Below are 144179 nucleotides of genomic sequence, written 5' to 3'. Positions count from 1 at the left end.
GCTTTGGTCAGAGTCACAGAGCAAGTAAAAGACCCCAGTGGGACTTGAATCAGCACCTCCCTCTAAAGGCAGAACTTTCCCCCTGTACCATGCCACCACATGGTAGTGGAAGGGAATGTTGGCTAACTCCCAAACTCCCAGCCGCCCACCCTCATCAGCACTATTCAGTGAGGCAGCAGCTTAATGTGGTTCAGATGCTAAAAGACTGTCCTTTGAACAAATAATTCATGGGACACCTGGCTGGCTCAGACTGTAGAATGTGTGACTCTTGAGCTTGGTTGTAAGTTTGAGTCCCATGTTGGGTGTAGATATTACTTAAAAAAATAAGAAAAGAAAATCTTAAAATAATAATACAGGAAGAATTTAGTTTCACAAAGAAAACAGTCTCCATAATCAGTGATGTCTGGACAACATCTTTTGTCTAAAAATACACGATGTTCTTCTGTGGCTCAGTTCTGAAGAAACTGAGCATCTCTTTCATTCCATGCTGCTTTCATATCTACTTGTTCATTGAGGGCCTGCCTTTATAATAAGGACTTTACTTCAGACATTGTATTTCTCAGTTTTCTAATTTCCTTTTTTTTTTTTTTTTTAGATTTTATTTATTTATTCATGAGAGACAGAGAGAGAGAGAGGCAGAGACACAAGCAGAGGTAGAAGCAGGACCCATGCAGGGAGCCCTACATGGGACTCGATCCCGGGTCTCCAGGATCACACCCTGCGCTGAAGGCAGCGCTAAACACTGAGCCTCCTGGGCTGCCCTCTAGTTTCTATTTTTTAAAAGATTTTATTTTCATTTACTTGAGAGTGAGAAAGAAAGAAAGAGCATGAGCTGGGGAGCAGCAGGCAGTGGGAGGGAGAAGTAGACTCCCTGCTGAGCGGGGAGCCTGATGCAGGACTCAATCCCAGGACCCCAGGATCACAACCTGAGCCGAAGGCAGACGTTCAACCACTGAGTCACCCAGGCTCACCTATAGTTTCAATTTTCTAATAACTTCCATTTCTTTACCAAAAATGTCTCTTTTCTTTTGTTATAGGCATGTTTTCTTTTACTTCACTGAAAATAGTTACAATTGTTTTAAAATCCTATTGATTCTAATATCTGGGTCACCTCCAGTGGTTTCTGTTGTTGTCATTCTCCTAGTTCTTAATATATTGATTGATTTTGGATTCTATTCTGGCATTGGGACCATTAGCTTTGGAGTCAATTATTTTTTTAAGAAGAGTGCTAATGTTTGTTTTTGCAAGAAAATCACTCAGTCGGGCTCTAACTGAAAACCCTCTTTCTCAGATAGGAGAACAAATCTCAGCTCAGCATGTTGACCCATAGCGGGGTGGCTTGAGCTTGCAGTTCAGGGATCAGAGGAGGGGCAGGGAGAGCCATCCAGAGAATGCAGGACCCCCCTCACCCCTGTCCTGACTCCCCCCTCTCAGGACTCTCACTCTCTGGCAGCTGCAGTCACCCTGAACTCTGACCACAGCTCTTGAAGCCAGCAAGGAGGCAGGTCATCTGTTGGAGTTTCAGCCTCCCAGAATGAAACAGACTGGGGTCTGCCCTTGGCTAGAAGCCTGAGCAGTACTATATCAGTCCCTTCTTTCAGGTGTTGACTCCCTCCCAGAACTTTCTGTGGGCCCTGTGGAGAATGTAAATACACCCTTCATGTCATCCTGTTAGCCACCCTCTGCGGAGGGTGGTGGGTTAGTAATCATCCCCACGTTACTGAACGAGAAACACAGGCTCAAAGAGGTAAACCATGGCTTCAAGTCAAGGTCAACAGCCAGTAAATGTCACAGCCAGGAATCAGGCGTCGCTCAGCTGGGCTCTGAAACTCAGTCTTACTCTTCAGGCTGCGAGACCATCTCAGAGCCGCATCGTTGCCTTGCTCAGCAGTGGTTGCAAGTCAGCCGTCCACAGTAGGGAGTTCTATGCATTGCAGGGGGCCGAGAAGTGAAAAGAGCTGCTTTTAGTAAATGCCTGTTAGGCAAGCATAGTCAATGTAAGCCCACCGATATGTGAGCCTGTGCGGTGTGTGTAGTCCTGGGTCGGGCGGAAAGAAGCTACAGAGGTAAATAAGACAGAGACTGCTCCTTCTAGTATCTGGTAGAGGGAATAAGGGAGTCACAAAAACTCTTGCTAATTGGGATCCCTGGGTGGCGCAGCGGTTTGGTGCCTGCCTTTGGCCCAGGGCGCGATCCTGGAGACCCGGGATCGAATCCCACGTCGGGCTCCCGGTGCATGGAGCCTGCTTCTCCCTCTGCCTGTGTCTCTGCCTCATTCTCTCTCTCTGTGACTATCACAAATAAATTAAAAAAAAAAAAAAAAAAAACTCTTGCTAATCCACATATAGCCCATGGACCAGCAGCACTGGCTCCCAAGGAGAGAAATGCAGTCTCAGGCCCACCCAGAGTCGCTGAACCAGGAACCACATATAATAAGATCCACAAGGGTTTGTATGCACGTTGCAGAAGGGTTGGCATATATCATCTAATCACAGACTGGGGGCTCTGTGCAGGTGTGTGTCAGGTGCCGGGGTGTTAACACGGGAAGAAAATGGTCTGCTGGAGGACATAGGGTCTGGGACAGTCACAGAAGCAGAAGCACCTGATTCTTGATTTGATGTTGAGGAATGAGCAGGATTTGGCCAATGGGGGAGGCCATTCCTGCTGGTGGGAACAGTGTAGGACTTGAGGGGTGACAAAAAGGAAGAAACTGAGAAGGGGACCAGGACATCAACGCCTGGCTCCCATGCACAGAGACAGAATTGAGTCGAACTGCTGTTCATTTTGTGCTGTCCCAGGAGATCACTGTCCATGCCTTGCTGGGAGATGAAGACAAACGCCCTCACCGAATATCATTGTAGTGATCTGGCTCAGAGGGGAGAGTAAAGGCAAGTCAAAGCCAAGTTTAATGGAAGAGCATGAGTTGAAGTGAAAGTTGGCGGAGAAGAGCAGAGTCTCAGATGCCAGTAAAGAGTGTGAGGCAGAAGAGATGAGCCAGACCAGGTAGGAAGGTGTACCACTGACATCTGGTCCTGACTTGTGGGAACCATGTCTGCTAAGGGACGACCCTAATCCCGAAGGTCCTGCAACGTGGCGTCTTCCCATGGCATTTCCCATGGCAGCTTCCCCTGCCTTCCATGGATGTGCAGCCCCTGGCTCAGTGAATGGGGCTCTCCTCCCCCAATGCCCTGATGGCACAGCACTGTGCCCCAAGGGACCTGTGTCCTTTCCCACCGTGGACTGGCCTTGAGCCATACCTTTGCATGCCCAGGCCAGTCCACAGACATAATTTTCCTCTTGACTCTCTGCTTCTTATTTATTGTTGGGAGAAATGAAAAGCAGACAGGAAAACCTAAACTTAAGGTAAGAAAGACTCCGCTGGCAAGCAGATCCCAATTGTAGGATCATTTTCCCCCAAGCTAGAAGAATCATCCCTTTCCTTCTTTATTCATCTCCCCTCAACAAATGCAAGTGTGACTTTAAATATTTTAGTACCTGTATTTTCAAAGGTAAAAAGAAACAGGTGCTCTTGATTTTTGAATATATCTCTCTATTAATTTACCAGTATAACCCAAATATTACTATTTCCACGTATAGTTGCTATGAAAAGTTTTAAGGACACGGTTTACATTTTGGATACTAAGGTTTTGAAGTCCAGACTGCATTTTACACTTATAGCACTTCTCAGATCCAACTGGCCACAACCGGGGGCGCAATACCACAGCTGGTCACTGGCTTCTCTAATGGACAGTGCAGCCCAGGTATTTATCCTGCAGCCTGGTGCTCCTTTCTGACGCCTCTCGGTTAATTCTGCAACCTATGCAAGTTATGAATACTAGTATACTCCATCTTAGCCAATGTCCTTACCAATTTCACATCCAGTCAGCTCTCTGGCTTTCCAGTGTGAGCAGGACCAGGAGGGGAAACAGGCCATGCTAGGGAAAGCATGAGCCGTTTATTTATTCCCTCCCTGTCTGTTCCCGCTTGTTCCAAAAACCTTCTTAGGCCAGGAAATGATTCTACTTTTCTGGAAAACTTGTGCTATCCAATGGTTTTCTAAGGGTCTGTTAAGGAGCCTAACTGGTGCAGTGGTTAAAAGTGGGAGGCCTGGAGGCTCTGAGTTTGGAGCCCACCCCACTACACTTGCCAGCTCTGTGGCCTTGAACAAGTCACTTCCCCTCCGAGCACCTCAGTTTTCTCCTCTGTCTTATCACAGCTACCTACTGCAATTATTAGCCATAGGGTGAGGCTGGTTTGAAACAAATGCCTTCGTTTTCAAGCTCTCTGTCAATTCAAAACAGACCCCAAAAGGACTCAGGGATACAGTTGTCAGATTTAGCAAATAAAAATACAAGAGTCTCCATTAAATTATAAATTTGGATAAATAAATCCTTTTTTGGTGTAAGTACACCTCATGCAATGTTTGGGGCTTGCTTATACAAGAACATTATGTGTTGTTTACCTAAAATTCAAACTTCACAGGGCACCCTGTATTTTGTCTGGCAACCTTACCTGGGAGGTGGGTGGTGCTTTGCTCCTTGCCCTCGGTGCTCTGGGCTCAAACACACCGTGGTAAGGGGACTGTTCTTGTCTCCAGTCTTTATAAGGGGTAGCACTGGCAGCTGGATTTCAAAAAGCAGAGACTGGGAAGGGGATTCTGGTTTGCCTAGGATCCTCAGAAAGGCAGTGATGGAAGGAGGATGGAGAAGAGGAAAGCTAAGTAAGCATATGGCATCAGCAGGAGACAAGCTTCATCAGCCTGACCCCATGGGGAGCTCTGGGGGGCCCTGGTACCCAGAACAGGTGTCTCCTGGAGGCAGAAGACGCCAGCCTTTTGTACTCATTCCCTCTGCCATTGGCCATGGGCTGTGACAGGAGGAAGCCAGCTCTGGTCTGAAGTGTCTTGGCACCTGTAGGCTGGCCTGTCCCCGACCATCACAGTCACATTCAAGGGCAGAATGACAGCTCAAGGATCAGGGTGCCTCGTTGTGAGTGCCGCTCAAAGGCTGTCAATGGCTCAAAGAAGCTCTCCCACATCTAATACTAGACAATGCAGAGGCTCCTTCCATGCCTGCACAGAACAACAGCCTGGCCAGAGTAAACCACCCAAAGGGCTGTGCTGTGCAGAGTGCTGCCTGAGCACCAGCCAACCACCGCTAAGCCCCACTGAACTGGCTAAAACCTCCCTCCCCAGCCTAGACTTGGGGAATGTAATACAGACAGGGGTGAAAGAATTTGGTTTGGTTCAAGAACTCTTTAAAAAAATCACCTTTATCTTTTTTAAAAATTTAATTTAATTTAAAAAAATTTTTTTAAGATTTATTTATTTATTCATGAGAAACACAGAGAGAGAGGCAGAGACATAGGCAGAGGGAGAAGGAGGCTCCTCTCAGAGAGCCCCATGTGGGACTCGATCCTGGATCCCGTGAAGACAGACGCTCAACCACTGAGCCACCCAGGCGTCCCTAAATTTTAAAAATGTTTTTAAATTAAATTAATTTTTTTTAATCCAGCAAGTAATAAGCTTAGGTTGTTTATTTTGAAAAAATTACCTGGGTAACTTGGTTGTCAGATTTCAAAGGAAGAAATGCAAAACCAGAGTTTATTTAAATATGTAAAAGTCCTCATTTCTCAAGGCCTGAACATTCCAACAACTAGAAACTTCTTTGTGACAGATGAAAAGGCACCTGGCACTTTTTTTAAAAAGGTTTATTTCAATCAAACACGTCATTTTTAAAAAGAAGAGTGTTATATTTAAAAGCTTGCAGCAAACGCACACGCACACACACTAGACTTTGAAGCTGCTCCATCACCCTCACCATGGCACCTCCAGGTACCTGGGAGTTTTGTTTGTAGAAACCCACAGTCACATATTCCCAGCACCTCCAGCTCAGATGGAGTTGGTCACCATCCTTTGTGTTCCCATAATTGGAACTTCTTTACGTAAGCGTCATTATTCCTGCCTGTGGTAACAGCAACAAGCCAGGGAGCATTTACTCTCTTTCAGGCATTGTATTAGAAGGACTGCATGTATTATCTCCTCTGATATTTACCATATTTGGTATTGATACTATTTGATAGTAATAATAGGAGCTGTTGCTACTATTAGCTCACTTTACAAATGTGGAGACTGAGACAGAGAGAGTAAATAGAAGCTTCTAGAGCACAGGGAAGATAGGGAGGAAGGACCACCGACCAGGTCTGGCCAGGCCTCACTGTACCTTGGCTTGGCCCCCACTTGGATCCTTTACCAGGAACCCACAGCACAGCTCATGTGGTTTAATTTTCCAGTAAATGTGACATTTGTCAGATCAGGTATTTTGTTACACAGCAGTAGTAACTGGAAACCCCCACCCCTCATACGCCCATACACAAAATCCAATGATCAGAACAAATTAGGGGACGCCTGAGTGGCTCAGTGGTTGAGCGTCTGCCTTTGTCTCAGGGCGTGATCCCGGGGTCCTGGGATTGAGTCCCACATTGGGCTCCCCACAGGGAGCCTGCTTCTCTCTCTGTGTCTCTCATGAATAAATAAATAAAATCTTTAAAAAAAACAAAAAAGAACAAATTAGGAAGTGCTTGGAATCAGAAAAGGATTCTTTATTTTATGCAAAAAGAAGGAAGTAAGGTACAGCCAGCAGGACACAGGTTTGAAAGCTATCAGACTTCCCTATAAGCCCGGCCCCTCACTGGTCACATGCAGTCACTGCCTGACCCCAACCCAAGTATCAACTTCTTAACCTGTAAGGTGGGATTAGTAGTCAGGCATCTGGGTGCTGAGAAGAAAAGAGACATATGTACATACACATGTACACATACGTGTATATACCCATGTTCACATGTATATATGGCCAACTCAAACAACATGGGGTTGGGGTGCTGACCCTCGGCATAGTAAAAAATCCAAGTACAACTTTTGATTCCTCAAAAACTCAACTCCTGTTGGCCAGAAGCCTTACTGATAACAAAACATTTGATTAACACATATTTTGTATGCTCTGTATATATACTGTGTTCTTACAATTAAGTAAGTGAAAAGAAAAATACATTGATGGAACTATACTATATTTATTGGAAAATATCCATGGCTAAGTGGACACGTGTGGTTCAAATCCATGTTGTTCAGGGGTCAGCTGTATATGCATAGCTGTGTGTACACACACACATGGGTACACACATGCACACACGTGTGTGTCATGACTAATGCAGGGTTCAGTACAGATTCAGGCTGCAGGCAGCATACGTTCCTCCCCCTTCCACCAGAAAACAAGGTTTACCACAAGTCCCCCTCAAATAACATCCTTCTCAAATATATTTAAGACGGATAGCATTTTTAAAAATCTTAAAAAAATATATATCTATCAGAAGAGCACCTGCCTCCCCTGTGACCAGCATGCTCTTCACCCAGCCTTTCAGTAAGCCCTGCCTCCTGCATCCACCACTGAAGGTGGAGTCAGTAGACACACCCATACCCCAGGCTGTATCATTTTCTGAGCGGGGCTCAGGTGCCCTAGGGATCCTGTCAAAATGCAGATTCTGATTCAGAAGTTTCAGGGTGGGGCCTGAGATTCTGTATTCCTGACAAGCTCCAAGCTGATGGTGAGGCTGTGGCTCCGTGGAGCCCTTCTATCTGCCTGAAAAGGTTGCAAGGGTTTCTGCTACTGTGGATGATCCAGGAACCCCCACCCTATAAAAGAAATATGGCTAGGAAGAGTTCCTAGTGGCTGCTTAGACATTCAGTCACTTAACTATTCAACAGGTATTTATTGAACAGATATGCTATAGTCCAAATATTATCCGAAACAGCTCTTTTACGATTAAAAAAAATCTTGTTGTTGATCAACCTATTACATAGAGGGTTTTGCAGTCATCACTATTTGGAGCCTTCCCTTTAGCATGGTCACAGAGATCTGAGAGTTACCACAAACAGGTATTTCTAAGAAATTGCGTTATTTCTAATGACTGATAAAGAAGGAATCAACATATGTCAACAAAAAAAAAACACAAAGAAACATACATTAAAGGAATCAGATGTGGACTGGCTCTAGTCTTACGGTGGCCCTTTAAGAGGAGGACAGGACGTCCCAGCTCAGCAGTGGGTTTTGCTGGAGGCATTTCCTCCAGGCTCCCCATGCATTGTCTGGAAGGGAAACCCAAGCACATTCACCACCCCTGCCAGAGTCTGTCATTCTGACTACCCCAAGGCAAGGGAAGCTCATCCAGAGACTTCCACAGAGCACTGTTTACATGTTCAGAAACCAAGCTCATTGTAGTGAGGAGGTCTGGGATCTGTGTGTGTTATCTTGGTAACCAATTTTGAAGAGGAGGAAGATCCTTAAAATAACAGCCATTATCTTGGGGAGTTGGCATTTGCCAAGTATTGTCTAGATCTTCACATGGTAACAATGCTAAAAGTACCAGAAAAGATAATGATCTCCATAAGATCACTGAGATGTTGAACAAGGAAGAAAAAACAAAAAGAAGGTATTTTAGTGTCTCCTCAAAAACCTGGCAGCCTTGCATTTCAGGGCTGAGGAGCATACAGAGGGACAGTATAAAGAGTGTCCTCACAACAGTGAAACTCTCCTAGAAACATGCCAATTGTGCACATAGACACAACCAGGGAATGGGATCTGGAAAATTTCAGGCTTCCAACAGTAAGTGGGGGTGGGGTGGGGGTGGGACAAAAGGATCAAATGCTTTCATCTACAGTTTGCATGAGTTAATTATCTTCCCCACCCACTTTTGTGTGAAGCTAGGGTTCTATTTGGTGGGGCTTTCTGGGTGTTTCTGGCTCCAAGTTACCTCAAATCCTTTAAGGAAGCAGATATGGACACCTTAATCAACAGAAAGAAAAGAAAAACACAGGGAGCCTGGTTGGATCAGTCTGTTAGGCATCTGCTTTCAGCTCAGGTGATGATCCCAGGGTTCCAGGATCCAGCCCCACATGGGGCTCCCTGCTCAGCGGGGAGTCTGCTTCCCCTCTACCCTGCCCCACTGCTCATGATCTCTCTCTCTCTCATTCTCTCTCTGTCAAATAAATAAATAAAATCTTTTAAAAAAATGAAACAATCTCCCAGCATGGTGTTCTTGACCTTGATGTTTTAAAAAGTAGAGAGAAGTCAGTCATTTTGAAGAATGTCCTTCAGTTGGGGTTTGCCAGATGTTTTCTAGCACCACCTGATTCAGGTTATGCATTCTGGGCAGTAATGCCACAGACATGCTTGGTGTTCCCAAGATATCATCTCTAAGATGTTATGTGGCATTGGCTTGTCCTGATCTTGTTGATTTGAGCTTCCATCCTTGGTTTACGGTGGTGTTCACAGCTCTCCTCCTTCTATGGTTCCTAGTTTTCACTTTTACACATCTTTTTTTTTTTTTTTTTTTTTTTTTTAAGTAATCTCTACACCCAGCGCGGGGCTCGAACTTACAACACTGAGGTCAAGAATCTCATGCTCTACCGACTGAGCCAGGCAGGTGCCCCTTTCACACACCAATTTTTAAAAGCAACAATCTTAGTCTTTTTTTTTTTTTTATCTTACAGTAACCAACAATGTTTCTAGGATTTTAAACAACACTTTTATTTCATAAAAAAAAACAAAGAACTTCACTTGAATCTGCCAAAGATAGTAAAAGGTAGTTGGTAAAAAAAAAAAAAAAAAAAAAAAAAAACATATATATATATATAGGCATCGCAATTAGGGATTTATTTGTCCGTTCTGTAGTAGGAGGCAAGGAGATCTCAATTTCCTATCCCATCCAATCAGGCAGCAGTGAGAGAGAGGGCACACCTGAGGCTATGGAGATGCTCACCAGACAATCTCCAGCTGTCTCTCAAAGTCACAAGCGTTAGTTCTCAAACTTGACCACACTCAGAATCCTCTGGAGGGCTCATGAAAACACAGCTTCCTGGGACCCCAAGTTTGTTATTCCGATTCTAGGGCACAGAGTTTGCATGTCTAGCAAGACCCATGGTGATGCTGACACAGCGGTTCCAGGCAATCATCCCACTTTGAGAACAACAGGTCTAGACTTCTTTAGAATGACAACTAGTAGTGTCCAGCCCAAACTGAGGACCTGTCTCTCTGGGGCTTGTCCTGTCCCTCAGGCTGAGAAGCCCTTGACCATCTCAAGGTCTCCTGACCTTCAGCTCCTCAAGTCACTTTTGTTTGAAAGTTACCTCACTGAATCACAAGCTCTCATATTAAAAAAAAAAAAAAAAAAAAAAAAAAGATTCATGATGCTAGGAAAATTGAAAATCCATTCCAGCTGCCCTGCTCCAAAATCATTCCTTCCTCATTTATCAGTAACCGAAATGCTTATATGTAGACTATGTAGTTTCAGCTCCACAGATTCTGGTTTATGCTGCCAGGGGCCCAAACGATTTCTTTAAATAGAAAAATCTCAAAGGCACATTACATAAACCCTACCCACAGCCCCCATGCAGATCAGCTGTAGCAGATCCCCGTCTTCTTTACTGGATCCTTCTACCCAGTTTCTAAAAAAAGGTTCTCAAATGCTGGCCTTCATTAGAATCATCTGGGGAGTGTGTTAAAATGCAGATCTCAGATTGTAGTTCCCCCCTCACCCAGTGTTCTCAGGTCAGCAGACCCCACGCCTGCAGTGGACCACATGCCCCAGATGATTCTGAGAAGCATTATTCCCCAGGAAAGTGATAGCTCCAAGCTGGGGGATCTGCACAATGAGAGTCAACTCATCACTCAGCAAATATTGATTTTCAGCATGAATTGTGTTAGCAAAACATAAGAGTTGGAACTTGCCGGAGTAATTGTTCCTAATGGTATGAAAACACACCTCCTGGGGCTGTTCCAGATGCTGCCTTTGAAGACTACCTCCACCCAGCTTCTAGAAGGCTGGCAGGAAAGAAAAGAGAGCACATGTCAACTTTGAATATGTGTCCTCTTACTTTGAATGTGGCCCCATGCACACTTTTCTAGCCATGTTAGACTGTTCAGACACTGTCAACACTCAAAGGCCCTCCAGAGCAGACACTGCTCAGAATGTAACTTGTCTCCCAAGTGATGAGGAGAAATGTTCTCCTGGAAGGTAAAACCCACCAGGATGTCATCAGCACTGAGAACAGACAGGAAAGGGGATCTCTCTTCATGAGCTTCGAGGTCCCTGGATTGCCCCCTGATCCCCACCCTCCTGGCTCCATCTCAGCTACTACTGTTTTGATCTACAGAATTCTGAGCAAGCCTTCAGTTTCTCTCACTGTGAAGTCTGCCCGCACCCCAAGCTGAAAGGGGACCATGCAGTCCCTAAATCCTAATGCAGTCTCCAGTCTGGCCTGCATGCATTTGAAGAGCACCTTGTTTACTTGACTGCCTCTCTCCCACAGTAGTTGGTGAGTTCACAAGAAAAGACACCAGGCTTTTGTTTTCACCCCTGTAAGCATTTCAAAATGCTTAGCCCAATGACTAAAGCTTGCAAAAATAAAGCTGGATGCATGGATGGATGGATAGATGGATGGATAAATACCCAAGCCCTAGAAAGACAATGGAGACAGGAGGCAAGACATTGTCTGATAGTTAAGCTACAGGGCCCAGGGCAACATATCAGGGAAGAGTGAAAAGCCACAGGCAAAGATATGAGGTGGAGGGCAGGCAGGAGGTCAGCTCCTTTGAGTGTTTGGAGGAAGGCAGACTTGATGCTCAGTGTTGGATGCAGGACTGCATGAGAATAGAAGTCCCAAAGCTTGGGAAGTGGTTTACTAGTGGGCAGAGGTGAGGCCTCTCCAATTATAGGCCACAAGGCAGGGAGGTGGATGGGTTCAAGTACTTCCAAGAGCAGAGAAAATAAGCCCCGCTCCCCTCATCTCAAACTTGCCCGTTAGGTGTTAGTCATTGACATTTTCTAGAGACTGATGTTGACTGAGTGTGCACAATGAACACTTCTTACCTTTGTAAGTATACTTACAACCCTGAGATCAAGACCTGAGCCAAGATCTAAAGTCGGACACTTAAATGATTGAGCTACCTGGGAACCCCTTGGCCTCTGCCTTATCTTGAACAGACTTTAATTGGCCTTCTCGCTTTGGATCACTCTTTCATTTCATTATGAGAAAATAATTAAAATATAGATAAGCCCATGAGGTATCGTGCAGGATGGAAATTCATTCAACACCGAAGTACACATTCACGCGCTCAGAGCCTTGTTTTCTGAAAGGCCAGTGGTTAGGACATGGAAGGATACAACCGATGAAGATAAAAAGAAGGAAGGCTGTGAAGAGGAGAATTCAATTACTCATTCCGACCCCTCCATCCACATTCAGCAAAACAGGTCTGGGAGCAGGCTTGCAGGACAGCTTCTCACCAGTGGATCCTGTTGAGACAGACTTCTGCTTTCCAGAAAGCCCTTTTCAATGGACTGCTTTTTCTCTGGTTGCTGGATTGGTTTTGTGATTGCTTTTCTGGTTTTCTGGGTAGGATTTACATAAACAGCACATTTCAGTGGCAAAGCATATGATTCTGGCACCTTCCAAAGAGCATAAACCCAGCAACCCATCAGTAATAAAAAGAGCTGTGAGGCATTGCTATGAGCATACACAGCAGGATGACGGCACAATCCAACTTTTTGAATATTCAGAAAATATAGACTCTATAATTAAATGACTTTATTATGGTCACTGTTTTCTGCTGAAGTTACTTAAGTCATGTTTGATGACTCTTTTTAATATAAGTGATTTATAAGACTTCTAAAGAGTCTGCTGCTGCTAATGATGGTAACACTAGTTATGCAATAAATGTCCGTTAGGTGAGTCTTTACTAAAGCTGTCTCCCTGCCCTCACCCTACAAGGATCTGCCCTTCTGCCCACCTATGAGAGTGGGCAAAGTGTTGGTGTCAAGTGACCCTGCTCAGTGGCCACAGGAGAGTGATCCAGGAAGGGGCATGGACCCATGCTGGACCCATCAAAGTCACTTCCCTGGTAATCTGAATGGGGACCACTGAGATTTATTTAGAAAGTGATGGGGCACCAAAAGGTGAAATTTGGAGGCTGGGGCAGCTTGGGGCCACAAGCAAACAGCAAGCATCTCTGCCATATACCGACGGGTATACATGAAGAGAGCGGTAGAGGTGGGACCTGTGGGGTTTCCACTCCACCCCATGCGATGAGAGAGTGTTGGGAGACAATCCATCCAAGTCTCTCATCTTTACACATCCTGTGTGCTCAGGCCTTTGCCCTGAACTATATTCCTAAGGCTGTTTGTACAGCAAAAGCCTTCGGAGACAGGGATAATGCCTCCTTGGGGCAAAGGACAGATTTGTCTCCTGGGCAGGATAATAAAGATCAAATCTCCCTCTGGAGTAACGGTGAGGCAGGTTTGCTACCTCTCTGTATAACATTAGGATTGATTAAACTCAGAATTCTTCAGCTCTGATGCAAACCTCCATGAACTGTACATGTGCAGCATCGACGTGGGCCCACCACCCTGGCACCTTCCTGAGCTGGGGTCAGGGGGAGACAGGGCAGGCAAGGAGAAGTGATGTAAACAGGAGACCCAGGCCCCTGCTGAGCCCTGAGAGATGAAGTCTCTGTCCTGAACCAGGACCTAAACCAGTACTTGAGCCAACTTCCAGGAGACTGTGGTCCTCTAACTGGCTAGCTTTCGAGTCAGGTCAGTCTTCAACACTTCCCAGTTCCTGTAAGAGCCTTAAGAACCAGATGACTGATTGAGATGCCAAGTCTGCATCAGACAGTGACAGGTGGAGCGTGGTGTACCGACAGAGCAAAACCCATCCCTAAACTCAAGAAGCTTAGATCTATCAGAAATCACTCTTAGGATGAGCTCTTTGAACTTCCAGATAGATTTTTCAGGACCTTTTATCATGAGTCTATTTTTAAATATATGCATTATAACCTGAACACCAGAAAGGCAGGGTTCTGTGTATTGATTTCTACGTCATTCAGTTGTGAGAGGATGTGAATTTCCAAAACTGGTGTATGGGCAAACACATTGTTCAACTGCTTCTCAAATCCTCCTTGGAAAGGTGGGAGAAGAAACAGAATGGCTATATTTTCCCACAGTAAGTAAAATGTCTAGGAACAGAATGTCCAAATTAATCACTTGGCTCCCATGACAATGATTATAATAAGTCCTGAAAATAGATAAGGTTCAGGATCCCATCCTAAGCATTACATGTATGCTACATGAGTCCACTGTTTGAAGAGTCCGGCACATGGTAAGTGTGACATAAAGGCCTGCTAGCATTATTATCACATGATCTCATATACTGAGGTAAGAACTCGTTTGTTCATATCTTAGAAATGAGAAAAGCAGGCTTAGAAAGGTCAGTGACTGGCTCAAGGATGAAAGACTAGAGTGTTTCTGGCTGCAGGTAACAGAAAATACATCCAAAAGCACTAAAACAACAGGAATGTACATTATTTCACATAAAAATAAAGTCAGTGGGAGCGGTGCCAGAGTTGGCCATCCCATCAGCTTCCAGCTATTACCAAGCACCCTAGTTCTCTCCTGCTCCCTGCCCTCCTGTCTTCAACACACTGGTTATCATATTGAATAAGCTCATAGTCACAAAGTGGCTGCAGCCCCTCCAAGCATTACATCCCTGCCGGACAATAGCCAAACCTTTCCCAGAAACTGCACCTGCAACTTCAATAATTTCCCTCATGTCTCTTTGGCCAGAGTTAGGGCATATGCCCAACCTCAAAGAAATCACAGATTCTGAGGAAGGAACCAACTTGATTACCTCAGTACATTTAAATTGAAGTCTTAAACAAACATTTATCCACAAGGAAGAGGAGGCAATGTAGTTTGGGAGGCAGGCGATGACGCTGAAACTTCATCAAAGCCAGACTAGAACTCTGGAGCCTAAGGCACTACCCATAACCTGTAATGGTATACTTTCCATTACAATGGATTGTTCTAGATTTCCACTGTTCAGTGTGGTGGCCACTACTGAGCACCTGAAATACAGTTAACGTGACTAAGGCATTGAATTGAAATTTTTTTGAAAAAAAAATTTTAATCCATGAGAGACAGAGAGAGGCGGAGACACAGGTAGAGAGAGATGCAGGCTCCCTGTGGGGACCCTGATGTGGGACTTGACCCCAGGACCCTGGGATCACAACCTGAGCTGAAGGCAGACGCTCAACCACTGAGCCACCTAGGCATCCTGAATTGAAAATTTTTTTAAGTTCAATTCAAAGAGCCACATAGATCTTGTGGCAATGACCCTGACCGCGCAGGAACAGCAGTGCCTATGGCATCTGATAAGGTTCTAATGCTGTAAGAATATAATGAGAGACATAAATGTAACTTAAATTTTCCAATAGTCGCATTAAAAAAAGCAAAAAGTCATTTTATAATATGCTCATTTTAACCTCCATATCCAAAATATTAACACTTCCACATATAACCAATATAAAAAATATTAATGTAATATCACATTCTTTTGTTCACCCTGCGTCTCTGAGATATGATGTGTATTTTTTACTCAGAGCACATCTGGACATTTCAAGCATTGAGGAGCCATGTGGCAAGGCAGTCTAGAGATTTCAGAGCATTCATGTCAAATGATCTTTCCTGATACTGGCTCACCACTCTGGGAAGTGATCCAGACCAGAAAGTGAGGCTCAGAAAGGCTATACCAGAGCACCGGGGTGGCTTCAGCTCAGGTCATGATCTCAGGATCCTGGAATTGAATCCTGCATTGGGGTCCCTGCTCAGCAGTGAGTCTGCTTCTCCCTCTACCCTTTCCCCTGCTTGTGTTCTCTCTCATGCTCTCTCTCACTCTCTCTCAAATAAATAAATAAACAAACAAGAAAGGCTATGCCAGTGGCTCTTAGACTCGAATGTCATCACAGTCCCCAGGGGGGCTGGTGAGCACTGTGGCTGGCCCCTACCTCCCATGTTTGTGATGCAGCAGGTCCAGGATGGGCATTTCTAATGGGTAGTGTGGGTGCTGCTGGCCCTGGGGCCACACTAGAAGCACCAGGGGCCTTAAAGGAGCTGTACACGCTCACATCTGTCATGAACAGAACGAAACCCATGTTTTGTCTTCCAGCCCATTCTCTTTTACACCCAGAACGATGAGGCCAGGATGCTGGCACAGTCAAAAACAACTCCAGAGAACAGAACAGCACTCAATTTCCTCACTCCAAATGGTTGACAGCAGATTCTGGATGCATAATCCAGTTATTCCAAGAACACTCACTGCTCCTATCCCAGACTCCTGCCTTTCTCATGACGACTTTGTGTTTATTTCATATGATTTTAGGTTCACTTTCTTCAAGGAAATCATTTAATACGTAATCAACTCTGAAAGAAAATCCTGACCCTCATAGTTGATGTCTTCGGGATGGAGCGGGGCTGCATCACCATCACACCGTCCACATCACCGGAGTTCAGATGGGAATGTGAAGGGGAGGCGATTATGTAAATCACTTCTGACAATGCCATGCACTCAGCCCCTGGTAGATTATGCTTTAATAAACTCAGCAGAAGGTATCAAAGCCAAGCCGAGCTGCTGAGGGCACTTTGGATGATTTTCTCATCATCAGGTGACAGGAGTGGCTCTCAGGACAACAGTCCTGGGGCTGCTGAGGGTCAAGCCTTTCCTTGTTGCACTGTTATCTGCAGAAGAAGCTATTCTCAAAGACCTGGGGCCCAGATGCCTGGAGGCCAGGTGGCTCGGCCTGAGGAGCACATCTGAAGTATGGAAAGAGAGGACATAATCACGTTTCCAACAAAGAAGTGGTTCCCTCTGGCTTGGGGAGGAGCTGTGAGGCTCTGCTCCACCTTCTCTGCCCTCACACCTGGGACCCTCCCGCAGCGGGGGCCAGTTGTGCCCATGGGCTGCCGCGTCACCACCCAGAGAAGGCCACCCAGCCCCATCTCTGCACTGCTTATAACAACATGCTGGGGAGTTGGGCCTGATTTCATTTCATCAACAGACCCCAAAGAGTTCCCCCATATACACATCCGACAGCAAACGGACAGGGAGCTGGAAAACAACTTATATGTAGACTCTGCCATCCTCTCCTTTCACTTTTATTCAGGGTGCCTGTTTCACTTTGTTTGCTCTCCCAGCGTGGGTATGGGGCTGGTCCCTCTCGGTGGTATATTTAGTGCACAGCTTCCGGGCCCCAGCCACCCCAGGCTCTTCCCACCTGCAGTCTAGTAGGCTGCCCCTCTCCCTTCTTGAGCTCTCTGTTTCTCTGAGCACAGGGCTCTCTGTTGGTTTCCTGGATGTTTCTCTTGGCCTCTCCCTTCAGCCATCCTGGAGGCACAGTGATTTCTATACACTGGGGCCCCCGGCTGCCTGCCTCTTATAACTCCATTTAATTGAGTGTTGCATCAATACACTTTATCTTTTATTTAAATTCAATTAGACAACATAAAATACATACTTTCAGATGTACTGTTCAACGATTTATCAGTTGCATGTACCCCCGTGCTCACTGCATCGAGTGCCCTCCTTAGTGCCCATCACCCAGTTACCCCATCCTCACCACCTCCACCCCTTCAAAAGCCCTCAGTTTGTTTCCTAGAGTTAAGAGTCTCTCATGGTGTTTCTCCCTCTAATGACTTCCCCTTCAGTTTTCTCTCACTTCCCCTATGAGGCTCTGGACCCTTTCTTATATTCCACCTATGAGTGAAACTACATATTTGTCTTTCTCTGACTTATTTCACTGAGCATAATACCCTCTACTTCCATCTATATTGATGTAAATGGTGGGGATTCATCCTCTCTGATGGCTGAGTAATATTCCATTGTATATATAAAGAAGACCACATCTTCTTTATCCATTCATCTGTCAAAGGACATCATGGTTTCTTCCCCAGCTTGGCTATTGAGGACATTGCTGTATGAACATTGGGGTGCAGGTGCCCCTTCATTTCACTGCATCAGTATCTTTGGGGTAAATCCCTAGTAGTGCAACTGCTGGGTAGGGCAGATCTATTTTTAACTCTTTGAGGAACCTCCACACAGTTTTCCAGAGTGGCTGCACCAGTTCACATTCCCACCAACAGTGCAGGAGGGTTCCCTTTTCTCCACATCCTCTCCAACATTTGTGGTTTCCTGTCTTGTTAATTTTCCCCATTCTCACTGGTGTGAGGTGGTATCTCATTGTGGTTTTGATTTGTATTTCCCTAATGGCAAGTGATGTGGAGCATTTTCTCATGTGCTTGTTGGCTATATGTAGGTCTTCTTTGGAGAAAGAATTTCTCTGTCCATGTCTCCTGCCCATTTCATGACTGGATTGTTTGTTTCTTGGGTGTTGAGTTTAATAAGTTCTTTATAGATCTTGGATACTAGCCCTTTATCTGATAGGTCATTTGCAAATGTCTTCTCCCATTCTGTAGGTTGTCTTTTAGTTTTGTGGACTGTTTCTTTTGCTGTGCAGAAGCTTTTAATCTGCACCAATACACTTTAGAATTATTTGAAGAGCCTTCAGAATATTTAGGAATGATACCTGCTCCTTTCAGCTCACTGAGTCATATTGAGGGGGTCCTCTACTTAATGTCAGCATGTTTGGGGCAAAACCAGCTGTGCTCAGGAGCTTTGAGTTAGCAAGCACCAGAGACTTCAGATGGAATATTAATAATAATAAACATATATAGTGCTTATCAGTGCCAGACTATTGTAACTGCTTCACATATGTCAACTTGTCCAATCTGTACAATAGCCCATCTGTGATGGGACTAGGATTGATGCCACCCTATAGAGGATGAAGTGGAGGCACAGAGTGGCTGAGTAACTTGCCCAAGGTCACATATCTGGTAAACAATGAGCTGAGATTCAGATCAAGGCAGTCACATTATACTATGTTGCCTCCGAAAATGCCTGCTGTTCAAAACTTACCTTCTGGGATGCCTGGGTGGCTCAGCGGTTGGGCATCTGCCTTTAGCTCAGGGCATGGTCCTGGAGTCCTGGGATTGAGTCCCACATCAGGTTCCCTGCATGGAGCCTGCTTCTCTCTCTGCCTGTGTCTCTGCTTCTTTCTGTGTGTGTCTCGAATGAATAAATAAATAAAATCTTTAAAAAAAAAAAAAAAAAAAAAACCTCCTGTCTCCCACACTGTCGGCTCAAACAAAACTCCAAGTAACTCAGCCTTGTGCCTTTTTTTTTTTTTTTAAGATTTTATTTATTTATTCATGAGAGACAGAGAGAGACACACACAGATGCAGGCCGAGGGAAAAGCAGGGTCCATGCAGGGAGCCCGTCGTGGGACTCGATCCCGAGTCCCCAAGATCACAAACCGGGCTGAAGGCGGCACTAAACCACAGAGCCATCCAGGCTGCCTGCCTTGTGGCTTTCTTGACTTTGAGGAAGAATCTCCATTTCAGACCTGAATTTCCCAACCTCCTGTTCTTCTAATCTCTGATGTTTTATCACTACAATGATGCTGCAATGAAGGCAGTGATTCTCTGTATCAGCTCAACTTTGTTTTCATCATATACTAATTTTTCAAAAGCTAAGATACTCTCACCAATCCCAGCCTGGGTCTGGGGTTTTTGAGGCCTGATGGAACTTGAGGGTAAACTAGAGAAATGGGATGGGCAGAAGGGTGTCCATCTCAGGACAAGCTGAATGTGACCTAAGGGCACATGCCCCCCAGATCCATCTCAGGAGGGGGTCAGCACTGTGGGTGCTCATTCTCTAAAGAAGTCAGTTGGTTGGGTGGTCCATATCTCAAATGCTTCTCTGAACTCTTCCTAAATATAGAAGTATGAGGACAGTATTTTAAAAAATGGAATGATTCCCTGCTCCTGGCCTTGGACACAGAGACATTTTAATTTAATCCTCAACATCCCTGGCACTGTCAGTGAAATGCACACTTCATCTTTATCATTGCAAAAACTTTCTGGATGATGCTCTGGGGAGAGAGGTGTGACAACCCTTAGAAGTTAATCTGGTGCTTCACAAACTTTATTTTCTGCTACTTAATGTGGTAATTCAAAAATTACAGTGGAGAGATCCACATAATTAAGGGATCCCTGTCCTGGTTTCCCTGGAGGAGTCGGGGGTTATGCTGGTGCTCAGCATAATTGCTAATAGAGCTTCCTTTACTCTCAGAAGAATCTGGTTTGAGCATCACCCATCATCATGGTGTGAGTTAAAGCAGAATAAAGGTCAGGTTGTGTCAGCAAAGCTTGCTCTGTTTGGATCATTTGCACAGAGTTGGGATAGAAGTGATGCTCTTCCTGTGTGTTAGGATTGTTTTCTGTATAGGTTAGATATAAAAACAAGGGGATCCCTGGGTGGCTCAGTGGTTTAGCACCTGCCTTTGGCCCAGGGCTCGATCCTGGAGTCCCAGGATTGAGTCCTGAGTTGGGGTCCCAGCATGGAGCCTGCTTCTCCCTCTGCCTATGTCTCTGCCTCTCTTTCTCTCTCTCTGTCTCTGTGTGTGTGTGTGTGTGTCTATCATGAATAAGTAAATAAATAAATCTATATATAAAAAAAACACTGTCAATAGATACTGACACATCTGACAATGAAAGCTATACTAATTCATAGGGGAGGGCACTGGGTGTCAAGTGGCACTTTCTGGAGTTTGCAGGGACGAGGAAATCCAGCCTGCACATTGACCTTTCCTGACCACCCTTTCCCAGGCACAATTCAGAAACCACAGTGGAGCTGGCCTCAGAAGACAGCGGGTTCCGCACGGGTTTTGGGGCATCTGCCTGCGTATCAGGCCCAGCGCACCGAGTCCCTGACAGAGGCTGGTCTTTTTTGTGGCACCTGCCTCCACGTGCGCACTTCCTTCCTTGGGCCCCGTCTACCTCCACCCCCCACCGCCAGCCCCGCATTCTCGCTAAGAAGGTTCCCGGGTCTGCGGTTGCGGTTGCGTGGAGTGCGGGGAGGGGGTGACCGGGACTCCCCGGGAGGCCTACGGGAGCTTCAGGTCCCACCTCGGTGGTGTGAGTCGAGATGGGACAGACCCTGCAGTCTTCCTGATGACCACAGGGGCAGGGGGCGGGTGGACGGGGGAGGATGTCAACCAGCCGGCACCTGGCTCCGCGCCCAGGGGCGTCCCCTGTCACCCCAGCCTGGAGAGAGCTCGGCGGGGGCGGGGCCGCCCTGAGGCCGCAAGGGCAGGGCGGGGAGCAGAGCTGAGATGCTCCGCAGGCGCAGGGCGGCCCCGGGCGGGGCTGGGGACCCGGCGGGGGGCGCGGAGATGGGCAGACGGGACGGGCGCGCTGGCGCGGGGACCGGGGTGCGGAGGGTGCGTGGCGCTCCCCGTGGGGCTCGCTGCCGGCTCCTCAGGTGGAGCTGGAAGGGGCGCGCCTCGGGGCCGGACCCCCCCGCCCCGGGGCAGGAGCGCCCCCGCGACGCCGCCCCCAGGGCTGGGGCGGAGCCGGACACTGCCGGGTGGGTCCGAGCGGCCAACGCCAGCTGCTCGGCCGGAGGAGGCGGCGGTCCGCGGGCTCCTGCGCCTGCTGCCAGGCCCCGGTCACCTCCGCTCCTCCGCCGCCGCGAGCTGAAGAGGCCGCCGGCCTGTGGGCGCCCGTCGTGCCCGCGGGGCTCAGCGCGCACGGCCCCTTCGCGGCCCGCAGCCCCTCCGCTGACGCACCGCGCCCCGACCCGCCCGTGGCCCGGGCACCCTCCGCGCGCCACCGCCCATCCGTCGCGGCTGGTCACCCGGCCCATCGGCGTGTCCGCGGACTCCCAGCCCTCGCGGCGGCCGTCTTCGTGCCTCCACGTCCTGCTGGCCTCCTGCTGCCCGCCCGGGCCAGTGGCCGGTGCCACCTGCGCATCGAGGCCGAGAGGCGGGCGCGGTGCTGCGGGCGGCGGCGGCGGCGGCAGAGAAGGTCACGCGGCGGGGGCTGGCGGTGGTGGCCGCCTGGGCTCTGCCGGACGCCCCTCTACGTGGTGCAGCTGCTCAGCCTGTTTGTGACCGGCCCGATGCCTCGGCCCACCACGTGTCCCTCATCCTCAGCGACGCCAGCAGCTGCGCCAACCTCTTCCTCTACGGCTTCCTCCCCGACAGCTTCCGCCGGGCGCTCCGGCGGGCGCTGAGGAAGAGCCCTGGACTATTGTGCCGCTGCTCCCAAGAGCAGGGCTGGGGCAAGGTGGATGTGCCCCCCTCCCCTGCCAGCAGGAGGCCTGCAACCGGACCCGGCCACAGGCAGTTACCCCTCGCCGGGACCACTGCTTCTGCAGAGCCCGTTCACCTCCACCCCAGCCTGGGCACCTCCCGGGGAATCTGTGCCACCCTTAGAACCCCGCAGACTGCCTGTCTTGGACGTTCACCGAAGAGCCACCCCCTGTGCCCGCCACAGCCACCTTTCTCCAGCAGTCTGTGTGCCAGCCCCGAGATCATCAAAGCTCCTTGGGGGCAGCCCCGGTGGCGCAGCGGTTTAGCGCGGCCTGCAGCCCCGGGCCTGATCCTGGAGACCCTAGGATCGAGTCCCACGTCAGGCTCCCTGCATGGGGCCTGCTTCTCCCTCTGCCTGTGTCTCTGCCTCTCTCTCTGTCTCTATGAATAAATAAATAAATAAAATCTTTAAAGAAAAAAAAGCTCCTTTGCTTTCTCCCACCCCCAGGACTCTGGTTTTCAGGAGGACACTTCCAAGGGGGTAGGACTCCTCTGAGAACTGATCTGTGATGTCAACCATCCATGGACCTCTATTTTCCGAGGGGCAGTAAGCAGAGGGATGCCAGGGAGGAATGGCCCTCTGCATGTGATATGTTACAGAATTTCCGCCCCAGGGAGGACTGTCGGGTCGGTGGAGGCAGCCAGTGCCCTTGCTGTCTGCTGCAGACTGACTGTGGTGGGGATATCACGTGTTTGGAAAGAGAAGGGAGGAAGGAAGATGCCTCCAAGCACACTCCCTTTGCTTCCGCTCCTGGGATCTTCTGTAACGGAAATTTAGGCACGACAGTCGGGGCACCAGCTCTGTCATCCCCCTCCGCCCCCCAAGCCCAATGGCTGCTGGCACTCAGAAATGCCATTTCAGTTGTCTTGGGCTAGCAGCAGGCTTCCTGTGAGTAGAAAAGGTTTGGAGAGTCGTAATGTGGAATTTGTTATGAGGCGCAAAACCAGATCAGTAATTAAAAAGCAGAAAGAATAAATCTCACTTAGCTCCTATGATGTGTTTTTTGGTTTGTTTGTTTTTGTTTTGTTTTGTTTTGTTTGCCTCGACCCTTTGGCGTGGGAGCATGAGACCTCATTAAGTTGGCAGTTTATACTACAGTGCTGAGTGGGAAGGGAGCCAGAGGGAGGGAAACGGAGACCAGAGAACACAGATGGAAATCAGCCCAGATTTTGGATAGAGGAGGCAGCTCTATCACCCACTTATTAAAAAAAAAAAATCACAATTCAGTAAAACAGCAGCCAGATGTAGATAATAAACACACATAGGCTGAATACAGTAAATGGCTCTAACTTTTGCCCAATGTTAACCCAAGGATGAATTAGCTTTTCCCAAAGGAAAAAGTCAGCTTATGAGGAGCTTTAATCCTGTTTTCTATGAAGAAATGCTTGCAATGCTTATGTGGGGCTCTGGAATGAAAACATGCTATTAAACATGCGTGAGCAGCTATGTGTGAGACTCCACCTGGCTTAGCACAGCAAAAGACCCTTCTGGGTTTGGCTGATCCTATCCAGATGGAGAGAGGAACATGCGAGGGGAGGAAGGAAGGGGAGTACAGTTGAAGAGAAAGCCCCTTTGCTCTTCAGAGGCGTCAGCCCCCCAGGGCTCATAGCTTCCCGGTAGGAGGGCTTCCAGGGAAGCACTGGACTTAGCAGCCTAGCAGACCTGGCCTGACTTGAGCCTTTTTGGGCAGCCAGCAGGTGTCCCAAGATGAGCATATGGGGGCGGTTCCAGGAGGCTAAAGAAGATTGAGGCAGAGCCAGGAGAGCAGAGTAAGGCCCAGGGGGACACTCTACTCCCACCATAGGCAGGAGCTCCTATATGAGATCGAGAAAGAAGAACAAGGCTCTTCCCCGAAGCACTTGGGAAATCAGAGTTTTACCTGATATGAGCATGTGCCTGGTGTATGGGAAACAGGCAGAAGAGGAGCTGACCTCTGGTCCTAGATATAAATGTGGTATGATCCAGGCAGGAAACTGAACCCAGGGTCCTCAGAGTTCTGCCTCTAAAGTCAAGAGGTCTTCTAGTCCCAGCACACTGTTACAGAGGTCTAACTTTATGCTCTCTTCCATGTGGCCAGAGATTCCAGCTTCTTTCCTACTGAATGAGAGCAAAAACAAAACAGCCTTACGCAAACTGTGTTTGGGCCTATCCCCATTGGATCCTTACTCTCTAGATGGCCAGCCAGCAGCGTGATCTGTAGGCGGCAATCAGTGTCAATCCATGTGTGTCTCATAGGGCTGGGTGGGCAAAGTAGAGATGCAGGTCTTTAGGGTCTGCACACTGGGGTGGTCTACATCTGTCTGGCAGAGAAAATGAGTAGCCAGTCTGTACTACATCTTGAAAACGTGGCTGTGGGCTGGAAGTTCCAAACTAAGGCACAGAACCCCTTGAACTCACAAACATACATGCACGCATGCACCCACACACGTACATATAAACACATGGACATGGACCATCCCAAACCTGTTGTACCCACTAGAGTTGCTTGGGCATCAGGAGGAAGTCAGTGCTGGGGTCCACTGGACTTGTACAACTGTAATTTCTTGGCAGTCTTTCTTTGTTCCCCAGTGTCTGGCAGCATGCAGCAGGTGGCCACATGGTAAATGTGGTTGACTTGAGTTTCAAGGGCAAGCCAGGCTGAGAGCCACACGGTGAGGGGCTTGTGGCTCTGGAAATGATCTGAAATAGGCATGGGCTGCTGGGCCTTCGCCCCTCGCTTGGGTGGGGTTGGGGTCCTTCTCTTCAGTCTTCAGCAGTGATCCACAGCAGGCAAACTCCTTGATGGGGAAGATGGGGCACCCACCAGGAGTCTTGGCCACACTCACATGCTGGGCTGAGTGTTTAAAAATGCAACGTTGTAAACTAGTTGGTGAAGGTTGAAGCAGAGGCAGCCTTAGGCTACAAATGGTAAAGTCCCTGAGAGGCAGGGGCCTTCCAGCAGCCGGCCCAGAGAGCAGTGATGTTATTTCTCTGAGCCTCAGTTTCTCATGTGAAATATGCACAAACGCAGGGTATGGGTTTTGAGTTCTCAGCTGTAAACCGCCTTCTCAAAAGCATGGGAGAGGCACGCTAACCGAGGTGGTGGGAGGGTGAAAGACAGCATTCTTTTATGCTGAGTACTCTCTCTATCCCTCGTTAAAAATGAGTGAACACTGCCCCCGACCTGGGAGTCATAAATCATGCAGCGGAGGGGGTTGGGGGTGGAGAGTGTGCTGCTGACCAGTGTCTTCCTCAGCTGCAGAGACCTTGTGCTTCTTGGGGGTTAAGGTTGGGCACCCAGGGCAGCATAGTCCCGGGAACATTTAAAGCCCATCCGGAGAGCTGTGGGCTTTGGTTAGCATCACCCCCGAGGCCTCTATAACTGCTGGTTGCATAAAATCCTCTGGTTCCTGAGCAGCAAGATTGCAATGAGCTGACACGGGGCTGGAGGCCTCTGGGGTCCCCGGAGCACTCACGCATTTCACCTGCCAGAGGGTCGGCCACGCAGGCACCCTCTGACTTGAGCCCTGTTCTGCTGCCAAAACAGCTTTTGGCTTCAAAGTAAATGAGAACTTTTTTTCCCCCCTGGGTAGAAACAGCCTCTAGGCACCCCTTTAATCAGTGAACTTGCTTTGCCTTATAAAGTTGTCTTTTACTTGCTGTTCAGTGACAAGACAGTTGTTTTTTTCTGGGTGGTCAGAAGATGGTATTCGAACATAAGACAGGCGTTCATCAGAATTCTTACCCAATCTGTCAGTGCTGTGTTACTGAGCAAAGATGTATAATAGTTTCATCTTTAAATTCTTGGCTTCATTTTCATTAAAAACATCACCTCTAGCACTCCTTAGGTGCCAAAGGCTGATACCAAAGGAGAAAAAAAAACCCAACGTTCTGCCTGTGATGCTGAGAAACTGGACGTGCAAGCTTGGGCAGTGACTGAGCAAACGCTCATAAACCTGGGTTTCAAGGTTCTCTGACAGGCTGTGGCTCTTGAAACATTCCTATCTCTCACCGCCCCTACCCTAAGTGGGTGACAGAAATGCCTCAGATTCCTTAAGCACAAATGTCAGAACCCTAAGGCTCTGTCCTCTGTTGCACCCCGTCAGTCAGCACCACATCGGGAAGCTCTGCTCCATGGAGGAGTGTGCAGGTAGATGTGCATGCAGACAGCACACTGAGCACTGCTTCGGGCAGCTCCAAGGTACAGAGGGTAGTGGGGGAGCCTCCGAGGACAGCAACCCTGTCCTCACGAAGCTTGGATGTTCATGGCAAAATATGAGAACTGCAAAATGAGAGCACAATTTTGAGCTGAAATTAGAACCCAGGAGTGGACTCTGGTTTCTATAAGATATGTACTAAAAGAAACTAGCATGGTCGTTAGGGCAGGTTTCCCAGGAAAGGTTGCTGGAGATGACTCCTCCGAAGGATGAGTGGGAATCAGGCTAGAAGATGGTAGGATGGAACATACCAAGGACTCAAGGCAGAGGGGACAGCATGTGAAAAGGACCTGTGACGGTAAGCAGTGAAGATGCCCAAGGTGGCTAAAACAGAGGATGGATGATGTCCAGTCAGTAAGAGGCTTTAGGAAACCTCATAAGTTCCCTTAGGGATCTATGACCCTGCCATAGAACAGCAGTGACAGGCCTTAATGTGACGGTCAGGTCTACTGAGTAAAGCACCCCATCAAAGGCTCTTGAGTCCTTGTAAAGTTGAGGCCCTCATGCCTCCATTTTTCAGCAGGAGGTTGGCAGGAGGAATATATTCTTTCCATTTCAACATTCATCAACTTTTTTCAACAGGAAGGCAGAGCTTCCAATTATATGAATGGCCTAGTGTCTAACCAGGAGGGGCACTCTTGAAAATGAGAATCAACTAAAAAAATACAAATAAAATCCAAGATCATTAACTGTGTTACCCAGAATGGAAGTACTGACTTGGTTAAAATGAAAACTAAGGCTTTCTATTATGGAAAGACACCGTGGGTATCCACTGATGTCATGGGGTGCCCGAGGTCAGTGCTGGCACAGAGCAGATGTGTGGTGGCCTGGGGAGAACAGACGCGGGGACACAGAGGCCAGGATCAGGGCACCCACTTACCAGCCCCGTGTGACTGCAGGAAAGCTCCGTGGGCCCTGGGGGAAGGCAAGAACCAGAGTGCCTACCACCCGCAAGTGTGCAGGGCATTGGCCCAGAGGAAGAAGAGAACAAGGCCGGTACCAGGAATAGGCCTGTTTTTGGTCAGGATTTCTTTAGCCACTCTGAGGAGGCTATGATTTCTTTTTAATCTATTTTTTATTGACATATATAATATGTAAATATGTAAATATGGCACAATTCACTCCTTCTAGGTGCTCAGTGCTGACAAACGTATGCAATTTACAGTGGTTCAACTGCCTGCTACCCCTGTCAAGATGGGGATGGTTTTTGTCACTTTTCCCTCATGCTGACCTGGACCCATCCCCTGAGAGGGCAGGCTGCCAGTCACATGGAGGACACAAGGGGACCAGACTGGGTGCAGTGTGCTCCCTAAATTGAGGGAAGCCATCCACTCATACCGCTTCCTGAGCTCCTTCACCTAGACAGGGATTCCAACCCACTTACTCAGGAAACGCTGCCCTTTCAACCTCCCAGATCTGAAAAGAACCACCCTGGGCTCCAGAAATCCCTCACTCAAAAACAGGGGCTTGAGTATATCCCTGGACAAGTTGCCAACTTCTCAGTGATCTCCTAGGCTTTGACTCTGAGCTCCGGAGAGAGAGCAGAGCTGCCCCTCCAAACCAGGGTTCACACTCCCTCCCGAGCTTTGCAGACTGGATACACTCCAGGACCCGGCAGACACACCATTTCCATTGACCCCAGGCCTGCAGCCCTGTGTTTCCTGCGGCCCTGTCCCAAGCGCTGGACGTTCAGACAAATGGAACAGAGAAGCCAGGACTTGCTCTCTGTCCTTCTAGGACTTTCCATTCTCCTGGGGTTACTGCTGGATCTCTCAAGTCCTACCTTTGGAAGAACAGCCAAAATGTTTGAAGAAAGACCATAATCACCTTCTGGCAAAGAATTACTGAAAGTGGCACTTTTGGTGTCATTCACCATTTCAAGAAAAATTTAACAACGTGTGCCCCCATGACAGGGGTGATGGTGTGCAAGATCTCCAGAGTCTGTGGGAGGTGGGGGCCCCTGTTGTCAAGGAATTAGAAGGAGTTGAGTCAAGGGGCAGAAAGAAGAAGGGAGGATTCGGGATATGTGGCAAAGCCCCTCTCCCTCACTGGGTGGCTTGAAGGAAGGCCCTGATGGAGCCCAGAAACCCATGAGTAAGCAGCTGGGGCCAGTATCAGTGTGAAGCCAGAAGGAAGATTCCAGAAGACAACAGAGAGAAGTTGCCACGTCCAATTTGTGGAAGAGAATACTCAGGATAGTATCGGTCATGATATGCTCCATTGAAAAAAAAAAAAAAAAGACTAAATATTTCAGACAGAAAGTCAAAAAACTGTCTAGCCTGTGGCCCCGGTGGGCATTATATCATCACGGACCCCAGTTTGGGATGTTGGTGTTTTTCACTGCATCCTAAAAGCCTTGGGAGATTTGCTACCCTGTCTCCAGTGGGTGTGACTTTGAATTAATATGTCCCCAGGCTTCTTTTGTCTTTTGTAATCACACTTTCAAAACAAGCTGAGAATTTTGATTCTGTTAGAATCTGATGTCAAAAAAAAAATATTTCATTTCTCTTGTGAGAGGAAATCAGTTGTTTGCCTCTATCTGAACCTGCTGACCCAAAAAAAAAAAAAAAAAAATGGGAGAAGGACTCTCTCAAAACAAAAAGAGATAGTGCTGAGCCCAGGCACATGTTCTAAAAACGAAAGGAAGAGCCAGGCGTGGCCTGTATTATTCTATAAAGAAATGCCTAAAAAGGTCAGGGGATGTGTTTTCACATGACCCCGGGGCCCCCCACAGAGTCTTGACTGTGATACAAATGTGTTTTTATATGTCCTTTGTAACCTTGGTTTTCCTTAAAGACAGGGAAATGATAATTAACCCCCATTTAACACAAGACGGACTGAAGGCCCCTGGGTCAGAACCTGGGGCTCTTCTGTCACCTGGCCCTGTCCACCTGGCATATGGAGGAGCCTCAGAAACGGGGACTCAGGGCAGGGGTCTGGCCCCGGGGGATGTGATCATGCAGCACCATCATTTCCCTTTGCACACACCTTCCTTCCTACTGCTCTCTAAAACCACACCCTCGGGATTGTGTGGCATGGGATTGGTCATCTTGCCTTTCTGTTCCTTGCACACTCCTGATGCACTACCGGGAATTGTGGCTGCTCGAGTCCAGAATATGGGGCAAATGAGCAGAGCCCTGAGAGACACAGGAGCCAGGCTTCCCCAAAACCTTCTGCCGAAGGTTAAGAGAGTCGGTTAGTCTGGTCAAAGCTTAGGAAAGCTCATCTTTACGATTCAAACATGAAAACACAGGATCCTTGGTGTGGAGAGAATCTGAGCGGGGAGGGCTAGCAGGGTCAGGCAGGAAAGAGGCCTCATGTGGGGTGTACAGACAACTCCAATGGCAGGGAAGTGCGGTGGCCTGGGTGGCCTTTCTGGTGAGACGAGGATGTTCTATACGTTGATGATGGTGGTAGTTCCAGGAATGTGTGCACTCTTCAGGACTTACAGACTTGGTCACCCAAAAAGGTGAATTTTAATGTATGCCAATTATACTGTGATTTTTTTTTCTTAAAAAAAAAAAGAGTTAAAATAAAATGCACTGCCCACCTCCTGGGCTTAATCTGCTCTTCCTGGCACTCAGGGTCCTAATGGACAGAACTTTCCAGGCCCATAGATCACTCACCCTAATCAGTGATCAAACACCACTTCAGTCCCTAGGAGCTTAGGTTCTTCTTTCTCCCAACAGAGAAAGAGAAAGATGAGCAAACATTCATAGATTTTCCTGATGGATAGTTCTCAAAGCCCCTGCTCTTTGGGGCACATACCACCTTCCCTCAGACGCAGGTGGCAGCTGTCCCTGTTTCTGAGTAGAGGGGTGTCTCTCATGTATTAAATACAGTTTGGGGGCAATTATTTGTTTTATATCTGTCTTCCCCACCAGAGTGTAAACTTCTCAAGGTAGGGCTATGTTAGCATGCCTATCACCAAACTAGGCACAGGATATTTGACGAACTAGTCCAACAAAAGGGGCTAGATATGAGGAGGGGACAGGTACCATTTAACTCATAAAATCAAATTCTGACTTCTCCAGAAGTATGACCTTGGCCTTCTTCCCCAGGCCCTGCAGGCTGCAGAATGTCATCAGCAAATATGATCAAACACCACTTAGATTTGGAATTCTTCCTCAGACCTGGATATACAATAATGTGAACAGAAAGCAAGACTATACAATTGACCCACAGCCCTTGTTTCATAAGGTTTACTCTGATTCTAAATGCTGGAGGACAGTTCATATAGCTGACTGATTTGTTTATATGATCCCAGCATCTTTCTCAGAGTGGGGCTGTGGTTTCCCAGTTGTTTTGAGAATTTCAAGTTCTGATGAGCCCTATAAGCAGAGATACTAATCTCCCATGGGACAGGGAATGAGGAGGAAGGGGAGGGACTGGGGCCCTCCCCCAGTGCCCTGGGCTCCAAGATGCCCCAGAAAGGGTTTTTGACTCTATCCTAAAAGTGTGTTTTGGGAAAATCTCCCTCCTAGAGCAGTGAGCTGTAGTAAGTCAGTTTGCTAGCTACTTAGAAGCAGACCCTTTTGGGGATCCCTGGGTGGCGCAGCGGTTTGGCGCCTGCCTTTGGCCCAGGGCGCGATCCTGGAGACCCAGGATCGAATCCCACGTCGGGCTCCCGGTGCATGGAGCCTGCTTCTCCCTCTGCCTGTGTCTCTGCCTCTCTCTCTCTCTCTCTCTCTCTCTCTGTGACTATCATAAATAAATAAAAAAAATTAAAAAAAAAAAAAAGAAGCAGACCCTTTTGAAAAATGAAGTCCAGTAGTAAGGACAAATCTCTCTCCTCTGGACCCCTAGCACAACTCACATGTACCTTCTTTGCCGGCACACATCAAGTTTTTCCTTCACATGTAGCTACTGCTGACTTTGGCTGTCTGTCATCGTGCCATACTCCTAAAGGCAACATTGCTCAATCTGTTATCTCAGGGAGGGCGCTGTGCAGAGTAGCCACGCTCCCACACACCCCAAAGCTGTCAGCCACATCCAGGATGGATGTGGAAATCTCCAATTGCATCTTTGCAACAGTAACTACGCAGATTCAAGCTGAGCAATTCAGCATTGTCCGGATGTATAAAAATATCCGAATATTTGATCAGACTCAATTGTCCTCTGACTTCTGCTGTGTGAAGATTTTCAGACCACTGAATATAAAATTTGGCCAGTGCCACCATCTGAGGAAAAGGAGCTGAGGAAATGTGTGTCTTATAAAGGTGATATTTCTAATCTCCAACAGAGATTAAAATGATTTAATACTGCATGAGACCTTGGTATGTGGAAATGATTGTTTGAATTTGAGCCACAGACTGAGACCCCTCGTGACTACCGTGTTTAGATATCTCAGAGGGCAGATAAAGCCAAACCATTCACAGGAAGGACACACAGCTGGGACTAGAGATGCCCCCAAGAAGAACTGTTTCTTTAACACATCCCAACAAATAATCCTATAGTGTGTTTCAAAACACATAGACACAAGTCCTATGTATGAAGTTGTTATGGTTACAGAAGAAAACATAAATATTTGTGCATACAGACATAACATGAAGTCCTTCTACAGTGAAAATAATCTCCTCTGGAAAGATCTTTGAAAGTGAGAGATGGTGCCGTGAGCAGATATAGCTAGCCATGGGGTGTGGAGCAGCCTTTCAAGGTGTCTCCTGGCATTTGCATCGTTTGTGAGCCCTGTTTAATGACATAAATGAGGGGGTTGGGGAAAGTGCGTAGTAAACAGACAAAAGCCCAAGAGCACTCTGTTATTTGTTTATTTCCTACATGTGACGTCATAAGCAAGAGTTTTGCCTGTGTTCTAGTTTGTCTCCAATAAATAAATAACTATGTACAAATGTGCTGAGTTTACAAAATAGAGGAAAACCTTTGTTTTATAAAAGATACACCTGTATGATACATCTTCCCCATACAGTGAAGCATGATCCCTTCCTAGCTTCGTTGAGCCAACAACCCTTTGAGCCAACAACCCCTCAAGGTGTACCTCTATCAGAGAGCAAAGCTATATACATCAAAAATTCCTCAGTTTCTTGAGAATACAGGCCTGACTTGGCCTTCTGCTTATTACTGATCCATATGTAATGTATTCCAGAAAGTTGGAAGCTGTCCAAAACAGTTCTTCTCAAGCTAGACTGGGCAGACCCCTGCAGATCTTGTTGAAATACAGATTTTCATGCAGCCCAACTTTCTGCATTTTAACCAGCTGCCAGGGGCAGCTCCCACTGCTTGTCCAGGAACCGTGTTCTAAGAGGCCAGGGTTAGAAGGTCACTCAGAAGTGGGAGAAATTCTCAAGGGCTTGATCAAGGTGAAGCCTGAATTGAGCATGTGCCAGGCTCCATCCCCAAGTTCCCAAATCCCCCCAAACCCAGCAGAACTGGCTTTGTTTCGGAGCACACATTATAAGAAGAATAAGACTCAAAATGGTAACTGGCATGAATTGTGCAGCTCAGAACTTTCTTAAACCATTTCCTGGGAGGTGCTTCATCCCTGTCTTAATCTAGAGCAATCATGAGAACATTTTCAACATTGTCCAAGATAGCCAGTAATAACATCAATTATAATAATGGGAAAAAGACACATAAGAAACTTAACAACAATACGGATCTTTCAGTTCAAATGAAAACGACAATAAAACCCAGACTCATTGTTTAAAAAATAAAAATAAAAAAACTCCTTGGGTTGAATTTCTATAATGCAACATTAGTTCAATGAATGCCTCTCACATCTTAACTCTTATTAAAGTGATATTACCCTGAAAGCCTGAAATTTCAGGAATAAACTAGCAAATCTGGTTCAAGAGCACATAAATTCCCAACCAGCCTGATTGTAGTGTTTTGGATTCTGTTTCACACAGGAGTTTTGCAGAGGCACACGTGGAAGAGCAGAAGGGCTGTGGCCAGGGAGGGAAACTCCAGGCAGGCTGGCTGAGACCCAGCAAGGGGAGAAATGGGAGGAATAAAGAAGGGGTCTGGGCTTCAGCAATGCGAGAGAGTGCTGGGAAAACCACCATAGGGGGCTTAACTGTCCCCCAAAGAGTGGAAATAGATAAATATACAGATAGGGAAGGGGGAAGTGAGGAAAGGAGGGAGGGAGGGAGGGAGGGATACAAAGTGGGGACTGGAGTCATACAGTAGGGGAAACAAAGCAAAAAACCAAAGGGAAAAGCAGCCATCCTAAATACTTAAAAAATAAATACCTTGGTCATTATCCACACCTTGATCACACTCACTAGTTCACAGGATCATAAGTCTGACCCAAAGCTTGCCAGCCAAGGAGGCTCACCCGTCATGTGCCCCTGGGGGAGGGCATGGTACACTCCGTAGTCTGTGACTTCGTTACAAATTGCCATCTCTGCCCAGCTGTCTGATGATGATGTCCTGGAAGTTTCTGGGGAGCTTGTTCCTTCCAACCACCACTCCCCAGCCAAGTGTGGAATCAGCAAAAGAAGCGGGGCAGGATCTTCTCCAGTTCCAATACCAGCTAAAGTGCTCCTGAGTAGGTGGCCAGGGAGCAAGGCTGGGGGAGGGGGAGAGGCAGAGGAGGGAGGGAAAGACCCAGCTACAGCCAGGGGCAGGGAAGAGGCCTCTTAGAGTTTCTGAGGCATCTGCTCAGTCCGCACGTGCTGCAGCACCACCTCCTTGGCTGGGGCACCGCACTTGTACTCCAGCTCGGCCCTGGGGGCGCCTTGCTTCTTCCGCAGGTGGCACAGGAGTGCCAAAAGCGCCACCACCAGAGACAGGCTGGCGATGGAGATGCCAATGAGCACTCCAGAATGCACGGGCCCTACCGGTGAGGGGCTGGGGGTGACGCCTGGAGTCGGGGTGACTGGGGGCTCCCCAGAGCCGCTGTCGCTGTCACCATCAGGGTCACTGATAATGCGGCCACAGTCCGTGGCCACCTGGCCTGCTAAGGGCGAGTCAGGCCCGCAGATGCACTCGTAGGTGCCCGGGAGGTTGCGGCAGGCCTCGGGGCACTCTCCGTTTTCGCACTCGTCGATGTCCGTGCACATGAAGCCGTCATCCAGGATGTAGCCTTCGGGGCACTGGCAGGAAGTTGGGCTGTTGGGGTCGCAGTCCGCTGGGCACGCGGTCTGGTTGCAGAACATCTGGCACCTGTGAGGGTCGTGCGGGACAGGTGCGAAGCCCTCGGCGCAGATGCAGCGATAGTCGGTCTGGCTCACGGGCTGGCACTGGTACTCACACTTGCTCCCGAAGCACGGGTCCACGGGCTCCACGCACTCGTTGTCCACCAGCTCGTAGCCGGGGTAGCAATGGCATTCGAAGGCGCCCCGCGTGTTGACGCAGAGCTGCGGGCACAGACTGGGCACCTGGATACAGTCGTCCACGTCCTCACACCGGTGCTGGTCGGCAGCCAGCTGGTACCCCGTCTCGCACATGCACAAGTAGGAGCCCGGCACGCTGGCGTTGGGAATGCAGAAATGCTCGCACAGTTTATGGCACGAGTGCTCCGCAAACGTAGCGCAGGAGCGCCCGTCGGCCTGCAGGTAGGTGTCAGCCGGGCAGAGGCAGCGCGGCGCCCCGGCACTTGCGCTGCACGCGCGCTGGCAGCCGCCGTTCTCCACGCTGCAGTCCCAGGCGCCCGGCGCCTCCCGGCCCCAGCGCGCCTCGGCCTCCCCCCGCGGCGCCGCGCACGCCAGCTGCACCCCGAAGGGCGCGACGGCGGCGGAGCTGCCCGCCGGCAGCGCCTGGAAGTCCGCGCCCCGGGCCCCGAACGGGGTGCTGTAGGTGACCGACACGCCGGCGGCCGCCGCGGCGCGGGCGTCCACGAGCAGGGGCCTGCAGGAGGCCGCGAAGTGGAACTCGCAGAGGAAACCGTCGGCCTCCGCCGCGCACCGCTGCTCCTCCCAGGCGGGCTCGCCGGGCGCCGGGGCCGCGGCGTCCGAGACCGCGACGCACAGGGGAGCGCACGGCGGGCCCGCCGGGCCGACGTGGGGCCGCGCCCACCTGCTGTAGCTGGTGCGGTTGTCGCCGGTGACCCACTGGAAGCCGCGCAAGGGCCCGCCTTGCCCCGGGTCGCTGCAGCCGCGCCGGAGCTGCAGGCCGATCCAGAGGCGGGGGCCGTCGCCGCCGTCGCCGCTCAGTAGCAGGGAAATGACATCCGCCGCCACGGAGGAGCGCACGGTCATCAGGTGGCCCCCCAGCCCCTCGCAGGTCTGGCTGGCGGCGAGAAAGGTCGCGGGGCCTCGGAAGAGCTGGAAGCAGTCGTGCTCCACGCACTGGCTGCTGCGTGGCTGGGGCTGCGCGGGCGTGGGGAGCCCCAGGCCAGCGGGCGCCAGCACGCCGAGGAGCAGGACGCGCAGCATGCTGGCGGGGCGCGCGGCGAGCAGGCGCGGGGGGCGCAGGCGCCGCGCGGGGCGAGAGCCCGGCCTGGGCGGAGGGGCGCGGGGCGCGGGGCGCGGCTGGCGACTGCCTCTCGCGGGGGTCCCGGCGCACACGCGTCCCGCCGCCGCGCGCAGCCCCGGCGAGGCGGCCTCTGACAGCCGGCGGCCCGGGACCGGCTTTATACGTGCGCGCCCTCCCGGCGGGACGTCCGGGGAAGGGAAGGAAGTGCCCGGTGGGAAGGGCTGGGCCGCGTTCTCGGATTACTGGGTTCTCCGGCGCCTTGTGCCCGCCCTCGCGCCCGGGATCGCCTCGCGGGTGAGTAAGCCGGGCCGGGCGCTGGGGTCCCCCGCTGGCCGCCTGCGCCCCGGAGACGGCGCCCGCCCTTCTCTGGGGCCCCCGGGCCGCGGTCCGACCCAACCTCAGGCCCCCTTCCCGGTCTTACAAAGGTACCGTCACCGCCGCTGTCCGGGCAGGCGGGAGAGGAGGGCGGGGGGGGGGGTGCCCGGGACCCGCTGGGCTCGGGGGCGGCGCCGGCGCGGACGAGGATTTCGGGAGGAGCCGCCGAGGGCGTGGACTTCCCTGAGGAAGCAGCCGCGGGGAGGGAACCGGACCCTCGGGGCCCCGGGACACAGGCTGCAGCCGGCGCGAGGAGGGGCGGGAAGAACCGGCGAACCTCGGGTCCCGGAGCGCGGGCCGCCCGCCTCGCCTCCTGCCCCGTGGGAGTCGCAGGACCCGGCCGGGCGCGGGCTCTTGTGGCCCCGCGGGAGCCGCGGCAGCGAGTGCCCGAGCGGGCGCGTTAGTGTGTTTGTGCTTGTGCGCGGCTCCCCTCGGGACGGGCCGTCACGCAGCCCAGACCGGGTCCTCCGGGGGGCCGGCGGGGGTCGAGCCCACCCTCCTCGCCTCCGCGGAGGCTGCGCGGGCCGGAGAGACCGAGCGGTGCCAGGTGCGTCCCGCTGCCCCCGCGCTGCGGCAGGCGGCTCTGCGGCCCGACCGGGGGGGGGGGCACGGGGAGGAGAGGGGATCTGTCACTTTCGCGACCTTTTCCGCTTATTCACTCAGCAAGAATGTGGGGCGTGGGCCCAAAGCACGACATGGACAAGCTTTTTTTTTTTTTTTTTAAGCCCTGTGCCTCTGCTCTGTGCTCGCTCACAACCTGGCGCCAGAGGGCGGCGCTGTTGAACTCTACACAAAGACCTAAAAGTCGGAGACCTCTAAATTTGGGCGGAAAAGAGTGATGGGTGTGGGGAATGTCGGTCGGGACCTCGCAGGGGGCTGGAAACTGGGTTCCCGGAAAGCCCCTCGAGGCTTCTACCCATTCTTAGCTGGGCGTCCGCCTCTTTGGTCCAGCAGAGCCCAGACTTGTGAGAGGGCAGACCAGTGTGGCGTCTACACAAGCGAAAGACAGCACCGGCACACCCCCCCACCCCACCTCATTGTACTGGCGGATAGTGACCCAAGGTGTGGGGTGTGGACACTCAGAAAGCAGAGAGCGAAAGGGAGGAGGGACAGCGGTCCTTCCCTACACTCCCCTACACCCCAGGGTAGAGCCTGAGAGCTGGGGATGGCAGGGCCTCCTGAAAGCTAGGTAGGGAACCCAGCGCAGAGACTGATGTCTAAAGCACACTGGAATGGACGCCTCTGCACCTCCCCGAAGAGGAAGAAAAGACCAGCAGATTTGGAGAGACAGGTTGTCTCCAGGTGCCGGTCTGATACCCCACTGGCTTCCTGTGCTGAGCTGGGGTCTTGACTCACATGCACAGCCTGCCCAAGGAGGCTGGAGCTGGATCCCGGTTGCCTCAGGTGCCCTTGGCCCTAGGAGTGGGGCCTTCACATTGGGGCGGAGCCCTTGGGCATTTGCCATCATCCCACAGGTCGCCCCTGAAAAATCTCAGAAAGTGAGCAATTGCCTGGATTCTTGAGACAAGAGAGGGGACAGAACCAGTTACACCCTTTGCTCAAACTTTACTAAGATTTTCAAGCCTGCCTGCCCTCAAAGGCTTGCTGCACACCAGGCTAGTTCGCTTTTTGCCATGGCTATCTTTAGTGGGGTGTCCTGTTTGAGTCTCCTTGAGCCATTACTTTGATGCCTTTTTGCATATTTTCAACTACCACCCTTCCTCTCTGCACCTCCTGCTTAAAGGGTGGGCCACTGCCTCTGTTTCCATGGGGATGATGCTAGCAGCTCCCTCTCCATGGCTAGCCCCTGGCCCTCCCACCTTCACTGAGTACTCACCAGTCCAGGCCCATTTTGCTGTTTCCTTGGAACAGCCCCCTTGAAGAACAACCCATCATCTCCTAGATACTGAAGCCAAAAACTTATTTTCTGCTTTTATCTTTTCTTGGTGTCTCTATGTTGTTTGCACTCTTGATCCCTGGCTATTTCCGCTCTCTTCCTCCCACAACTTCTGAGACACCGGACCTCCTGCTCCTCCTCTCCTCTACCTGCCAGGGGGGTGGCCCCTCTGCTCCTCTTGCCCCATGAGGGTGGCCAGTCCTCACAGTTCTGCCCATGGCCTTTGCCTCTTTACAACCCCCCCCCCCTTTGTCTAAGTCACTTATTCCCACAGATGCTGCAGGTCCCAGCAAGAGGAGCCCCTGCTGACTGTCAGAGAAAAGCCTCCCTGTGTCTCACCTGCATCCCATGACTCCTGTCTTTTGGTCTACTGGGAAAGTTCTCTTCTTTGCCTCTTCTCCATCTACTGAAATCGCATCCTTCTTTTAAGGCACAGGTGACACGCTCTCCATCACAAATGTTTCTGAATAAGAACTGATTTCTCTGTGAAGTTCATAGGACTGTCAGCAATTTAGCACTTACCACACCTTTCTTGCTTTACAAGTAAGCATGTTCTTTTTAATCATGCTCTTTGTTAGACTTACAATCTAGTTTCCGGGGGTGGAGAATAACTCTTACACATCTTTGTATCCCCATCCAGCCTACAGCATGTTTTGTTTGCAGGCAGTGCTCAATGTTGTGCCCAAGATTGCGAATCCGAGAAACCACCGAGGAGCCGACACCGATGCAGTCACACGAGGGTTTATTTACAAGCTTGGGCTTGGGTCCAAGTGCACCCGACACAGCGGAGCAGGGACTTGGACCCCGAGACTAAGAGGCGTAGCAGCTTTATAGGGGCCAGTGGCCCATGGGATACGCAGAAAGTTGCACAGTCATGTCGGTCCACACGCAGGTGGCCGATAGAATTACACCTTACCCTATAGGATCCACTTGACCTGGCCTATTACTTTGGTCAGAATCCGCGCGCAGTTTTGGCGGGCACAGAGCAGGGTTACATTGTTATGAGCCGATTTCCGATGAGGGTGTGCCCAGCGGCCTGACTAGGGTGGGGCAGCGCCTTAAGCAATAAGCAGGTCGTGTGGGGGTCATAGGGGAGGTGGCGGGTGTAGCCCAAAATGGAGTTAGTCCTACTCTGCTTGTCCAGGGGTAGGGGATTTTTGTTAAATTTCCTGGGTCCCACACTCAAGGAGTTGTTTGAGGACCTCTTGAAAGTGCTCCTTTCTGCCCTGGTTCCAGGATGACTTCCTCCTATTAACCTGCAAACACAAGGATGGGGGGGCCTTAGAGCCTTACGGTTAGGAGTGGGGGCTTTGCAGCCAGCTTGACTGGATCAGAGTTCCAGCTCCATCATTTATAAGTTGTGTCACATCTGGCAAGTAGCTCAGCCTCTCTGTGCCTCAGTTTCCTCAACTGTGTGGTGGGGAATCCTAACAGTCACTGCTAACAAAGTGTTACTATGAGGATTGTGTGAGTTATATATGTAAAGCATTTAGAAGGGCTGAACTGTAGTGAACTCTCAACAGATGTTAGCTAGAAAAGGATATACTCAGGTTTCTAGAATTTGAATTCAGCTGATGATTGTGTTCAACAGTCAGCATGGTTCCTGATCACAGCAGAGACTCACTAAATATCTGCTGGATGAGATTCTGTTCAGCTGAGCATTTTTACCAATAATAACAATAAAAAAAAAAAGCAAGGAAAAAATAAGTTTTTTCCAGTAGGAATAGGGAAGGAATTGAAGACAGCCCTGGAGGCAAGCCCTGCACCCCTGTGCACCTGGAGGGCTCTCATAAAGCCTCAGGCTAACTCCCCATCTGCCCTGGAGGCATCCGTTGTTAATTCCTCATTTTCCAGGTTTGGAAACTGAAGGTCAGGGAGAATAAATGACGTCCCAAGGCCAGGCAGCTAGTCAGTGGCGAAACTAAGAATCTCCAGCTCACGTAGGATGAGAGAATGAGAATATACAGTACATGAAAGCCCTGATTTTGCCAATTACCAGTTGCTAGAGTTTGGCTAAGTTACTTAAATCTCTGATTTTCTCCCCCCAGATTGGAGATACGATATCTAATTTATAGGGTTGTTATGGAAATTAGGAAATTTACATACAGGGACTGTTCTCCTTTCTCGTAACATAGCAGCTCTTCAACAAATACAGCTGTTACTACTGGTGAATGTTGTAAAGAAAGAAACAAAGAGTAGTCCGGATGCAAAAGGGGGCCCCAGGGAAATGTGCTGCCCCAGACATACGTCAGTCAAAGATCTTTTTCAAGTGTGGGAGGCAGCTTTTTTCTTAAAATATTGAAAAGAACTGTCTGATTCCAACACAAGCACTTGTTGAAAAGCCACCTATCAGAATGCATGATTCCAGGTGCTAAGGACATTGAGATAGTGAAGAAAAATGATTGACTACTAATTGTTGTTGGTGAAAAAAGTTCCAGGCCCCTTGGATGGAAATTGCTGTTGGAAGCATGTGAGAATGGGGGGATGACACTGTTCAATATGATGGGCACTATTCACTTATGATCATTTAAACTTAAACTCATTAAAATTAAAGTTTAAAATTCATTTCCTTAGTCTCACTAGCCACATGTCAAGTGCACAATGGTCTAATGTCCACCAGATTGGACAGTACGAAGAGAGAACATTTGATCATTAGCAAAATTTCTATTAGATGGTGCTGGTCTACACAGATAACGTCACCTCAAGGAAGCCATTGGTGGGGGCACATGAGTGGCCCCTTCTTAGATTCAAAGGGTAGTGTTTCACAGCAACTGTTTCCAAGGTAATGGTTTTCAAAACCACAGTCAGAATCTAGAAGGGAAAGGAAATATTAAGACGAGTGTTCTCTTCATTATTAGTACTTGACTAATAAATACATCAATATTATTTTTAACCTTGGTTTTAATTATAATCATTTCGATATTAGGAAATTATTTATATTTATAAAGGTAAATTTATAAGCCACAACAATTCTAAAATGCAGACATAAAAATTAAGTGTCTGTGGCTATTCAGCAATATATTAATCTAAGCATGGAAAATAAATGCCTGATAAGCAAATGTTTTTCAACAAACAGCACTATGGCACTATGGCAGAGCAAATATTCTACTAAATTTTGGCTCTCATGCAGGCTTTATTTCAGAAGCAAGGAAAAAAAAAATGATAGTCCTTTATTGGCTCATTGTTTTATAAAAGAAAATATGTTACATCTACAAAAAACCCATAGCTGATATTATACTTATGGGTGAAAGACTGGAAGCCTTTCCCCTAAGATCAGAAGTAAGACAAAGATATCCCCTCTTGCCACTGCTATTCAAGTGTTCTGGAGATTCTCACTAGAACAGTTAAGCTTGGAAATGAAATGAAAGACATCCAGATTAGAAAAAAAAAAAAGAAAGAAATGAAATTATCTGTATTCATTAATGACATTATCTTGTCTGTACATGGAAAATCCTAAGGGGGGCAGCCCTGGTGGCCCAGCGGTTTAGTGCCACCTTCAGCCCGGGGTGTGATCCTAGAGACACGGGATTGAGTTCCACGTCAGGCTCCTTGCATGGAGCCTGCTTCTCCCTCTGCCTGTGTCTCTGCCTCTCTCTCTCTCTCTCTGTGTCTGTCAGGAATAAATAAATAAAATATTTAACAAAAAAAAAAAAAAAAAGAAAATCCTAAGGAAAATATTTAAAAACTCTAAGAACTAATAAATTTGTTTAGCAATTGCAGGATACAACATCAATATACAAAAATCAATTGTATTCTCAAACAGTAACAATGCACAAACTGAAAATGAAGTCAAGAAGGCAATTCTATTTACAATAGTATCAAAAAGAATAAAAAAATACTTAGGGAATAAATTTAAAAAGAGAAGTATAAAATGTATACAGTTGACCCTAGCTAGAACAATGCAAGGTCAAGGGGTGCTACATCTTGATTCCCCCCACCCCCACACCACCCCCCCACCCCCGCAGTCAAAAATTTGCATATAGCTTTTGACTGCCCAAAGCTTTACTGCTAATGGCCTACTGTCAACTATAAGTCTTACCAATAACATAAATAGTCATTAGCACATATTTTGTATGTTACCTGTATTATATGCTGAATTCTTACAATAAAGTAAGCTGGAGAAAAAAAGTTATTAAGAAAATCATAAGGAAAATACATTTACAGTCCTATACTGTATTTATCACAAACACACACACAAAATCCTCATATAGGTGGGCCTGTGTAGTTCAAACCTTGATTGTTTCAGGGGTCTGTTGTACTCTAGGAACTACAAAGCAATGTTGAAAAAAACTATTTAGACCTAAATAAATGAAAAGCCATCCTATATTTATGGATCAGAAGACTTAACATGGTTTAAGACAGATGTCAATGCTCCCAAAAGGGATCTACAATTCAGTGCAATCCCTATAAAAACCTCTGCCAATTTCTTTGCAGAGATTTTCACGCTGATCTTAAAATTCACTTAGAAATTCAAGGGATTCTAAATAGCTCAAACAATCTTGGAAAGAGAAACAAAACAGAAGGACTCACTTCCTGACTTCAAAATTTACTACAAAACTACAATGGATACACATAAAATGAAGAGTCCAAAAAGAACCCTCATATTTATGATCAGTTCATTTCCACTGAGTACCAACAAAATTACATGGGAGAAAGAACAGTCTCTTTATTAACAAATGGTTAATACAGATCTCCATATTAACAAATGGTGATGGGATAACTGGATATCCGCATGAGATACGGTCAGACCCCTACTTCACGTCATATACAAAAATTAACTCAAAGTTGATAAAAGATCTAAATGTAAGAACTAAAACTAGAGAAGTCTTAGTAGAAAACAGGTGTAAATCGTCATGGCCTTAGATTAGTGAATGATTCTTAAATATAACACTAAAAGCACAAGCAACAAAAGAAAATAAATTGCATATTATCAAAATTAAAAATGTTTGTGCTTCAAAGTGAAAAGACACCAAATGGGAGAATGGGAAAAATATTTGCATGATAAAGGACTCATCTCCAGAACATATAAAGAACTACTATGAGTCAACACTAAAAAGGAAACTAACTCAATTAAAATATAGGCAAAGACCTGAATGACCATTAATGGCCAATAAGTACATGAAAACATGCTCAACACCATTAGCCATCAGGGAAATGCAAATCAGAACCACAGTGAGATGCCATTTCACTGCCACTGGAGCAGCTAGAATCAAAAAGACAGGATATAACAAATGTTGACAAGGATGTAGAAAAATTGGGATCCTCATACCTGCTGGGGGAAATGTAGAGTGGTACAGCCACTTTGGAAAGCAACTTGGTAGTTCCGCAAAATATTAAACGTACAGTTACCATATGATCTAATAATCCTACTCCTAGGTATCAACCAAAGAAGAAATAGAACATGTCCACACAAAATCCAGTACACAAATGTTCGTAAGAGCATTATCCATTAGTTAAATGGTAGAAAGAACCCAGATGTCCCATCAGCTGGTGAATGAATGAATAAAATGCAGACTATCCATAGCATGGAATGTTATTCAGCAACAGAAAGACATGCCATACTGATTCATGCCAGCACATAGGCAAATCTTGAAAACATTACGCTATGTGAAAGGAGCTCATCACAAAAGGCCACATACTGTGTGATTCCATTTCCAGGAAATGTGCAGAATTGACAAATCTAGAGACACCAAAAGTAGATAACTGGTTGCCTAGAGATTGGGAGTGGGTGGGTGGGAAATTGGGGTATGCTAATGGGTATAGGTCTCTTTTGGGGTGATGAAAGTGTTCTAAAATTGATTTGGTGATAGTTGAACAACTCAGTAAATATACTAAAAGCCTTTGTACACTTTAAGTAAGTGAATCCTGTGTCATGTGGATTACACCATCAATCAAGGTATTAAGAAAATAAGAAATTATGCCACACCGCCATTTCATCAAGCATGGGAGCACCCAATGCACCTCTGAGCCTTTTCCCATCACCAAAGCTTTTATCATTTGAGGCGACAGATGGTACCAATAACTGCCAAGATTTTAAACAAAGCTGTGCCTCTATCATCTTGATGCATCTCCCCATAAGCCAAATGCAGCTCACAGGTAACTGGTGATCTGCTTAGAGTTGGTGGTCCAGTGTGGCCCACATTGGGACTAGAGAGGATTTTATGTTGTGGATCCCTGGGTCATCACATTGGTCTTCTCACTCAAGTGTCCGGATGTGCCCCCTCCTCTCAAGAAGTATTTTTTAAGCAAAGAGGAAAATAGCAAGACATACCAGAGGCCGGGCATGCTGGACAATATCCCCTTCGACAACATTGATCTGGTTGTGTGTCGTTATCTCTACTCTGGTCACAGATGGCGAGTAAAAGGTGAGTGGGCCTCTGTGCTATGGATCATCCTGCAGTTTAGCATTGAAGTCTGTGGACCCCTTCTCAGGATAACATTTTACATAAATGCATGTGATAAAATACACAGAATTATGAAGGGTACCAATCATTTTGAAATATAGTCAGAAGAATATCAAAAAGAAGCAATATGTGATATCAAATATAAATATTTCTTTATAGGTATTTAAAAATCACAAGACCTGGTGGTGTGTCACTTAAATACCATAATCTCAAAGTGATGATCCATGCAAACAAGCTGTTGAGAGATCTGTAATAACCACAGTGTGGTGTGAAGTATCTGTGATTTCAGTGCTGATATTTCTTTTTCAATAATGGTAGGATATGCTAAGTTCCAGGTAGAGATTAGTGAAAATAAGGATGTAATTTTTTTCCCTTTAAGTTCATGGAACCCCTGAATTAAAAACTGAATTTGGTTAATAATATACCACCTATTTTTTTGAAGTTTCATGTATTCAGAATGTATTTTGTGTCACTCTTAGCTCACTATTTTTGAAGCATTTAGTATAAGTGTCATCATTAAAAGAATACAGAGCTATCTCCATTAGTCAGATAAAAGCCTCTAGAACAATGTTTGGTCAAGGTGTATTTATGCTATTTTAGACTCTCCCTTTATTTTTTACATAGTATCTATTCATAGCAGATTTTGCTTTTATTGAAAACACAATACATAGTTGAAAGGAATGCACTGTCCTTGAAGACACTCCTCATGGGAGAGCTAAGAAATCCAAAAGCATTATTTGAAAAACGTCAAATATGCTTCGACGTCTGGCAAACATTTCCTGTGGGATAAGATCTTGTCTCAACTGCATTCAGGATGAGGGCTTAAAAGTGAAATATGTGTAGAGAACATACCTTACTTAGGAAAATCAAAAAAAGAGGACATATTTTCATTAATGCTATGTGACAAAATTGTATTTTAATATGTACTTTAGATGTATCCCATGTAAGAAATCCAGCAACAAAAACACTTATCTGTCATAAAACTAACTGTATGTAATCTTTTCTGAGAATTAGAAACCTGAATATTTTGTTAGCCTACAAAGTATAGCTAATGAATTTTAATTCATACATCCAATGAATAGAAAGCTGTGGAAATAGATGATCTATGTGATTTAGAAAAACAAATAAATATCATTTAATATATAGCTTATATATGTGTATATTAATAAAATTATCTGTTGAAGCATAACAAATGATTTTCACTTTCCTCTATATTTTCTACAGCAAACATGTATTTCATAACTAAGGAGTTCCGATTCTTCATAAAGAAAGTAAAATTATTTTTTTGGCAATTGAAAGCTAGTGACTTTCAAAGTAATTTGGTTAATAACGTACCACCTATTTTTTTGAAGTTTCATGTAAAATAGAATGTATTTTGAGTCACTGTTAGCTCACTGCTTTTGAAGCATTTAATGAAAGTGTCTTCATCAGCATCATGGGAGAACCATCCTTGTGGACTTAAGAAGAACCTGGGTTTCTGCACCCCAGACCTCAGTGCACATGCTTCCCCAGACACATTTCACAAGTAAACAGATTGTATCACGGGGATTCAACAAGACCACGTGGTAGGGCCCTGTCCCAACTCAACTGCAATATAATTGCCAACTTTGTATTTATTTGCCACATCTTGAGGCTTTTGGTTTGAATTGTGGAAGGTGAGACGATCAGAGCACCAGGTTAGACCCAGGTATGGGAGGAATTTTGTGGATGCAGGAGGAGGGCAACCTTTCTCTGTAGAAGGCCAGGTAGTAAATGCTTCAGGTTTCTCTGGCCCTTTGGTCTCTATTATATACACAACACCGTGGTTGTTGCATGAGTGAGCCTGGGGGTATCCAGCACAATCTGCTATCTTCCCCAAGTAACTAATCTTCCCCAAGTTCAGTGATGTGAACAATCAATATTTGAACCACCCCTCCCCCATGATCTAGTCAAGTCGTTATTGAATAATATAGACCTGAGTTCTTGCACGGACTCACAGATGCTGGTGCAGGTAAATGGCTTATTTCCAATAACATCTGGTCAGTCAGGGTTTCAGACTAGCTACTACAGAGCTTCAGTGGCTGCAGTCCTGCAGGGTGGTTTGACAACTTTGGGTGATTTGGCTTCATCTTGAACTTGAGAAGGCAAGCCCTCTGGGAGTGAAGGAGTTGTAGAGAACAGCTGTAAGGAGGGAGTTTACTCTGGGGTCAGGGTTGCCAACATTTGAGACCATCACTCAGAAATTCCACTTCTACCCACAGGCCTATGGGTGCTTGAGGCTTCATCAACCTTATAGGAGAGGGGAAAAGAAGTGGCTCCCCACTGAGGAAACTTCATATCCCACTCACCTGCATCTAGAGCTAGCCCACCCATGGAGAGATAGGGGAGCATTCAGTCCACACCCAAATCATTGGGAATACTTTCCAGACTGGGAATCATTCTGGAAGGGACTTTTGGGACATTTAGCTTCCCAGAGTCCTTTAAAGGGCTCTCCAGGAAAGGGGAATCACGGGATCCCTACTTGTCTCATTCCACAGGCAGTAGAGAAGAATGCTTTTCCTTGGAACTGCTTGTCACTTTTATGATCACTTCTGGTGACCAGCTGGCCACTGAAGAATCTCAGAGCCAACAGATGTAAGGGAGAAATCTGGCAGCGTCATTCACGGTGCAAATTTAAAACTCCAGCTGGTTCTATGGCAAGCAGATAAAAGCACACAGCTGAAAATAAAGTAAATTCAGAACTTGAAATACGCCATAGACACTCTGTAACTCTCTATTTTCCCACAGCGTGTGGGCTTTTACTCTTTTTCCTGTGGTCTTGAGCTTGGACATCATTTTCGTATTTTGCTTTGCAATCTCAAAGTAGTTTTTTTTGTTAGGAATTAAGCAATCTCTGAATCTAAGGAAAATAATGATTGAAAAAATGTATTTGACTTCCTAGTTCTCAAAAAGTGTTTGCTGCCATTTCCACTTACGGCCTTACAGCCTTCCAAGCAATTGGGAACCTCATTCAAATGAGTTAGCCCCCAGGCTCAGCAGAATTGACAAAGGTGTGGACACCATACCCCGAAATATTTGGGCATTTCGGCCTCTAGCAGAGTGGGAGGCAGCTAGGGTTGGAGACAGGGTGGCACTGCTGTGATGCAGGCTGAGGAAGAGGGGGGAATCTGCCTACTAAGGCAGTCCTGCAGCCCTGTCCCTCAACTACACCCCCAGATCAGCCTTCTCACCTAGAAGCCTGTTGGAATACAGCATCTCTGGCTCTGCCGAAAGCCTTCCGAATCAGAATCTGCCTGACAAGATCCTGGGATGATTTTGGTACACATTAAGTCCCGAAGCATTGTTGTGCCCTGGGAGGAGCCAGCCTAGCAACTGAATGGCCTCTGAGATGAGAGGTTCCTTCCCCTGCCCTCCATTAGAATTTCAGTGGTCCTCCTTCGATGTGTGGAAAGGCAAGCCCAGGACCATTAGCATCAGTAGTGTTCTCTCTGTCAATATCATTCATCATCTTGCAACTTTTCAGAAAAGCAGATTCTGGGCTCAGCCCATGCCTTCTGAAACAGAAACTCCAGAGATTTGAGCATGGATCCCTGGGATTGTAATGCACATGCATGAGAACTACTGGCTCACAATTTGTGAGGCATGAATGAAGTGGCCTCCGAGGCTCTGATCATATCCTCACCATCTCCTCTCCTGGGCTTTCTACTCTGGGTCCTGGCTCTGCCAACATTTCCATGGAACCTGGAAACACAGTTCTTGGCTCCAGGGGCATAGTTACCTCAAGTCTTGTTCCAACGAAGTAGTAAGAATATACCTGTAGTCAAGCAAGTCAGCATTCATAGAATTTTGCCACAAACACAGAAGGTACAGCAGGCATCATAGTTATGAAGTTGACAGTCATGCATTGGGATAAAAACAGAAAGAATGAAGGAATCCAAGATGCTAAAAGCATTAAGGAGCATAGCTTCGTCCATGGACTATCAACTGTGGACTTCTTGTTGGGGAAATAAATCAATCCTCTTTTGGTTCCATTGTTATAATTGGATTTCTGTTACATGCAGCCAGTCACATGCCTAGTAGATGTCTCTTGAATAAGTGTAAATATAGCTTCCTGGATTTCCATTTACTGATTGAATTTCTGTAAGCTTCGAGGCCTGCTCTCTATTTTTAGTCAAATATCATCATTTAATAGTATCTTCTATATGTTTATTAGGTTATATCCCTTAAACCAGAGTTCAATAAAAAGGACAGATAGTCAATATTTTAGGTTTTGCAGACCATTTGGTCTCCACCATCATAGAATGAATGAAAGTTCTGTGTCCCTGTAAAACTATTTGTGGACTTTGAATTTTTTTACAGTGTTCTCATGCCATTAAATGTTTCTCTTCTTTTGATTTTTTCCTAACTACAAAAATACATTAAAAAAAAAAACATTTTTAGCTCATGGGCCTTACAAAAACAGGCAGTGAGACAGACTGGGCCTGCAGGTCATGGTTTGCTGATCCCTGCCTTAAACACATTACAGAAGAAAAATCCCAAATGATGCAGATCTTGCTTATAAGAGTTTTCCCTAATTCAAAGAAGATATGCAGACAAAAAGGTAAAAACCCAACAATGAAAGTAACACTTTAGTAAGAGGGGGGCCCCCAGCTGTAATCTTTACCCTATTCTGGATGCATTTATCACTGTTGCACCAATCTGGAGGGTGGAAGAGAGGCCACCGAGTAAGAAGGAAGAGGGAGAAAGGAGAAACATGAGTGTTTAAGAAGGTAGAGGAAGGAAGGACGAACTGAAATGACCAGAGGCTCTGAATTCAAAGAGAGAGAAATACTGTTCCGTTCTTTCAGTCAAGGCCACAAAGCTTCCCGTGGCTCCCAGATGGAATCACAAATCTTGAGCTGGCCTTGCCAAGACTGATCCGCATCGGGCACTTGGGATCCTCCATCATGTGGTTTCCAGTAAGCTGTGAGCCTATCTATGCTTGACATCCTCTGTATTCTGAACTCACCACATCCAAGACAGGAGCAAGCCTTCTTTACCTTTGGTTACTTAACTAGATGTAGGTTCTGCTGCACAGATGCTTCCGTACCATGAATTAGTTCATACGAAGTGGGCGAATGGGAGCCAAAGACACTGTCCTGCATACATGTACTAGTTCAGACACTAATTTTCATGCACTTTTATTAATCACTCTGTCACTACTACATTCTAGAACAAGAGCTATATTTTTAAAAAATTGGAAATATCTCTAATTTGTAGTGAGTAGGTTAATATGTGAGAAAGTATGCTGGTTTCCTATTATTGCTGAAGCCAACTACCACAGATTTGTGGTTTAAAACAACACGCATTTATTTTCTTAATGGTTCTGGAGGTGAAAAGTTCAAAGTCAAGGTGTTGGTAGGGCTGTGTTCCTTCTAGAGAATCCAGGGGAGGACTTTCTAGGTTTTGGAGGTTGCCTGCATTTCCTGTCCCATGGTCCACTTCATTTTCAAAGCCAACAGTGTAGCACCTGCCAGTCTCTCTCACTCTCTGACTCCTATTTTGGTTGTTATATCTCTTTCTGTCTTTCTCCTCCATTCTTTTTAAGGAACTTGTGATTACATTGGGCCCATGGGACTGAAGCTGTAGATTCAAAGATGATAAAAGGTTAATAATAAAACCATGACAAAAAATCACTCTGCACAAATGACACAATTGCCCTAACATTTCTGATCTAAGTCACAGGTCAAATATGTCAAATATAGCACTTGGATTGTATTCTATGAAACCTTCAGGGGCTTATAAATGACATGAGTTAAAAGCACCATCCATCTTTTCCTGACCTAAACTTTGTTTCTTCTTAAAAATGCCATTAAAAAAAAAAAAACTCCATTTCTTTTTAAATTTTATTTTATTTAAATTCAATTTGTCAACATATAGTATAACACCCAGAGTTTCATTCAATTTCCTACATTTCATACTTAAAACTACAAGATTGTCTGCTGATTCCTGTGGTGAATGAATGACATGGATGATGTTATAAATCCTCAAAGAAGATTCTTGGCCAATTGTAATTGCAGCGCCTCACTCGCCACAGCAGAGCATTGGAAATCCACATCTACACATCTTTTCTTTGTCATGTGAATCAGACTTGCCTAGATTTTGCAGCAAAAACTATAAGAACTCCAACTTTGTGTCTCTTGAGCCTTGGTAAGGGCCACCAAACCAGTCTAAATGGTTCACTTTATTTATAATGCCGTATTCCTTTTTTTCCCTAATTTAGTGATGAGCAGGAGATTTTAAAGTAGGAGAAGAAAAACAAATGGAAATAAAAAGATGTGTGAGCTGTTTTCTTCCCAGATTTGGTTTGTCCTAGCTCCTCCAGAAGCCAAAGCTAGATTCAAGAACTAAAGCTTAGATGTCCACTCTCTGAAACACATCACCATGGGTGGTCTGACCCCACACAGTTGTCTGTGGCCCCCACAGTGACCAGGACATTCTTTATTGCTCACTTTCAATTCCCCTCCCCCAGCAATTAATTTTACTTATAAGACAGTCACCTTTCCTAGCCAAACTGTTGAAAGATAGAAACATCATCTTCCAAGAAAGTACAAATCTTAGACCCATAAAAACCTGAGACAGAAAAGGTAAGAGGCTTTGTCAGTTTCTCCTCTAGTTTCAGAGTGGGCACATGCAGTGCTGTTGAACTTGAGCAATGTTTATGGCAAAAAGAAGGGGTCAGAACACCAGTCCTTCATTTATGGAGAGATTTTATTTGCAATCTAATGGGCAGAAAGAAAATTTCTGTTAACAGAAATGTCACCCAGCAGGGTGCCTGGTAATAAAAATGTCACCATCAACTATGTTATTGTAAGAAAATGTGTTTTCTATATTTTGCCACTCCCATTTTTATATCCCTTTAAAAGGAGGTGCAGTATAGCCTTATGCACAAGGGTGGGTTTGCCTGAGAGATGTGCGGGAGGCTTCATTGAGACAGTATTATGAAATGCAGCTTCAAACTAGAAACAACCCAAGAGTTCATCAATTAAATGGATACTCAAATTGTGGTATGCCTATTCAATAGAATTTATTCAGCAGTTAGGGGGCATAAACACACAGTAGCAGGAATGGGTCTCAGAAGCATTGCCTGAAAACAGATTTACACAAGAGAGTAGGTTCTGATTCCATTTTCACAAAATTTTTTAAAACTAATCCATAGAGGGGGAAAAATCAGAGTAGCAGTTGGCTCTAGTGAGAGCCTGGGGTTGGGAGAGTGGTCATAATTGGCCAATAAGGGGGTGATGAAACTTTCTGGGGTCATGTTCCTTACTTTGATAAGGGTATGAGTTACAAGGTCTCTGCATTTGTCAAAACTCGTGGAATGGTACACCTAAACTTTATACATTTAATAACATGTAAATTTTACCTCAAAAGAAAAACTCAACCATAAACTATTATTGGACTCTAGTTAATGGCATGTACCAGAGTGTTTAGGAGGAAGTATACTGATGTCCGCAACTAACTTTGAAATGCACCCCAAATAAGATGCATCAATGGGTGGATAGATGGGTAATCATGTGATAAAACAACTAGAGTACAGTATTAGTGGTGGAATCTAGGTGGATGTAGAGATGCTTGTTGCATGTTTGAGCATTTTCTTTTCTTTTTTAAAGATTTTATTTATTTATCTTTATTTGTCTTCAGGATCAGGCCCTGGACCAAATGCAGTGCTAAACTGCTGAGCCACCCGGGCTGCCCTCTTTTTTGTTTTTTAAAGATTTTATTTATTTATTCATTAGAGACACAGAGAGAAAGGCAGAGACATCGGCAGAGAGAGAAGCAGGCTCCATGCAGGGAGCCCAATATGGGACTTGATCCCCGGACCCAGTATCACGCCATGAGCGAAAGGCACACGCTCAACTGCTGAGCCATATTGGTGCCCCTTTTTGAGCATTTTCTTAACAAAATATCAGAAAAATGGCATTGCTAGGGGAGTATGCCCTCTGTCCACTAGACATTTTTCACTGACTTGTGGGAGACTCACCTTGATCCATTAAAGATGAATGACAATCTTGCTTTGCAATCAGCATTTGCCGTAGGCACTGCTGTGTGAATGTCCATCCATGCAACACTTGCAATAGCAACAACAGGAGGTTTTCTGTGACTTCATCCTTGTCCAAATGGGGAATAGTTAAAGGACAGCCAAGGGAAGAGCTTTGTGAGGGCCAAGGTCCATCTGTCCATCAGGCTGACACCCAACACCATCATCTCTGAGGAGTGCACCAGTTCTGGGGTTCCTTCTAATTGGTTCCCATGTGCTTTTCCATGGCAGTTTCTCTCTTCTCCTTCATGAGCCCTCCTTCCAGTTAATCAGTGCCTTCACTATTTTTTTTAGCATTCCTGAGTGCTACCCGGAAAGTTTCCCCTCTCACCTTCTGCCTCTGCATCCCAACCCTTCCTGCCCTGGGCAGCTGTGTCAGCTGTTCCTCATTGCAACTCTCTTCCATCTCACATTTTGCATGTCTGTGCCTTTCTTACTCCTTCTCAGCACCATACCCACACCACCGACCCCTCCCACCTCTTCATTTCCACCACCCCATCCCTTCCCTTTATCTCATCCATCACCCGTATTTATTTTATTCCTCACTTAATGTTTGTAGGGATATATATATATATATATATACATGTATACACACATGTGCATGCACATACACACAGGTGGTACTCATATATTTATTTTGTTTACTTCTCTTCCCTCTATCTGTTCCATGGAGTAGTCATCATGTCTATGTTGTTTACTTTTGGTTAGATGTAGAGCACATGACCAGCACATTTTAGGCTCATGATAAATAGCACTTGTCTGTTCTTCTCAGCCTGTCCTGGCTTTTACCTTTTGAAATACTTGAGCTTAAAAGCCTAGCTCAGGGATCCCTGGGTGGCGCAGCGGTTTAGCGCCTGCCTTTGGCCCAGGGCGTGATCCTGGAGTCCCGGGATCGAATCCCACGTCGGGCCCCCGGTGTATGGAGCCTGCTTCTCCCTCTGCCTATGTCTCTGCCTCTCTCTTTCTCTCTCTCTCTCTCTCTCTGTGTGTGACTATAAAAAAAAAAAAGCCTAGCTCAATCTCCAACATTAAAAAATAATAATTCTATTATTTGTGTTGTTCTTCTTGGCACATCTGCTTCTCAACTGATTTGTAAGCTCTCTGAAGGCTACAACCCAATTTTATATCCCTGTTACAATATTTTATACACAGTAGGAAATAGTAAACATCTATGGTGTGATTATTTTCTGTCTAGGAGAAGATTCAAATTTTCTTTTTCTTTGGTTAGTGAAGTATAGCTGACACACAAAACTACATTAGTTTTGGGCGTATAACATAGTGATTTGACAATTCTATGTGTTATGCTATGTTTACCACAAGTGTAGCTCCCATCTGTCACCATACTACATTATTACAATGCCATTGACTATATTACCTGTGCTGTACCTTTCACCCCTGTGATTTTCATTCCATAGCTGGAAGTTTGTATTTCCCACTCCCCTTCACCTATTTTGTCCATCCCCCCCAAGACCCTCCCCTCTGGCAGCCATCACATAGTTCTCTGTATTTATGAGTCTGTGTCTGCTTTTTGTTTGTTTACTTCTTTGTTTTGTTTTTCAGATTTCCCATATGAGTCAAATCATATGGTATTTGTCTTTCTCTGTCAGACTTACTTCATTTAGCATAATACCCTCTAGGTCTATCCATGTTTCTGGAAATGGAAAGATCTCATTGTTTCTTATGGCTGAATAAAATTCCATTGTATGTATATATCACATCTTCTTTATCTATTCATCTATCAGTGGACACTTGAGTTGCTTCCATATCTTGACTGTTATAAACAATGCAGCAATATACATAGGGGTGCATATATCTTTTCGAATTAGTATCTTCATTCTTTTTGGGTAAATATCAAGTAGTAGAATTATTGGATCATATCTAATTCTATTCTAAATTTTTAGAAGAAGCTCCCACAGTGGCTGCACCAGTTTGCACTCCCACCAACAGTACATGATGGTTTAGCTTGAGGCTGTTTTTAATAGTCAATGCCTCATACCACTGCAAAACCTTCTCTGATATTTTTCAGAAATGAAATACATGATGGTCTTAGTAACCTTCAGAATATGGTGTCTACAGGGGCCACAAACATACAGGAAAGACTTTAAAATCTAGAGCTCTAAGGATTTCTGCTTTACTGAATTCTTAGAATATTCCTTGGTCCTCTCACGGCTGTCCCCCAGCAGTCCTTCACTTTGTTGCCGACAAATGAGCAGATGGAAAAAGCAAAACCTGGAGGTGAGCTGCCTGGGGTCTTTACCATGGACAGGTGCAGGGCCAGAGCCAGGCCTGACTTCCTAGCACTGACTCTTAGAGCATGGTACTTGCCCTCTCTGAGCCACAGGTTCCTCTATGGTACAGGGAGGATGAAAACTCAGTGATGTATCTCAGAACCTGTCTGGGAGAAGATGTTTAATGGTTTTCTCAGCTACATTGTACATGTTTATAAATTGCTTACCCTTCTATCTTTTGGTATCCACTTAGCAATTGTGCAAGCCCTCCCAGGGATGAGAAGGGTTGCTGAGGCCGTGGATACTAACAGATATTGGGAGAGTCTCATGGGGATCCAGATGGCAGAGGAAGATGGTGCCAGCAGTGCCCAAACTGAACAATAGGATGAGCAAGGAAGAGGCAGCACGGGAAGTCCCATTCAACCAGAGAAGGACCAGTTAGCCTATTGAGCTCTTGACAGCTGCCTTGGATATGAGATTCCATTTCACTTAGCAACTGGCATAAATTTAAAGAGTCATTGATTGATATGTATCAATCTATAAGACTTACTTTGCAGCCAGTGTCCTGAGATGCACATATGTACACACACACATGCACATGTACACAAACACCCCATGCACCCATCTATCCTTACCTCACCCAGCCCCTTTCCACACATCCTTGCATCTACCCCTCTGTCCTAAACTAGCTTTTAACAGATTTTACTCAGAATAAAATAAACTCTTAAAAAGTCAAACTTTCTCTGCTTTTCTTCTTCTTCTTCTTCTTCTTCTTCTTCTTCTTCTTCTTCTTCTTCTTCCTCCTCCTCTTCTTCTTCTTCTTTTTTTTTTTTTTTTGATCTGGAGTGAACAAAGATCATCTTTTTGAATGATACAATTTACACTGTATCTTCCTAGTAAAATAAAGAGAACCTGTCTCCTTGTGCCATTCTTTCATCAACATTTAGGGAGTGACATGGTTTTAATAAGAGCAAGGTTCTGAGGAGTCAAATGGGCTTCAGTTTAAATCTTCTGATGCTCATGACATTGGACAAAATGCTTAAATGCCATCAAGCTTTAATTTCTCCACCTGTAAATCAGACATAATTCATAGCGCCCAGTGCGTAATGAAATAAGACATTTAGCACACAGGATGAGCCCAAGCAATCATTACTACTCTTCGCTCTGTTTTCATGATAGCTATGACCTCTGAGTTTCAGTTTCTTTTCTCTGTCAAAGTGAGGATAAAAGCCACATCCTAGGGTTAGATGACACAATCTGGATGACACAGTCAGGGTTATGCTGAATCCCTGGATCTGGTTCATGGACACCCAGGATGGGCAGTGGAACCAGGAAGACATAGGGAAGTGTCGAGAAAAATCGATGTTGCCGTTTATGCTGTTGTCAGCAACTATACTGCTATTAACATTGCTGCCCAGATCTTGCTGGCCTGGGAATTGTGAAGATCCACAGCCCTAAAAACTTAAAGCTTATGAGGACATATGATCATCTTCAAGAATCTACACATCAAGGCTATACAATACCTGTGACTCAGTCTTCAGTTTTAATTTTAAATTGCTGTGTCAAACCTCATTTATTTGGATGAGATATAGGAACATGTGTTTGTCTTGTTGGGAGAGAAAAGAAAGTGAGTCTGAAGATGTGAAAAGTCTGAACTAGAGGATATTTTACATGGTATTGTGGCAGACCCTCTGTGGCCACCCTCCTTCCCAATCCACAAGACCTACTTTGTAATCCTCCTTCCAGTGCTTGGACTAGAGATGGTCATGTCATCCAATTCTAGCCAACTGAATATAAAAACACTGCTTGGTGAGCAACCTGGAGGGTCCCTTCATAAATGACACACATGGAGGGTCCTTCAAAAATGACAAGCATAGGGTCTGGTTCTGGTAAAAAAACAAAAGTAATAACTCTGGGCAAAATATGAAAAGCAGCCATTTGAAGGCACTGGGGAGTGACCAAAATCAGGCAGAAACCGCAGAGACTTAACTCTTTAAAAAAGGAAATTATTTTGGTGAGATTTATGTTTATTCATGTTTTTTTATTTTTTATTTATTTTTTATTTTTTTTTATTTTTTTTTATTGGTGTTCAATTTACTAACATACAGAATAACACCCAGTGCCCGTCACCCATTCACTCCCACCCCCCGCCCTCCCTCCCCTTCTACCACCCCTAGTTCGTTTCCCAGAGTTAGCAGTCTTTACGTTCTGTCTCCCTTTCTGATATTTCCCACACATTTCTTCCCCCTTCCCTTATATTCCCTTTCACTATTATTTATATTCCCCAAATGAATGAGAACATATAATGTTTGTCCTTCTCCGACTGGCTTACTTCACTCAGCATAATACCCTCCAGTTCCATCCACGTTGAAGCAAATGGTGGGTATTTGTCATTTCTAATAGCTGAGTAATATTCCATTGTATACATAGACCACATCTTCTTTATCCATTGATCTTTCGTTGGACACCGAGGCTCCTTCCACAGTTTGGCTATCGTGGCCATTGCTGCTAGAAACATCGGGGTGCAGGTGTCCCGGCGTTTCACTGCATCTGTATCTTTGGGGTAAATCCCCAGCAGTGCAATTGCTGGGTCGTAGGGCAGGTCTATTTTTAACTGTTTGAGGAACCTCCACACAGTTTTCCAGAGTGGCTGCACCAGTTCACATTCCCACCAACAGTGTAAGAGGGTTCCCTTTTCTCCACATCCTCTCCAACATTTGTTGTTTCCTGCCTTGTTAATTTTCCCCATTCTCACTGGTGTGAGGTGGTATCTCATTGTGGTTTTGATTTGTATTTCCCTGATGGCAAGTGATGCGGAGCATTTTCTCATGTGCGTGTTGGCCATGTCTATGTCTTCCTCTGTGAGATTTCTGTTCATGTCTTTTGCCCATTTCATGATTGGATTGTTTGTTTCTTTGGTGTTGAGTTTAATAAGTTCTTTATAGATCTTGGAAACTAGCCCTTTATCTGATATGTCATTTGCAAATATCTTCTCCCATTCTGTAGGTTGTCTTTGAGTTTTGTTGACTGTATCCTTTGCTGTGCAGAAGCTTCTTATCTTGATGAAGTCCCAATAGTTCATTTTTGCTTTTGTTTCTTTTGCCTTCGTGGGTGTATCTTGCAAGAAGTTACTATGGCCGAGTTCAAAAAGGGTGTTGCCTGTGTTCTTCTCTAGGATTTTGATGGAATCTTGTCTCACATTTAGATCTTTCATCCATTTTGAGTTTATCTTTGTGTATGGTGAAAGAGAGTGGTCTAGTTTCATTCTTCTGCATGTGGATGTCCAATTTTCCCAGCACCATTTATTGAAGAGACTGTCTTTCTTCCAATGGATAGTCTTTCCTCCTTTATCGAATATTAGTTGCCCATAAAGTTCAGGGTCCACTTCTGGATTCTCTATTCTGTTCCACTGATCTATGTGTCTGTTTTTGTGCCAGTACCACACTGTCTTGATGACCACAGCTTTGTAGTACAACCTGAAATCTGGCATTGTGATGCCCCCAGATATTGTTTTCTTTTTTAAAATTCCCCTGGCTATTCGGGGTCTTTTCTGATTCCACACAAATCTTAAAATAATTTGTTCTAACTCTCTGAAGAAAGTTCATGTTTTTTTAGAACACATACCCAATTCACGGAGTGTGGGATAACTAAAACACTTGCAGGCAGTACTAGTATTACTGGCTGGAAGTGTCAAGGAATGGAGTGCAGGGTTTGCACAGCTGGAAATTAAGATGGTAATCTTAGAAAATAGGAAGCCACAGGGACGAGCCCCCAAATCATCTAAATATAAGCAACACTTAAAGCTTTGACTAATCCCCTGAAATGCATGCATGAAGGAGGATCCAAAAGCCTGGTGGAAATTAAGAGATGGTTGAGAAGGCTGAACATGTATTCCTGCCACTGACCACTACAGGGAAGACAGAGTTTCAAGTTAAAGTCCCAAGTCAGGAAGGCTTGGTAAACACTTGCACTTTTCACTGAAATCCCCCCAAAAGCCATACCTTAGAGGTAAAGATTATGTCCCAGAACTAAGGAATTTACTCTAGGATTAAGGGGGAAAACAGCAAAAGATACATGCCCTAATAAAGCATGAAACCAAGTCTTCGCAAATTCTATGTAATCAACCAGGAATTTAACAGCCTAGTAGAACAAACATCAAACTCACAGAATGGTGGAAGATTATACAAACTACAGCCTCCTACATGTGTCAAAGTCCATCTATGATTTAAAACACAGCCGCTGAAACAAACAGGAAAAAAAAATGACCCATAATTTTAAAATAAATAAAACAGTCAATAGAAAAAGGTGTTGAAATGAGTCAAATAGTGTAATTAACAGACAAAGACTTTAAGGAAACTATTAAAATCACAAAGCTAAAGAAAAAGATAGTCACTTGCATAAACAATATCAGTAAAGAAATGGAAACTGTAAAAAAAAAAAGAAGGAAATTCTAGTCCTGATAACTATCTATATCTGAAATGAAAAGTTTATATATGAACTTAAAAGCATATGGGAAATGGTAGGCCAATGAGCTTATGAACCTGAATATAACTCAGTAGAAATTAATTAGTCTGAGGAACAGAAAGATAGTTTCAGAAAGAATAAACAAAGCTTCAGTGGTATATAACTGGAGTCTTAGATGCAGACAAGAAAAAGAATGTAACAACAAAGTATTTGATGAAATATTTCTCAAATTCTCAAAATTTTGTTAAAATTTTAAGGGTGCAAAAATTGTAGTGAGCCCCCAGCACAGAAGTACAGAGAGACCCATAATTATGTTTCTCATAGTTTAAATCAATGAAAAGCAATGATAAGGAGAATATCTTGAAAGTAGCTAGAGAAAAACAAACAGATGTCTTATCAGGAACAATGCAAACCAGAAGACAATGGGATGATATCTTTAAAGTACTAAAACAAACAAACAAAAAAGCCATTATCAACAGAAAATATTATGTCTGGATAAAACATTCTTCAAGGATGAAGGAGAAATAAACACATTTTTAGATAAAAGAAAACTAGGATAATTCAGTGCCAACAGACGTGCTCAATACTGGTGCTAAAGGAAGCTCTCAGGTGACAGGAAATGAAACCCGATAGAAATCTGGGCTTCACAAAAAAGAAACAGAAACACCTAAAATGGTAAATATGTGAATAGGTATAAAAGATGACATTTACTCAATTCCCTCAAAAATAACTGGCTTTTTAAAGCAAAGACTATGGGGTGCCTGGGTGACTCAGCGGTTGAGCATCTGCCTTTGGCTTGGGTCATGATCCTGGGGTCCTGGGATCGAGTTCTGCATCAGGATCCCTACAGGGGGGTGGGAGAGGGAGGGTGCTAAATATTGCAAGTTCACCCAACGTACAAGTAGAACCAGAATAAAATACACAGAACAGGTATCGATTCATTTGCATTCATGTAAGAATTATTTATAATTCATATCTATTTTAGACAAACACATATAAGCATTGAGATAAGGTCCCCAAGGAGGTGAATTATTAGCAAGCTACAGGGCTCAGCTGAAAATCTCTCATGAACCGCATTTCCCCAGTCAACCTTTATTTATTTATTTACTTTTGGTTTGTTTTCTTGTTTGTTCAGCTAATGCGTGAGTTGATTCCAGACCTTGTGACTCTGAATTTTGAAATAACAAGGCCCAAATGAATCATCTTTTCCTATGCTCAGAAAGGATAAATGTCTCGTGTTGAAGACCTTCAATATGCAGCTGAAGTTAAATGACATTTAATTTCAACCACAAACCATGAAATATCAAATTCAGTCTCTCTGAACATTAAAGAAGTGATTCTGGGCATCTGGTCTCTGTGCAATGGAAAAAAACCTCCTAATGGAAGCCTCCACAACTTTACTACTGACACTGGTTTCACATCCAACTGGGATCTGTAGTAACCAAGAGCTTTTCTAAGGTTGTTTTTATTTATGAATTGTAATAATGTGAAAGGTTGTTTCCATAGTAAAAAGCTGCTTCCCTAAAAATGCATGGCCAAAAGCCCAAGGGTAGGGTTTGACTATGACCATCTCGAAGAAGGAAATGTAGTTAGATGATTTGCAGGAGGGTGGTGGGGGAGGAGGTAGTGGTAAAAGAAATAACCTAAAAATGTGAATCTTTAAGTCCAGACTCTGTGTGAGGGAGAGGTGAGTGGGCGTGGAACAGAAAGGGAGCCCTTTTCTTCATGATGTTAGTGAATGTTTTGATGGAGGTCAGCAAAATGAAGGGGATTAGTGATTCCTGTGCTGCCTGGGAGGGAGGTCGAGAGAGGATTTATCACCCAAGGGGTACCTTCTCAAGCTGAGCAGAAGATACAGGCAATGGAGAAAATTCATACACTACAAGGCTAACTTCAGAGTCATTCACTTTTTATTACCTCTGAATTAATGAAGTTCAATTCAATCATGGTTCCCTGTTCCATAAAAAATACAGATCACAACTTGTAAACCTTTATTTTATCTATAACATCACTAAGCAGGACTTTAAAATTAACTTAATGATGGTTTCCATAGGGAAGGGGTGTGAATGGATGAAAGAAGTGAAGGGGATTAAAAGCACACTTACCATGATAAGCACTGAGTAATGTCTAGAATTGGTGAATCACTATATTGTACACCTGAAATGAATATAACACTGTATGTTAACTATACTAGAATTAAAGATTTTTTAAATTTAGTTATTCATAAGAGACACAGAAAGAGAGACAGAGACACAGGCAGAGGCAGAAGTAGACTCCCTGCAGGGAGCCCATTTATTACGTTTTTTATTTTAATTCCCAGTATTCCCAGGGGCACCCAGGTGGCTCAGTGGTTGAGTGTCTGCCTTCCGCTTGGGTTGTGATCCCGGGGCCCTGGGATCGAGTCCCACATCAGGCTCCCTGTGGGGAGCCTGCTTCTCCCTCTGCCTGTATCTCTGCCTCTCTCTGAGTCTCTCATGAAGAACTAAATAAAATCTTAATAAAAATCTTAAATATAAAATCAATTTGATGAGGTATCATTTACATACAGTAAAATGTACCCATTTTACATGTATGGTTTGATGAGTTTTGACATATAAACACTCATGTGACCACCATCCAATCAAGAGAGAATATTTTTCTCCGTGAAAGTCCCTCAAGAACCTCTGCAGTCACTCCTTACCCTCACTCTCATATAATTGTTGATCTACTTTCTCGCACAATAGAATAGTGTTACCCAGTCTAGAATTTCATAGAAATAGAATCATGCGGGGATCCCTGGGTGGCTTTAGCGCCTGCCTTTGGCCCAGGGCGTGATCCTGGAGTCCCAGGATCGAGTCCCACGTCGGGCTCCCGGCATGGAGCCTGCTTTTCTCTCTCTCTCTCTCTCTCTCTCTCTTTCTCTCTCTCTCTCATAAATAAAGGAATAAATCTTTAAAAAAAAGGAAATGGAATCATGCAAAGTGGACTCTTGTGTGTCTGTTTACTTTGCAAAACATACTTTTGAAATTCACCGTGTCATTGTGTATATCAAAAGATTTCTTCTTCTTCCTTCTTTGACGAGGAATAATACTGTACTGTATGGGTAAGCTCAATCTTTATCCATTCACCTGCTGATGAATATCTGGGTAGTTTCCGCACATAAACAGGTCATGTTGATCAAGACATTATAGGGATGACCACCATGGGGACCAATGAAGGTGTGAGTGTGAGATCTTCAGGTGGGATGCAGGTTGCACAATCTCTCTGGAGATGGCAGGCAGCTTTTGAGCAACTCCAACCCTAGTACTTCTGTGTGTGTGTGTGTATGTGTGCATGAGTTGAGGGCAAACATAAATTTAAGTATGTCCATTTGGACATAAGATATTATTAAAGCTATACACTATTGTTTAATGCTCCACCTTTCCTATCTTAAACAGGTTGAGAGGACAACCAGTCTAGCTTGTTGCTGGTTGGCACTGTTTGAATTGTAGCTCTCATTTAATTTAATGGGAAGCAGGGTAACCCATTGGTTAAGACCAACACACAAGATTCCACGCCTATTCTGTCAGCTGACAACTGTGTGACCATGGGCAAATTTGTCAGCTTCTTTATCTGTAAGGTAAGAATAGTAATAGTGCCTGTTTCTCAGCCAATAAGTACTACTTCCATATCCAGTAAGTAGTAAAAGTTAAATGAATGGCTTCCCTTCCATGGATTTCATGACGTGTTACATGAAATAACATATCCGTCTGGTCTTTCATTTAAAAAATATTTGCGACTTGGGGCACCTGGGTGGCTCAGTCGGTTAAGCATTTAACTCTTGATTTCGGCTCAGGTCATGATTTCAGGGTCATGGGATCAAACCCTGTGTTGGGTTCCCTGCTCAGCGAGAAGTCTGCTCAAGATTCTTCCTCTCTCTCTGCTATTTGCACTCTCTCTCTCTAAAAATAAATGAATAAAAACTTAAAAAAAAAAACATTTGCTACTCAACTATGTGTAAAGCACTGTGTAAGGCACGATAAAGATATAGTCCCTTCCCTCTAGCTTCTTATAATCCCTTAGGAATACAGAGACATGTAGTCACTGAGCCAGCACTCGAGAAACTAAGTGATAAAGACCGTTAGAGCAATCCAAAAGAGAATCCTTTCCTCAGGGCCCAGCTTCCTCCTGAGGAAATCAGGCCATGATTTAAGGTGAAAGGAAGGAGTATCTCAGCTGGGTTTAAGGACAGGTGAGGATGCTGTCAGTACTCAGTCCTTAGGCTTGTTATCATACGTGGAGTCAAATCCCATTGCCTGTGTCTGTGTCCCTGTACCTGATGGCTTCCCCAGCCCCGCTGCCCCATGTTTGTTTCTCTAGGGGTGCCAGCAATGACTCATCACCATCCCTGGGAACAGTCCCTTACCCATTATGGATGGGAGTTGAGGATAAATACCCTGGTTCCATTGTCCTACAGGTGGAATGACTCTGCTAGGTTTGGCAACATTTCCTGAAGTTTCCATAGTGACTCTATCACTATTCCTTTACTTCCCAGTAATGTACTTGTTTTTGCAATCCTTGTCTCCAGCTGTGCTTCTGGGAGCTTGAGGGGAAGGAGCTTGGTGTTCAGGCAGACATGGTGGTAACAGTCCAGGAGACCTGCAGTGAAGGTCTGGGTATGGGCCAAACAGGGTTGGGATGAGTAGATTGTGGGGGGAGCAGCTGATGGTCTCTGGCTGCTGGTAGGGGAGACAGAGGTTACAGATATCAAAGGTACAAACAGGACCACCCTGGGTGGCATAGCCTCACCCTGCCTGCCTGTTATATTGCTCCAATCCCCCTAGCTGGCTATGTATTCAACATTTATTGAGCACCACTGTATGCCAGACCCTGGTCTAGATGCCTAGGGGCATATCCAGACCACTGTCCTTGTGGACCCTGCATATATATAAATATAGACAATAGATAATACATCATAACTGTGAAAGGAAAGTGTACACTATGTTAGAAGTCATCCAGTGCTTTGGAGAAAAGCAAGGCAGAGCAAGCATCCCTGGGAGGCTGGAGAGAACAGTTCCATGACCCACTGTGAGTGGACAGAGAGGTGGAAACGTGGAGGAAGAGTCAGGAGACACAGAAGAGTATCATCTCAAAATTGTTTCCAGAATTAGAAAGTCAACAGAATGGACAAGAGGGCATACCCACAATAGTAAGAAAAGAAAATTACCCCAAACTTAATGAAGTGGAGGCTCTCTAGGTGGGGTCCCCCGGCCAGTGGCAGCAGCAACTTCACCTGGAAAGCTAGCAGAAATGTGAATTCGTGGACTTCATCGCAAACGCAAACCCGCAAACTCGCTGACTCAGAAACTCTGGGCTGAGGCCCAGCTCTCTGGATTTCAGCATGCCCTGAGGGGGCGCCAGGGGATCCCAACACAAGCACGCGCGCGCGCGCGCACACACACACACACACACACACACTCAAGTTCATGCTGTGCCAAAACAAAACACCCTCCTGAGATGGGATGTGCTCCCCCAGGGCAGGCAGGGTGAGAAAGACCACATCTCCACCCCCGAAGTGAAACCTCAGAATGTAAAAGGAAATGAGGAAATGAGGAAATGGTAAAAAGTATTCGAGGGGAAGAGCAGAAAAGAAAATAAATTGCCTATGAAGGAAAATAATCATTGGACATCAATCTTCACATCAAGAACAGCCTGCAAGAAAGCCAGGGCTTAAGTGTCTAAAGGGCAACGATCTGCAGGCAGTCCCCAACTTACAATCATTCGATTTAGGTTTGGGACTTTCTGACAGTGTGAAAGTAATACACATTCAGTAGAAACCACACTCTGATTTTTTATCTTTTCCCAGGCTGGTGATATGCAGTACGATTCTCTCTCATGGTGCCTGGTGGGGGCAGCCCCCAGTCAGCCACGTGATCAACAGAGACAACAAATGGTATGCTGACAACAGTTCTGTTTTTCACTTTTAGTACAGTATTCCATAAGTCACATGAGGTAGTTAACACTACGTTATAAAGTAAACTTTGAGTTAGATGATTTGGCCCAACCGTAAGCTGATGTAAATGTTCCAAGTATGTTTACGGGAGGTTAGGCCTTAGCCTAAGCTATGATGTTGGGGGGAAGGGGTAGGTGTATTAAATGCATTTTAACTTACAATATTTTCAATTTATGATGGCCTTTGTGAGATGCAAGCCCACTATAAGTCAAGGAAGATTTGTGTAATACAGAAATCATTAGCCAGGTAAGCCATCATTCAGCAGGGAAAGAAGTATTATTTCCAGTCATGCAAGGATGCAGCAAGTCCTCTACGAGGACCTCCTTGGAAAAAGACAAAAACCAAACAACCAAAACACTTGTATTTTGGTATTTAGCTCCACTCCTGTGAAATCCAAGAGCACTGAGAATTAGGGGTAGGGGAAAGGAGACCATGTAAAATTCATAGTATCTAAATAGGCATTGATCATAAAAATGTATAGAAGTCAAACAGTAAAATCCAGATGCAATCAAGATGAGTGTTAGTGTAGTTTGAGAAGGAGAGAGAAGAAATCATAGATTGCTGCAGTTCTTACTTTTTTTCAGGGAGAGGGATATAATTATGCATTAACATTAGATATTCATGGAGAAGTACAGATGTAAGTATGAGGCAAAAAATTAAGATGATGCATTTGAAGAATACAAGCAGACCTTACAAAGTTCCATACTATTAAGGGAGAAAAGTAGACAAAGAAATGTCAATCAAGTCAATAATTGATAAAAGAGAGAGACAGTGACAGAGACAGCAAGAATAGAAGCACAAGAAAATGTAAGTAGAATATACAAAATAAACCACTGCAAATTTACTAGTAATCTCAGTAACTGTGAATAGGGTAAATCTCCCATTAAAAGACAGACTTTCATTGGTTAAAAGGTGGGGGGGGGGAGATAGATTTCACTATTCGCTTTTTAAATTTAAATTCAATTTGCCAACATACAGTATAACACCCAGTGCTTATCCCATCAAGTGCCCCCCTCAGTGCCTGTCAGTCTCCCCATCTCCCCGCCCACCTCTCCTTCCACTACCCTTTGTTTCCTACAGTCTGGAGTCTCTTATGGTGTTTCTCCTTCTGATGACTTCCCAGTTTTCTCTCCCTTCCCTCTATGATCCTCTGAGCTCTTTCTTATATTCCACATATGAGTGAAACCATATGATAACTGTCTTTCTCTAATTGACTCACTTCACTCAGCATAATACCCTCCAGGTCCATCCAGGTGAATGTAAATGGTAGGTATTCATCCTTTCTAATGGCTGAGTAATATTCCTTTGTATATATAGACCACATCTTCTTTATCCAGTCATCTGTCGATGGACACAGAGGCTCCTTCCACAGTTTGGCTATTGTGGACGTTCCAGCTTTGTTTTTTCGCAAGAGAAAAACAGACACAAAGGAAGCTGAAATTTTTTTTTTAATTTTTAAAAATGAAAAGGTATTTATCAAATGCAACTGATTAATCAGGCATAAGAGTTGTATTATTTAGACAAAATATAATTGATATGAGCATGTTCAGAAAGTTCTATTTCATGTTGATAAAGGATCTGCCAAGTTCACATCAAACCCTTAACCATACAGTTTTATGTAGGAAGCAAAATGGATAGAAATATGAGGAGATCTGCAAAGCCACATCACCATGAGCGACAATGACATGGACAAAGTCCATGGATGAGCCTGGTGTGGTCGACGTGCAGAACCTGCATGCAAGACACACAGAGAAGGTGGGCTAGGACACCTAGGAGTCATCTATTTGGGGTGCAGATGCTGTTTTGACAAGGAAGTGAAACACTTAATTTGTGGCATAGCCTTTTGGGGAAAGGAAGACCCTGGGGAAACAAGGTAAAAGGCACAATTATTCACTTCTACTTCACAAATTTCATTGTTTTCATATTATATTTGGATGTAGAAGGATCTCTACAGCAAAGAAGGCATCCACCCAGTTAAAACATGGTGCTATGAATTATGTGGATGGGCATAAAACATGAAGTGGAAGAGATAAGCAGTACTTTGCAGGTAGAGGTGAGAAGAGCATGACACAAGGGACATTGGTCCCCAGCCAAGCTCTACAGAAATAGAGCTCTGCCTTCTGCAAATGTGGTCCAGGAAGTTATAGACAGCAGCGAGGACAAATGGCCCCTGAGCATCTCAAACTGAGACAGAGATGTATGAGTGGTGACCCGGTGACCTTGACCACATCTGAGTCATCCTGCACCCCCCAGTTCTCTCTCTCCCCTCTCCATCTCTCCCTCCCTTCTCTCTTTTCCTTCCTTTCTTCTCTGTGTTTCTTCCATTCCTTCTCTCTCTCTCTCTCTCTCCTTCTTCCTTCCTATGGTACAGTTGGAGTCTCTGGACCAGTTTCAACCACAAGAGAAGATCAACATCCAGGTCAACAGTGACAGACTTCACATAAAAACCCAACAGATTTCACAGTGGGGTGGAGGCTCAGGGGGGGTCGTGGTTTGGATGCCAGGAGGCTCAGGTGAGGACATGCACGTGCAGCCCTGTGAAGACCATTCTATCAAGTCAGGCTCCCTGGAAGTGATGGCCAGTGGGTTATCTTGGCTATTCCATTCCTTCATGGTCCTTTCCTCACTTTTTCACACATACCTGTCCATCATTTCCTCCTCAGAGTATGACCTGGGGGCTCTAGGGAAGCTGCGAAGGGCTCGTTGAGATTTCGAGTTTGTGAGTTTATTTTCTGTGCCCTGTCTCCTCTTGCTGAATATATTTAGGAGTTGGCTGAGAAGTTGATGTTCATTTGATTCATGTTAAACTCCATGGCCTGTGAGTCTTGTGTTTTAATCTACGTGTCATCTGTTACAAATGGACTTTGTATTGTGCAATAAATATAACTCTGTATGAATTGAATTTCTTTGTAAAGATTCGTATTTGAAAGATTTATCTAATATTTGTTATTTTAGTTAGCAGATAACAAAAGTCACCAAGAGGAGTTTATGTTTGGCATTTTTATTCATGGGCTTTTCCTAAATAGGAAACACTGGCCTCTGGTTTTTCAGTATGAAAGAGGATGTTAGAATTGTTTGTTGCGTGCGCGTGCGCGCGCGCGCGTGTGTGTGAGTGTGTGTGTGTGTGTGTATTGGGGGTAGCCATGGCTGTTCATATTAAGATAAAATTTCCAAATGTATTTCGTTAGTGATTGGACGGCTAAAAAGATCAGTTTTATTTATCCCTAAGAAAAAAAATGGTTATCACAAGTATCTTGTCCGACAGCCTGACAGCAGAGCACTTCACCCTACCCAGGCCCTGCTTTCCCCACACACACGCAGTCTGAGAGGCAGGCAACTCGGATCCGACCACCTGCTGCCCCAGCTTCCTGCCAGAGTGAGATTCCTGTAGCCAAGTAGTGAGGGATCTGGTCTGCCCGTCCAATTAGTTAAACAAACGGAAGAGGCTTTGCTGACAAAGTGGTGACAAATGCTCCTATGATAATCATGGAACAGTGTTCTCACATCACACCAACTGGACCTATTTAATCCTGCACCAGGTGTCCCGTGTGCCGTTAAAACAATGCAGGGAGTCAAACGGGCACAGAGGCATGGTGGAGTAGACTTGGATCAGAAGACAAAGTCTGGAAGCATGGAGTCTGCCCTGGCTGGATCGAGCAGCCAGGACAGAGGGCGCACTGTAGCCCAGTCCCGCTGAATGTCCCTGTCGCCTTGGACAAAGCCCAGCCCCAGTTGAGGTACCCTGGAGTCAGTGTCACTCCAGGTAGGTAAAGATGCAGAACTGGGGCAGGCAGGGTACTTTGGTTAAGTGACTCTTTGAGAAGGGAAATGGCTCCGTTTAATGACCATGGATTCAGGTTCTGCCATGTATTTTGAGTTGTTACAAAATGTATTAAAACAAGTTGGCAACAAAAGCATTTCAGAGTTTATTAGGTTAGGCATGTGACATAAAACACAAAGGACAACAAGCAGGCTACTTGTTGAGGCAGACCTGAGATGCCCCTCAGTTTCTCAAAGTTCTGAGGCCGACGCAGCGGCCAAGCCTGTCCTCCCAGCCCTGGGAAAGAGTCGAACCTGCGACAGAAAGAAGCCCTGGAGAGAAATCCCACAATGGCCGAATTAGTGGAACACATTCCAAATGCACAGATTTGAAGAGACTTACATTCTCATCTAGCAATTGTGCAGTGATGACTGACATTTACAATTGCATCAAGTATCACAGAATCAGGCCTGGTGAATGACCTAATGCAGGCTTCAGCCAAATATGCAGAAAGAACCCAGCCCAGAATAGCAGGCAAAATCTGCAGAAAGGAAACGCTTGCCCCCTTGCAGATGAGAGGAACAATGTGAGAAAGAAATTCCAGTTTCTTCCTAAAATAGACAGGCATGATCGCCAAGAACAAGTCAAAACATGATTCTTTTTTTTTTTTTTTTTTTAAGCACTTCAGCAAGTATTAGTTTCAGGAATCTGAAGCAGAATATGGTATTTGAATACAGAATACGTGGAGAATTTTGATCATCTTCCTCTTCTTCTTCTTCTTCTTCTTTTTTTTTTTTTTTTTTTTGGTTGACAAATGCCACAAAGTACAGAGACCTAAGCAGTAGGTTTTACAGCCAGACAGGGACAGATGTTTTCAGGGATCATATCTCAGATTCCTTTGTTAAATCTATTGTTTAAGGTGATGGAAATATGGAGGGGACATTACACCATTTTGTAGCTGCTAGAAAGCCATGCTTTCCTGTTTTCCTGATTCAGACAATGGAGAAACTAAGGAGAAAAATAATAGGAAAAGGCTGTCCTATATTTGCTTTAAAAAACTGCACTATTTTGAATGTAGTACTTTTTTGGGGTCAAATCTCATCTCTGTTCTCTTAATTTTCACAAAAATATTTGTGATAAGGAGAGTTGAAGTAAAATTAGCTAATGATCACAACCATATTCTCTGGAGGTCTTTCAGTGACAAAACTCCAGGTCCCATCAGGATGTGCTCAAACAGGGGCTCCTGATTGGGATGTAAAAATTGCACCACACGTGTGTGTTTCAGGGAGAAAGATGCACTTCCAACTTAGTTCCTCCTGTACTGTGTACACAAACACCCACATACACACTTAACTTTTTATTCTACCTTTTTGCCTAATCACGGGGAGGATATTAGCCTGAATCTCTCCTGTCCTTAAGACAAAACCCACTTGAGTCACCCACTTTATGCTGCTGGTAAAACACCATGCGGCTATGTGGCACCAGATGTCACGACTGTGATAATCAGGCAGGTAGGTGAACCAAAGGGACATGGGTGAGGCCGCTTTTGCCTCAAGCCCACAATGCTGAGCAGTGGTGGGTGCACCCTACAAAAGACCCCACCAGGTCCACTACTTCCAAGCATTTTCAAATAAGTGCTTCACCTTTGCACTTTTACACTCCTCAGATTCCAGGGTGGGGCCTGTCCTGCATCATGTATGCAAATGAACAAGAAAAAAGATCAGTGATCATCCCTGAAATTCAGAAAGGAGCATAGTGGGCTGTGTATTGTAGGAGGCATCCTCCCCTTAAATTATCTGCGTTGGGAGATGGAGAGAGAGGAGAGGATGGGTTTGTTCTGAATATAGTTTTTCCAAGAGCATTATCGAACTATGGGAAATTCTATTTGGACAAAAATCTCTGTTGACTTTGCACTTGTTGCCAAGTCGGAGATGCCTCCCTTTGTCCATTGTCCCTGCTGTTCTGCTGCCTGGAAGCCAGGGGATAGAACAGCACCTGGTCTGCCCCTGCCCAGCCCAGGGACGCAGGGAGGAGTCTGTGCGTGCCAGAGCCTACCTCTACCATATTCCATCCCCTCCACTTCTCACTGTGTCACGGCAGAGCCGCCTGGGGAACATCTGGATAAAAGGACAGCTTGCCCATGGCCAGTGGGTGCCTATCTCCCCAGACAAGGATTCACATCCTCAGAGAATGACAGAGATATCAAGACAGTGGTATCAAATGGGACAAGAGTATTTGTTTGAGGCCAGTGGTTTTCATCAGGTTCACTGCCTGAGGTCATCCAATTCCAGGCTCTTGGTCACTGGTCAGAGCGGCTGAGAGAAAAAGTAGGGCTCATTAGTTCAGGAAGGGGCAGATTCTAGGCAAAGCCTAGAATAGGAATGTCTCCTTCCTCTAACGATAAGATAGAATGGTAAAAGCCTGGAGGTAAAGCTTTTGAATTTGCATTTATTTCGTGTAAGCACAGCTACTATCAGCAATGTGTCTAGCCAACTCTTTAAGATCATCTGAACCGCGGCCGGGTTCATTTCCACACAATTGACGGCCACTGGTCCTGTGGCCAGTGGACACAGCCTTTGTCTCCCTGGGTGTTAAACTTCAATATATCAACGGAAATCTAAATAATACTGGATGTCCTTAAAAAGCAAAAGTTCCAGATACCTTGCTAAGTCCTCCACAACCTTCATCTTTCCATGCCCACTCCTTCAGTTACCAATTTTCTTGGGAAAACAAAACAAAACAAACAAAAACAAATCCTGAAATATAGCATCTGCATTTCAAAATTAGCTGAAGGGTATTTACTGAGGGCTGGGCACCTGGCCACTCTTCCTGCCCCAAGTGCCCGCCTCTAGGACGGATGTGTTTCTAAGGCAAAACCAGAAACAATAGGGCACCTTGGTTCTGAGAGGCAGACTTTGGAATCCCTAGAAGGAAATACATTCCTGTTCTGTTCCGCACGATGACAGCAACAAGCCTGCAGATGACCGGAGACCGGAGTGCCAGTCAGGCAGTTTGTAACAGCTCCGACCATTGGTGAATCCCTGCGCTTTTAAAAATAAATTAAAATTGCTTTGAATGGTTTTTGTGGTTGCAAAAGATTTGAGCTATTCTCTTACCCCCTCCCATCTCCCCTGCTTTTTTAAGAATTAGAGAAAAATGTGACATTTTTCAAGCCAAACGGGGACAAAGTCCAGCCTTCTCGTTCCCTGACTTGAAAGCTACAGCCACGAGTCAGGATCATGTTCTCAGGAAGCAACACCAGCTGCAAGCTATGTTAAAATACCTTATGATGCCAGCTTTCAAAACTCAGCATCTCGTCCCCCTCACACAGCCTTAAAAATCAGAATGAGAGATTTCTCAGGGCTTCGTCCACCTATGATCAGAGCATTTAAATGGTGGCACGCAAGGAAGGCAGGTGGCATAAGAGGTGTCTCAGGGCTGCACTGGCTCAGAGATAAGGTGTCTCCAGCTTTTTTTAGTTTGTGTGCATTCATCTCATCAATAGTAAGTATGTGTTAATGCAAGTGCATTTAGGTGGATTGATTCAAATATTTGTGAAACAAACCCAAGGCTTCTCTCTCAAGCTCTTTGGAGTACTTACTTTCAAAATCACTCTCAACTCACTTCATACTTCTCCCACACTTTCCAGATTTCACTTGCAAATAAACCCAAGACAATTAGAGACATTAAGAACTAGGAAATGCTATTTCTAAACTTTCAGCATTCTTACTACCTAAGCAGTTCAGTATACTCTGGTCATTCTGCAGGATTCCAACTATATCAAGTTCAGCAGGGCTTATGATGGGAAAATGCATGAATGCAAACATAAAGAAATGTTTCCAGTCCTTAACAACAACAAAAAAGCTGCTTATATAATTAAACAATTGATTTAGTCTCTGTTCTACTAAGAGGAACAAATAATTTCAATCCTAATTAGCATTAGCAGGCCACCTTTTCTTCTTAGATGATTCCAGTGAGCAGAGAAGCCGTTCAAAAGGAGCCCCCTTAGCACCTGACGTGTAAGCCCCTGATCCACAATCAGTGGGAAAAATGAAACCCAATAGTCATGTTGGAATTTGAAAAGGGAAAGTGAGTGAGAATTGTTAATATTCACAAAATTCCTGAAATGACATCCCATCCCATTGCTTCCACTTCAGGAATACCACACACACGTAGAAAATACCTGTATATTCCAAGTGGTCAGGCTTTTAAGAATGTTTACAACTGTTTGCTAAGATTCCGGTCCAGTCTTTTGGAAGGATGCGGATCCCACCCCCCTTCCGATGCAATGCGTAAAGATTGGTGATGGCCAACAGTCTGTGTCTCTGGGGACCTCTCCCCTCCAGGCTCCGAGTCAGCAGTCTGTTCCTGGCGTTGGACTATGGGAAACAACCAGGACAGCATTGGGAAGCTTCTGGACCCGCCATGCACATCTTTGCCCTGGGAGAGACCCACACGCTCCATGCCCCAGGCAGGCCCAGTGCCCTTAGAGGGCGTGTCTGGCTGCCAGCCTGGACGTGGCCTGCTCCGTGGTGCTCTTTGCCCTCCTGCGCTGCCCCCTCCCCCCCCCGCCCGCCCGCCCCCTCTGGGGGACCTGGGGCCTCCTTTACCTGTACTGATTCTCTGAGGCCCTGCCCTCAGCTCGCTCGGGAGCCCAGGAGTAGCTGTCAGCCGTGTTCTGGGGCTTTTTCTCCTTCTCCTCGTGCTTCTTTGCTCTCCGCCTTCGGTAGACCAGTAGCCCTAGCGCCAGAGCCAGTAAGAGGAGGATGGCCACCACAGTGCCCAGGATGTAGAACAACAGCAGCTTCTGTCCGTCCGTGCCCTCATCGCTGTGTTTGGCCGTGAAATCCTCGTCACTATTCTCCCCACGGCCGGCGGTGGCCCTGGGGTGACGCGTGCTTGGCTCCATCCGGACGCCAGGGGGCCCACTGGGAGCCTGCACGTCCAGTGCGGCCAGGGTGATGGGGTAGGTGGGTGCGAGGGAGGGTCCTTTGGTGGCCATCGCCTCCGCGGAGGCGCCCTCGGGGGCCCTGGTGGGGCTGGCTCTGGGGGCAGAAGCCACACCTTGCGCTGCCCCGTCTCCCGCATCCTCCCCCTGGGGAGGCCCAGAGCTGGCCACCGGGGCCGGGGTGGGGCCCGGGGCGCACGAGACCCCGTCAGCACCCAGCTCCCAGCCCGGCAGGCAGCCGCAGCGGAAGGAGCCCTCCGTGTTGAGGCACAAGCCGTCGCAAAGGCCGCGCCCGGGGTCTGCACACTCGTCCAAGTCCTGGCACTGGGCGCCGTCCTCCCCGGCCGGGACGTACCCCTCGGCGCAGGAGCAGTGGAAGGAGCCGGCCGTGTTGGTGCACTCCTGGGCGCACGGCGAGCGGCCCGGCGCGCACTCGTCCACGTCCCGGCAGGCCCCGTCTCCGCGGCCGTCCGGCTCGTAGCCCACCCAGCACTCACAGCGGAAGCCCCCGGGGACGTTGACACACTCCTGGGGGCAGCGGGAGGTCTGGCACTCGTCCACGTCCACGCAGCCCCGCTGGCTCGCGTCCAGCTGGTAGCCCGGGGGGCACTGACACTCAAAGTCCTCCTGGTGGGATCCCTGCACGCAGGTGGCCACCCCCGTGCACGGGCCGGAGCTGCAAGGGTTCCGGGACTCGCAGGTCACCAAGTCGTCCCGCAGCCTGAACCCCGGCCGGCAGCCGCAGCGGAAGGAGCCTTCGCCTCCCTCGAAGCAGTCCTGCTGGCAGCCCCCATTATTGAAGCTGCAGACCAACCCAGGCCTGACGCACAGCGGCCCCGAGCTGCCCCAGTCGAACACACCGGGGGCCTTCTCCCTGCACAGGAAGTGCTGCTCCTGACCGTGGTCGCCGTCCCCGCAAGCCACGGTAGCCACGGAGGCGAAGGGCACGACCTCCAGGGAGGAGCTGGTGGCCTGGAACGGCGTAGTGTAGTTGATCCGGCCCGGGCCCCCCAGAGCCAGAGGCTGGCACATGCCCTTGAAACTGAACTTGCACACGAAGCCCTCGATGTTGCTTACGGGGATGCTGGGGCTCCCGCAAGGGCCCTCGGACCACTTGGGGAGGCTGCCGGCCTGGGGCTGCGGAGACAGGGGCAGCTGCAGGGACACACAGCGCCGGGAGGTGCAAGAGTTCCTGACCTCCTTGTGCCAGTTGGTGAAGAGCGTGTCCTCTCCGCCGCCCACCCAGCTGAAGCCCTTCAGCGGCAGCCTGGGGTCCAGGCACTTGCCCTTCTCGCGCTGGAGCCCGATCCAGAACTTGCGGTTCCTTGCTTCCAGGCCGGCCTCTGACTGCAGGAGTTGGGCCAGGGCCCGCTGCACGTGCCAGGCCTCCGCCTCAGTCCTCACCGTGGCCAGGTTGCCCCCGTTCCTGCTGCAGTGAAGCTGGGCCTCGGCTGCGCTCAGCTTGCCCGCGTGGGCCGTGTAGCAGGCGCTCCCCGCGCACACCACGGCCGCCCTGCGAGCACCCGCCGCCGCCGCCGGCCCCAGGAGGCCCAGGAGCAGCAGCGCCTGCAGTAGCGCCGCAGAGGTGGCCATCCCCTCCCGTGTTCCCCTGGGCAGGAGGCCAGCGGCCCTGCCCCGACAGCAGCAGGCGCAGCTGAGCTCCGAGGAGCCCCGAGTGAGACGGTCTCAGCCCCTGCAGCTCTGCTATGGGCCGCGAAGACTGAGGGCTTTTCACATCCCCCTGATCCAAGGCGCATCCTGTACTGCTGTACTTCTTATTTCTTACCGGATACCGGGGCTTCCTGCGCTGACTCCTGTTGCCTTCATCACGCTTTTGTTGTTCACAGGGGAGGTCAGGCGGCTGCGCAGGGTCCCTGGCTAATGGCTGGGGAAATAACAGCAGCTTGGGGGGGGGCGGGGAGTGGAGGCAGGGGGCTCCAGCCCAGAGACACCCGCTGCTTTATCTGGCTCCCTTGTCTTTCCCCTCTGCAGGAGCAACTGAAATGGCATGCTACCGAGTGACTGGAGGCTTTCGGAACTTGACTAGGAACTTGAAAAAGCTCACTTAGTAACCCGAAGTAAAATTCCACTTTGGTTTGCAAACAACCAGAAGAGGAAAAAAAAAAAAAAATCTCAGACTTGAGGCCACGGATGGTTATAATTTTCAGCCTTTTTTAGAAGCAAACTGGATTTTTCTTCTGCCTATCTCATGTTCCCTTTGGTTTTGGAAGTCTTTTTTCTTTTATCCCCCCATCGTGAACTTTAAAATAGATGGGCAGTTTTTAAATAGGGACTGCCCGTGGGAATGACTGAACATCTAACACAATGCCAAGCTCCTAAAGAATGTTAAACCAAAGGGGATGAAATTTGGTAGATTTCAGGGTTTCACAGTGCAAATATTGTATTGTGAGGTGGCAGGGTCACAAAAAAGCATCAGAAAGAAAAGAGGAAAATGTTTCTGGCCTCATGGCCCTGGACTTGCATTCCTGCCTCCCTGGCTCAGGGTTTCCAGGAAGGACCAGAGTTCTGAGAATCTCCGCTGCAACCAGGAGGCCCCTTCCGCTCAGCAGCTCTTCAAAAGCCCTTGAAGCAAACGGCGCTTTTCCTGCATTTGCAGATGTGTTACTCACCCGGGCTGGCTTTGGTTGGGGCGCTTCCCCCAGAAGTAGACCCTAGGACAAAGATTTGGGACAAGTCATTTATTTGAGAGGGGGAGACAGACAGGGAATGGGGGGAAGGGACCAACAGAGAGTGCCTGAGCACACTGGTGACACTGGGTCTCCATGGTCACTCCATGGGTCCCTGTCACTCTGGGTGACATCATCAGTTTTCCAAGCCATGGAGACGGGGCTATGGCAGCTCTCTTTCAGCTACCCTCTTCTCTGGAGATGACAAATTCTTGACACTCTGGGCTGACAGTGAGAACCTAGTTGAACAGAGGGAACACTCAGGTGGAGAATGGCAGGGGACTGCCAAGGGGCTATGAACATGACATCAGTGACTCCTACTGATGCCATCCAAAGAGATTTGAGTTAGAGTGTCATGGGGGTTACAAACTCACTGGCTTTGAGCCTCTCCAAGGCATGAGGTGTCTCAGACTCTAGTTGGAGACCCTTCAGAGGTATCCCTTTTGTTCTTCTTATTTTAATAAGATATTTGAGACACTCCAGGAATCATCTCTCAGAACCCATAGGATCCTCCTGTGCTCTTTAGTGCCGTCTATCCACCCACTCATATTTCCAGCCAGCTAGCCAGCCAGCCAGCCATCCACTCATCTATCCATTTACGCACCCATCTATCCACCTGCTCACCTATCTATCCATCCATCCGTCAAGCTAGTCAGCCAGCCAGTCAACCAACCAGCCACGCAATGTTATTTAAGTCCCTATCATGCACTGGGTTAGGCACTGGAATTAAAGGCAGGAACTCCTGCCTTCATGACCCTTGAAGTCTGAGTGCTTGAATTTGAACATGTTGGACAGTTGTAGCTATGATGGCTACCACAGGGAGAAGTTGAGAGCATCAGCAGAGGTACTGCCCTAGTTGGGATGTGGGCTTTAGGATTGGCTCCTTGGATGGATAATGGCAATGAAGCTAGAATCTAAAGGAGGAATAGTCAAGAGGGAGAATGATTTCCATGAGGGAACAGCATGGACAAAGGCCCTGTGGTATGAGGATTGTGATATTTACAAGGGTGTGAAGGGTAGGCCGTGAGACTGGAGCCTGAAAAATGGGAGGGAGGACCCACCAGAAGGAGGAGCTCAGTGAGCCCAAACAATGAAGATTTGGGGTTTTGTTCTGAAATCCATGGGAAATCCCTAGGGGCCCACATGTTAAGATCTGCATTTAGAAGACTAGAGAGCAGGCTGATGGCCCCAGTGGTACAGGGCAACCACTCAGCAGGCAACTGCAGGTTTACAGGCACAGATGACAGTGACTTGGCTGGCCTGGTTCCCCTGGACTAGGGACAGCAGATTTAGGAAATGATAATGGTCCAGAACAGGCTGTTCTTGACATTGGATGGAGTAGGAGCTGGAGGACATGAGAGGAATCCAGAAGGACTCCATGGCTGTCTGCTTATACTACCAGGGCTTAGGGATCCTGGAAGACAGTGTCCACTGAAGGTGGAGAAATGGGGCCCAGGCCAGAGAACAATTGGAGAGAGGCTTCCTCTTGGGGCTGAGGATCTTTCTGCCTCCTTAGGACTCTGAATTCACCCCCTTGGGAAGCTGAGGCAGTAGCCAGGTACAAGGGGACCTGGCAAGGCTGGAGCCCCTGACTGCAGGCCAGCTAGCTAGGTGTATACTTAGCCTTGGTAGGAGAGTCAGTGTTGACCTCTGCCTGGGAGAAGCTGCGTTTCTAAAGTTTTATTTACTTTAGAAGAAGGCGGGCAACTTCTTGACATTTTATAAAATCAATCTGATGATGCTGTCTTGGTCTGCAAGGCAGCCTGGCATATACTCATAGCAGAAGATCTTCCTCCTGATGTAGACTCCTGGCTGTGTAGCCTCAGTTAACTGCTGTGATCTTGCAGGATCCACTCAGCGCACTGCTTGGTTGGTGCTTAAGGACTCGGGTGGAATGAGTGACTTAAGCTTATTAACCAGTCTGACCCTGTCAGGGGATTCTTTTGCTGGCAGTTCTTCATCTTTCACATGGGAACTTCCAAATCAACTTCTCTTCACTTAGCCAAGTGTTGACATCATAAAGAAGAAAACGAAGGAAGGACATGTGCTGTTTATTCATTCATTAACCCGGGAGTATTGTAAAGTTCTGACTGTGAGAAAGACCATGTACAGTGTAAGAAGCTCCCTGCTCTTAAATTTGTGAATTCCACTTCATTATCTCCAGTAACTTGGCCATCTAAGCCTTGCTCTTGCTCCCCCTCATCTGTAAATAAGGACATGGGAACAGGGCCTCTGGATGCCTCTCTTAATCTAGTGTCAACAACAGTGAACCCATGTAATTGCGTATCCTTCTCTCTTCTGAAACTGGAGAGAAAGCAGACCATTGAGAGAGCGGGGACAAGGTCCACTGCTGCCCTCACTGTGTGGCACCCAAGGAACCGAACCATCTGTCTAAACCACACTTGTGCAGGTGGCCTCATACTGACCCAATGACTGTTAAGTACAGTGCAGTTTTCTCTGCTGATTATCTCCCCTGCCCTTGTGCCTCACAACTTCTGACTTGCATTTTGATTCTTGATCATTCAGTCACCTCCCGCTGAGCTTGGCTGAGTTAACTCTCCTGGCACCTGACGGCCTGAGGTCTCTAGTTCCAGGTGTCCTGCTGTCCCTTCCGGCCCATAAAGAGGTGGCAGGAGCATTTGGGGGCTTGGAGGGGGGGAACAATGCCTGTGAGCTCAGTGGAAGGAGAGCTTGCTTTTACCAGGCGGGATTTAGCTGAGCTCACAAAGTACTGGGGATTGTTTGAATGCTGACTTGGAGAAAATTCTGAACTTCACATCCTGAATTCCTTCATGGAATTAGTCTATGTTTCACTTAAAACTTGGGTGGCTCAGTGGTTGATCATCTGCCTTTGGCTCAGAGTGTGATCCCGGGGTCCTGGGATCGAGTCCCACATCGGGCTCCCTGCAGGGAGCCTGCTTCTCCCTCTACCTGTGTCTCTGCCTCTCTGTGTGTCTCTCATGAATAAATAAATAAATAAAATCTTTAAAAAAAAAGAGTCTCTTACGGTTTGCTTCCTGTTTTTATCTTGTTTTATTTTTCCTTTCCTTCCCCTATGTTCATCTGTTTTGTTTCTTAAATTCCACATATGAGTGAAATAATATGGTATTTGTCTTTCTCTGACTGACTTATTCACTTAGCATAATACACTCTAGCTCTATCCATGTCATTGCAAATGGCAAGATTTCATTCTTTTTGATGGCTGAGTAGTATTCCATTAAACACACACACACACACACACACACACACACACCACGTCTTTATCCATTCATCAGTTAATGGACATTTGGGCTCTTTCCATAATCTGGCTATTGTTGATAGTGCCAGTATAAACATTGGATTGCATGTGCCCCCTGGAATCAGCATTTTTTTATACTCTGGATAAATCCCCAGTAGTGCTATTGCTGGGTCGTAGGGTAGTTCTATTTTTAACTCTTTGAGGATCCTCCACACAGTTTTCCAGAATGGCTGCACCAGCTTGCATTCCCACCAGCAGTGCAAGAGGGTTTTCCTTTCTCTGCATCCTCACTAACATTTGTTGTTTCCTGACTTGATCATTTAAGCCATTCTGACCAGTGTAAGGTAAGGTGGTATCTCACTGTGGTTTTGATTTGTATTTCCCTGATGATGAGGGACACAGAGCATCTTTTTCATGTGTCTGTTGGCCATTTGTATGTCTTCTTTGGAAAAGTGTCTATTCATATCTTCTGCCCATTTCTTGACTGGATTTTTGGTTTTTGGGTGTTGAGTTTGTTAAATTCTTTAGAGATTTTGGATGTTCACCCTTTATCTGATATGTCATTTACAAATATCTTCTACTCTATACAGCCTTTTAGTTTTGTCAACTGTTTCCTTTGCTGTGTAGAAGCTTCTTATCTTGATGAAGTCCCAATAGTCCATTTTTGCTTTTGTTTCCCTTGCCTCTGGTGATGCATCTACTAAGAAGTTGCTGTTTCCGAGGTCAGTGGGGTTGCTGCCTGTGTTCTCCTCTAGGATTTTGATAGATTCTTGTCTCTCATTTAGATCTTCTGTCCATTTTGAATTTGTTTTTGTGTACGGTGTAAGAAAGTAGTGCAGTTTCCTTCTTCTGCACTTGGCTGTTCAATTTTCCCAACATCATTTATTGAATAGGCTGTCTTTTTTCTAGTGGATAGTCTTCCCTGCTTTGTCGAGGATTAGTTGACCATAGGGTTGAGGGTACATTTCTGTGTTCTCTATTCTGTTCTATTGATCTGTGTGTCTGTTGTCGTGCCAGGACCACACTGTCTTGATGATCACAGCTCTGTAGTACAGCTTGAAGTCAAGCATTGTGATGCTTCCTTCTTTGCTTTTCTTTTTCAACATTACTTTGGTTATTCAGAGTCTTTTCTGATTCTGTTTGAATTTTAGAATTGTTTGTTCTAGCTCTGTGAAAAATGCTGGTATTGTTTTGATAAGGATTGCATTGAATGAGTAGATTCCTTTGGGTAGTATGGACGTTTTAACAATATTCGCTCTTTTGTATGAAGTAAATTTTTAGACAATTTAAAAATAAAGCCCAGAACTCATTGAAACTCCAGAATAAAAGTAGACAGTTTGGGGTCTTGGCTCAGGGCTTATACCATGCTATTAGGTTTATGATTGCTCTGGAACATCTAAAGCAGCTTATACTCAAAGATCTGCCAAAGAAATCTCTATCCTCTCCTCTCAGCTGATTCCTGTTTTTTAACTATCAATATTCAGAGAGATTTGATAAAATATACATTTTTTTAAAAAAATGAGGACATGGGTTTCAGAACTTCCTGATTTTGGACCAGAGAGAAGAGAATGAGAAGACAGTCCCCAGAAGAGAGGGAAAACAGGCACCAGGGGAAGCTGGCTGGCCACTCACTTTCAGCTGCAGTTCTCTTGGAAAGGGATGGACACTTCCCAAAGGTGGCCCAGGTAAGCAGGGGCCTGAGGTGGTGGTCACAGTGTTCCAGGGAGGAGGAGCCATGTATTCTGAAGGATCTTCAGGAAAAGTCAAACAGGAATAAAACTGAGTAAATGACGGTTTCATTTTTTATTGTCTTTTTATTTTTGCCAAGTCCTACCAATTCTAAACAAGGTCAATGGTAAAAGCCTCCTCCTCAAAAACACACACACATACATACACATGAACACAAAACTTCCATTGTTCTATGTTCTAAACAATTGTGGTGGTCACTGTCATTTTAATAATATACATGCCGGCTTCAAGTCAGCACCTATAGTCACATATCCTTTTAAACACTCTATTTTCTGTGGAGGTCTATTTGGGAAATTCCCAGTTGCAAAGTGAGACCCCAGCCCAAGAGGACCACACTGTCCACAGACCTGTGGAGCAAGGTCTCGGTCAAGGGGCACTGTGGGCTGGCTCAGTGTCCAGCTCCTGCAGCAGATTCTCAGCAAACAGTGACAGCATAGGGTCTGTAGAAGGACCACCTAGAACTTAAGGCACTTGTCTTCTGTCATTCTCTGTGGCCACTTGGAGTATCTGTGGTTGGAAGTTTAAGCCAAGGGAACAGAGATATTTCACTGAATCTGAATATTTTTTTTCTTTTTAACTGAAGCTTCAACTTTTAAAATACATTGTTTTAAGACAGAAGAACAGATAAAGGAAATCCGCTAATACTGATACTGACATGATGATTTCTGAAAGTAGCTGCACGGTACAGAGGAGCGAGCATGCCATCGCACTGACCCAGCCTGGGGTAGGGAGGCCTAGACGCGCAGAACCTCACAAGAACACCCTTCTTTCTCCCGAGGGGACGGGGGTTATAGATCATCCAGCTTTTTTGCGTTGAAAAAAATACATCCACCCTCAGTTCAGTTATCACTCTGTCAGTTATGCTATGTGACCTTAGGCAAGCAGCTGAACTGCTCTGTTCGTCATTGTGTAGCACGACACTCTGTGACTGTTTCCTCAGCTGCAGTGGGAGACAATGCAACCTCACATCTCCAGGGGCTCTGAGGGGGTTGAATGAGTTCATACCTCCAACAGTCTGAACAGCAAGAGGTGAGCTGCCCCACACCAGGATGCTGAGCAGCTGAGACCATCCAGACTCTCCCTCTGTCACTAGAGTTAGAGCCTTGGGTTGGGCATTCTCTGGCTTTGGCATTGGATCCAACCTCTTCACCTGCAGAGATGTTGGTTTCCTCCTCCATGAAATGGGGACAATAAGAGTCACGATGACATCATGCTGTGAGCACTAAATATAAGGAGACAATAGCTGTACACTCTTCCTGCATGGGCTGGGGCAGACCCTCAGGAGACGAGAGTCCCTGTCACTGGAATTGCAAGGAGACAGAGAAAAGTCAGGCACCATACCTCCAGGCCTGGCCCCATTGAAGAAAGGATGAAAAGGACAGAAACACCCAGTTACATTTGGCAGAGACTTGGAGCTTTTCTTTTTCAAAGACTCCCCTGCTTTCAAGTCTTGTTTGGCTACTTGGCTGATTAAACATTCTTCTTTAGAAAATTATTGATTTTTCCACATTTAGTAAATAGCTTTCTAACATGATGCACAATATTTATAGAAAACTTGACTGGGCTGCATGTTGTTTTAAAAGTTAACTGCTGTTTACCTCCTGGCAACTGGCTTTGAGGAGCAAAAGCTGCTCCCCAGCTTTTGGAAAGAGATAAATCACAAAGAGGAATGGTGCTTTTCGGCAGGATCTTTTTACACTTTTCATCTCCAGCAGCAGCTCTGCGCATGAAATAGAAGGCAGTAAATCATGCTTCCCTGGCTGAGCTGGGCGATTTGCAGGGTCCGTTTGGCATTTACAGCATTCTCCGTGGTTCCAATATGCTGTTGTAACAATTTGGCCCTATTTAGACAATATAATTTTAGAGAACTACAAATGATCTATTTGATCTTACTTTCCAAGTGTTGATTCTCCACAAAATGAGAACAGTAATACAATGATTGTTTGAAAGGAGGTCCCATAGATTGAACAGATAGAATTTTATTATCTTCAGGAAGCTGAGTAAGAAAACTTGGGGGTTTCCGAGAAGCATATAGGCGACCTAGAGAGGCAGACATCTCAAGCATCCATAGAGGACTTGCCAGGCACCAGGTAGGTCCAGGCCCATGCCCAGGACCCGGTAGGCAGGTGCTAGACCCCCCTCTGCAGCTGGGAGCCTGGACTGGAGAGGAGCCGTGCGCCTTCCTCCACAAGCACACAGAAAAGCCGGGCCCCATCTTCCCAGGTCCGGACTGCTGCCTGGCCACAGTTGGCATCCCCAAACTCAAGCGATTTAGTACAAACAGGAATAATAATAATCCCCACCTTCTGTAGCTATGATTGCTAGCAAATGTGACACTTGCAGCCATGTGACTCTGCAAATATCTGTCCTCCTGGGGCCTCAGTTTCCTCATGTGTGAATGATGTCGCACAGCCCAGAAGCATGTGGAGGAAAGGAAATGACTTCGTAAAGCTTTTGGCAATCCGCGCTTCACCCACAGTTGCCATCATCAGCCACGTGAACAGTCTCACATCCACTGTGTGACAGTTTTAGGATTATGGTTATCATTTCTGTTCTAGTTGGTTCTGGAAGCAGCCACCACAAGCAACTCCTGGGTAGCACAAGGCTCCATGGCACTGCCCCCGGACCCAGGGATGCCAGAAGGTATGCTGCAAGGGCCTGGGGGACGTTCCAGAGAGGAGCCACTCAGAGCAGAGACGATGGAGGGCACGCCAGAGGGTCTGTAACCCGGGAACCCAAGTGGACATACGTAGGGTGCTGGGATGGCGTGCATTTTCAAAGGTGGCCCTGTGACCCAAGAGCTCAACATGTGCCTGGTGAGCTTTCTCTGACTGCTGTGGGATGGCAGCGGCCACAGTTTCCCACCCCTGGTGCCCTTCAGTGGCACGCCTTGTGCCAATCTGTCATCATGCTGGTCACTGGGGTCCCCAGCTGCCACGGGCATTTCGGCCCCACTGCCCCTGTTGTGCAAGCTGGGGACTGCTTCTCTGCAGGGGCACTTTCTCTTCAGAGGCCCTAACCCTGCTGGCTGGGGTGAAGGAGAAGACAGCTAGGTGCCCTGGCGTAACTGCCGCTCAGACAGTGGCATGAGAGCAGAGCCAGGCCTACCTCTCCTGGAGGTGAGCTGGGGGCCAGACTGCCACCTGAGCAGCATTCACATTGGCCCTTCAAGTGCTGGGTTTCCTACTTTGCAGCCAGGGCTTACAGAGCTCCCTGAGTATCCTGGGGCGTCCCCAGAATCTGGTCTTCCTGACTGATCCAGATTATTCCATGGAAGTGTGGAACCCTCCCAGTCCTCACGAGGTATGAGGTGAGAGGTCAGAGCCCCGGCTCTAGATAAAGGCACCCTGTGAATTCTCTTCTGTGACTTCAGGGGACTGACTCCACTCTCCTGTGTCCTTAATTCTCCATCTGTAAAAGGCCGTGGTGACACCCTGACCCTCTGCCACAGAGCGGGAGGGGGGCAGACCATGAAGGAGCCAAGCAAGACATGCCGGGCCACCAGCCCACCTTGGTCACCTCTGTCGTGGTGTTTACGGGGCAAACAGATAAAGATGACTCCAGCTTATACACTTCATAAAAAAGCAGCTGACTGAATTTTGTGCTATTAAGTCATTTTGAAAATAAACCAAGTGACTTTTTTATATCCCTTTTTAAATAAATAGCAAATAACTGAACTTTTTACAAGCTGCTTTGTTTCCCTCGGCGTCTGCTTGGCAAGGGGCAGGGGAGAAGGAGAAGAAAGCAGGGCAACCAGGACGGGGTAGGGACACAGCTGTCCTGCTGCACCGGTACCTGGGGAGTGCCTCCAGGTAACACAAGCAGGTACTGGCTGCTGAGGTCGGTGACATGGTAAGACTGTGGGTGTGCAGAGGAACCCAGGGCCTGATGACAGAGAAAAGTCCTTCCGAATCAGACATTCCACCCGTGACTGCATTGTCCTGGACAAGAAGGCCTGATTGACACCCCAATACCAGCACCAAATCCTGTTAAAACTGACAAGAGTCAAAGTAGAGATGGCCCGCGGTGTACCGAGGCCCCACGTCTCAGGTTCCGGAGGATTCCGTGAAGGTGGAGTCCCATCACGTAGTTAGCTGCCCATGCTTACACCCGTTTGTCTAATTTTATTTCACCGGTGGCTAAGTTTCATCACCCTGCTGCTTTTCCCATAAACATTCTGGATTGTGTCTAGTTTCCATCTGAAACTATGAATTACATGACCCATGCCCTACCTCTCTCCAGCATGGCAAGGGAAACATTCCTGCTGACAGGACCCATCCCAGCCTATTTCCTATGAGCGTTTTGGTTTGTCTCATCTCCTTTCCCCAGTTCTTTCTAGAAGATAAAAGCTGGGAAGTGGCCTGATCCCCAGTCCTGGGAGAATGTAATAGTGCTGTAATATTCGGTGTCTCTCAAGCCAGAGGTGTCAGTCCCGGTTGGTGACAATCAGTAATAGCAAAGCCTTATAACAACTTCTAGCCAGGAGCCTCTTTACCAGAATGAGAACTGTTGGTCCCAGGCTAGGTCCAGCTCTTGGACATTTTTTTTTTTTATCATAGTCACAGTGTTCTTAAATTTTGAATTACTTATCAATATTTAGAAGTGTAAGATTTTGCATAAACATTTGGATTTCTGGCTGCTCCTGACAAATCAGAGTGTGTAGCAATGCTGACCTCATGGCAACCATGCTCAGAGGTGCTGCTGTGCTGGCTTCGGTAGCCCTGGGGCCTCACTTCCACTAAACAGCATCCTGGTAACCCACCTATCTTCTACCTAAAGCTGTGATCATTCTTCAGCTGAAAGTCACCTGGGGTCTATCCAAAATTTTGTCCTTCTCTCTATATGAAGTGAGGCGTGGGCTGTCCTTCTAAACACATCCTATGACTCCTTGATGCCTCTCCAACAGATGTTCTTTCTTACTCTTCTGGAGAGGAACTCTGTTGTGTATCTGTTGGCAATAAGCTCCAGAAGATCCTCAGAGATTCCTTTATCCCGGCCTGAGCTGACAACATGCCCATCACCCTGACCAACATCTGAATCAAGGCAGACAGACCTGTGACACAGGCTGCCCACGTGGTGTGAAGGAGGAGAGCGATAGCCACTTGCCCTCAAACAGAGATGTGAAAAAGGTCCTCCTGTCCTCTTGAATGATTGTGTGAGCACTGGTCTACAAAGTTGCTGGGGTCAGGACAAGTTGGCATGCCTGGGAAAGTGGAAAATAAGAGATGACAAGGAACCTGGGACCTTAAAGGCATCACTGAATTGCTGCGTTAGCCGACCCTGAAATCACCCCACCTGAGACTCATTACATGGAATGATTAGCATTTTTGATTGTTTGAACTACCTATACTTTGGCTATTACTTGCAGTCAAAAGCATTCATTCCAGATTTTTGAGTCCTAAAGATTTTACCTGTGGGACAAGAGCTGACCTAGAAACCTTTCAAGTGCTTCCCGGGTGTGCAGAGCTTTGACTGCTTGCCAAAGCAAATCCCCACACATCAGTTCTCAGGGTCAAGCTATTTCCACCACCCTTACTGAAAGAGAGGAAAGAGAGAAAAGTCTCCCAGTGGGGCTATTGCTCATGGAAAAGTAGGCCTTCCCTTGCCAGGGGCTGACAGTGAGGGAGATGGCTCTTTATATGGGCAGATATTCCAGATGGTGGCATGGAACTGCCAGCATAGACATGTTTGGAAAGACCAGCTCTTGTCTGCTTGTCTATGTTCCAACAGCCTGCCTGCCCCTCGGGGCCCAGTGACAGCAGGGAGCAGTAGACAGCATAGAGGGGGCCATGGCACACATGCCTGAGCTGGCTAGAGACCTGGTGCCTGCACCTGCCACCACCTTCCTGTTTTGCATGGGGATGAAGTGGGTGGCAGAGAGGAAGGTGAGACACCAGGCTGCTGCAGGTTCCAACATCCAGAAGCCACTTCAGAACCACCCTGGAAGCAGGATGGGAGCCTGTTTGGGATGAAACACAATGTTGCCACATCACACAGATGGACAGTTCCCCATGATTTCCTAAAAAAAGTTAAATCTGGAACACCCAGAGGCTCCTGGCACTCCACCTGAGGGATCCAGCAAGCACACACTTGGAAAAGGCAGAAGTGACTTTGATGTGTTAGTGATTCATCTCTGAGCCCCTCCAGACAATTATAATTTTAAATGGTGACAAGTTTGCAGGAATTGGGTTGTCACATTGCAAAACCAGCTGGTTCCATAGAGTTCTCGGAAACATATGTATTTCCATTCAACTCTACATTTCAAGTTAGAGGCAGTAGGGGTGCAAAAGGACAGTCATTTGCTTTACCAGGAAACTGTATCATTCAATGGATCAATGTAGGGTCATAAAGGATGTGGGTGACCTGCTCCGGTAGAGGTTTTCTGTGGATTTCTTCTCCACAGAAGAAGAAACTGGAGCAGCAAAATGACTCGTGAAGGTACAGAGCAGTAGTGGACATTTCAGCTCCACGGAACAGCCTGAAAAGGGTGAGTCAGCAGTAGGCAAGGCTGGCTTCCCCAGGTCCTTGCACCCACCTGAAACATGCTGCGAAAATGTGCCTACAGGACAGCGTGTCCCCACCCCGGCCGATGTCCCCTTGCCTCCTGCCCCCACTGTGGTCCTCACAGTGTTGCATGTCACCTCTGCTTTCCTGCCATTCTCACTTCTCTCTTTTCTGCCTCTGTGATGACCTGAAGCTGCTCCCACTAAGGTCTAACCTCCATGGGTGACCCAAGCCCATGGGGTCCTCAATTACTCAACCTTCTGACTTTCTTCTGAAATCCTCTGTTCAAGGACACCAGGTAGTCCGCATCCCCGTAGATTCTTCTCCCGGTGGCTGTCTTCCTGGGTCCCTGTGTCTCCCTGCATGACCTCACCCCCACAAACACCCCCATTCCTGACCCAGCTACCTGCTTCTCACCTGGACTACTCCAAGTCAGCAAGACCAAAGTTGTGATCACTTTCTGCCCGGCCCCCTGAAGCACACAGTTACACAGGATGCACAGGGACCCTGCCTACCTTCCACCTCGCCCGACATCTCATAGATGCCATCGAGCCCAAACTGGCCTTCTTCTCCCTGCACAGTCACTTCCCGTGCAGCACTCCCACCACTGCTCAGGGGGACCTCTGCCTTGGGCTCCTGATGGGAGGCCTCTTCGGCTCTTGCCTCTCACGCTCCTGCTGGAAGGGAAAATCACTTTAAAGTATGACCCTGGCCCTTTCTTCTTCCGCCTCCACACACATATGCCACAACAAAATGCTGCAGCTTCCCACTGCTCTTGGGAGGAAAACCAAAACCCTAACATGGCCTGGTTAGTCCTGGTACTTTCCTCCTTTCTATTCTTATCTCTGCATCCTCCAACCGTAGCTCTGGGGGCTGCCGGGTCCTCCTCCCACAGGGCATTTGCAAGCTATGCACAACAGCCTGCTTACACACACACACGTACACACTCATACATGCATGCATGTCTGCACCCGCCTACACACATGCCCATCTACTCTCCTATACACATGCCTATACACATATATGTGTGTATACCTGCACACTCATACACATCCTTACATAGTCCTATACACACCCACACACATGCATGCACACCTACACACCCGTATGCCTACACACACAGTCTTTTACACATACCTACACACACATCTACACACATCCATGCATGCACACCTACATACATACCTATACACACATCTACACATACATATGCCATGCAAACCTATGCATACACTCCTATACATGCACACATGCATGCTCCCCCATATACACACATATCCACACTCCTATACATGCTTACACATATTCACATGCATACACTTCTATACACATGCATATAAATACACTGACACACATTCCTATACACATACCTACACACATATCTACAATACCTACGCATTCCTATATACACAGACCCACATACATATGCCCTTGTATGCACACATATACACACATGCCTATTCACAGTACACACATGCCTAGACACACATACACATACACTCTTATACACATACATAGACATACTCTGATGCACACACATAGACATGCCTACATACACATAAACTAGTAAACCAGTTAACCTGTTTAACTTCTTTAAGTGTTGGTGAAGCTGTGCCCATCCTCTCAGAGTAGATCCAAATTCCCTGTTATTTGCTGTCAGAGCAAGCCTCCCCACATTGCACCTCTTCTTCTTGAAACTTCGTATATTTGTAACTTCACATAGGCATGTGATTCACAGTGTCTCCCTCTAATAACTGTAAACCCAACAGAGCTGGAAACTTGTCTTTCTTGTCATCACTGGTCCCTGGTGCCTGTTACAAGGAGTAGTAACTATTTGGTGAATTAACTGATGAATCTCTAGGGTGAGCATGGAGAGAAATGGGATCAAGCAGGGGAAGGCCTGTTCAGCTGGGAAATCCAATGGACATTTAGGAAGCACATTGCCAACTTGTCTCAGGTATTTACTTTTCAGAAAGAGATAGATATGTTCAAATTTAAAAACAATAGGGGAAAGTTTGCTGGGCTGGTTCCTGGCCCCTTCTGCTTGCAGTTCCTCCATTCGTAAACGGGAATGAAAGAGAATTCATGACTTCCTTATGCTGGCCTTCACCATGGCCCACCAGACCCCTACTCACAAGTTGTGTAAAGGCTGCTTTCTCTATCTCCACCATCCTGTGGTCATGGGCATAAGTGCATCCTGGAAGACACACCAAGGATCCCATTGTGCTTGCCTTCTTTTGCTAACATCAGGGTTCTTAGATTTCTGAAGTAGGGTTGACATTGAGATATTATTTTCAAGGTCTACCACTCAAGTGGTGACTTTCTTATTGTGTGACTTTTTATAAAACATTAAAGCCCACTGTCTGAAATACACTGTAAAATGCTTTTAAAGGAATAACATCAACACAAAGGTGATGATTAGAACAAGTACAGAAGAGGAAACAGCAAGAAGAAAGCCATCTGGTCACACTCAGTTTTCATCATCCTTTAAGGCATCCCCATTTGGAGCAAAGTCTCTCTGATGTGAAGTGTTCAGATTGAATATTACCACCTTCAAAAGCAGGAGGGTCAAGGCAGAGACAAAATGCATCCCTAAGGCTGCCAGGAGGCAGACCAGGGACTGAAAACCTCCAAGCACCACTTCCCCTGGCTCCTGTGGTGATGCTGGGCATGATGCTCATTTTCAGTCACACATGACAATCACCGTGGGGGTGTGACAAACCTCAGTGCCAAGCCCCAGCCTGGACCAAGTAAATCAGATTCACTGTCAGTGAGGCCTGGGCAGGGTGGCAGGGTTCTCTCTCTCTCTCTCTCTCTCTCTGTCTCACACACACACACACACACACACACCTATACCACATTGAGAACTCTAAGTCCTGGAAGAGCCTAAGTACTCAACATACACTCACTGAACAGAGCTGTGGTTTCCCCTCCAGAGAAGAACATAACTGTAGCTCCAGTGGAAACTTCTTTCCTAGCAGCTAGCATTTACCTGGATAATTTTGTACACTGCCATGCACAAAGCCCTTAGGCTGAGCAGGACATCTGAGCAGAACACACACCTATGATAACTGGGAGTTCAAAGTGCTTTTTCACACTTTGTCTCATTAATCCTCTTACTCACCTGCAAGGGAGGTCCTCCCAAGATCACATGGTGGGATGAGTAATGGCAATCCTCTTTGAGCTGGAATGCCGCACCCAAGACCAACTTGGAAGAGTGATGGAGGAGTGAGGAATAATAGTCAATGGAGGATCTAAAGCTGATGAAGGAGCAAAAAGGGATGATACAGCCAGGTATGATGATGCACTCGAGAGTGACCAAGGAGCCAGGAGTGATGATGGGACCAGGTGTGATGATGGACCCAAGAATGATGATGCACTCAGGGGTGATAATGGGACCAGGAGTGATGGTAGAACCAAGAGTTATAGAGGAACTAAGAATGGCAGAGGACCCAGGAGTGATGATGGGAGCAGGAGCAATGGTGGAACCAGGAGTGATGATGCACCCAGAAATGAAGGAAGAATTGGAAGTGATGGTGAGGTCAGGAGTGATGGTAGAGCCAGAGGTGATGATGTACCCAGGAATGACAGAGGAGCCAGGAGTGATGGCAGGATTAGGGTTGATGGTGAAACTAGGGGATGGTGTACCCAGGAATGATGGACAACCAGGAGTGATGGTGGGACCAAGGTTGATGATGGGACCAGGAGTGATGATGCACTCAAGAATGACAGAGTCAGGAATGATGACAGGACCGGGGTTGATGGTGGAACCAGGGGGGATGATGGGACCAGAAATGAGGATAGGACCAGAAGGGATGAGGGGACCAGGAGAGAGAGTGATGGTGAAACCAGGAGATGAGATCCAAGGTCATGACAAGACCAGGGCTGATGATGAGACCAAGGGTGGCAGAGGAACCAGGAGTGATGATGGGAGTAGGAATAATGGTAGGATCAGGAGGGACAATGGAACCGGGAGTAAGAATGTGACCTGGTTCCAGTGCTCAGAGGACTGGAGTGCTGGTGGGGTCAGGAACAGTGTTGGGACCAGGAGAAATGGTGGGACCAAGCCTGATGATGGCATCAGGAGTGTTGATGGGCCAGGAGTTATGGAGAAGGCAGAATTCTAACACAGACCTGAGGCTGACAGAAGGGCGGCACCCAGGTAAACATCCCTCAGGGATGGGTGATTATTCATTTCGACCTAACAAGCCACATGTGTTTGGAGACTATCAGGAAAGGGCATCCGCCTGAATCCTACCTGTCTGAGTCCAGCCCCTCTGAGACTGCTGTATGAATTCCATGTTCACACAATAACCTGTACATAGATGTCGATAGCAGATTTATTCATAATAGTCCAAAACGAGTAAGAACCCAAATGTTCTTCGACTGGTGCATGGTTAGATAAACTGCTGTCCATCAATACATGAATACAACTCAGTAATAACAAGGTAAGAACTATTGGCACACTTGTCAATTCCAGAGAATAATGCCGAAGGACAAAAGCCAGTCTCCAGGGTCACATGCTGTATAGTTCCGTGTATATACTAATTTTGAAATGATTAAATTTCAGCAAGGAAAGACAAAACTTTTGGTTGCCATGGTGGCAGTGGGGGTGGGAGGCAAGTGGATATGGTTGTAAAAGGACAGGAGGCGTCCCTGGATCAAGGATGATGGAAATGCTCTATCTTGACTGCATCACTGTCAGTATCCCAGTTGTGATATTGTGTTATGGTTCTACGAGATGTTACCAGTGGGAAGACTTAGTAAAGGGAACATGGGATCCCTCTGTGCTATTTCTTACAAGCTGTATGTCAATGTACAAGGATCTCCAAATTAAAAGTTTTTTTTTTTTTTTTAAAAGGAGAGGGTCTTGGGCACAAGTTTATTCACACACGCATAAAATCTAGGTGGAATTTGCTCCATCACCTGTTAGCTCCAGACAAGCCAAACCCATTCACCAAGTCCTGCCAGCAGCCACTACTGTCTCAGAACTGAGGCCAGAGTTGGTCCCCTGGTGCCCCACAGCTTCATGGTAGGACCGAGCTACAGGCCCTAGAAAGGAAGGGGGCAAGCTCAATGTATGGGAAGTACAGGAAGCCATCGAACATGTCTGTGAGGGCCACCAAAGGACCAGTAAGCAACGTGACCTCCATTAACCCACGAGGAGGCCTCCAACTGTCAGCACAGCAGCCACACCTCTGCAGCCATTATCTCCACAAGGTTCTGTTAAAGTGTTAGCACAACACCGAGACAAATAACTTAGCTATCTCTATACTGGCCAAGGCCATCAATGTTTCTTATAAAGAACCAGGTAATGAATATGTTTAGCTTTGCAGGCCACACGGACTCTGTCACAACTGCTTAGTTCTGTCTTTGTAGCTCAAAAGCACTTTACAATATGCAAGCAGATGGGCATGGCTGTGTTCCAATAAAGCTTTATTTACGAAAACAGGCAGCAGGCAGGATTTGCTCCATAGGCCATAGTTTGCTGACCCCCACCATGCCCACTTCTTACATCTATATGACATTTTTGCAATTCCCATGGCATATCCACCACCAGTGGGGTGTGGGTAACTCCACAAGCTCAGGAGTGGACTTCCCTTACGGGGGGGAAGTCTGGGATACTGAGGGCCAGATAAGGGTCAGGGGGGCAAGCAGGGGAAATTGAAGGCCGGTTTGGACATCCCATGCTGTCAGGAATCCTTATAATAGGGTGGGGATAAAGCCAGGAATGGGGTGTGTTATTTTATCCATCAGCAAACAATGGCAAAGCGGTAACTGTCTCATTTTCCCATCATGCCAGCTCATGAGATTTTTCTCTTCGTGCCAGAGCGTATGTTCACTTATGCTGATTCTGATCCGGGCTGATACTAGGATTGTGAATCAGAAAAGGAAGACACTGTGGAGGCAAGAAACCCAGGGCTTTAACCAGGTCCTGCCCTCACCAGCTGCGGGACCTCGGAGCACTCGTGCTTCCCTTGGGATTGCTGGAAAATGGGAGGCAGTTGAAAGTAACTTCTTCTCTGATATTTCAGAGAGGGGGACAGACCATGAGAGACTCTTAACTCTGGGAAACAAACAAGGGGTGGTGGAAGGGGAGGAGGGCGGGGGAACAGAGTGACTGGGTGACGGGCACTGAGGCGGGCACTTGACGGGATGAGCACTGGGTGTTACATGCTGGCAAATCGAACTCCAATAAAAAAAAATACAAAAAAAAAAAAAAAAAAAAAAGAAAGTACCTTCCTCAAATCACAGGATCCTTCATGTCATGAAAAGTAAGCTTTCGTCTGTACACAGCACGATTCTTTGTATCAGGAGATTCGGTGAAGTTGATCATACTTAGAGTCCTGCCCTGCTGCAAACTCTGCTTGTTGACTTCATACCTGATTTTCTCCCAAATTCATGTCTATATCTGGGTAGAAAGCCCCTGGAGAAACAAAATGTATAAGTTACAGTCCATCTTGGGTATTAAGTTCCTTATCTAAAGCAGACAAAAACCTTGGGAAATGACTCAAATGCCGGGAAGGAAGTTTAAAAAAAAAGAGCTCATTTAAAGCAAGAACAAAAAATAATGAAAGGCGAGTTAAAATAACAAGGAAAGCCTATGACATCAGCACCATTTTTCCTCTCCACGGTGCCAAGCCCACTCAGAGGAGTGCTGGGTGAATTTTGCAGTGGTGGGTGGGGGATGGAAGGGTGAGATGCTTCCTGAGAAGGCAGAACAGGTAACTTCCTTTGTGCACTATCACCCCTCTCTGCAGTGTAACTCACTCTGGGAAAGGGCACACGCCGTAACGCAGCAGCTTGCTGGGTTCTCAGCAGCTGGACTCACTCCCCAAACCCACTCACTCCCAAGGCAAGAAAAAGAAGGCCCCCATGCCAGGGACCACTGGCCCCCCTTCAAACATTGTCACCTCAAGATAGTGTCTCTGGACCCCGACAGTGGAGACGGTCAGTTTGGGGGGTCCCACCTACAGAGCCGTGAGGCGTGCGCTCTTGCCTCAGCTTCCTTTGCCCAGCGGTTTTTGTGAGACCGTGCCACACTGCACGCGGTGGTCGACGGCTGGACTTCATGTCCTGGTTAAGTGTCCCCCTGGGTGAACGTGCCAAGGTTTTTAAATCTATTCTGCTATTGAGGAGACTTGGGGGGTTTCCAGATTCTGCTGCACACAACAGAGGTGAACGCCCTGCCACTCTGAATCTGAAATGCATCACGACAGAGGCGTCCCACTTGGTGCTCCTCTTTCTCACTCACTGCGCCCTCCTCAGTGAGTTACCGACTCCTTGATGCTCTGAGCTCTAGGGGCCTTTCCTTCCAGCAGAGACAGGGGACAGGTAAGTGGCACACCTTTGGACTCCTTCCTCATGTTGCGCTGGACCAGCCCTGCATCCACCTGTCTGAGCCAGGATGTCTTTAAAACTCCCCAGAGGTCCTGCTCCTACCCTCACTTCAGTCCCACTCACTGGCAGCCTGAAGGCCTCACTAAGCCACGGGGCTTTGAGATTTAAAAAGCAGTGTTGCTCTCATGACTAGGTTAAGAAAATCAAGACAGAGCTTGATCAATTGAAGAGAAAATGTGACTAGAGTCTGGGAGAAGATGGGAAGGAGGTGTGTCAGGAAAAGTCTTGGGGTCCTTAGATCTGAGCTAGGTTTTAAAGGATACTGTGCTTTTGACTGGGGAAAGGGTTGGGCCTTGACACCCATCCTCTTCAGGATGAGAAACAGTATCTACAGATTTGGAAACAAGGCCCCACGTTTGGAGGAAAAATGGGGGTGGAACCAAATTGCTAAATTACGTTCTTTTCACCCAAGTGCCTTAGCCAGGCACTGTGCAATCTGCGTGGTGGGAGAAAAGGAGCAAGGTCCCAGGCACAGAGGGGCCCTCAGTCCTGAGAGCGGGGCTGGCACTGTGATGTGTGGCCTTTGCCTCCCGCCAGGGCGTGGCTAACCATGAACCCTGTGCCTGCCAGGGGGCTCATGCCCCCATGTCCTCTCCTTCCTGGAAGCTGCTCACCTGCCCTTGGACCCAAGAAGTCTGCCTTCTCACTAGCAGGAAAGCTAATGCACGGGGCAGGATTTCTAGGAGCCTTCCGCAAGGCCAGGTCTGCAGAGAGCAACCAGTGACTTGGTTTCCTGTGAGCTCACCTTGACGTGGCTCAGAGGACAGATACGTGGCGGGGCCTCCCAGGGGTGCCTGCCAGCTCAACCCCCATTCCGTGGGAGGGCCACGGTGGCTCACACTGGGCTCCCTTGGCGGCCACCCTCCTCCGACGGTGCGAGGCCTATTGGCACCTGTGGCAAGTGCCGGAGGCCATGTATTTCCCAGAGACTTTCTGCAGAACTAGCAAGTTTTAAAAAGTGGATGTGCACATATGTATGCGACTTGAAGTTCCAGCCTTATTTACAGGAATACAATGAAATTAGTTCCCTTCCTCTTCCAGAGCTCCAGGCTTCCTCCTTCCCACAGGGTCCCAGTCGGAAGGACTCCCAGTACATCCTTCCACGGTTTTCTCTTCAAATATAAACATGTCCATATATGTGCAGTCCTGTCATGCGCACACTTTGTCACTTAGAAATATGTCTTGGAGATTGTTCCTTATCAGCTCCAACAGCTCTGGCACTTGATTCTCAAGTCTGTGTTGGATAATTTAGTCATAGCACATGCCATTAGTCAGACCCCAGCAAACTCCTTTTTTTTTTTTTTTTTTTTTTAGTAGGGAACATAGATGGATGGAGTTTATTTAAGATTCTAGTGTGTTGGTTTTTTTTTTTTTTAACTAAAATGTAATAGATAGCTCTAAAGTTAACCCTTTGTGAGCTGTGTGTGTGCATCCTTTTCCCTCAGTTTGTCATTTGCCTTTTGACTTCATTTATGATATTTCTTTTTAGTTTCCAGACAATTCTAATGTTTATCTACTTAAATTTTTTACCTACGTCTTTTATGGCTTCCGAATTTGTATTTTATGTGAGCAGAGTTTTTCTTATCACACACCTATAAGAGAATGCTTGCGTGTTCCCATCATTTCACAGTTTTACATTATATTTATTTTTTGTTACATCTGGAGTCTATTTTGATCGATGGGGAAAGTTATAGATTTCATTTAGTGTTTTTCCAGATGGTTATCTACTTCTCTAATTTCATTTACTGACAAAATCTTCCTGCTGTATGTATTTGAAATGCCATTTCATTACAAAAGAAGCTCTGATATTATTCAGGAATATTCTGCTCTCAGTTCTCTTCATTGGCCCGTGTATCTGTCCATACACCAAACCACCACATCGCTTACACCTCCAACGTCTATGACACTGACATCTGAATTTTCTGTGCCTGAATCTCCTCTTGATCCTTTTATTTCCCTTGCCTTTCCTTTTCTGTAGGAACTCCCTGTAGATAAAACCCAGCTTATCTAGTTGAAACTAAACTATCTTTCTATTTTTATTTAGACAATCATGAACATATAGATCAACTGGAGAACAGTTTCAAGTCGATAATATGAAGGATTTTCAACCCCAGAAGAGAGAATATCTTTCCATGTAGTCATACTGTTCATTTTTCTTTTCTCTTTGGTGTTTTAAGTTTTCATCACAAGGATCATTTTTTCTTCTTTGGAGTTTTTAAATTTTTTTTATTTGCTATATAAATGGGATATATTTTGTCCATTTTATCCAACTGCTTTTGGTTTTTATAAAGTTATTGATTTTTGCAAATTAAATCTGTAGCCAAGCACTTGACTGAACTACTCATTATCTAAAATAATTTTTCAGTTATTTTTATTATTTCATACATAATATATTTTACCTGCAAACATAATAACTCACCTCCTCACTTGTATTTTTGACCTCAATATTTCTTCTATGGTTAATTTCACTAAAGAGCACTTCAAGAATATGTTCTATCGCGTGACATTAGTTGACATTTTTGTTTGAGGCTTTTATGGGAATGTTATTAGCATTTCATCATGAAGCATGCATTTTTATCAAAACATTTTTATCATGTTGTGGAAACAAATATCTACTCCTATTCCGTTGATTTTTAAAATCAGAAATATGCTGAATTTCATCAAATGCCTGCTGATCCTGAAAAAGATCATGAAAATGATTGCATGTCTTTTCTCTTTTGACTTAGTAGGAGATGCAGGTAGAGCCCCCACTTCCGAGTCCCGCACTTGAGATCTTCGTTCAAGCTGGGTGTGCTCATCTGCCGGCTGCTGGAAGTGGCAGTCCCCAAGGGCTCACTGTTGTCACCTCTCAGACCCCAAGAGCCTTTTCCCAGAGATCCCTTGGAGGCGGGGACAGCCCACACCGTGGCGGGGCTGGGACAGTTACAGAGCACCAGGAGTACCTGGGCCTCCAGCTGGAACAGGCAAGGGGTGCAAATCACCCTCAGGGCCCCTTCGGATCAGACCCAAGCTGATCTCCAGAGGAAACTCCTATTCACCCTGTGTCTCCTACCTGCTCCTGCCCCTTAGAGCTCTCCTGAGAAAGCATCTGTGTAAGAATGCCTGCCTCAGGCTCTGCTAAGTCAGACATAAAGTTATATGAATGGTAATTGACTCCCTAACTTGGCCCATGCTTGCATTTTGAGGAGGAACCCTACATGGTGGGGTTTCCTGTCTTCTTTAATGTATTCCCGGATGGTATGTGCTAGTATTTCACTTATGATGTTTTCATTAATGGTCATAAAAAGATTGTCTATTGTTTGATTTTTGTGTTTTCTCAGGACTTGGCATCATATTTGCTGAATAAAAGTAATTACATAGCTTTCTCTTTTTATCTACCTAGAACATTTACAATGCATTGGAATTATCTGTTACTTAAATTTGAGGGTTTCGTGACATTTCATAAAAATTATCTGGACCTCGGTGGAGGTGAACAGACCTTCAGTAACATTCTCAGTTGTTTCATGGCAACTTGTCTGTTTAGATATTCTTTTTCTTTTGAAGTCACAAGTATTTTTTCCTAGATAAGGAAAAATACAGATACTATGTTTCCAGAGTAACAGCCAGTCTATTTTGTTTACACAGTTTTAAACAAAATATACTTCCCAAATTACTTAAATTCATCTGCTTTTCGTGTTAGTTCTTCATCTTATTTCTACCCTTGTGCTTTGAGCTTCCTTTTTTTTTTTTTGTTTCCTTATTATAATAATAGTTTGGAGGGAGTTGTATGTAAAAACTATAGTTAATGCTTTAAAATGAAGAATAAAATAAAAGTTAAAAAAATTTCAAGTAGAAATCATGCCAAGTTCCATTACTCTGAGATGACACTATTAATAATTTCTCCTTCATAATGTGCTTACATATCTATGCATCCAAACATGTGCAGTCAGCATAAGTTGGATAATATCCATGTGATTTCAACTATAGCCATCGTTTTTTATTTTTTAAAAAAAGTGTTTTTATCTTGCTTACCTCTTTTCTTTGGCATGCGCACACAGACACACGCACACACACATATGGTTTTTCATTGAATTTGATAGCTGGTGATTTTCTCCAACCTTGTACTTTGAAGTTCTTTGTGCCTTAGTTTCTTAGATGGAGTTTTCTGATACTCATTTTTCTTATTGTGTTTGGTTGGCTTTAAAGAGGGGAGCTGGACACAGTTGCTCTCATTCTGGTATCTTTAAAGGAAAGACCCTTATATTAGCTCTCAGTGGCTACTGTAACAAATTAGCATGAGTTAGTTGCTCAAAATAACACAGATATGTTATCTTAAGGTGTTGGAGGTCAGAGTCTGAAATGGGACTCATGAGGCTAAAATCCAGATGTAAGCAGGGCCATGTCTCCTATAGACTCCTGACAACCATCTCCTTGCCTCCCCCAGCTTCTAAATGCTGCCTGTATCCATTAGCCCATGGCCCCTTCTGTCTTCCTAGCCAACACTGGAGGTTTGAGTGTTTTTCCTGCTGCATCATCCTGACCCTCCTACTTCCTTCCCTCACTTACAAGGACCTTTTTTGATCACATTGCGGCTTCGAGATAATCCAAAATATCTCCCCATCTTGAGTTCAGCTGACCAACAAACTTATTTTCGTCTGTGATCTTAGTCTTCCCTCACCATGTAGCATAAGATACTCACAGGTTGTGGGGGTTAAGATACAGATACCTTTGACTTTGTCTATCACAACCTCCAAACTACTCCCATAGCCCTGGGACTCGATCCCATGACATTTGCTGAGGTTCATGCGGCAGGACCTTTGGAGAAGCAGGCTGGGACGAGAGACATAGTCAAGAGGAAGTGAATTTCCTGGGCCTGAGCTTTGTACACATGCAGGCAAACTTCCCCCCTACAGAAGGCTCTTCTGGGCTCACACCTTCTTAAGCAACAACAAACATATTAAGTCATCACAGTTGACCTTTGAACAGCACAGGGGTTAGGAGCACTGACACCCCGCATAGTTGAAAAACCACATGTAACTTATTACTCCCCCCAAATTAACTACTAATAGCCTATTGTTGACTGGAAACCTCACTAACAACATAAAAGTCATTGACCCATATTTTGTGTGTTGTATGTATCATATACTATATTCTTACAGTAGAGTAAACTAGAGGAAAGAAAATGTTAAGAAAATCATGAGGACAAGAAAATGCACTTTCGGTATTGCACTGTTTTTATAGGAGGGAAACTGAGTGAGGAAACATTAGAGAGGGAAGCAAACCACGAGAGACTCCTAACCCTGGGAAACAAACAAAGGGCTGCAGGAGGGGAGGGGGCGGGGGGTTGGGGTGACTGGTGATGGGCACTGAGGAGGGCACTTGATGAGAGGAGCACTGGGTATTATACTGTATGTTGGCAAATTGAATTTAAATTAAACATTTTTTAATTGCTTGGCTTGCAAAGGATAAAAATTTTTTTTTGATAAAAATTTTTTAAATTAAAATCAATCCTTTTATAAATGTGCCCATGCAGTTCAAATCCATGTTGTTCAAAGGTCAACTGCATTTTCCTCAAACTTGTAATTAAGGAGCTAACGATCAGAGTGGTTCAGGGCCAGCTAGTGGTAGAGTCTGGGACTGTAGCCCACGTGCCCTACACTCCCTCAGCACGCAGGAATCATGCCAGGGACTTAACTCAGGAGGACTTTGTAGGAAAGTACTCTTCTGCTCCCTCATCGAGCCTCTCAGCTGGCCTTTACACATCAGAAAAGGGCAAGAAGTTGTTCCCCTTATAGACTAATAGGCTATCTGAGAGTTAAGGGTGTTTTCTGTCACCAGAGGGAAGCTTCTTCTCAGATGGCTGGATCTGCTACAACACAGTGGAGTAACAGCGGCGGCCAGTGCCCGTCGTACCCCTGGCCTTCCCTCACCACATGCCATCCTGACATCCAACTGTGTGCGCCGACACCTCTGGGCTCAGGCCGGGGCCAGGCACCAGCCAGTCATGAACCTCAGCCCACCTGGCCCTCCAACAAGACAACTGTGCAGTGTGTGCAACAGCCCACTCTCAGGCTCCACAGCAGGATGAGGCTCCAGTTCCCATGGGGTCACCTGCTGGTAGCCCTTTCTGCTGTTCCGTTTCCCCGACAAATGAAGAGCTGCAGGAGCTTTCAGGCACCTGTGCCCATGTTCCCATGCTTATCGAAAGAGAAGCCTAAGAGACGTGTCTGCCCCTATAGCCCTCTATTCCTGGCAGGTGATGGTTCTTCACCAGGCACCGTCTCTTTCCAGAGCATTCCTTCTCTGCACTGATGGACACTCCACCTCCTATTTTTTTTTTAAAAAAACTACCTATGTTTGTAGCTTAAATACCTGACACTGGGGACACCTGGGTGGCTGAGTGGTTGAGCATCTGCCTTTAGCCCAGGGCATGATCCCGGAGTCCCAGGATTGAGTCCCACATTGGGCTCCTTGCATGGAGCCTGCTTCTCCCTCTGCCTATGTCTCTGCCTCTCTCTCTCTCGAATAAATAAATAAATAAAATCTTTCAAAAAATAAAAAAAATAAATGCCAGACATTGTGCTAACAATGTCACAGACCCCATTATATCCTTTAACCTGAATAATGAAAGTGGGGCTTATTCCCACCGTTTCCAGATGTAAGAAAGAAACTCAAAGAACCCAAGCACCAGAAATTGCAGAAAAGCCCAGATCATGCAGGAATGATGGTCCTAACATGTCAGAGGCACACTGCCTCAATGAAAGTGTCTGTTCTCATTCACAAGGTTGATCTCCTCAGCCAAGGTTAGTGATGATCAGTCTGGTAGGAGCCTGTCCCCTGACTCATTTCTGAGAAGTAAAGCTCCTAAGGAAAGGTACCACCACCCTTATACCTTTATGTCCCGGGCCCCACAAATCAGGAGGCTGTGCTTTGGCTGGCTCTCTCCCCAAAGAGCAAGGAGTCTACAGTTAAGGGCTGCATCCACCCAGAACCTGTGACCCCTGCCTCTGGACCACACTCTCAATAGCTGACATGTGCAGTGCTGGGTGGGCTCTTTCCTGAATAGCCTGTCCTCCTATGGAAGGAATAGCCCTTGGTGCCCCTGACCCCAAAGTGTGGCCTTGGCTGTTTGATGGATGTTTGTGGGGTGGGTCTGCACGGTTAGGCCGCCTGGATATCATGCACGAGCACACGAGACCCCTTGAGGTGCAGAACAGATAGGCAGGAGGAGCAGGGAGGCTACCATGGGCCGAGGGCCAAGAGGAGCTTTGCCACAGATGCTGTGTTCCACCAGGAACGTGGAAGAGTCTGAGGACCCTAACTTTGGACTTCCAGGAATTCTGGGTCATGAGGAAGGTATATTTATCAAGATAGCAAGATAAATTTGTTTCATTTAACAGTTTGTTGGTGCGACTTCAGAATTTTAAATATTGAAATCTGCAGTAGACAGGCCTCTTGTTGTGCTCTGGCTTTAGGCTCCAATATCTTAGAGGCAGCCTGTGGGGGTGTGAACAGTGGGTACAGGGAGTGCAGAGGAGATTCCAGGGCTTTCGGAAGCCCCAGTGCCCAACCTGCCAACCTTGGCCCAAGCGGGCTGACCCTGTCCACGTTGGCAAGGCCTACCCACAGGTCTCTGTGCCCAGCTCTGGAAGTCACTTTGGCTTGTGAACTCCTCAGTGACTTCAAGGTTTTGTGAGACATCACTGCTTTGTGAACAAGGAGACTTATAGTCTGCGGGGCGAGGAGAAATCTGCCTTGTGCAGGTCAGCTGAAGCTGCTTTTGGGCTTCTGGAAATCACAGCACACATGATCGTGACACCAAATGAAATGATGAAGCTTTACAGACTGCTTTCAGAGAAATGACCAAACTGAGTCTGGCAAATCTCTCTTTCCTGACAGAGGTGCTCAGAATGGATCCAGCTTTCATTAGGACTATCTGTAGTGTGGCACAGGTTCCTCTCCATTGGATGGCTCATTCTGGCCTTGTTCTTTCTTTCTTTCTTTTTTTTTTTTCTTTTTTAAAGATTTTACCCATTCATTCATGAGAGACAGAGACACAGGCAGAGGGAGAAGCAGGCTCCCTGTGGGGAGCCCAATGTGGGACTCCATCCCAGGATCCCAGGATCGTACCCTTAGCCAAAGGCAGACACTCAACCGCTGAGCCACCCATGCGTCCCTGGCCTTGTTCTTCTTTTTAAGATGACTTACCAGAGACGTGCTCTGATGGTGGAAATCAGTCCCTAGTCTTAGCAGAAAGTATGCATTTTTCTTCTGCTTGCAGCAGATCTTGACTTATGTGCAAAAGAAGTCTAGCAGGCGACAATTGACACATTTCTCCCCAAGATGTTTCATAGTAAAGTACTTTTACTTCCCATGAGTTCACTTCCTAAAGGAAAGATTGATCAGTAAGTATTCTACTAGATCTAGCTAAAGTCACTCCTTTTGGTTGAACTGAAGTTACAAATATCAACAAACAGTCACATGTTTTTCACAGCCTCCTGTCTAACATTTTAGGAATGTTCACACTGGGGATTATGATGTCAGAGCTTCTCAAATATTAGCATGCATTGGAATGACTGGGTGGCTCCTACAAGAAGCAGAAGCCTGGCCTCCACCCCAGATTTATAAGAGCTGATCTTGGGGGCCAGAGTGGGGACACCCACCCTTCTAATTAGCACCTTAGTTGATTCTGATGGAAGCAGATCACAAACCATGCCAGGGAAACACACAGAGACAGCAGTGTCCACAATGCTTATGCGACATCCAGAGGTTGTGGGGCCAAGTTTTGGGGACAAAAATCTGTCTTTGAAATAAGATGGAAGGAAGAAGTTTGCCCCAGATTACAAAGAATTCTTTAGTCAAAAAATAAGCATGGAATATCAAAAATGTTTAGGTATCTAAGTTCATAACGATACAAAACACACATGGAAAACCAAAATTATTAGACACTGGTGGACAAATCATACTCGCCCCCTAAAGCAAGGCCCTCAGTCTCCTAACCCCTGGAAATGGGTCCTGCCAATGCTCTGAGTGAGCTTGGAGGCAGGTCCTTCCCAAGCTGAGTCTTTGAGGAAACCACAGCTCCAGCTACTTCTTGGCTGCAGCCTGGTGAGACTGTGCAGAGGACAGGCTGCTCAGACACATCTTGAGTCCTGACCTACAGGAAATGGGAGATACCGAAAGCAGGTTGCTATAGGCTGTTAAATTTGTGGTAATTTGTTACCCAGCAATAGAAACGGATACTTCTGGGCACCTGGGTGGCTCAGCAATTGAGCATCTGCCTTTGGCTCAGGTTGTGATCTTGGAGTCCTGGGACCAAGTCCCACATCGGGCTCCCTCCAGGAAGCCTGCTTCTCCCTCTGCCTATGTGTCTGCCTTTCTCTGTATCTCTTATGAATAAATAAGTAAAATCTTTTTTAAAAATCCTCTTAAAAAAAAGAAAAAGAAACAGATACTTTTACTTTTGGAGAATTTTAGAGAAATATCTCCTTTAGAAAAAGAAGAAGAAGAAAGGAAATAGTGAATAAAAGGACTGAAGAAAGCATTTGTCCTGCCTTTCCTAGAAGAGCTGTACCTTAGGGCAACACAATAGTGGATGAAGCCAATTTCCTTTTTACAAAAATATTCCAGCTAATAAATTAGATCATAACAATAAATTTAAAATATCAATATTTGGCTGTCCCCCCACCGAATAATGGCAATGATCATCAGTGGTTGCTAACAGAGCAAAAAGCCAGACCAGTGGACAATCTGTGCCTCTGGAGAGAGGGACTCCACACCCCTTATGATATGGCTGTGAAAATCAACCACCCAGCCAACAAACCCATTCCTGAAGCTGACCTAGCTTCTATATCTAAGCATCAATGTGAAGACAATACACAGAATAGGAGGACATGTTAAAATACCACAGAGATGTGATCACCAAAATCCAGGCTTTAGAAAGCTCTGCAAGATAAATAACTAGCTTCTTCCTGGCAGGGATGGGGGTGCTGGGAAGGGGAAAAGAGAGGGAGAGAGGAACCTATAGGCTAAAGGAGGCTTAAGAGACATATCAGCTAATTGCTATTTTGCACTTTACTTGGTTCCCAATTCAGAAACGTCATAGAGATTCATCACGGGACTATTAAGATAATAGAGACCTAACTGGGTATTTTATGATGATTATCCTTTTTTAAAGTATGCTGTTGCTATTAGACTATATACTTTTAAAGTTTCTTTGTGCACTAGAGATGTTTTCTGAAATATTTGTGGACAAGCTATTACCCTGCCTGGGATCTGATGGATGGGATGCAGACAAGATGGGATTGGCTGTGCATCAATGTTACTGAAGCCAGTGCCTTCATGTGATGGGCACATGAAGGTCATCATGTTATTGGTTGTTATTAAATTATTTCCTTGACTTCTATATGTGATTGAAAATGTCCAAAATAAAAAGTTAGAATTGCAAGGAAAAAGTTGTCAAAGGCACTGTCCTTTAAGACTAGAGTTTAAGGAACTCATTGTTTCTTCCCAAGAAAACTTTCTCTGACAAGTCAACCTAGAAAATGAGCAGAGAAATCAGATTTGCTGTGAAGATATCAATCTCTGTGGCCAATTGCAGAGGAACATGATCATTACAGGAGATGAGGACAGGCTGACTGATGGCTGTCTGAGGGTTTAGGTGATGATAGTGAAGTGTTTCCCGCTCTGCCCAGCCTGCTTGAACACCTCAGTCTCCACATCATGCAGTCGTCCTGACTCTGATGATGACCTCTCAGACAGCAGCCTGCATTTGCAGACTCTCACATCAGTGTGAAGAGAGCTTTTGTTGAATTAAGAAGGCTTTTAAGAAATGCTTTGTTTGCTTGGCTTTAGAAGCTAAGTGCTGATTTAAGTCCCTGACTACCTGTCAGCTCCCTGTGGAGAGAAACACCCAGAGACCTGGATGGATGGCCACAGAGGCGGGTGGCTGTGAGGTGAGGCCGGGACCTGGGGTGGGGGGCGGAAGGCAGAGGAGAAAGTAGAATGAGAGTCTCCATGCTGCTTTGGCTCCAGACCCCATGAGGGGTGGAGAGCCAGCCTGTGGCTCGCAGCAACAGTGTCCACAGGACATGTAGATTGACTCCTTGCCTACCCCTCCAGCTCGCTGATCAAATAATGACTTTCCCCTCTGCTATTACCCAGGCCTACTGAGGTATGCCTGCATGCCCCCATGGTGTGCTGGGCCTGGCTAGACCCTCTGGCGTGCACATCCTGTCACACCCTTGGAAGCCAGTAAGGCAACTCAGACAGGTTAAGGCAGCACCGTCGAGGGGAGCCAGGGCATCAGCCCAGAGCGAATGTAAGACCAGTCACGATGACTTTGATCATTTCTTTTTTATGGATTTTTAGCTTCATGACAGCCCCAGAAAGGGAGCCCTAGGATCATTCCACTAACAGATGAGGAGGCAGGGGTACACAGCAGCTAGGTCATGACCAAGGCAGGCTTTGAACTCTAGGCCCTTTGCCTCTTATGCCACCTGGCCCATGACTCTGGGATCAGAAAGCCCAGCAACACAGGACAGGGAGGCAGGGCTAGAGATAAGCCAGAGGGTCACCACAGAGGTCCCCACACAGGTAGAAATGGATCTGCTAGTATCTTGGCCTGGTCCTGCCCTCAGAGACACCCCGCAGGTTCTCCCAAGGGAAGACATTTCAGAGAAACTTGGAGAAGCTTCTCTGCAGAATGTTGTTGGGGGATGCCTGTCCTCCGAGTGCCCAGCGGGGGGATAAAGCATAGCCAGGCCCTGGGAACATCTCATGCAGTGGTCCCAGTAAATTGCAAACTTCCTCCTCCCCAGGAAAAAGATCCCTTCCTTGTAGCATTTGCCTCTGTCCGTGATGTAAATACTTTTGCTGGGGCTGATCTCTGTCTGCCGAATGGCACTGAACACGGAGCAGAGAAGGTAGGTGAGGACACACCATCATAGAGCATTTCCCCCTCTAAAGGTACTGAATAACCTTGAGAGCACAGGTTGTTGTAAAAATAACCAAAAACTTGTAAGTTTTAAACATTTGCTACCTTTGTTTCAATACAGTTTATTTACTTAAGTTTACATAGTTTATTTTTCATAACGGCTGTATTTAAAACAATCAGCTCACACGATTCCCCCAAATCTCACAATCTGCTCTCACAAGCAAGGGGGGGTGGGTCGACGCAGGCTCCAGGTCACTGTGAGAAGGCACGCAGCTCTGGAAATCTCACTGGAAAGAGACGAAGTAGCATGTGAGGCAGAGGACATTTAAGGACTGAGCCTGTTTTGTGCTGAGTTGCAAGGGGGTAGACATCCATAAGTGTGGAAGGATTGAATCTTAGTGTGCGAGGCCACCATTCATTCAACGCCTGCAGATTGGAGAAGGAAAGTCCAGCTGCTGCTCAGCTAATGCCTCCAGCTCCAGCCTAATATGGAAGTCTAGGCTGTCCTGCTGGCACAAAGAGACGGACTGTAGGAAGCTTGTCAAATTGCTCATTCAATTAGAATCAAGGACCAGGAAACTCTGTGGGCCTAGCCTGTCAGAGATTATTTATAGCACACACAATACATGTCTCTCAGTTTGTCTGCAGGGACCAGACTGATCTTGCTGGGTGCCCTGGGGTCCTCCCTAAGCAATCAGACAGCAGCTATGGTGCCAAGTGGTGCCAGGGCTCATCACATACACTGGAGACCACACGTGTCCTGTGGCTGAGGGAGCTCATGATTCTCTGAGCATCGCCCCCAATCACAGGCCCTCCCTATCACTATCTTCTTGTAAACATCACTTGTTAAGCATTTGCTTTCTGAAAGGTTACTAAATTAGGAAGCAGGAATGCTGGGTTATCATAATACTGGTGGCAATTTTAAAACTTTGGGGGAGGCTCACTTTTACTCAGAGCCTGTCTTCAATGATACCCAGGCAAGATGTCAGTTAGCACCAACTCAATGATGCTATGAGAGTAGAAGTAGCAACGTACGAACAGGTTTTAAACTGTGTTGTGTAGAGAGGAAAGGAGGTGGCCCAGGCTCTCGGTGCCCAGAGACAGGTGGACATCAGAAGAGGGCTGAGGGGTGGTATGGTAGCTGGACTCCAGAGTTTTGAGCCTCCAAAGCCCTGGAGAATGGAAATCCCCCACCTTCCCTGGATATTACTAGAATGTGGGCTCCCTGCCCTGTAGCTCATCAGGGAAGCTCCCTAAATTAATACAAATCCACACCTACTTGTGTCTACTCATACTTTGTAGCTCCTGTACATTATCTGTGACTTCACTGTTAATTTCTCTTCCAGATTTAAATCAAGGCATCTGGAGGATTTTGAATAACTCTTTCATTTCTGATCCCTTAATTCAGGGCCTTGTGAAAAAGTTGGATCCAAAGAGGATGAAAGGGGGCTGTAGGCAATATCACATGATCTTCAGTAATTCCTGCCACACCAGCCACACCTTTTCCACACCGCTGGAAAGCCACCTCCCCGAGATGGGCAGAGTCACATATGCAGGCCATACTAGGTTGTCCTCACGTCCTGCAGGGAGGGCAGGTTTGGAAGGGCCCGAGGAGGACCAAGGTGGTCTTTATGCTCAAGAGTGTGCAACATAATTGGGTGTTGACTGCATGTTCTTCAGTTATAATTTTAAAGTCACTGTCTTTCCCATGCCCTGGTCCCTCAACATTCAATACGAGGAACACAGGGCACCACTGGGAAATCAGGGAGATGTCCACAGCAATGGGGGTCACCCAGCAGGGATTCCAAGCCAGTGACTATATCATTTTCTAGCTAAAAAATAAGGCAGAAACAAAACTTGACTAAGTCTCCATATTGAATTGATAGTAGTGCATAATTGTAATTTATAAACAAATACACATGCACTAGGGGTACATGTGAAAAATGTTTAGGTTAAAAGATTTGATTCAGAAATGCTCAAAGAGTGTCAGGGCAGACATACACTTATGTGCATCATTAAAGTCTACCATGAATATATCCATGCAAAGTCTTTTGTGAACAATCATTTTCACACTCCAGCTGCAAGAAACCTAGGGGTCATGTGCTCTGACCCCTCATTTCACAAAGACAAAAAGTCAGATCCAGAAAGATGAAGTAACCTGACCAAGCACGTGAGATGTGTGTGTGTGTGTGTGTGTGTGTGCATATGTATGCAGATACGTGCACATGCTTAAAAGCACTTAGGCTTTTCTACAGGTAATCACTTAAAAAAAGAGAGAGAGAGAGAGAGAGCACATGAGCATGAGCAGGGGCGAGTGGGGAGGGGCAGAGGGAGAGGGAGAGAATCTGAAGCAGGCTCCACTCCAGCCCAGAGCCCAACTTGGGGGCTCAATCTCACAACCCTGAGATCATGACCTGAGCTGAAATCAAGAGCCAGATGCTCAACTGAGCCGCTCAGGCGCCCCTACAGATAATTATTTTTAAGGGAATCTATCCTAAAGGAATAATATGAGTTACAAACCAATGTTTCACATGAATATCATGGAACCATTATTGGAATAAAAAAATAGGGTGTTGTGTTAACCCAACAATAATATCCTGGTTAACTAAACTATCATGTAACCACATGATGATGTATTATGCATAAATTAAATTATGTTCACAAAAAGCTTATGCACATAGAGGGGAATGTTTATCTTCTAACATCCAAGGTTTAAGCTTCTTTGCAGAGTGACCTCAGCGTGTCGGAAACGACACCAAATCCACAGCAGTGATCCTCTTAGGGTGGTGGCATATGGATGACTTCTTGTCTCAAATCATTCCCAAATTCTCTTTTCCAAATTTCTGTAATAAATATTATAGGACATTTTTAAACTGGAAAGAAAAATAATTTGTAACTGGAGGTCTGTACTGGCGCCTCCTGACCTGGAGCAGTTTAGGGCAACTCTGCCTGCAATTCCAGGTCTCATCAGCACCCACAGGCCCTCCTCAGTGCACAGTGGCAGAGGCGGGGGACCCCACCCGGTCTGGACCTTTTGCTCAGAGTCCCCAGTGTTTGTTCTGCACCAAGCATATGGCACACAGAGATAGTTCTGGGGCTCAAAACCCCATTTGTCTGCAGATGAAAATCCCATTTTCCTGACATCCTCTGGGGAGTCATCCCTGCCACACCTCAGTCAACACATGTGTGTAGCCATGGCCACAGGACCTCAGGCCAACATTGACCCCACCTCAGGAGTGGACCGGCACCTGGGACATCTGACCCTGAGTTCCTCTTTGTTTATTTCCCTAAAGCGTCTCAAGATTTCACAAGTCTCATGATGCTCACTGTGACCTCCAGTGGGCTCTGAAAGTACAGCTTGCAGGAGAAGGGAGGGGGAGGCAGGGTTGACTCAGACGTCCCCACCCTCCTTTGGCCTCTGGCTTTCAGGGAAAACTGGATTTTCTCCTTCCCACATAGAACTTTTTCCCTTTAGGGCACATGAGTTTGACCTGTGCTAAGAAGCAGCCAGTTCAGACTCGGTGGCCACCTGAGTGAACCCTGTGTCTTTTCCCAAGGGTGGGTTGGGCCCCAGGAGACTGAGTTAAGCCAAGGTTTCTGCTCTTCACATTCATTCCTTGGAGGAACTGGCTCAGGGCAGGCGGCAGGCCTAAGTCACATATTAGTCATCACGGCATATTGCACGGGGGCTCAGGCCGCTTCTGGAAGGCAAGCCCAAACACTGCTCTCTGCTAAACCCACAGCACGGCCCAAGACACAGGTCTTTGAGGCAATAACCGACCCTCACAGTGCAGACTGCAGGGGAAAACAGAAAAGGAGTCAATTTAAGTACCAGGGAAGTTATTTAAAACAACCTTGACCCAAACCTCTCTGAAATACTCTGGGGGAAATGTGTCTGCTGCGTATTTTGGAAAACACACCCTGGGTAGCAGTGCACAGGGGATGACTGTGGATACACAGTGCTTTATGTGTTCTCCTAGTGCTTCCAGAAACACTGACAAATGTCCGTGACATGCCGGGCGCTGTGCCAGGTGCTCCAGGTGGAAGGGGAGGTAGGTGTGCAGAGGGTAAGACCAGCGGGTGTGGTGACAGCAGTGCTCAGCAGGTTCAGCGCAGCAAGGACGCAGATACGCTCTTCCAGGGGCATGAGGACCGGGCTGGATTTGAACGTTAAGGTCTAGTGTTCTGCTTCACAGCCAGGCTGTCAGCTCTCACAGCAACCTAAGGGATAGGAGCAGAGACCCATACCACCTGCCATGTTGTGTTACTGGAAACTTGCAAGAGCCTTGGTAGCTCTAGAACCTATATATTTATTGTCCCGCACTTTACATATGTTTCCTGGCTTTTCTTAGAATACATCAAGCACATGTCACTTCAGGACCTTTGCACCCGCTATTCCCTCTGCCTGGGATGTTCTTTTTCCAGCTAACGCCATCAGCTCCTACAGACATTTACTCCCTTCACCTACTGAGAGGGGCCTTCCCTCCCCACACTATTGATAGGAGCCCTGAGACCCCACACTTCTACTCATAGTTCCTTGCTATGCCTTTCTCCATAGCACTTATCACCATATAGGGTCCCCAGGACGGGGCAGGCAGCTGATGCATCTACCACCTGGTAAACACATGTTAAATAAACACCCAGGTCATCTCCTCCACACTCATCCCCAGCTCTTTTCGACATCCCTGATACATAGTAGGAGTTTGGTAAGTGTCGACTAGTGGACTGGCTGCCTAAATCTCAAGATTCTGCGAAGAGTATGAATAATTCCAGCTAAGGTAGTCAGTGAAAAGCTCTTTGTTCAAATTCCCCTACCATCTGGTGGCTGGAATGCTGTCGCTATTTGAAGGATCTATAGAGACGGGGCTTCCAAGGTCCCCAAGACAAGCAGGCTCAGGCATGCAGCCTTGAGCCAGGCTAGAGGAATAGCCCAGAGAACAGCTGCGACTGAGATTGCAGAGTCATTTGTTTTTTGTTTTAATAAATTTAGTTTTTACTGGTGTTCAATTTGCCAACATATAGAATAACACCCAGTGAAACTAGACCACTCTCTTGCACCAGACACAAAGATAAACTCAAAATGGATGAAAGATCTAAATGTGAGACAAGATTCCATCAAAATCCTAGAGAAGAACACAGGCAACACCCTTTTTTAACTCGGCCACAGTAACTTCTTGCAAGATACATCCACGAAGGCAAAAGAAACAAAAGCAAAAATGAACTATTGGGACTTCATCAAGATAAGAAGCTTCTGCACAGCAAAGGATACAGTCAACAAAACTAAAAGACAACCTACAGAATGGGAGAAGATTTTTGCAAATGACATATCAGATAAAGGGCTAGTTTCCAAGATCTATAAAGAACTTATTAAACTCAACACCAAAGAAACAAACAATCCAATCATGAAATGGGCAAAAGACATGAAGAGAAATCTCACAGAGGAAGACATAGACATGGCCAACATGCACATGAGAAAATGCTCTGCATCACTTGCCATCAGGGAAATACAAATCAAAACCACAATGAGATCCCACCTCACACCAGTGAGAATGGGGCAAATTAACAAGGCAGGAAACCACAAATGTTGGAGAGGATGCAGAGAAAAGGGAACCCTCATACACTGTTGGTGGGAATGTGAACTAGTGCAGCCACTCTGGAAAACTGTGTGGAGGTTCCTCAAAGAGTTAAAAATATACCTGCCCTACGACCCAGCAATTGCACTGTTGGGGATTTACCCCAAAGATTCAGATGCAATGAAACGCCGGGACACCTGCACCCCGATGTTTCTAGCAGCAATGGCCACAATAGCCAAACTGTGGAGGGAGCCTCAGTGTCCATCGAAAGATGATGGATAAAGAAGATGTGGTTTATGTATACAATGGGATATTCCTCAGCCATTAGAAATGACAAATACCCACCATTTGCTTCAACGTGGATGGAACTGGAGGGTATTATGCTGAGTGAAGTAAGTCAGTCGGAGAAGGACAAACATTATATGGTCTCATACATTTGGGGAATATAAAAAATAGTAATAGGGAACAAAGGGGAAAGGAGAAAAAATAAGTGGGAAATATCAGAGAGGGAGACAGAACATGAGAGACTCCTAACTCTGGGAAACGAACTAGGGGTAGTGGACAGGAGGTGGGTGGGGGGTGGGGGTGACTGGGTGATGGGCGATGAGCACTGGGTGCAGTCATTTGTTTGGTGAGCTGTGTCATGCTGTGAAAGCAAAGCACCATTTCAATGGCTTCAGGAATATTTGCCCAATGTGTTACAACCTTCAGAGGCCTTTCATTTTTTAAAAATCCAGAATGGGGCCCCTGGGTGACTCAGGCAGTTAAGCATCTGCCTTCGGCTCAGGTCATGGTCTCAGAGCCCTGGGATGAAACCCCCATCAGGTCCCTGCTCAGTAGGGAGCCTGCTTCTCCCTCTGCCTCTGCTCTCCCCTTGCTTGTGCTCTGTCTCTCTCCATTTCTCTCAAATGAATAAATAAAAAACTTAAATAAATATAAAAATACAAATCCAGAATAGTTGTAGTTGGACATGTCACAGAGTACTTCTTTCTCCTTCTGCCTCAACGTCCCCACTTTTGTCCTAATGAAATCAGATTACATGCAAACAGAGGCTACCATGAAGAGGACAGGCTGTTCCCAGAGCTCAAGGCCGGGCCTCAGGCTGTGTGCAGAGGCTGGGCGGTTCCTGGCACACACTGGCAGGTTTTGGCACCAGGGCACCGAATGGCATTTGCTGAGCGCCTACTCTGTGCCAGGGGCCACAGCCCACTGACATCTGTGCTGGCATTGCATCCCTACAACCAGCTGGGCAGTGAGCTTTATTGTTACTGCTTTTAAATGGTATAAATGAACCAGTGAAGACTTGTACTGTGCCAGAGGCTTCCTGACCCACGTTCACACACTCAGTGAGTGGCTCCACACCAGGGTCCTTCTTCTCTCCCCTCCACCATTCCAGAAGCTGTTCTGGAAGCTGCTTACCACCTCCTGCCTTTGAGCAGATGTCCCAAGATCTATACCTTGTTTCGGGCCCTTGAATTGAGGAAAGCACCCACATGCCCTGGTCGTGCTGGAAGCCAAGGGAAGGGAGCTCCCTTGTGCGGCCCTGCTCCTCATCCTTTCCCACCTACCAAGAGCACTGCCTGCCATGTTCCTGCAGGGAGGACCCTTCCCTGGGGCCTGCTGACTGCTCCAAGGATGGACACTGAGCTAAACTGGGTCCTTCAGTCTCCAAACCAAGAGCATTTCTTCTTCTTCTTTATTATTATTATTATTTTTAATCTGAGGGGCTAGGCTCTTTTTAAACCACTAAAATGTGCACCACAATATTTGGGCTATGGGAGGTCGTATTTCCCGCCAGGTACTTGAGTAGGTGCTTCTATCATCACTGTATGCTTTAATTCTCACATAACTATCAAACCAAAACATTTACAAATAAGTTACAAGCTAGACTCAAAGGCCAAAATGGTTTGATTTAATGACATTGGCTTAATACGACAACAGAGAAACTGCCCAAATAAAATCTCAACTAGCAGCATGCCTGAGGAGGACTCACAGTGCAGGCTCTCATGAATCTGGGGAAAGGTGTCCCTCTCTCCTGTTTGAGTCACTGGGAGCCCCCATCTGCTAGCATGTGGCTGCAGCCTCATGCAGTCCTCACTTGGCAAGAAACTATCATGAAACCTGAAGGACCACCTCTGGTTTCTCTGCCACCAAGAAAGGAGTCCTGTGTGAGCACCACAAAGGGAGTGCAGTTCTGACCTGCACTGCAGCCTCCAGACCAAACAGGCTTTTTTTTAAAAAAAGACTTTATTTATTTTTTTGAGAGAGAGCAGGAGCAGGGGGAGAGGCAGAGGGAGAGGGAAAGCAGACTCCCTGCTGAGCCAGGAGCTTGACACAGGACTCGATCCCAGGACCCTGGAATCATGACCTGAGCTGAAGGCAGACACTTAACCCACTGCGACATCCAGTGCCCCTCCAGAACAAATGGACTTGACTCCTATTCCTACTTCTAGCTTTTCACCAAAAGCTGGCACAAGGAAGAAACATTCTTGCAGAAAACAGATAATCCTCAGGCAGTTGTCTTGGAACCCAAGACTCAAGTCTGTGAGACATTGATCTAGATTTTTAGATTTCTTAGTATTTTTCAAGTTTTAACCTCAAGCTTTCCCCCACATATCTGTTATGTCACTTTGGGAGCATTGTATTTAATGCAAGAAAAAAAAAAGGTCAAACCAAAAATATCGACTTACCTCTGCTAATATCCAAACAACAACAACAACAAAAATCCAATCGAATCATTCTTCTCCAATAAATGACTTATATTAATATCACAAATTTGACTAGAAAACAGCTTTCTTTGAAAAATGGCTATGTCTTTGCTGTTGTGTGAGAGCAATTTCTAGCCATTTCTTCAAAAAGTTTTCTTTCAGAATAAATCTCAAAAACCCAAACTGGATGAAGGTTCTGCTTTTGGGTTCCCTGAGGTGACGATCTTGGCTGTGGGATAATTTATACTGGGGCCACACCATTCCTGGGCACTCAGTAAACACTGCAGCCGAGGTCGAGGAGAGACCTCTTCCATGAAACTCTCCTGGGCTTCTTTGACCTCTGATTATACTTGAAGGTAATCATATAGTTTACAAAGCAATGAAGGCTCAGTGTGGTCAAGCAAGCCACCCAAGGTCACACAGCAAATGGATAGCTCGGTCAGGGTCTAGCTCCAGTCTCCTGATTCCAGTGTAATGATTTTGCCTGGGCTAATTGGGAGGCCAGAGTTTGCAGTAGCAAGGAGCTTCTTGGACAAGCAGCTGCCATCATTTCCAAAATCCTGCCGCACTGCTGGGTCATCTGGCCGTGCACAGGAAAGGCCAGCTGGTGACTCAGTGCACGCCCTGCACTGTGGCCAACTCCACACCCGGCTCTCAGGCACACCTGCTTTTCTGGCATCGTGAGTCTTCAGCAACTTCCTCTATTTGTATACACGTACATTCCAGGGAAATGGTTTCTCTGAAGTTGCACAGTGTGGGCTCCATGGCAGTGATCTGCTTCAGACCCTCGCTCCGCCTCTTGATCGCTGTTTGGCTACAAATGAAGAGGAAAGCATGGGGGGCCACGCTGACCCCAGCCTTGCAGTCCTCAGCCTTGCTTTGGAAGGCGCTTGTCTGTCCTCTGATGGAAGTGGCTTGGGTTCACTTCTCCCTGTTGCGGATGCCAGTGCCTGTAGGTTAGGAGGAGGTGACCATAGTGGCAGCATTAGGGGGCGTGGAGAAGTGAGGTAGGGAAGGGACAAGCCAACATAGATGTGCACCTCTAGGCAGGGTGTGGAATGGGCTCGCACTGTCCACGAGCCAAACACTCCATGTTCCACTGCTGTTGTTTATGCTTTAACTCTCTTCCTGGCCCCAAGTGTCTTGCTCTGGCCTTGGGCCTAGACCTCATGAGCCTTCATCCAGTCATCGCTCTTGCCTGGGCCATGCACCAGGTACTCAAACAAGGGATGCTGGGCTCGGTGACCTTGAACTGAAAATGTGACTTCTCTGGGGCCAGTTTCCCCGCTCAGAAAATTAAGAGAGCAGCCTCAGGTGATCCTCTGACTCTGAAAACTGCAAAGCTCACCTTCCCTCTTACATTCCATAGCTTTGCTCACGTGCCCTTATAGCCCTTCTCTCCCCAGCAGTGGGGATCTCGGATGACTTTGAACACCCTGCATGCCAGTGGTGGGGTGAACTCGACTGATGCTTATATGATCATGTTTTGTTGGGCTGGTTGGTAGACAGGTGGACATGGGGACACCCGCCCTGGGGCATGCACAGTTGCGTTGATTAGGGCACCCACCACAGGCCTTTCCTGTTCTCAACCATGTTGCCGCAGGCATCTTCCTGTTGAAGCTCTGCCTCTCCGTGTCCTAGGAGGTAAGGAGAGGCATACCTGCATTACACACCGGCGTTTGAAGGGAATAGCATTATTTTAATGGTGGTCCTGGGGAATGTTGCAGAAACCACAACTGAAGGCTTGCATTCAGGCGTCTTCATGGAGCAAAGTGGAAATGCCTTCACTGCCTGAGCCAGGGTGGTGGGCTGCTGTGAGTCCAAGGTAGTGGCCATTAGGAAATCTGGTATTTTGTGGTCATGGCCTTGCTGATATCCAGGACTCCATATAAAAAATAAGCACCGGTTGAGCATGAGCATCATCCTCAGAGTAAGGGCTGAGCCCTCCCTGGGCAGTAGAGAGCTCTGGGGGAGAAGAGAAGGGAAGCAGAGGATGTTTGGGGACTTGCCCATTGACACGGCAGCATCGATGCCTGCAAAGCACGCCTCAGCCTGGCCACAGGCCGCAGCCTATGGCTTTGCAATAGAATCTTCTAACCATGCCTGAGCCCCCCTCAGGCTGTGATTTTAAGAATATTACCTAGCAGCACCTGCATCCCATCATGTGGTACCTTAACACAACCAGAGTGGTGGAGAAGAAGCAAGTTTTGCCCTGGCATGTCGCCTGCCTGTTTTGGAGAAGACACTCACCTTCTGGTGGGGTCGAGGGCTGAACACAGACCAGGTCCCACACAAACCTACGTCTCACACCCTGAGGCCACCTTAGGGGGAAGCCTGCTGGGGTAGGGGAGCACAGGGTGCAGGGTAAATGGCAGCTTACTCGACAAACCAGAAGCAAGAGGCCTGAAAGCAATATGTTGTCAGTCTGAAGGGGAGGGTGAGGAGAAGGCACTCACAGGGGAGCGGGCCCAGGGGAGGGGAGCAGGAGAGCAGTGAGCAGGTTCCCAGAAAGGGTGACCCCTGGGCCTGTCACATGTGAAGATCTTGAGAAAAAGTGCTGTTTGACTCTGGGCAGGAGCGAGCCCCGATGGCACTGGGTGGACATGGACCACCATGGAGGCTGAGTGACAGCTTCAGAACAGCTCTCCCATCAAAGGGGGCTCCAGCTTTGACCCAAGCAGGGATATTCTCTGGGCCAGCCTAGGAAATTTTGGGAAAGGCAAAAGCAACGTCTAGTCTGTCACACTTTCCTTGAGCTCTCCTAATACCTCATACAGTCCAGGCACTCCTCCAGGCACCCACAGCCTCTGCTTTAGAAAGATCACCTCCACACTCAGTTATGCTAAAGTCTAAGTGACTTGCTGTAGTTTCTGGAAACTGGGACCAGATTAAGGTGAAATGTCCCAGCCTAATGAATGAAACTCTGTAAGTTATAATAAATGCATCGACAAAGACTAATGGGGATAATATTTTCATGCCAGAGACTCCCCCTCATCTCTCAAATCCTGCACCATGCATAGGTAGAAAGTCAGCTTTGGGAAGAAACATTCTATGTTGGCACTTTAGAAATCCATTTGCAATTGTGCCTCTGAAATTCCTTTTCTTCCCCACTCAAGTATTGCTGCTGAACAAACCTCCCCAAGTCTGGTAGCTAAACAACAACATTCACTTTGTTAAAGTTTGAGATCAAGGCACTCAGTGGGGACCCCTGGTGTCTGTTCCATTCAGCTGTGGTGGGGGCTGGGCTGCAGGCCCTGCAGCAGCACGGGCTCCTAGAGCATCTCCCCACGTGGTCACTGGACTGTGGCAGACCTGGGGCGGCTGGACTTCCCAGTGTCACCCAAGACTGCTAGCCAAGGCACGTGACCCAAGAGGTATAGACAATTCCCTGCCCTTACACAACCTAGTCTTGGAAGTCTTGCAGCACTTTGCACACTTACTTCTGCCACATTTTGTTCACTGACGTGGGGACAAGGGCCCACTTGGCGGGGGCAAAGGGCAGGGACACGGGCTCTGGCTTATGACGGGCGGTGACAGGGAGGAGTCACTGGAGGAGCATGTGGGACCAGAAATATTGGTGGGGCCAATTTCTGGAAATACCATCAACCTTGCTCTGCATTGCCCAAAGATACTTCTGGGGCTTGCATGTTTGTGTTTCCCCAGAATTCATACATTGAAACCTCACCTGCAGCGTGAGAGTGTTGGGAAGTGGAACCACAGGGAGGTGATCAGGGAAGGAGCCTGGAGCCCTCAGGAATGGGGCCAGCGTCCTCATAAAAGGACCAGGGAGCTCCCTTACCCCTTTCTCCATGTGAGGACGCAGCTGTCTGCAACCCAGAAGGCGACCCTCCCCTGACCATGCCAGTCTCCCAATCTTGGACTTCCAGCATCCAGAACTGAAAGAAATTAATTTCTATTGCTGGTAAGCCATCCAGTCTCTGGCGTTTTGCAATAGCAGCCCAAATACACGAGGGCAGTCAGCTAGACCTTCTCTTAGTTTTCCCACACACCCTTCCTCTCCCTTAGGTGAGGACAGGTGTGAGTATACAGATGTGGACAGATGGGCAGAGATATGTGGATATAGCATAGACAGAGACTGAGCGAGAGGCATGCAATCTAAGTCTTCATTATTGAGTGCCCACTGTGGGCCACCACCTTCATACATCACCCTGATTTTATAATAACCTGCAAGGTAGTCATTACTGTGCCCACTTTAAAGATGGACACATTGAGATCCAGAAAAGTGAGGTAAGTTGTTCAAGGTCACACAGAGATCATCTGACCTCCAGCATGTGCGAACGTAAAGCCATATTCTTCCCATCACACCCTTCTTCATGTGGCTCTGCATGAGGGAAAGGGCAAGGGGAGAGGTCTGGGGTGACTCGGGAGACCAGGCAAGTACAACAGCCCATGCCTGTCACCTGACAGCACACCTGCTGTGTGCAAAGTGCTGTCTCAAAGGACCAACTCGGTGAACACAGGGAGCACCACCCCCACGCTACAGAAGGTGACAAGGGTTCTTGGAGAAGCTAACCGATCTCTCAATCTTCTGCTGAGGTGGCCATGTGGGTGGGGAGGACACAGCCCAGATCTTTGCTCTTGGGTTCCAGGTTTTCTTCCGGATGCTTTAAGCCGCTCTGCTGTACAGAAGTTTCTCTCACTGAGTTGTACAGTTCCTATGGCTTGTGACGGGGTTAGGCCTCCTCGCCATCTAGTCATCCGCATGCAGGCAGAGCAGCTGGCCCAGCACCCTGGGGAGCCCCTCCTGGACAGCAGGGCTTGGCTGCATTTCAACTCTGTGGCATCAGTCAGAAGCTCTCCTTAATTTCTGGATGCCAAGAGACAGTCTCCAGAAAGCTGAAGCTAATTAACAGTAACTATGGAGATAAAAAGCCAAAATTCTCAAAATAGTACTTTTGGTATTTGCAGGGGCTGTCTTCTCATCCTATTCCATGGATTGGAACATCCGACTTCCCCCTAACCAACAGGAGAAAGTACAGACTTTGATGAGCTGAGTGACAATCCTAGACTCAAATGTCAAGTGACAGACACTTGGATGGGACCCCAAGCCGCAAGGTGGGAAAGCCAGACAGCATCTCCCCCTGCATGTGTTCCCATTCTCTTCCAGTTCACTCTTTGTAGCCCTGCCAAGCCTCCCTAAAACACCAGCTCCTCATGTTTCTTGCCTAGTGGATTCGAGAGCAAGCCAAACTGCTCAAAGAAGACTCAAACATCCAGTGTGTCCAGCAGAACAAAAGTCCAATGCTCTCCCATGTGACAGTGAGGTCCAGAGGGCCAGGGTCATCTGGAGTTGCAGTCTCCAGGACCCAGTGTCTAGGGATTCCTCTGGATACTCAGAGGCATCAATGTGGGTACAGGCATGTACTTCCTCATGTCTTCCAGTGGTGATTGGCTTGGCCAAGAGAGTGGCTGAGGTGATTTTAGGGGACTTCCAAGGTGAGGAAGATGGCTTCCTGGGACACGGGACCTCAGGAATTGGCCACCTGAGATGGCAGCCCTGGGGAAACCTCCCCTGGTCGCTTGGATCACCAGTCTGCCCGCCCCCACCACCGCCATCCAGCGAACCCACTGAAGTGCCCTAGGCCTAAGTGAGGCTGACCCAGTCCCATGAACACCATGGAAGAGCTCCAACAGCACCCAAGACACAGAAGACTTGCCCAGCAGAGCCTGCTTAGCTTCCTGACCCACAGGCTGTACCTACAATGAAATGGCACCTATGTTAAGCCACTGTGTTTCAGGGTAGTTTATTATACAATAAAAGTGAATAGAACATGAGGCTATTCTGGAGAAACAATTCTGGAAGCGATAAATATTTGTAAAGTCCAATTTCAGGGCCTCAGGACTAGAATCAGGAAAGGTCACTCATTAGCCTCACTCTAGACTTGTGCAGATCTGCCCTAGACGAGCCCCCATGCCTGGTGGTCTGGCCATGTGACACCCCCGCAGAGGACGGCCAGCACGCAGGGTCTACTCCGGTTGGTGGATGCCCCAGAAACTGAGAGAAGGCAGGCAGCGGGGCTGGGCTCACATGTGCCGCAGACAATAAAGAAGGACCACATGGGGACAGAGATGCTGGGCTGCTGGGGAGATAGTGAGTCTGAGCAAGGTGGACATGGGCACTGGACAAGCAGGTGTAGCAATCACAAGGGGGTGGTCGGCTGGGGTAGAGGTGCAAGAGGGAGGGTGTCTAGGTGCCAAGGAGGGGAGCAGTTAACACTATGAGCTCCCTTGTGCCCAGGTGAGGGGGTGGGATTACTTCCCTACACTCGGGGAACCTCAGAGGTGGCTGAGCAGGGCGGTACCAGGCATAAGATCACTCTGGCCCCGGGCAGGAAGATGTGCCCTTGGCTTCCTCCTTGTGGTAGTAGGGCAGAGGGCAGTGGGCCATCGGGGGAGTGGCCCCCCAACCCCTGCTGTGGCACCTGCCTGACTCCCCATTCAGCTGCTGCCCCCTGGTTGGAGCTGAGGTCATTACGCTTCCCAGACATCAGTGCCAGCCAATGACCAGATGCTGCACTCATTTCTGGGTGTCCCTCTGATGAGGACTAGAGAACCTGAGCATCCTGGGGTCTGAGGGCACCCCCCTGACCCCAGGCTCCCTCTGCTCTGTTGGGTCTGCACGCCCTTCTCACCAGCTCTGCTCTTGCCTCGTACTCCTCACACATGTTGCCCCCAGTAAAGCTCTCACACTCTGCATTGGTCTGCTGGGCCGTCCCCGCAAAGGATGACAGGCTGGGCTGCTTCTAGAATTGATGCTTATTATCTCACCATTCTGGAGTCTGGAAGCCTGAGGTCATGAAGTCAGCAGGGTCGGTTCCTCCCAAGGGCTGTGACAGGAGAAGCTGTCCCCGGCCTCTCCCTGTGGCTGGAGGTGGGCGGCCACCATCCCTCTGTGTCTTCACAGATTACACCACCACCCCGAGAACCTCATTTTAATTTATTACTTCTTCCAAAGCCCCAATACATTCTGAGGTCCTGGAAAATAAGACTCCAACATGTGAATTTTTTTTGGGGGGGGAGGGGACACCACTTAACCCTCACCCACGTCAATCCCACCGACAAATGGACCCGTCTTAGATGCTCAGGCTTAAAATGAAACCAACATCTGTTTGATCCTGGAGGTGGAGCAAAGCACCAGGGCCCAGATCTTTGGGGGTCATTGCCAGGGAGCGGTGGCTACACTCATATTAGAGCCCAGTGAACCACAAGGGAGATGCCCGGGTCAGAGGCCGAGAAACAGGGAAGGCTGAGAAGAGCCAAGGCAGACAAGGCAGGAGCCTGACCCCGCTCAGAGGTCGTGCCTGGGATCCCAAATCTAACCAGCGCGGCCCGTGTGGACGGCAGACCACACGGCTAACTCGGAGGCAGAGGATTCGCCTGTCCATGGGGCACCACGAGAAGGCTGGGCCTTAGAGCTCCCCCGCAGAGTGGACGTCGGCTCCCGGGGGGCGCGCGGGCCCGGTGGCTGCTTAGAGGGGGGGGCAGTGGCCAGCGGAGGCGGCGCAGGCTTGCCCCGGGCCCCAGCCTCCTCCCAGGCCCCTTCCCCCGGCCCGGGGCGCAGTTTCACTAGCTCGTCTCCACCTTGGAGCCCACGGGGCAGCCCAGCCGCACTTCCCAGCCCCCCGGCACTGGGGGCCGCTGCACCCACTGCAGGCAGAGGCGCGCTTAGCAACAGGACAGGGGTCGCCGGCCCAGCGCTCCGCACGCTGCAGGGAGGCAGGAGGACGCCAGCCGGCAGGCTCCCGGCGCGATCGCGCACCCTCTCTCCTGTGCCCTGAACAGCCAGGCCATGTCCACTGTGGCTGCACAATCCCAGAAGGCCCATCTGTCGGAGCGCTGCTTACACAAGTGCGGACGGCTCGGGAGAGACGGTGCCCCCAGCACCGAGGCGGGCTGGCCTCTGCCCACGGGCCCCCACACCGCTGCCCCGGCTGCTGGCCCCTGCGCCGCGCCCCCCAGAGCTCGCACGTGGGACCAAGCAGCACTGGCTGCCCCCAGAGTGCAAGGCTCCCTGCGCCCCCCGCCCCCCGCCCCCGTCTCCCCGTGGTCACACTCAAGTCCCGCTTCGCCAGCCCCCGAGCCCTCTCCCTCTCCAATGTGCCCTCTGTCCGCCTGGTGCAGCCCAGACCCTCCAGCCCGCAGGGCCACCACTCCCCACCAGCCCTGCCTGCAGCCTGCCCAAGCCACCCCACACCAGCTCACACGGCCGGTGGACACCGAAGGCCACCCCAATCCCCCTTGCCCTGTGGCTTATGTCCCAGCCGCGTGCAGAGTGGTTGTTTCAAAGTACATCTTGGCCGGGGACACAGCTCTGTGCCAGAATTCCCCGACCTCTCTCACACTTGGGCTGGAACCCAGGGCCTCCTTGGACCTCCCTGGGCCACCCCAGGTCCCTTTCCTACCCTATCCACCATCCACTCCCACAGCACACAGAGCCCCCTCATTGTTCCTAGAACCCACAGAGCCCGGCCACAACACGTCAGGACCGCCTGGCTTGGCACCTGCCCAGGGAAGCCCATCTCCTGCCCCCTACTCTCCTTTGCTGTCCTACATAGGCCTTCCTTTCTCTGCTTACTGTCTGTTGCCATTCTAGAATGAAGACCTTTCAAGGACCAGGATGTGTGTCCTCTCTGTGATATTTGCAGCACCCAAAGCGGTCCCCAGCAGGGAAGCACTGGTCAATGCCGTCAGATAACAAGTTCATGAATGAAGTGTATGAGTCAAGAGTGCAGAGATAAGATACCCCAGCATTTGCTCCCAGACGGAAGGGGGTCACAGCCCTCTCTCTCTCTGCAGGCCCACCAGCGATGACAGAGGACGGTCATGGCACCCTCTCCCCTGCTTCAAGCCTGCCTACAAGGAGCTCGAGAGCAGACTCACTCTGCAGTATCCACACCTGTGAACTCCACAGTAGTTTCCATGTGGCCTCAGCCCGGGGCCTCCACCTGATGTGGGTTCATGGAGCCCAATGGTCAAGAAAGAATTCTTGAGCCCTTTTTGGTGCAAAAAAAAAAGGTGATTTTGTTATAGCACAGGACAGGACCCTTGGGCAGAAAGAGCTGCACTGGGCTTGTGAGGAGGGACTGACTATACACTCCTTCCTTCCGTAGTGAGGCTTAGGGAGAGCGTAAGTCTCTAAGGACTCTGGCAGTGAGGCTCTCAGGACCTGGATGGGCCAGTTGCTGCCAAGATAAGGTCACTTTTAAGCACGAAGTCATTATGACAGCCTCGAGGTCCTTGAAGAGGGCCCCCCTCCGCATGTTTCAGGTATCTATCTGCTGTGAGCTGTGAGGGGATTTAATTTAAGCTACATTTCTCTTGACTTTGTTTCCCTCATCCCACCGAGTGGGAAGCTGCCCCCTCAGCCACCATTATGGAGGCAGGAGCCGGTCTCTTCTGAGGTCCTCTGCTTGGGACTTTGCTCAGCCCCCAGGACCACACTCCAACAAAGGCCTGGGAGCAGTGGAGACCCTTGCATCACTGAGTTGACCCTGAGATGCATCCTACCAGGCTCCTTAGAGGGACCTGTGGCACCCATTCCAGGACTCCCCTGTTCACTGACCCATGTTCACCACCTCCTCCCTGCCCAGACTGGCTTCTCTCACTAGTGCATCTGGTGACCATCTCCCAAATAAATCACCTGCACTCAAGTCCCTGTCTCAGGCTCTGCTTTCTGAGGAGGTGAGTCAGCAAGGTGGGGGGGGGGGGGTTGCCTAAGAGAATCCCCCATCCCTGGGATCTTCCCCAAGCCCCCAAGGTTCTGGCCTCAGGGTTCCCAGAAGCTCCAACATGAGCCCCTTGTGGGTAGAATTCAGTTGTTTCCACATCGCCTCTCTTAGGAGGGTCTCTGCCATGCCTCTGTGCTTGTTGAAGGAGGAGATTCCCAAAGGCTCTAGCAACACTTGCCATGGAACAAGAAGAAGCAAGCACGCAGGAGTGACCAAGCTCAACTGCACGTTTTCAGTGTGTGTCCCTGGGCCACAAGCACACAGGTAAGCTTGGCTCTCTGCTCCACACTGGGCAGCAACAGGCCCAGGGGCTGGCACTCAGGAAATACTTGCTGATTAAATAGATGGATCCCACCACCTGGACCTGTGGCAGGTGATCTTCTGGCGTGATCTATACATGCTGCTCCTAATTCCTCCCTTCTCTTCTCAATACCCCCATACCCTGCTTTTTCCTTCCAATCTCACCCAAGCCACAGTGAGGGCCCTGTCCCCTCTTATTCTGCATCCTAGTGTGAACAACTGCGACCTCCCCCTCCTCCCTAGGATGCTCTCTTCCCTCAGCTTCTCAGATCTGCCCCTGGTTTCCCCCCACTTCCAAGAGTCCCTTCTCTATCTGTCAAGCTGATAGGAGGGACCAGCTGATGGAGAAACAGACATGAGAGCAGCTTTCTTCGAATCCCAGAAGCCAAACTTGCATCAGGAACCAGTGGTCTAAAGGCAGGGCAAGATGGCAGAGGAATAGGGTCCCCACGTCACCTGTCCCCACCAACTTATCTAGATAACTTTCAAATAATCCTGAAAACCTATGAATTCGGCCTGATGTTTAAAGAGAGAACAGCTGCAACACTACAGAGAGAAGAGTTTGTGCTCCTAACAAGGTAGGAAGACGGAAAAAAAATAAATAAAAAAGAATCAAGTGGCGTCGGGGATCCCACGAGGAGCCGGACTAAAGCCACTGCGAGAGCCTCCAGAACAGGAAAGCCCAACCGCAGAAAAGCAGGAACTTTAAATATCCACACCAGATTCTTTCCAGACAGAAAGGTGCTTAGCAGGGAAACTGGGAAGAACCACAGGAGGGGCAGTGGAGCTTCCAGGTTCCCGTGGTCACTAACAGAGGAAGTGCGCCTGGGGGAGAGCACCCAACAGACCATAGGCCTAGTGTGGTAAAGGGCTGGAGCGCACCCGACAGGGTCTCAGGAGAAGCTCAGGTGGTGGCTCCGCTTAGAGGGGGCTGCACAGCCCCAGGAGTGAGATTCCAGCAGCACAGGCCCCGGATCGCAGGGTGCCAGGGGATACAGCCCAGGATCCTACACTCCCCCCAGGACAGGTAAAGGCTGGGAGGGCCCAGGACAGTGAGGACACTCCTGCCGCGGGGTGCCCCAGCTGTGCAGATCATCACCCCCCTCTCCCGGGAGCATCCAGGCCAGTGCGGACTGGGAGACTGCAGTAGTTACTGTGGGAGCTGACTCCAGGGCTGAAGACCTAGCCACCACCAGTATGGTTGTCCCTCCTGGTGTCACCCTGTGCCTTGGACGGAGCGGGGCACCAGGGAACAGGGGGCTCACAGGATAAACAGCTCCCACTTAGCCGTGCACCTGGCAGGGGGGCAGGACAGCTCTCCCAGGAGCACATACCTGAGAATCAGCCCAGCAGGCCCCTCCCCCAGAAGACCAGCTGGAAGGACAGGGGAAGAGCAAGTTCTTGACCAAAAAGCACTGGAAAACTCCAGGGCAATGTACTATATTTATAGTATATAAAACCAGAGGATACCCCTCCTTGTTTTGTTTTGTTTTGTTTTCTTCCTTTTTCCAGTACAATTCGTTTTTAGCCACTCTGCACTGAGCAAAATGACTAGAAAGAAGAACTCACCACAAAAGAAAGAATCAGAAACAGTACTGTCTGCCACAGAGTTACAGAATTTGGATTACAATTCAATGTCAGAAAGCCAATTTAGAAGCACAATTATAAAGCTACTGATGGTTCTGGAAAAAAGCATAAAGGATTCAAGACTTCATGACTGCAGAATTTATATCTAATCAGGCCGAATTAAAAATCAATTAAATGAGATGCAATCCATACTGAAGGTTCTAATGACAAGGGTTAATGAGGTAGAAGAACGAGTGAGTGACATAGAAGACAAGTTGATGGCAAGGAAGGAAGCTGAGGAAAAAAAGAGGAAAACAATTAAAAGACCATGAGAAAAGTTTAAGGGAAATAAATGACAGACTCAGAAAGAAAAAAATCTACGTTTAATTGGGGTTCCAGAGGATACCAAAAGGGACAGAGGACCAGAAAACATATTTGAACAAATCATAGCTGAGAACTTCCCTAACTTGGGAAGGGAAACAGGCATTCAGATCCAGGAGATAGAGAGGTCTCCCCTAAAATCAATAAGAACCATTCAACACCTTGACATTTAATAGTGAAACTTGCAAATTCCAAAGATAAAGAGAAAATCCTTAAAGCAGCAAGAGATAAGAGATCCCTAACTTATATGGGAAGAACTATTAGATTAACAGCAGACCTCTCCACAGAGACCTGCAGGCCAGAAAGGGCTGGCAGGATATATTCAGGGTCCCAAATGAGAAGAACATGCAGCCAAGAATACTCTATCCAGCAAGGCTCTCATTCAGAATAGGAGGAGAGATAAAGAGCCTCCAAGATAGGCAGAAACTGAAAGAATATGTGACCACCAAACCAGCTCTGCAAGAAATATTAAGGGGGACAACTGTAAAAGAAAGAGGAAGCCCAGAGAAATAAGCCACAAAAACAGGGACTGAATAGGTATTATGATGACACTAAATTCATATCTTTCAATAGTAACTCTGAATGTGAATGGGCTTAATGACCCCATCAAAAGACACAGGGTTTCATAATGGATAAAAATGCAAGACCCATCTATTTGCTATCTACAAGAGACTCATTTTAGACCTAAGGACACCTCCAGCCTGAAAATAAAAGGTTGGAGAACCATTTACCATTCAAATGGTCCTCAAAAGAAAGCTGGAGTAGCAACCTTCATATCAGATAAATTAAAGTTTGTCCCAAAGTAGTGAGAGATGGAGAGGGACACTATATCATGCTTAAAGGATCTATCCAACAAGAGGGCCTAACAATCATGAATATTTATGCTCCTAACGTGGGAGCTGCCAAGTATATCAATCAATTAATAACCAAGGTTAAGACATACTTAGATAATAATACAATTATACTGGGAGACTTTAACACGGCACTTTCTGCAAATAACAGACCTTCTAAGTACAACATCTCCAAAGAAACAAGAGCTTTAAATGATACACTGGACCAGATGGATTTCACAGATATCTACAGAACTTTACATCCAAACTCAACTGAATACACATTCTTCTCAAGTGCACATGGAACTTTCTCCAGAATAGACCACATACTGGGTCACAAATCAGGTCTTAACTGATACCAAAAGATTGGGATTGTCACCTACATATTTTCATACTATAATGCTTTGAAACTTGAACTCAATCACAAGAAGAAACTTGGAAGAAATTCAAACACGTGGAGGTTAAAGACCATCTTGCTTAAAAGATGAAAGAGTCAACCAGGAAATTAGAGAAGAATTAAAAAGATTCATGGAAACTAATGAGAATGAAGATACAACCGTTCAAAATCTTTGGGATACAGCAAAAGCAGTCCTGAGAGAGAAATACATCGCAATACAAGCATCCCTCAAAAAATTGGGAAAAACTCAAATACACAAGCTAACCATGTACCTAAAGGAACTCGAGAAAGAAGCAAATAAAACCTGTACCCAGCAGAAGAGAGTTAATAAAGATTCAAGCAGAACTCAATGAAATAGAGACCAGAACAACTGTAGAACAGACCAACAAAACCAGGAGTTAGTTCTTTGAAACAATTAATAAGACAGATAAACCATTAGCCAACCTTATTAAAAACAAAAGAGAAAAGACTCTAATTAATAAAATCATGAATGAACAAGGAGAGATAACAAACAATACCAAGGAAATACAAACGATTTTAAAAAACAAGTTATGAACAGCTATACGCCAATAAATTAGGCAATCTAGAAGAAATGGGCGCATTTCTGGAAAACCGCAAACTACCAAAACTGGAGCAGGAAGAAATAGAAAAGCTGAACAGGCCAATAACCAGGGAGGAAATTGAAGCAATCATCAAAAACCTCCCAAAACACAAAAGCCCAGGGCCAGATAGCTTCCCAGGGGAATTCTATCAAATGTTTAAAGAAGAAACAATATCTATTCTAATAAAGCTGTTCCAAAAGTTAGAAAGGAATGGAATACTTCCAAACTCATTCTAGGAGGCCAGCATCACCTTAATTCCAAAACCAGACAAAGATCCCACCAAAAAGGAGAATTATACACCAATATCCCTGATGAACACAGATGCAAAAATTGTCAACAAGATACTAGCCAACAGGATCCCATAGTACATTAAGATTATTCACCATGACCAAGTAGGATTTATCTCTGTGATGCAAGGCTGGTTCAACATTCATAAAGCAATCAACATGATAGGTCATATCAACAAGAGAAAAACCAAGAACCTTATGATCCTCTCAGTAGATGCAGAGAGAGCATTTAACAAAATACAGCATCCATTCCTGATCAGAAGTCTTCAGAGTGTAGGGATAGAGGGAACATTCCTCAGTATCTTAAAAGCCATCTACGAAAAGCCCACAGTAAATATCATTCTCACTGGGGAAACACTGGGAGCCTTTCCCCTAAGATCGGGACCAAGACAGGGATGTCCACTCTCACCACTGCTATTCAACATAGTGCTAGAAGTCCTAGCCTCAGCAATCAGGCAACAAAAAGAAATAAAAGGCATTCAAATTGGCAAAGAAGAAGTCAAACTCTCCCCCCTTTGCAGATAACATGATACTGTAGATAGAAAACCCAAAAGCCTCCACCCCAAGATTGCTAGAACTCATACAGCAATTCAACAGCATGGCAGGATACAAAATCAATCCCCAGAAATCAGTGGCATTTCTATACACTAACAATGAAACTGAATAAAGAAAAATTAAGGATCAATCCCATTTATAATTGCACCCAAAAGCATAAGATACCTAGGAATAAACCTAATCAAAGAGGCAAAGGATCTATACCCTAAAAACTACAGAACACTTCTGAAAGAAATGGAGGAAGACACAAAGAGATGGAAAAATATTCCATGCTCATGGATTGGCAGAATTAATATTGTGAAAATGTCAATGTTACCCAGGGCAATATACACGTTTAATGCAATCCCTATCAAAATACCATGGACCTTCTTCAGACATTGGAACAAATCATCTTAAGATTTGTCTGGAATCAGAAAAGACCCTGAATAGCCAGGGGAATATTAAAAAAACAAAACCATAGCTGGGGGCATCACAATGCCAGATTTCAGGTTGTACTACAAAGCTGTGGTCATCAAGACAGTGTGGTCCTGGCACAAAAACAGACACATAGATCAATGGAACAGAATAGAGAACCCAGACCCAGACGTGGACCCTGAACTTTATGGTCAATATTCGATAAAGGAGGAAAGACTATCCATTGGAAGAAAGACCGTCTCTTCAATAAATGGTGCTGGGAAAATTGGACATCCACATGCAGAAGAATGAAACTAGACCACTCTCTTGCACCATACACAAAGATACACTCAAAATGGATGAAAGATCTAAATGTGAGACAAGATTCCATCAAAATCCTAGAGGAGAACACAGGCAACACCCTTTCTGAACTTGGCCACAGCGACTTCTTGCAAGATACATCCATGAAGGCAAGAGAAACAAAAGCAAAAATGAACTATTGTGACTTCATCAAGATAAGAAGCTTCTGCACAACAAAGGATACAGTCACCAAAACTCAAAGACAACCTACAGAATGGGAGAAGATATTTGCAAATGACGTATCAGATAAAGGGCTAGTTTCCAAGATCTATAAAGAACTTATTAAACTCAACAGCAAAGAAACAATCTAATCATGAAATGGGCAAAAGACATGAAGAGAAATCTCACAGAGGAAGACATAGACATGGCCAACAAGCACATGAGAAAATGCTCTGCATCACTGGCCATCAGGGAAATACAAATCAAAACCACAATGAGATACCACCTCACACCAGTGAGAATGGGGAAAATTAACAAGACAGGAAACAACAAATGCTAGAGAGGATGTGGAGCCAGGGGAACCTCCACATTCTTGCAAGAATGTGAACTGGTGCAGCCTCTCTGGAAAATTGTGTGGAGGTTCCTCTAAGAATTAAAAATTGAACTGCCTTATGACCCAGCAGTTGCACTGCTGGGGATTTACCCCAAAGATACAGATGCAGTGAAGCGCCGGGACACCTGCACCCCGATGTTTCTAGCAGCAATGGCCACAATAGCCAAACTGTGGAAGGAGCCTCGGTGTCCATCGAAAGATGAATGGATAAAGAAGATGTGGTCTATGTATACAATGGAATATTCCTCAGCCATTAGAAATGACAAATACCCACCATTCATTTGCTTCAACGTGGATGGAACTGGAGGGTATTATGCTGAGTGAAGTAAGTCATTTAGAAAAGGACAAACATTATATGGTCTCATTCATTTGGGGAATATAAAAAAATAGTGAAAGGGAATAAAGTGGAAAGGAGAGAAAATGAGTGGAAATATCATTGAGGGTGACGGAACATGAGAGACTCCTAACTCTGGGAAATGAACAAGGGGTGGTGGAAAGGGAGGTGGGTGGGGGGTTGGGGTGACTGGGTGATGGGCACTGAGGGGGGCACTTGACAGGATGAGCACTGGGTGTTATGCTATATGTTGGCAAATTGAATTTCAATCAAAAACATATATACAAAAAAAAATAAAAAGGAACCAGTGATCTGCTTATTGGTGAAGTGAGCAGGAAGGGAGTTACCTAAGCATGGGGAGGTGTTGCTGGATATTTGCTCTAGTGCCCCTGGATGCTTGAAAGGGCTGCACTCAGAGACAGTAAGAGGTAAATAAAAAATCCCATGTATATCACGACAAACCTCCCGTTCCTTCAAGCTGAGCACACAGGTATCCCAACCCATTGCCTGCAGAATGGTGGTCATCCCAGTTCTGCTCCCCACCATCACCTCTTCTACGTGCTCTCAAGGGCAACTCCAGAGATCTCTAGATCATTCCTCCATGATCTCTAGATTCCATGGTAAATTTGCCCCCTTTTGGAAACTCGGAACCCTGCTCATTTTCCCTCTCATAATACAGCTGCACATGGCAATGTCTTATACCCCATTGTATCAGTCAGAAGTTGCCATGTAACAACTCCTCAGGACTCCAACAGCACTCATACATCATTACAACCTCCATGTCTGAGGGTCAGGGAGCATTGGCCAATATCAGCTGGGCTCACGTGTGCTTCTGCAGGGTCAGGGGCTCTGCTCCAAGCTGGCTGGCTGAGACCAAACCCAAGTGCACATGTCCATCCTGTGCTTTTGTCACATTATGTTCACTAACACGTCTCTGGCAAAGTCAATCTCATGGCCAAGCCAGGAGTCAGGAATCAAGGCAGTCATGCTTCCCAAGGTGGGAAACCTCATAAAAGTTACCTAGCAGGGGGTGGTCCACAGGGGAATGTAGAATTTGGGCAGTAATACACCCACCATATCTATGAATCTATGGTTCCTTGAGGGGTGGAGACAATGTCACTGACCTGCACACAGTTTTCTATAATTCACACTGGGCCTTCACAAGACTGCTGCAAGATAGGATTTCTTGTGTTACTTCATTTTGATCTGGTTTCCTTTTGGTTTCTTGTTTTGTTTTACCATTTTTTGGATGAAGCCACTTCCATCCAGAGGAAGAAGGTGTCCTGATCAAGGTCACAGCATGGAGGTGATAGGGCCCCGGAGTTGGGACAGGACCCCAACTGCACCCTGGATCTCAGGAGCATGCGATGTATTCTGATGTGCTTTGATAGCTCGCTACACATCGCAGTGTGGTCCTCGGATGAGTGACCCACAGCTGCCTCATTGTTGGGAGCTCATTGCCAATTATAAATTACCAGCAAGCCTTTCTGACATTATAGGCTACAATGGGGAAAACCCATCTGTGTTTCCACGATAGAGTCCAAAGATTTGAATGTTATCTAATTTGATTTGTGTTAGCTTTATCTTCAAAACTGGTCTGTAGTGCTAAAGTTGTGGAAAACTGTGTTGGGCGGAGGTGGACTGGAGTACTTACAGATAGTTGATGTGCCTGATTTCAGTTGTGCATCTGGTGGGTAGCTCTACAAGGAAAAACTGTGTAACATGCTTCCCTTCATAAATTTCAGTGTCTAGCATGTGTGGGCCAGAGGCCCCTGCCATCCACTGCCCACATAGCATCCCGCTGGGCAAGTCACCAAGGTGTGCTAAGGATCAGGCAAGGGCTGTGCTATGGCAAGAGTTGCGTGGGGTGCTGGAGACACATGTGGTAGTTTCACAAGAAAAATGAAATAACACCAGTAGGGTGCATCATAAAGTCATGAACTCATCCATTTCCCCAGTCTGGGTGGCCTCAGGTGGGGCAGAGGTATATGTGTAACTTCACATGGCTTTCCAAAGAGGCTGGACATCTGTCTGTGGTCCCCACAGCCATGGACAGATTTGCTCCCTAGTCCTGATAACACTTGGGATGGGCCATCTTCCAGTCTGAGCCCTGCTGATAGCTATGGTGGTATGATGGTATCTCACTGCGAATTCCAGTTTGAATTCAGGAATAACAATGAATAAACTCCTTATCTTTAACAAACTTCATTCCTTTCGGTCTGCTCTAGCAAAATCCTGGACGGGGGTGGGGAGCAGGCTTATAAACAGCAGAAGCTTCACTTCTCACAGTGCCAGAGGCTGGAAGCCTAAGGTCAAGGTGCCAGGTATGTGGAGGGGAGGTGCTCTCCCAGGGCACAGGCTTTTCCATGCTTCCTCACATAACAGAAAGGGCTACAGGCCCCTCTGGAGCCTCTTCTATGAAGCACTAGTAGGGCTCCAAGGCCAGTGCCCCACCTCAAGCACTTCCCAAGGGTCTACCTCCTAAAACCATCACACTGGGCATTGAGATTTCAACATGTGGGTCGGGGAACAGGGACCTTCCATACATAATGCCGCTGACACACAGTGCTGTGGATCTCAAAATCATCACACAGAGTGAACTAGGTCAAACAGGAGGGCACATGAGATTCCTACACAAAAAGTGAAGACTTATCTCTAGGGACTAAGCACTGGCAGCAGTCATCTAGGTCCAGGAATGAGAGGGTCTCATCCACAATGGGGCACAAAGATCTTCTGGACTTGATGAAAGTGTTCAGCACCCTGATGGGGCTGATGGTACCAGTCATCCAGATTCCCTGAAGGCTACATTTTAAATGTACACTTTAAGTGGATGTAGTTTACTGGCCATGAATTATTCCTTAATAAAGTTAATAAGAAAAAAAAAAACTCTGCTGTAGGTACAGAAAGAGCAGTGCCCATCTCCCTATTCTGTAAGCAGACTAATATTAGTATTTATTATAGTAATAATAGTAATAATGGTGAACAGCAAGCTAGTGCCTACTTGGTGCCAGGCACTGTTAGGCATCTGGTACATGTTACCTCCAGATCTCACAGCAATCCACGACGAAGCCTCTGTTACCATCACTGTTGTACAGATTGGGTAAATGAGGCACAGACACATCAAGTGACTTACCCAAGATCACACAGCCAATTAGCACCAGAGTCAGGATTCAAATACTAGCAGCCAAGCTCTGGATCAGCATAGTTCAATAAATACTCACAAGACAAGTATTCCCAGAGACTGGGAAGCCCAGGGGGACCCCAACTTTAGATGCGCTTCTCTGTGTTAGGCCCTACCAACTCAGGCCACTGCCTGCATGCATGCATTTCCTCTTGAGGAAAGCAGGCCCCCTGGTACAGATGAGCACTGGTACTCCTTCCTCTCTTCTGTCCGTGAACTCATTGGGACAGGACAGTTGGAAGAACAACACCCACCCACCACCATGTGGCCGACTGTCTCTCTCATGTGCAGGGGAAGGGTGGAGTTCACCAAGGATGTTGGAGTGGCTGCCCTTTACCCATGGGGTGATCTTGACGGAAATCTAAACACTGAGGGTATGGAACGCCTGCATGATGCCCTTGCCTAACCCATTGGCAGCACAGAGGGACCCCAATGGGAGCCCCACTGTGTGATGGGAGTGAGGCAATGAACATGGGGACCAGAGACCCTCCTTGCAGCACCTGTTAGACCTGGGTTTCAGGGAGCAGCCCCTCAAACAAGCATCCAGGGGTCACAGAGGGCCATCTCTGTCCCAAGTACCCACTGCCTGCCCCTGCCTAGGACATGTCCCTGAAGTAAGGGTGACCTCAGAGGGCAGAGGCGGACTCGAAGGATGAAGGCAGGGACAAGGAAGGAGGGGGCAGACCTTCTTGGGACCTTCATGGAGGCCAAACGCCATAGCCTGTGGTCAACCTGCAAACATACGGTCCCCACCATTACACCATCCAAAAAAGACACAGTCAGAGTGTCCCCTGATTGCAGACACTGGCTGCCTCCCATCTCCTCACCCAGTTCACTTCCCTCTGTGCCCTGAGCTCCAGCAAGGGATATGTTTCTTCTCTACTTTTATAAAACACATCCTGGAGGTCAGAAATGAGTTCTTGAAGTGTGGTTTGCCTAAAATTGGACACAGGATCTAGTTAAAAACCCAGATTTCTGCACCCCATCACTGCCCCCACACCCGATCTGATTTGAAGGTAAAGTGAGGAGCCCAGACAGAGGTCTTTGTAATAGACTTCCAGGGGATTCTTCTGCAAGTGCCCTTAGGCCACACCTCAGCCATACTTAGACTTGCAGGACCAGTAGGAAGGACAAAGACTGGTGGATCTCCAGTCTCCAGTTATGGAGCTCAGACCTCTGCAGGGCCTAGGTTGGGCAAGGGGTGAGGGTCAAGAGGTCGGAGGCAAGGCCCCCTTCTCAACCCAACCAGATCATGTTATATTTATGTGTTTTTATAATGGGCTTCTGCAAATATTAAGGTAAAGAAGTATGGTATTAATGATTAAAAAAGAAAAAGTTTAGAAAGAACAAATCCCAAACAGTGTCAGTTTGTGGACAAGACACCAACGCTCAGATGGCAAGGCAGGTGGAGTGTCTCGAGACTCGGGACAGTCTGCAACCCGAGTAGGTGGGGCTTACCCCAGAACCTGTCTCCTGGTCCCTAAAGGGCAGGTAACAGTACCTGCCTCCGAGTCAGGGGGTGTGTGTGCAGCTTTTGTAGCAGGCCTCCGCAGACTCCTTTCCTTGCCCGGTCCAGAATCTGGAGGGAACCATTTCCCCCATTTCTCGTCCGGAGGCTCAGTCCCTGAGCACTGTGGGAAGCAGAAGGAAGCTTAAGACTCAATCCGCCCTGGAGACACTTCTGCATGAGTCAGGAGACAGCATACTGCCTGACACTTCTCTAGGCCACTGGTAGGAGGGCTGCTGAGAGCAGGGCAGTGGATGGGCTTTCTGAGGAGATGAGGCACAAACAGTCTTTCTGAGCAGGGCAAGGTTTTGGGGGTGAGATTAGGGAAGCAGGTGGGGCTTAGCGCATGGGGTACAGAAGCTCTGAATCAAGGGAGTTTGGACACCATTAAGCTTCTCAGCCCTTGTCTTCAGTGATGCTGAAGCTGGGACATGGATGCAGGGGATTCATAGGACATCGTTTGCAGAGTGACCTGTGATCAAGAAGCCCTGACCTGAAAACCCTGGAATGATGAGTGTCACATCCCTGTTCTAGGCCCAATCTGCTCCCTACCCGGAGTGCTCTGGGCTCCCTACGGCCAACATCTGCATCTCTCCTAGGAGGCTAACCTCCTTGGCAGGAGGCCTGAGTCAGTGAGAGATCAGGGCCTGGGGACAGATATCCCAACCTAGTTACTGCAGCAGCACATTGGCCCAGCAGGACAGAGCCCCAGGGGTGCTCTGCTCATGGAAGCCGCTGTCTGAACTCCCTTATGCCCTCAACTCATCCCTTCACTTCCCAACAGACACTTCTGGATTTGACTCCCAAGCAAACTCATCTCAGGGGTAGCTTAGGGGTTCCCCACCTGAGACACAGGTCCTCTATGAGCCAAGATCACCACCTCCAGCCTGCACCCAGCTCAGAGGATGGAATAGGTGCAGATGTGGGAGCCAGCCACTCATCATTCAGGGAATGAGGCCCTCCAGCTCACATGCAGGGGAGGGCCAAATGCTGTTATCAGAAATAAAAAGAAGTAGAAAGGCATAGAACATGTAAATTGTCCTGGGTAGCATAGACATTTTCACAATATTAATTCTTCCAATCCATGAGCATGGAATATTTTTCCATCTCTTTGTGTCTTCCTCAATTTCTTTCAATAGTGTTCTGTAGTTTTTAGGGTATAGATCCTTTACACGTTCTATGTAATTCCTATTAAAATACCATGAACTTCCTTCACAGAGTTGGAACAAATAATCCTAAGATTTGTGTGGAATCAGAAAAGACCTCAAATAGTCAGGGGAATACTGAAAAAGAAAACCAAAGCTGGGGGCATCACAATGCCGGATTTCAAGCTGCACTACAAAGCTGTGGTCATCAAGACACTGTGGTACTGGCACAAAAACAGACACATAGATCAATGGTGAATATAGAGAACCCAGAAATGGGCCCTCAACTCTAGAAACAAACAATCCAATCATGAAATGGGCAAAAGACATGAACAGAAATTTCACCAAAAGAGACATACACATGGCCAACAGGCTCATGAGAAAATGCTCCTCATCACTTGCCATCAGGGAAATACAAATCAAAACCACAATGAGATACCACCTCACACCAGTGAGAATGGGGAAGATTAAGAAGGCAGGAAACCACAAATGTTGGAGAGGATGCGGAGAAAGGGGAACCCTCCTGCACTGTTGGTGGGACTGTGAACTGGTGCAGCCACTCTGGAAAACTGTGTGGAGGTTCCTCAAAGAGTTAAAAATAGAACTGCCCTATGACTCAGCAATTGCACTCCTGGGGATTTACCCCAAAGATACAGATGCAATGAAACGCCGGGACACCTGCGCCCCGATGTTCACAGCACCAATGTCCACAATAGCCAAACTGTGGAAGGAGCCTCGGTGTCCATCGAAAGGTGAATGGATAAAGAAGATGTGGTCTATGTGTACAATGGAATATTCCTCAGCCATTAGAAACGACAAATACCCACCATTTGCTTCAATGTGGATGGAACTGGAGGGTATTATGCTGAGTGAAGTAAGTCAATCGGAGAAGGACAATCATCATATGGTTTCATTCATTCAGGGAACATAGGAAATAGTGAAAGCGATTATAGGGGAAAGAAGGGGAACTGAGTGGGAAATGTCAGAAAGGGAGACAAACCATGAGAGACTCCTAACTCTGGGAAATGAACAAGGGGTATTGGAAGGGGAGGTGGGCAGGGGGATGGGGTGACTGGGTGATGGGCACTGAGGGGGGCACTTGACTGGATGAGCACTGGGTATTATACTATATGTTGGCAAATCGAACTTCAACCTAAAAAATATATATTTAAAAAAAAGAGGTGGGAAGGCAAAATGATTTCCCCAAACTTACCCAGGACTTAGAATGTCCTTTTGCTTCTCCAGTGTTTTCATCTTTCTGGCACCCAATTTCCCCATGGCCCCCAGAAGAGCAAAAGAGTGAGGGACAAAATCCAGAGAGCCATCTTCAGGTGGCTTTTTTCCAAGCTTCCACATTGTAAGCTTGGAAAATGGAAGCCAGGCTTGGTTTCCTAAGCAACATGCAAAGGTGCTAGAGAAGCCAGAAGATGTGAAACTTGACAAATTTTCCTTCAACTCCATTTGTTTGACAAGGGTTTGATTACAACAAAATAAACCAGACCTGCAAACAGTACAGTTAAGTGTAAAAATAGTTCTCTCTCACTCTTCCAGCAGGATTGGGCAGGATGTTGTCCTAGAACCATGTATTTCCCACGGTAAGTCAATAGATATTCCATTAAAAAAAAATTAAAGTTTCAGTATTTCGTTAAATAAACTGGCATGAAGTTGCGTGCTCAACTGGCTGATTAAACACACATTATCATATTAAAGTCACTAACAATTCCTAAATAAAGACAACTGTTTCACATTAAAGTTGTGTTTTCCAAACTCAGTGGACCATGGAATCTTTTCCTTTTTTAAAATAACACTTTCTAAAACCTGAAGTGTAATTGACGTGTAACATTATATTAGTTTCGGGTACACAACATTTGTATACATTGCTCAGTGAACCTCTTGCTAAGTCTAGTTATATCTTCATCCTCATAAAACCTTACAGTTTTTTTTTTCTTGTGATGAAAATTTTCAAGAAAATAGCACCATTAGTGTCCTATAGGACGCTAGTGTTCCATAAATGCAGTCTGGGAAATGCTGGGCTTCACAGGTCCCGCTGTCAAGTCAATCAATAGATCATGCATTGAGTGCCCTGTGTGGTGTGCCTGTGGCTCACAGGGGACAACCAAAGCCATCTGCAAGTGCTCAACTGGATTCCCCAGTCTTAACCCAGATGTTTGCCATCCTGACCAGCAGGGAGAGGCTAGCATCCAGCGTTTAGGCTATTGCGGGGCAGTGTAGTGACTTCTTGTAGGCATTCCTGGAGCACGCTAGAGAATACCCCAATTTTATATTCTTCCATGAATTGGTAATTTCTTCCATAATTAGAAGATTCAGCCACACAAGCATTGCCTGCGTCTGCTACACTAGGCAATTGCCATATTCATCAGACTAACACAGCCTCCACGAGCTTAAATTGACCCTCACCATCAAGAACCTTCTGATAATCTGAGAATCTCAACATGGCCAACAGGTCCTTCAACACATGAAAGGGCTGGTCAGGCCTTCTGAGAATCACCAGGAGCTGACAAGTGACTGACTGCCCTCTTAGGCAAGCACAGATAATGCTACCATGGCCCTTTCGTCTTCTCGGTAAGTCCCTGTTTCTTATCATTATGTTGTCAGCACAATTACTGTTTATTTTCTGGTTGTGTGGCTTATGCACTATTTAATTTCCTGGCTCTTATCTTCTTTGTGCACGCCCAAGAGAAACAGCCCATATATCAAGTTAACCTCAGCTCAGCGCAGATTGATTCTGCTTCACTGGGATGTTGGGTCCCAGTGAACTCATACTGAGCTCATGTGGTGATGTGCGTCCTGCACCTGGACCATGCAACTGAGTCTAGCCTGAGACTGCCTCTCATTTATTCCTCAGGGATCTGCTTGGGCCCCTGCTCATTTCCCAGGGGAGGGACAGGCCTGCATTCAGTTGGTGCATTGCTCCTGCAGGGACAGCAGAACCAGAGCTCCAGATGGGGATGCAGGGCTAAGGCCACATTTCATCCTTCCTGTCTCCATTTGTACCTTGCCCAGAGACAGCACTTATCAAGCACCCACCACACACATCCAGGAAAGGAAAGACTAGTCCCTATTTGCCAGTAAAAGTGCTTCCTAACCCATTTTCCAAGAGGCTTTTCAGAAAACTTTTCTTTCAAAGCATAAGTAACCAGCAGCTCTGAGACTGTGGGGAGCTGTATGCATGCTTTGCGTCTGGATCCCATTCCAATGCGGGAGAGGGGTGCAGGGGGAGGGTGAAGCTGGGCAGCGACTCTGAGGAGGCCTGCTCCAAGTCCTATAATGGGGACCCTCAGATCTGGCAGCCCTAAGAGGAGCAGCCAAATCAAGGGAGGTGGTCAGGAAAGTTCCCTCACTGTTTCCCATGCTGCCATTGGCCCCAAATCCGGTGGGGGGTGGGGGGATTTTTCAAATGAGTGACAAGGACATAGAGGGTGTGAGGCTGGTCCTGAACATGCCGCTGCCTTGCCCCTCTGTTTCTCATCTGTAAAATGGGGGTGATAGTAATGGTAATCTCATAGATTATCATAATAATTCAGTAAGACCATTGAATGTTGTCCTTTGCATGGCGTCAGGCACATAACAAGAGTCGGAAAGGTGCTGAGTTTTAATATTTCCTTTGTCTTTCTTTCCTTCATTTCTGGGTTTCATACTGAAAAGGTGGGTGGGCTTTCTAATGAGATATATAGGTTCTCACCCTAAAAGTTCCTCTTTGGAGGACTGGAGGCCAAGAGCATCACAAGCATCTATATTGGCAGGGTCTGGGCTTCCTTCCACATTCTGGAAACCACAACCAGCAGAAGACAGACCTTACACCTCCTCCCCATAGACCCCTGTGAGTGGTGGGGTTCCAGGGTCATAGAGCCCCACAGTCAGTCCAGACCTTCCCCTTTCTCAGCATACAGCAGCACCTCCAAGGGATCCAGCTGTCTTCAGATTTTCATGTGGATATTCCTGACAATTCTAGGAAGTGGAGAGTCAGTGGGAAGGTTAGGGGTGGAGCCAAGTCCCTGGTCTGGCTCCAGAAGTGTGGTCACAGAGAAGGCCTCTCGGGGCAGGGACTCATCAGGCACATGCCCAAACAGCCAGTCCACAAGCTTCCATGTGGGGCTGCAAAGTTCAGAGAAGTAGAGAATTGGCACTAGAGAGTGGGTGCCCTGGAGATAAGGCCTCTGAGGACACAGTCAGTGTGAGGAGCCCAAATGCCCAAACACTTTCTTTTTTTTTTTTTAAGATTTCGTTTATTTATTCATGAGAGACACACAGAGAGAAGCAGAGACACAGGCAGAGGGAGAAGCAGGCTCCCTGTGGGAAGCCCGAGGTGAAACTCGATCCCAGGACTCCAGGATCATGCCCTGGGCCAAAGGCAGGCACTCAACCACTGAGCCACCCAGGGGTCCCCCAAACACTTTCAATGACAGCAAAAGCATAGCCCTCTGAAGGATGAGTGCGAGGTGCAGCCACTACATCTGTGACCATCATCAGGGATGGAGTGGATGTGGGTCTTTTCTGTGGGGCCATACTGTGATTTCAGCTAAGGGTTTTTGTGGGGGTTTTTAAATGCCTGTTTATCTATCGATTCAATTTATTCCAACTGAGGCCAAGATTTAGGGAACACCAGAATCCATTTATTGTATTTGTCTTTTACAGGCATCATTGATATAGTGCAGATTTGATGTAAGCAGGCATTGGCAGGGGTGCACATTAAGTTTTCAGTACCATTAATTGGAAGGCCCAGACACTGGCAGGGTGTTGAGAGGACTGGGGCCTGGGGCCTGCTCTTGGGACACAGTTCAGTGGATGCATTCTGTGAGCAATTGACCTTTCTGGGTGTGAGTCCCTTCTCTGGAAAAGTCTGAGCCCTAAAGCAAGATGGTCTGAGGCTCTTCCAGCTCTATAAAGGCAGGGTTCTTCTAAGATCTCATGGACATAGATCACATCCATGCCCATCCCCAGGCTCATGCACACAGAATATTGCCCAAAAAAGAAATTTAGAAAATAATTCAATTTACAACAGCATCAAAGAGAATAAAATGCTTAGGAATTACAGTCAACCAACGAGGTGAAAGACTTATATTCTGAAAACTATAAAATATTGCTGAAAGAAATGAAAGAAGACAGAAATAGAAAAACATCTTGTATTTATGGATCAGAACACAATATTGTTAAGATGTCAGTAGTATCCAGAGTGCTCTACAGATTCAACGCAATCCCCATCAAAATCCTAATGGCACCTTTTTTTGAAGAAATAAAAACATCCATCCCAAATTTCACATGGAATAAGGGACTCTGATTAACCAAAACAAACTGGGAAAAGAAGAACAGAGTTGGAAGTATCCTACTTTCTGATTTTAAAATCTACTACAAAGCTATAGTAGTAGTCAAAATGGTATAGTATTGGCATAAAGACAGGCATGTAGACCAACAGAATAGAATAGAGAGCCCAGAAATCAACCCTAAACATATGGTTAAATGATTTTCAGTGAGTGTTCCAAGGTTATTCAATGGAGAGAGGACAGTCTTTTCAATAATTGTGTTGGGAAAACTGGGTGTCTACGTGCAGAGGAATGAAATTGGACCCTTACCTCACACCATACATAAACATAATTTCAAATGGATTTAAGACCTAAAACTATAAAACTCTGAGAAGAAAACACAGGAGAAATGTTTCTTGACATTCTATTGAGACATTAGTTCTGGCGTATAATGTCAAAAGCATAAGTAACGAAAGTAAATCAGATAAATCAGACTCCATCAAAATTAAACATGGCTGTACATCAAAGGACACAATTGACAGAGTGAAAAGATGAGCTACAGTAAAAGAAAATATTTACAAATCATATATCTGATAAGGGGTCAATATCCAGGATACATAAAGAACTCTGACAACTCAATAACAATAACAACAAACCAATTAAAACATGGGCAAATGATGAGAATAGCCATTTTTCCAAAGAAGACATACAAATGGCCAACAAGCACATGAAAAGACACTCAGCTACACTAATCATTAGGCAAATGAAAATTAAAACTATGAGATATTACATCACGTCCATGAGGTTTGCTACTATAAAGAAATGCTACAATAATGGAGAAGGTATGGAGAAATTAGACCTTGTGCACTGCTGGTGGGAATGCAAAACGGTGCATCTTTTCCACATGGCCTCTCGGCATGGCCTCTTTGTGGTTTCTCCAGGACAGTGGCTCAAATCCCAGGAGTGAGAGCTTCAAGCTGCCCGACCTCGAGAAGGCAGGCCTAAGCTGGCAGAGCATCACTCCTGCCACTTTCTCCTGATGAGGGTGGGTCAGAACCCAGCCCAGACTCCTATGAGAGGGACTACAGGAGGGGGTAGACTCCAGGCAGTGTGTTTGTGGGGCCCTCTCTGGATTCCAGCAATGCAATATGCTCCAGCCCAGAGTCCACGCTGTGCCCTGTGAAGGGGAGCTCCCCAGCCAGCCCTGCTCCCCACACCGGCAGCAATAGCATTAG

The 144179-nt window shown here is 46.8% G+C and overlaps 2 protein-coding genes and 5 long non-coding RNA genes across 11 annotated transcripts in view; 1 reads left to right on the top strand and 6 right to left on the bottom strand.

The window, feature by feature from the left end:
* Positions 1-2176, bottom strand: part of LOC140617965 (uncharacterized) — a 10502-nt gene extending 8326 nt beyond the window's left edge. Inside the window, exon 1 of the long non-coding RNA XR_012018113.1 lies at positions 1-2176. This exon is cut by the window's left edge and continues 740 nt beyond it. This is a non-coding gene — a long non-coding RNA (uncharacterized lncRNA).
* Positions 2177-32040: 29864 nt separating this feature from the next.
* THBD (thrombomodulin) lies at positions 32041-35658 on the bottom strand. Its single transcript, XM_072799811.1, has one exon. The coding sequence runs from the start codon at positions 35621-35623 to the stop codon at positions 33887-33889; it is 1737 nt and encodes a 578-aa protein (XP_072655912.1). The 5' UTR covers positions 35624-35658; the 3' UTR covers positions 32041-33886.
* Positions 35659-35752: 94 nt separating this feature from the next.
* On the top strand, positions 35753-85110 carry LOC140617961 (uncharacterized). 3 transcript variants are annotated; one of them, XR_012018109.1, is made up of 5 exons: positions 35753-36088; positions 64915-65001; positions 81253-81379; positions 84002-84161; positions 84638-85110. It is a non-coding gene; the product is annotated as an uncharacterized lncRNA (long non-coding RNA). The 3 variants fall into 3 exon arrangements; XR_012018108.1 differs by having other exon boundaries at positions 84002-85110; XR_012018110.1 differs by lacking the exons at positions 81253-81379; positions 84002-84161; positions 84638-85110 and adding an exon at positions 75762-79450 and having other exon boundaries at positions 35762-35957.
* LOC140617963 (uncharacterized) lies at positions 51368-64479 on the bottom strand. Its single transcript, XR_012018112.1, has 2 exons — positions 64276-64479; positions 51368-61247 (listed from the first exon to the last, which is right to left on the bottom strand). It is a non-coding gene; the product is annotated as an uncharacterized lncRNA (long non-coding RNA).
* Positions 68964-75828, bottom strand: CD93 (CD93 molecule). Its single transcript, XM_072799809.1, has 2 exons — positions 73432-75828; positions 68964-73200 (listed from the first exon to the last, which is right to left on the bottom strand). The coding sequence occupies exons 1-2, from the start codon at positions 75360-75362 to the stop codon at positions 73176-73178; spliced, it is 1956 nt and encodes a 651-aa protein (XP_072655910.1). The 5' UTR covers positions 75363-75828; the 3' UTR covers positions 68964-73175.
* On the bottom strand, positions 81257-103835 carry LOC140617960 (uncharacterized). Of its 2 annotated transcripts, XR_012018106.1 has the most exons (6): positions 103536-103835; positions 99360-99568; positions 94187-94374; positions 88463-88621; positions 82449-86646; positions 81257-81445 (listed from the first exon to the last, which is right to left on the bottom strand). It is a non-coding gene; the product is annotated as an uncharacterized lncRNA (long non-coding RNA). The 2 variants fall into 2 exon arrangements; XR_012018107.1 differs by lacking the exons at positions 81257-81445; positions 82449-86646; positions 88463-88621 and adding an exon at positions 93116-93846.
* Positions 103836-121292: 17457 nt separating this feature from the next.
* Positions 121293-122322, bottom strand: LOC140617821 (uncharacterized). 2 transcript variants are annotated; one of them, XR_012017963.1, is made up of 2 exons: positions 122197-122322; positions 121293-121644 (listed from the first exon to the last, which is right to left on the bottom strand). It is a non-coding gene; the product is annotated as an uncharacterized lncRNA (long non-coding RNA). The 2 variants fall into 2 exon arrangements; XR_012017962.1 differs by having other exon boundaries at positions 121293-121641.
* Between the last annotated feature and the right edge of the window lie 21857 nt (positions 122323-144179).

Source organism: Canis lupus, chromosome 26 (assembly GCF_048164855.1).
Source record: "Canis lupus baileyi chromosome 26, mCanLup2.hap1, whole genome shotgun sequence".
Classification (NCBI taxonomy): domain Eukaryota; kingdom Metazoa; phylum Chordata; class Mammalia; order Carnivora; family Canidae; genus Canis; species Canis lupus.
This window is presented reverse-complemented; position numbering and strand designations above follow the sequence as displayed.

Excerpts from the sequence above, each read along its gene's own strand:
- THBD (XM_072799811.1), bottom strand. The coding sequence starts at position 35,623 with ATGCTGCGCGTCCTGCTCCTCGGCGTGCTGGCGCCCGCTGGCCTGGGG.
- CD93 (XM_072799809.1), bottom strand. The coding sequence starts at position 75,362 with ATGGCCACCTCTGCGGCGCTACTGCAGGCGCTGCTGCTCCTGGGCCTC. Across the intron at positions 73,201-73,431 it reads GCCTCAGAGAATCAGTACAG|TCCAACGCCAGGAACAGACT; the intron begins GTAAAGGAGGCC and ends TGTTTCCCATAG.